Source organism: Mugil cephalus, chromosome 21, assembly GCF_022458985.1.
Source record: "Mugil cephalus isolate CIBA_MC_2020 chromosome 21, CIBA_Mcephalus_1.1, whole genome shotgun sequence".
Lineage (NCBI taxonomy): Eukaryota > Metazoa > Chordata > Actinopteri > Mugiliformes > Mugilidae > Mugil > Mugil cephalus.
The window spans coordinates 16,038,978-16,183,156 of NC_061790.1; the positions used below are offsets into that span (position 1 = coordinate 16,038,978).

The window sequence follows — 144,179 nt, forward strand, 5'->3', positions numbered from 1 at the left end:
TGGATATGTGCGAATATGACTCTCTATATGCCGTACATGAGACAAGGACAAGGGGAGACCCAAGGCCTGCAGTTGCATTTCTGTCAAGGGCAAATCAGACCTGTCAGAAAGCATCAAGCAGCGCTGCCATGGCAACGACGTTAGCACCCGCGAAGGTCACAAGATGGAGTGTGTGTTCCCCTCCTGCTGGGCGGCTGTCATGAATGACACACAGCTAAGGCCACACACACACACATCCAGTCTGTATTAACAGTAAACTGCGGCACCGAATACTGTTTATCACCAACAGTTTTTTTTCTTTATGGTTTAAATGGAAGCAGGCAGGACTTGGTGTTACCAAGGGAGACGGATGATGTAGTGGTTCAGACAAAGTTGATTTCATTCTCTATTTATATTTAGGGAATAGGAAGAGCTGCCTTTTCAAACCATAAGAGATGTATCACTTTAAAGGGGTTCTATTTTTACTCAGCCTTGGGATAAGAGTTACAGATTTTGAGAGCACAGGACTGTGTACATATCCAGGTAAAAACACACACGCATCCTTACACACGCATCCTTACACACACACACACTCTCTCTCACACACACACACACACACACACACACACACACACACGTCTCAGCAGGTTCACAGGCTCATTAGTGTTTTCCCAGCTGTCTGGAGAGGATCTGTGGGATGTCGCCATCACTTACCTCAACTATAGGGATCTAACACCATCAGTAACACACATACACTATATACACACACATCTGCAGCACCATGAGCAAATGTGAGCTCAAAGCGCTGTGTATTGTCTTATCCACAGGGCCGGCTGCCGGCTCGATGATGAATGTGCTGCTATGCTGTGTGTCCTCCCTTTGTTAATAGAGTGATAGAACCACAGTGGCACCCTGCGCTCACCACCCCTCTTCACGGCTGCACCCAGGAAGTGGTCATAAATAGGCACATGAAGTCCTTGGAATCTGAATAGGCTCAGAGAAGCTTTGTAATTTTTCCCTCATTACAAGGCCGGAGCTGTTTCCTCACCACGCTGCCCTTGGGGATGAATCCCTATCAGCTGGTTCACTTCAAAGACAGCGAGCAAATAAGGAGTTGCGGTGAGCTGACAACCTTTCCGATAGTGTGATGAGATGATTGGTACCGTACAAACACCACCCTTGGACCCGCAGAGAGGAAAACCTCTTAAATGATCATCAGCTACGAGATGTAACTATATGCCTTCAGGTAGGAAGTGTATTATCAGCTCCGCCCTCCTCCTCCCACTCAATTGGTCAAGTTCACACCCCAGCATCTGCCACTCATCTTGACGAGCCGTCTGCTCTGAAGCAGCGCTTAGCCCGAGGCTGAAGGATCCAGCATCGGCAGAGCTGGCAACAGATGCCGAAGAAACAGGAGCTTTTTGAATGGCTGTCTACCAAAAACAGTTTTCACCTCACACTTTTCTGCTTTTTGTCGCCAATATAACTTTTTTACCCTAGGGTTGATGCTAACTGTCAAACTCACCACGGCCCAGAAACATATGTTGAATAGAAAGAGAGCAGGGAAGTGTAGCAAACATACCGAAACACCAGCTTAAATCGTGTCATCCCGCCATATGCAGCGGGATGCACAAAGAAAACTTTTTGCTTCGTATGTGCTGGCAAAGCAGTTTTGTTCAAATGAATGGGAGCCATCTTATTGTCTAGTATCCAGTTCTTAGAATAGTTGTACATCCCTCACAGACACACCTGTACTGTACCTCTTCCACATAATAGTGCTCATCCTCATGCTGAATACTGCTAATAGAGCAAACTGTAGAAAGAATCTTTTCAGCAGATGCTACATAAAATGTTACAGTAGCTAAAGCAATGTTAATATGCCCAAATCAAGCACATTTTGGAGTGACCCAACTTGAGTATTGCTTGCAGTCCAAAGCTTTGTAGAGGTGACAATGGATGTGATTCACAAGACGCTTACTTGCACTATGTTAAAACTACTTTTATAGTAACAGAGACACATTAGCAGAGCAGACACAGTTGCTTGTGCCTTAATATACTCACCGGCCACTTTTTTAGGTACACCTAGTAAAAGGTTGGACCCCTTTTTCCTTCAAAACTGCCTCAATTCTTCATGGCATACTTTCAACAAGGTGTTGGAAACATTCCTCAGAGAGTTTGGTCCATATTGACATGACGGCATCACACAGTTGCTGCAGATTTGTCGGCTGCACATCTATGATGCTAATATCCTGTTCCACCACATCCCAAAGGTGCTCTATTGGATTGAGATCTGGTGACTGTGGAGGTCATTGGAGTACAGTGAACTCATTGTCATGTTGAAGAAACCAGTTTGAGATGATATGAGCTTTGTGACATGGTGCATTATCCTGCTGGAAGTAGCCGTCAGAAGATGTTACACTGTGGTCATAAAGAGATGGACATGGTCAGCAACAATACTCAGGTAGGCTGTGGCATTTACACCATGCTCAGTTTGTACTAAGGGACCAAAAGTGTGGCAAGAAAATATCCCCCACACCATCACACCATCACACCACCACCACCAGCCTGAACCGTCGATACAAGGCAGGATGGATCCATGCTTTCATGCTGTTTACGTCAAATTTTGCTCTGGTTTCTCCATTCGTGACAACTGCATGACAACTTAATTTTTATATAACTGACGCAATTAAATTCCACCAAAGCCTTAAAGGTATGCATAATTAAGTGCGTCCGTATGCGTCCTCAAAGATTACTCGCTATCCCCCTCTTGTCACATTTTTTAATTAACTGCGAGGCCAATATGGCGGCAGCCGGAACTGCCACACTGAGCTTCAAAAACGCTATTGAGAGTTTGCACCAGTCAGTTTACAGTGTTGCCACGGTTACATTGAAAAAGTAATCCTTAATTTTTAAAAGTCAAGTAATCAGTGAAGATAGATTACAAGTTACTTTGTTAGTTACATCTTGACTTAGAAACTTTTAAATCTTTTTTTGTTCGTTTCGGGGGCGGACCTCTGACCTCGGTCGCTGCATGGTATTACACATGGGTTGTCCTCATGCTGCAAATGTGACTTGTTGCAAACGTGACTTTGGAAACACTTTAGATTACTCATGACTGGAAAAAAAGTGGTGAGATTAGAGTTACCAGCATCACTGTCAGTGTATTAACCTTGTAAACTAGATTATAATATGTGTTCAAAAATATGTTTCGAGGCTAAGTTATGCAAGCCAAGTGCTAGCCTTGTACCAGGCATGTAGATACAGACAGATCTAGGTCCTGTTTGCATGCATGTTCAGTTTCAGTTGTACGTTACAGTGTACAAAATACCCTGTACTTTTGTACTGAACACAGCAGGCAGTGCTTCCAGGTGAGCCATCACAAAGCCATGTACTTTTATTTAAAAAAAAACAACATGTATCTTTTCTCTCTACTTTAATGTCAATGCACCACAATGCATTTCACCAACCCTTTAATGAACATTACTGGTACCTCAAGAATGAAGCTTTCTTCTCATTTCAGCAAAATCCCCACAGCAAGGAGCGGTCGCAGCTTAGTTTGGAACACAATGAACCAGTAAACAAGAGAAAAACAAAACAGATTTGCACAATGACTAGACTGACATGTTAAATTATGTCTTGCACTCGCTTTGTTTATATCAAGTGTCCACAAGTATTTTTCCCTCGAACATCTGGACCACAGTAAAATACATGGTGGTTACGGGGGAATGAACTTGGGCTGATCAAAGAACTTGTTTGCCGAGGCCTCAGTCCGTGCGTCAGCTGCAACATATCCAGGCATTAATGGGAAATGTCAACACGCTTCGGTTTTCTAATAGCGTTATAGTGCCAGTGTTGTCAGCACGCTGCTTTTCTTCTGAAGCTGAATAGACAGTTATGATCTTTTATCACTGTGGGTGCCATGCTGTGTGTGTGTGACACACTTTCATCACGGTGTAGTTTAACTGTATTCCCTGTTGAACAAAACAAACCCCTGCCTAAGGGGTTTCTCATGTCTAAACATAGCCCTCACAGGGCTCATTGTGATAGTCTGCAGAGTTCCCAAGGTAGTGCTTTAGTTCACTCGTGTTTAGTGTAAATTTAGTGCCTGTGATCCAGCCTGGCCATGCATGAAAGACGGAATTCAAGTGGAATCATGTGACATTTCAATATACAGCTACTACATGAAAACCACTGACAGGAGAAGTAAATAACATTGACCAACGTGTGACAGTACAATCTTCTGCTGGGAAACCTGGAATTCGCCTGGTTGTTGTTACGCATGTACCACCCACCTAGACCAGACCAGACACCCCCACCCCATAGCAATGACACTCCTTGATGGCAGCAGCCATCCCCAGCAGGATGCAGCCTGACACAGACACACACCCACAAAAACGCCTCAGCACAAGGTGTTGACCTGGCCTCCAAATCCCATTCTGATCAAGTATCTGGCCCCACTAACAACATCCTGTTACCAGACACCGCAGGACACCCTCAGAAGACATATGTCCATTCCATGATGAGTCACAACTGTTTTAGAGGCACAAGGGAGACGTACACAATATTAGGAATGTTGTCATAATGTTATGCCTGATTGGTGTAAATAAATGCCATTTTCATGTGGCTGTAAACACTGATAAGATGGATAATATAAAGGGTTGCAAAGGCATTAATGACTCTGATGTTTCTCTGGAAGCAGCAATGTTTTGTTTAGAATTAATAGCACAAGTGGGCACATAGGATCAGAACCATGCCAGGATAAAAAAAAAGAAAGAAAGAAAGAAAAACAGGCTTTCAAATGTGACAGGATTGGGTGGAGGTGGAGAAGTGTTCATGGATAGAATTCAGCATATTTGGAAAGGAAAAGACGCTCGACGAATATACCAGCTTGACATGGAAAACACTGGGTTAAAATTCTGTAGTATTTTGTGTATTCCTTGGAATAATGTGAATAACGAGGCACATCAGATTATGTCCAGAGGCATCATGAAGAACTAAAGTGGTTCTGAACGTTAAGGCCGGGGTAGTAGGCAGGGGTCTGGTTCATCTTAGTTTATGGAGTCTGTGTTGGATTAGGTGACGAAAGAGAAGACACTCAGAGAATGAAATTCTCACAGTGAAATAAAACACGCAGCTCTGAATTTTCAATTACTGTGAAAATAAGATACAGCAGCGAAAGATCACAAAGTGTAGCAGTAAGTTACAGACTGGGCTGTAGCAAAGTGTCAACACTGAGAGTTTGGAAGGATTTCCGGTTCAAGTTTCATGGAATGTGCGTGTCCTTGAATCCACTGAGGTTTTGCTTCTGCTACAAATAAAAATCTATTTTGTGTATTAGGTGCATGCAAAATGGTCCTTTTGCAGTGTGTGCACTCCATGCATTGACAAACTTTGGTCTGCAAAGGTGACCAGGAGGACCCTCAGACCCTTGGGCTCATGATGACATTTGGGTGACATAACCTTTGAGATGAACATCCTTTACCCTCCAAACAAATGTGTTAAGTTCTCAAAGATGCTTGGAGCAGCTTAACTCCAAGTACCACGGAAGCTACAATTCATGGCGTCATTTATGAGAGCATCCGGTCTTTACTTTTAGCGCCTAAATCTAAATATTCATGGCAACAATTAATTTGAAGTTGAAGTTTCTGAAGACAGTGAAGAAACCTGAAAGGCAGCATTTGTTTCTAACCAAATGGACCACTGTTACTTTGCCATGCATTACTCATTTGATGAATTTGCATAATGTAGACATAAATGTCTCCGCAGATAAATGCCAGCATGTTATTTAAAGCCTTTTTTTAGTGAGTGGAGGAGCCTCAGCATGTGGTTATGGCAGCTGCTGTCAGTCCACTGATGTCAAAGTAGCTGTGACACTGGTCTGAAGTGATTGCTGGGCAGGAAACCGCAAGAACCCAGGGAGGTGATTATTTAACACCTACATGTCACCAAAATAAGAAAGAAACCGCAGATTATCACTTCAGAACATGCCAGTTGGAGGCCAATGACACAGCTGAAGCTAGCTGATGGCCAAGTTTTTCTGAACTTTTTTGTCTCTCGGCTTCACTTGGTAGTCGGGTTTTGGACTTGTGGCTCCATCGGGAGCAGAACAAGGGAAGGATACAAATACATAAGTTAAAAAAAAAAAAAAAGTAATGCCTCTCAGTAGGAATGTCCTGATCAAGTTTATTTCCCCTTCAACCCAATACTTGGAGGAGATTCATAAAGGCTTTTCTTATCTCACTTATTGTCCTAGATCACATGTTCACTGTGCGACCGGATTAAGTCCAGTAAATAAGGCTGTCACAGCTGTCTCGTGGAAAATGTTCTCATCTTTTAAACGCAGCATTCAGTGTTCGTTGCTGTTGTTTTGGTGCAGTATTTGCAGTCGGAGTGCCTTTATTATATCTCACGCTACCACCTGGATTTTCTAGGGTAAAGTAATTCAAGTTTTTGGCAGCTTTGACCCTAGCCAATCATAAACTATTCAACCACCACTAAAACAAAAGAAGAAGAAGAAGGAGTCGTCTTCCAATCAGGACATCCCTACCTCTCGGGTTCTATAAGCATTTCTCTGGGATCGAGAGTGCCAACTTGTGTGAACGTCATACCGTATGCTCCCCTGCACTTTGTTTTATAAACTCCTGTCATTTTCGACAGAAGTGCAATTTAAAGCAGAAACACCAGAAAAAATAAATGAAATAAATAAATAAAAACGCCACAGAAGGCGGAGGAAAAAAAAAAGGAGCATTTGAAAGTTGCGAGGTCTGACCTAGAAAAAAATGCCTGCGAATCCTCTTTGAATTAGTGTTCGGAATTAGAAGTGGCAGCAGCACAAGCTCTCACTTCAAAAACAAATGGATAACAGTCAGGTTCCGATTACCAGGGTCGGCCTTCAGCTTTATTTGTTCGAGGCGTTACATCATTGTCTTTGGTATTTGGTGCGTTCTCATTAATGACAGTGGAGGATGTTTGAACAGCCCATTGATGTTTATCGGCTTTGATGAGGGAACACTGCCACCGTCGTGGACCCTCCACGGCGAGCGCGCACGTTCACGCGCTGATTATGGCTTTATTCATCTAACGCTGCTGGAAACGATCCCAGCACACACACACACACACACACACACACACACACACACAAACGCCACCTAACCGTGCTGCAGCCAGCAGTAGATGAACTGCACGAATATAGAACCAGGGGATCATTTTAAACAGCGCCAGAAGAGCGGCGCGCACTCGCAGTCACACCAAGTTGTGACGGATGAAATGATCAAATAGCAGCAGAGTGCTGATTACAAGGAGTGATTCACCGTCAACAGATGTTGTGTGATCATAAACAAGAGGATTTTTGTCAGAGCCATGAATCAAACTGCCTGCCCTAATGCTGCAGTGTGCCGCACAGAGCCTCATCAAGGTGCTATTATTATTCCAGGCAAACTTGTGTCTCAACTCTGAGGAGAGAAACACTGGCTAAACTAAAGCTCTGCTTCAGTCACTCTGGCTCTTTGATCACAGGCAATAGATTCAAAGTTTCATCAAGAGCCAAAACCTCAAGTCCAACCTTATTCCACTGTCTTCATTGTGCTGCTTCTTTCAACTTCTGACACTAGCCGGTTCAACTCAGTTAATTCAAGTCAACGCAAAAATCGAGCCCGAACCGAGACAAACCTACACAGCTCTGATACAGCTAAAAATAACAGCATGTTGTATTATTCACTATGTGATAGCATCGGGGGGTTGTGTAAGGTCTGTTGGACTAGCACAAATTCAATTAAATAGCAGTTTAATCAAAGCTTTGCGCAGTGAAAATTGCTTTGATCAACATTGCTTTTCTTAATCTTTGCCTGATATTGGAGAAAACTCTCAAGGCACACTGCAGCTCGTATCATTACACACTGCTGTGATTTGTCACTTGAGATTTATTCACATAGCTCTCAGCGCAGTTTAGTTGTTTGTCCACAGCCGCCTGACATGCAAAAAGCCAGCGATGGATGCGAGGTATGTCCGCTCAATGACGGCCTGCACGCGATTTGCATTGAATGCGCGCAAAGGAATTTGCATGGAGCCATTTGTGCGGTCAGAGCAACCGTAAGCGTATTAATACCATTTATTTAATTCATGCAAAGTCAAGTAATCAGAAAAAAAACCTACAGTAAATCACTGTAACTGGACGGTATTAGCACTGGCAGCGTTAATGTCTTCTGTCTCTTTGTGTAAGACTGATGATGTTGCTTTGTGTTCTTCTTCTCACTCAAGGTAGTCCCGCGTGATGCCGTATGTTTGGGTTCATGCTGCAGAATAAATTTGACGATACTAAATAATCTGAAGTGTCTGAATCTTTGCATAATACAAAAAGCAAAATACACACTACGATGGTTCCTTAGGTTAAAAATAATTCTCTACGGGACCTAAGGACTGTGGAACAGTCAGTGGCCGAGGATGAGCAATCAAAGGCAGGTCAAGGTGCTAACAGCAGAGGTGTGACGCACCAGGACTTATCTGAGCGAGCCAATCTCAGACACATTTGGAGGTGGTCTGGGACACGTGCGATGGGATTCTTTTGGTAGTGTGAATGCGCACTGCATCCTGGGTCACATTAAAGACCGCCTACTCAATGGGGGCGCTCTTACGTCAGCAGAGATTTGCCCCATTCATTGAAAACACACCACATTGCTGTACATTGTGCACGTCCTTTCATAATAAGAGCCCTTCAAAATAAAACTACGAGTCAGAATCAGCATTTCCAGTCGTGCAATATTTATTGCAGTTTATCTTCATTTTGCTCTCTGTGTGGCCCATAATGTCCAATAACTTATGTGACACTTAGCAGTTAAAATGTATTTAAGTTATTGCTCCTCTGATGTTTTATGGCAGTTGGCAAACAACTTTCCGATACCTCCTTTTGAATTACAGCGCGGATCGATCGACAAGTTAGAATATGGGCTGAAAAGATAAAAGCTGTCCGAGCGCGGGAAATATTTTCACTTGGGACGGCTTCGATTTAACCTGCGGCATTCCAGCCGCCGCATTGACTGACCCATTAAACGCTTGCATGCTGTATCCAGGAAGATGGGAGCCGCGTGCTCTGCTGCGCATGTAGAGTAAGCCAGGCTGTGACTGGGGACCACCTCATTAAGGTGTTAATTGGGTTGGTTACCCACGCCGTCCCCACTGCTCCAGGCAACGCGCGTCCCTCTCTGTCAGTGTGTGTGCAAAGATCTGAGCGCCATGTGCACATCTGCTAAGTGTCTGCACCGGCGAGATGAGAGTGGATGTTTGAAAGAAAAAAAAAAAAATGGAAATACATATAGGCGAAGGGCAAGAGAGGTGCGGGCCGATGGAGATGGGATCTGGGGAGAGCCGCTGATCTCTTGGGGGCGAGGGGGAATCAAAAACAGACAGGCGTTTTGATGAGATGTTATTTGATTTCTGATTGATACAAGACCCTCTGTAATTGGCCTGCGCTGTGAGAGCGATGGCTCCCAGGCACAGCTGTCACTCGATCAGATGTATGCTGATATGTCCCCCCCGCCTCATCAATGACCTTTTCGAAAGTGAAGGCCCGTGCTGCAGAAATCTGTCGCGTCGAACGGAGCAAGAGATGACGGTGGGGTTGCGGACGTCAACACACCGACCTGGTTCCACTTGACACAGTTTGTTTTCTGTGACAAATTGCTGCTTCATTAAAAGATGTCATAAAGGAACACAACCAGTCCAGGCCTGCGCAACAATTACTAATATCCTCTTTATATCTGACCGCCTGTCTATATTTATCACAGTTTAAAAAGCTCAATGTGAGAGAGGCCGTTGCTGTGTTTGTGCTCTTTGCAGCGTGCTACCAGAGGCTGTTTCTGAAGGAAGACAAACCAAACACAGCTGCTACGCACTGTCAAATGTTTCCATACAATCCAAAACAGATTAAGACTTCTTCTGTCTACTTACTGTTGTTGTGACAGTTTCCCGATAAAAAACGTCCCTCTGCTGGAACTTTTCTTCTTCGTGAACTCATAATTTAAGATCAGGTCAGCAGCTTTGAATTACAGAACAGTTTGTTCATGTGGAGGAGCTGACATGGGGCAGTTATGTTATGATTATAAGTGGAATATATGTGTCCATGCAAATGCAGCTACTAAATATGTGTGATGTTTACTTTTGAATTTATTGTAACATTCACCATCTTCATTCTTTTGTATTTTCATTTCACATTTCCTATCATTTATTACCGACTTAAAAGTGGTTACATCTGTGTATATTTTTTATACTGTATGTGCAACATAAACTTCATCCAGAAAGCTAAACAAAGGAAGTACAGGGGGACATGAGGACATGACCTCACTGTCCACAATGGCTGCTCCATTCCTCAGCAACAATTTTGCCAACTCCATCCAGCAGGGTCAAGTCAGGCCCCAAGCAAATTCAAGCATAAATGTCAAGTTCAGCCCCAGGTGAAAATGTCAGTGTCCGCTCGGTGCCACTCAGACGCCTCCATAGGTGCGACTAGCTCCCTCGCCAAATCCATTGATTTTCCCCGAGACCAATTACCCCGGCGTCAGAGATCTCACTCACAAGTTCCGGGAAGCAGGGGGATTCTCTGACTTTAATCACACATCAATGCTAGCCCCTCAGAGCAATCTCCACTGTTTATCCCACGCCCCAGCCCTTTGCCAGCTCCGTATCGATTACTACCGGGCTCCAGCCCTGTACTGCGATTCGTCGCTATCTGTGCCTATCTGCCTTCCGTCCCTCTGACTCTGACTCTCCTTGTGGTGGGAGAAAAACAGCCGGCGGGGACTCGGGCAACGGGGAACAGAAACAAGAGTGATGATTTCCTCGTGAAACCACCATTGATTTTGAGATGTGCCGATGCCGTTTCCGTCTCTGTCGGCACAGCGAGAGAGCAAATGATCTGGTCTTAACAGAGAGGTATCGCTGGGTATGTAAAACTGTGCTTGTGTGGAGTGGCGGGAAACGCAGCTGATTGATCCCTAGCCAGGCAGGTGGACTGTAGGAGGGTTTGGCGATTTATTGACACTATTGTGTGCTTTTTAATGTGAGGTACAGAAGGACGTTTCACTGTTTTGGGAAACATCAATGAAGGTAACATTGATTATGTCACTGCTGCAGGACACTATGCGTTTGGTGGTTTACTGCCAGCAGAGCCACTCTTAATGTAGGTACAGCTTTAAAGTGATTGTACTTCACGTGAATGTTTTCACCTCATACTTACTTCAGATGCAAATACTGGCCTTTTAACTCCATCACTACACTTTATTTGACAGCTGTGCCGATGCAGATTCTGATTTTACACTAAAAACACAAGCTCATACCCTACCAGCATATCAAGTAGTTCAAATGAGATCCGCCTTGACCAGATGTAAATTGCAAATCATCCCTTTTTATAAGTTGGAACTTGTCAGCAAAGACTTGCTTATTTACTAATACACCTCACTTGATGAATACTAGAGGTTTGTTTCTGGTCAACTCATCAGATGCCTCGCTATGCTAACGAGCTAGCTGTGCTCATCTAGTTATTTGGTAGTAATTAAGCTTTTTCCATAAAAACATCTTGGTTCAGATGAAAAGACGCCAAGTCAGGTTCCCGACTCAAGTGAATCCTAGGGCTCGTTCAGACTGTGTGTTAACATCCATCCTGGGAAATCCAATCACAAGTGGCCATCTTAAAATACAGATGTGAACACATCCATTCTGACCAAATTTAGAGGTGGTCTGGGAATTGTGTGAACACACAATTCATACAGGGTGTCATTAAAGACCACCTACTTTTTTTGTCACTGCTTCAAACAGCATGCCAGTGAAATTAGTTCTAACATCAAGACTAACGTCAAGGCAGCGATAAATAAACTTCTGGCCGCTTTCTGTAAGAGAGAGACTTCGCAGCCTGTTCCAAGATCTGAAAGTCATGACACACACACACCAAACCGCATGCTGGGGACGCATGTAGAGAAACATTTTAATGCCAGGTGTGAACATGGGTACTGTAAGATGGCCACTTGTGATTTGGTTGCCAAGGGCGAATGTTGATGCGAGGTCTTACAGGGGATACACAGAGAGAAGAACTAGGTCTGCTAGGACTACTAGCTGTGATGTGGTGACCACATATATGCAATGAGTTGTAGAGATACAGAAGAGGATTAGGGCCGCTAAAAAAACAAAAACAAAATAGAGCAAAAGATTTTTCGGAGTTCTGATTTTACTTAGATTAAAGTTGAAATTCTTCATTGTGCGGCAGTAGTGACAGACTGGAGGAGAGGAGAGAGCCACAGGCGTTTACAATTTCGAACGTTCCTCATGCATTTGCTCGCTAAAGTACGTTTGCTAGCTAAATACCATTGAGGAATTAGATGATTTTGACACAAGTCCATTGCAAGTCTGGCACTTACTACAAGCACCACAAATATTCTGTGTACAGTTTCTTTTGGGGACTGCTCATTTCTCTGACGCACCCTGAAAAGTATATTGGTTGAAGTCTGTAACGTATTTGACACTAAATGCAGAACTCATCCTTACACAAAATATTCCAAATATAGAACCCTGTTGAACTGATGTATTTTGGGGCTTTGACTTTTTTTAGGAGCTAAATATGTATTTATTGATATGTAGCTCTTTCCTTGCTCTGAGGCGTTTTCTCTCTGCTTCTCCCCCTGCACTCTACACTGCTATGGGGATCCTCAGCCTAGTTTATTGCATGTAGGTGATACTCTGCCTCTGCAGAATTACCTGATTCAAGCCCACTTAAAAACAAACATACAGTTGTACCACTCTAATGTGCATTGTCCATATTTAACTAATCTCTTCTGTTCTTACTATGCAGATTGACAGCGATGTTGCCATACTAATGGATGACTCTATTTTTCCCCTCTATTGATAGGGACAAAGACGACCTGCAACCATCAACTATTACCATCCATGTGCTAAGAGGACACTCATTGGGCTTCTGCTCCCCATCCTCAGTCCTTCCCCTCTGATTCTGACTCACCTGAAGACAGGCAGCTCTCACAGTTTATTTTTATGACTAATAAAACAATTTCACTTCAAACTTCAGTCGCTTTGTGTAGTTCTCTTTGAAGAAGGTGTAGAGGTCGGGGATATTTCAAAAAAGTTTGAAAACAAAATCAGTTAGGTGTGATGAACACCCACAGCGACATAAAAGTGAAATATAAAGCTAGGTATATCCAAAAATTCAAATAGAAGAGACGGTACCAAATTATGCCAAAGAATGTCTCAGAAAAAAAATAAATAAATCATTTTCTCCATCTACATTTTTTTTCAGTGGCCCTAATCCTGTTCCATATAGAGATGATAGGCAAAAAAGTGTGAAGTGGGCATGTACCAAGTTTGAGTGATCTCTTCTTTGAGGAGGCAGAAATTAGGCGACGATCAGTGGGACCGTTGGGTACAGTCAGTGAAGTTAATGGGAGGGAGGGATGGATGGATGGATGGATGGATGGACACTTTATTTATCCCAAGGGAAAGGGAAACTATAATATCTCCATCCATACAGTAACCATTTTTTTTTTTTTTTGCCTCTTTCACTCTGAAACATTTGGGGTGAGAAACATACAAGAGAGTTACCTAGGCAACCAGAGCCTTCGCAGTCTGCCAGCGACCAACTGTCAGTTACAAAGCATTGGATGAGAGAATCGCTTTACAGATCTGACTTATTCCCTAATACACCCTCCTAACTATCTGAGGAGAAACTCAATCCATACTTTGCTCTTTAATGAGGCGCACCTCAAGTTATACACAGCGTACAGGGCACAGTAGGCGCTACAGTATTGTGAAAATGGCTTTAGTTAATAAGGCAAATGTGTGACTGTTCTCTTACTCGCCGTTGTAGCTCCAGTCAGTGCTATTAAGCAAAAAACAGGCCACAAATAACGTTTTATCGGCACTGTTTCTTAGTTTTTCTTTCAGCTGCAACAAACTGATTTTGATCTGCATTTAAACAGCAGAGTCCTTCCAGCCTCAAGAGAGATGCGAGATAGTTTGCCACTAACTGCACTTTGATTACCTCATCATAATTTGGCTCACTGGTGTCACTCTGGACCATCAGCGAGCCAAAGCACTTGATGTGTGTGTGTGTGTGTATGTGTGTTTGCATGTGGGTTTGAGAATAAACTTTGTTTGTGTGCATATGAGTTTGGCGTGTTATTTTTGGAGTGCACGTGTTCCAACAGAGGTGTGTGCGTGTGTGTGTGTGTGTTTTGGCTGAGTCACGGTGGTTCTGGCAGGGTCGAGACGGGCTGGGCTGCGCTGGGTTGAGTTTGGACGGGGTGGAGGAGCGGACGTGGGAACCCTCTCTCCTGTTCTCCCATCTGTTCTGTTCGGTGGCTGCGCGAGAGGTGATGGAGGTGCTGAGCGTGTGTGTGCGTGTCATCAAGACACAAAACCCTACTTCACACAAGCACGGATACACGGTTACAGGTATGTAAAGAGGAAGGGACAAATGAAGGCAAACACACAGGTTAAAACACAAAATCACATTTACACGTCTCTCTGTTGTGAAATACAGCAAATATATACGGTATGTAGCAATAAATATATGATAACAGAATGAAAGAATAGGTATTAACTTCAAAAAGTTGCTAAAACTATCTGGGCTACACACACATATGGTACACACACACAGTTATGAGCCACAGATGGCAGAGTGAAGGGGTTAGGACTTCCTAAGGTCTGTGCCTGGGCATCCTGTGGGCACTATCTCTAGAGCCAAATTTCATCTTCCTCCTCCTTTTCACCTCCTCTAGTTCTCCTTCCCTCCTGACATGACACTCATTCATCACCTGCGGACAGGGACTCGGCTTTATAGCCATTAGCATGCAGGCGGTGCATCGCGCTAACCTTGGCCGAAGGTCCGACTCCCTCCGCGGTGCTTTGTCCTCTTTAAGGTTCTCATGAGGCGGTGGGTGCAGCTAAGCCTGGCTTTTTTTTTTCTTTTTTTTTTTTGTAGATATATATATTTTCACCCTTTATTTAATGTTGGAAAATGAAACACTGAAAGTTATCTCGTGGCTTGTTCTGCCGCTCCCTCATTCTTTTTCTGCCTCCCTCGTCAGCCACAAGCAGATGGGTCCCCCGATAGGAGCTGGGATCTGCTCACGGGTTTCTCCTGGTAAAAGGTTGTTCTCGCCACCGTTGCCAAGGTGCCCTGGAGGTTTTCAGACCACCACAAGACCACTTTTATAGCTATTGATGCTATGTGAATGAAACCGAGTTGAATGACATTTAGCGTTTGGGTCAACATTACTATTAGTCACGATAGTTCGAAGCTTAGCTGCCGGACCTTTGCATCAGTAAAGTCTGACCGGGCAAAAAGCAAGAGCAGGCAGGTGGTAAGCAACGGGCCTTCAAAAGAGATAGAAGCCTAAGATATCATTCATTAAGATCAAGCAGCGGTGGAAGCTGAGATGCCCTGAGTAGATGCCAATTCCTTGACTGCAATAACAATACACATGAAAATGTAAAAATCAATTGTATATACTATACAGCAGAATAGCTCAATTCAGTGTCACAGATTTCCTAGATGACATAGTTTCCTATGATATTGTTAGCGATGTGGTTAGAAACCAAATACATTTACTCACATACTGTATCAAATTACAATACTGAGTACATCTTCAGTGTACGTTGAGCAGGGCTGTACCATCTGGACAGGCAAACCAAGCAATTGTTTGGGGAACTGGGGAAATAAGGAGAAAGATGGCTACCTTTTGGCATATTCAGTAATGACAACTATGTACCCTCTACAGTAGATCGACCTTTAGTATTTTAATGTTTACTTTATAGTTATAGAGCATTTTTATATAAATATGTATAAATATTTTGTCACACACCTCTCCAATAGAATTATTAAGTAAGGTAAGGTTCAAGTATAAATGGGCCAAGCAACCCTAAAAATGTATTGCACCTGCTTGGTCGTTAATTTCACCACTTTAGTTCACTCCCACCACTCGATCGTGTAATTTATCAGTTGCAGTGGGATGGTTTTTTTTTTAACCAAAACCCCTGAAAACTCACTGGTATACCAATCGCCCAGCAGCAAACAGGTGCAGACAGGCAGAACTAGCCGGTGAACATAGCGAAGCGTTTAGCACGTAAGAAGCTCCCCTCAGGAGCTGACAGAGGCCACAAGGGAAACTAACAAAAAGCCACTAGGGGAGTGCATATTGGATTCACTCACTGAATGGCCAGAAGTATGGCTTTAAATGAAAGCTAGTGTTGCTTTGTGACTACCTGGGTGGATAAATATACATCATAAATCTAAAGGCACGATCTGGAAATGCTCATTTCATGAACCAGGAGTTGACAGAAATTGTCTTACTCTGCTTAATTTCATACATCATTTCACATTCCTCACACATGTACTGTAGATAGAAGCATTGCTGCTCATAAAATATGCAAAATACCACGATATTTTAGCCATGCATATTTTTTTAATTAAGCTCATGAGGAAGAACAAAGCTAATCTAAACTGACTGGTTGACTTTTAATAAGCAGCAGAAGTAGCAAACAGATCAGATTATCATGTGGTCATACTTAATGTTTTACACATCTCTTTAGAGATTATTGGCTACCAATATCAGGTTCCCTAATGTCGTATATTCAACTATGGTTGAAGGCCCGATTACACTAATTTCAGGGGCTTTTAATATGGTGTTGGACCCCAGTGGGGCACTATTGAAAGATTCAATCAATAAAAAAACTCCGTAATTATTGCACTGTGTACTCCAGCGGCAAAGGCGAAAGACTTACTTGCTCTCCTGAAAACAAAAAATCTTGCCATTGCTGACTTAATCCCTCTTCTTTGGGAAGTCCACGCAGAGATAGGAAGTGTCTGCACCCGAAAAAACACCATATACTTCCGTGGCAGAGCGGGCTGGGAGGCAACACCACTGGGCACTGAGAGTCACATGCTTGATGTAACAAAATGAGACTTTTGAAAAAACCCTCCAAATTCAAGCGCTTTCAGCGCCGCAGAGTTGCCTGAAGCCGCCCCTGGGGATTACTTCAACGCACGCCTGCCTCACGTTATACGTCTTCCAGAACAAGTACCCAACATTTTAAACATATTCATAAGTCTGAAAAGTGGTAAAAGCATAATAGGTGCCCTTTAAATTCAAATATAACTGCAACAAGTGGGTATTTCAATAAAAGATAATGGCAGTCCTATGTCCATTCCCTGTATAAATTACATTAGAGGAAAACAGTAACAATTTGGACACTGGACTCTGATGATATTCCAGTCTCGAAATAGTACCTACACTATGTGGAGGTAAAGCCAATAAATGAAAGGCTGCTGCATGCTCTCCTCTTCACACCTTCCGTAAACAAATTTATAAATGTATAAACTGGCAGATATACAGTAAAACATAATGAATCACATTAAAGATACACACACACACATGTATCAACCCAGTATCACGCCAATATATGTGTGTGTACATGGTGAGTAGATGGGATGAGAAATCATACTCCCCAATCCACCCACACTCACACAAACTTGTGGTTCCATCTCATTGACATAATGCCTTCCCCAGTCTCTTACTCCAGCTCTCACCTTTTAGCGGGTTAAACCTGCTCAGATTTAACAGCTTTACCAGGTTTAACCCTCACATAGTTGTCGGGTCAAGAAAACGGCCCCACAAGGACAACATGGACCCTTAATGTTTGTGTTCTGCAAGAGTTTGGTCCCCGCAACTTAATAAAAACAACATGTGCGCACACACACACACACACACACACACACACACAAACAAACGCGCATGCACGCACACCCTCCTCCCCATAATCCCAGCTCCCCTGAGTCTCTCCAAACAGGTGACATCCTGTGCCGTTTCTGGTTTGAAATAATCTCATACAACAGATGGGTCTTTTTCCCCAAGCCTGCCAGCCAGCCCCGCACTGCACCGCAGGCACTCATGGCAGCGAAAATACAAACGCTACCCACGCCAGGAGAGCGGTCCAATTCTCATCACACTGCCTAGCATCACCGCCACCACCGCGCACCTCTCCGCCGGTACGGGTTTCTTTTCCGGAAGGCCCAGTGGGCGTTTGTTTCGCTTCCCGTACCCTTTCTCGTGAGGCGTTGATGCCCGGGAGTGATTTTTTTGTGGAGTGGTCAGTTGGATCCCAGGAGAGCTGAGGGTTTGATGTGCGGGGTTACAGCGACAGGTGTGCTGCCACAATCGTTACACGGTAGAAAGGACCGGCAGCAAGGGAGGGCAGGCAGTTAGGAATGAATGAAAAATAAAGGTACATATTTTCTAACGCTTATGTCATCCGTTCCCTCAGGTTTGACAATCAGCTAAGTCCCAATCTGCCGTGCACCATAAGGAAGAAGAAAAGACAGATATTGAGAACCTTGGAGTAGTGGAATAATTTGGTCGACGATTTTAAATGAAAAGTTTGATATTTTAAGAAGTGTCACTGTCTATTAACAGATGAGAAAATGGATATATGGAAGCTATAAAGATATAATGAACGTCTGTTACATTCGAGCCCTTGCCAAATGAGCTCACACATTACTCACATCGTGCCAGCGAAATTCTCTGCATTTCACCGTATTTAACAGAATTTAAAGTTTTACGTGTGTGTTTCACGTCAGATGGAAATGACCGATTTATCAGAGCTTAAAGAGGACATGACACACTAAAGGTAGTTACGATAACTAAAAGAAGGTCTGTCATACTGAAAAGTTTCAACACTGATGGCGAAAGGAATTTCAAAATCTTGCCATTTAAGTTTCACTATTAAAACACAGGGTGCCGCCACTGCTGTTTTGTCGCTAGACGTGACGTCATTGGAGCGGTTGGCTCAACTTGCGGTCGCACTGAGCAGCTATGTATACATTGAAAACGACAGGGAAAGAGGAGCAGATTAGAAAACAAATTCAAGGAGGCATGTTTTGCATTGTTCCTGGATGTTGACATGAGTTTTATGAAGTTAAATACTGGGATTCTCCAACGTTGACTAGCTGCACTCAAATTTCATTCATCAGCTGATCAAAAGAACGGGTTAAGGATAAAGAAATGTCCTTTTTTGTGAAGTTAATTTCTGTTTTAAAGGTTTTTTTGTTCTACGATCTTAAACCTTTGAGTGTGTGTTGCCGATCTTCTCCTACCATAGCCGGTGGATCTCATTCATCCTCCACAAAAATGGGTCTCAACCCTCCTTCTTGTCAATGGCTCAAACGTGTAGGCCATAGATCTTCAAACAGGGGGTTCACGACGTCTCTGGTGTCTGTGGAGGTGCTGCGGGGGGGTTGCAAAATATTAGATATTTTTTGACTTTTGAAACCTAATTTGATGTACTTTATCGTTTTTAATGGTTAAAACTGAGTTGGGTTATTAGTAACACAGGTTTCCGCGGCTTGACAAACCCAGTACACACACGGTGTACGCCTGCCTGTTTCGTGTACAGTAATAAATGACAGGATAAATAATAAAGGATTAAATCATTCTCTGTTCACATGCTGTAGGCTATGCAAAGCGTTTCACTGGCTGTCCATTTAACTATTAATGTATCTGGCATTAACAAACACTGGAAATACATGAGAGACTACGACTGGCATTATAAAAAAAATAAATAAATTTCCCCTGCTCTGGCCTAACTGCAAGGGGAAATTTAGTTGGAAGTTACAGACTCTTCCACACCGTTTCACGGCTTATTAAACTGATTTTGTGCGCAATGAGGTCATAGAAGACGAAACATGTGCTTCTGTCTGTCTGCTCTGTACCTTTTATCTGGTTTTTATGCCAATCTGACCTCAAAGTTACAGTACTAGGTCCATATCGGTAAGAATTGGCATCGTGAATTTGACCAGAACAGTGACTCAAGTGGTTTTTCCAGTCGTGAAACTGGCAGACAAAAGTTGCATGATGAATGTTTGGAGTTGCCCCATTTCCATTTTCCCCTAAGCAAACCATCCACCCACTGCAGCATCGCATTCCAGGGGCAGATACTGTACCAGAGTGGTATCAATCCTGCCATCTTCATTTTGGATGCACACGGTATCTTGACTTGTAGGTACAGCTGTGGCTTTTTGATAAGGCTGAATTGGAGTTTCCATTTTGTCATCTTGACACCCAACTGTAAGAGCTAAATTCCCCTTTTAAAGGCCATGTCTCTGCGACTGCTACCTCCATTCAGACGCTGATGATGTGTGAACGCGTTTGGGAGAGCGCGCGGACATGCGGGCCAAAAAAGCTCCCTGCATCCTAAATTAATCACGGCACTTTAACATCTATGTGTTCTCTGCTGAGCCAGCTCTAAAGTTGGAGCAAGAGCGAGAGGGGGGAGGAATGCTAAGCAGCTCCACAAACTGTGAGCGTCACCGGAGGAACTCGGAGCACACTCCTCATTGTGGTGAGCTTTCTGATGCTCCAGTCTTATTCTATGCCATCCCTCACCTCTGCTTATTCCTCCTCCTCCCATCTGTCTTTATCCTCCTCCATTTTTCTCTCCCTGTCTCTTCCTCCCTTCCTCCCCGTCCTCCTGACTGGTGCCCTCTGAGCTGTTGCAGCCGAGTTGGTGACGCCGTGCCAGGAGACTGCTCCTTTTGCACCCCGCTTAAAGGGACTCATAGCTTGAGAGTGCATGAGTGGAAGGAGAGGGTGAGTGGGTCAGACCGATTGACACGGGCATCCATCAACGGAAAGCACGCAGCGCGCCCATCGCCGTCACCGAGCTTTCACTCAAGCTTGTCCGCATCAATTATCTGTAGTAGATAACTGGCACATAACTACACCTCTACCACCTACTGCAAGTGCAGCAGCTTCCTAAAACAAATGTTACCGATACCAGTCTCTCTCTAACCAGCCAGCCACACACATAAAAGCTCAACAACCAATTCATCTCTTTCAGCACATCCCATATTAAAGACACAAAAGAAGGGCGCATGTGTTGAAACGCAGCAGAGCATGACACCGAAGAGAAGAAGCAGCCTTGTTAAAAGCTCAAGCAACTGTCTTCCTCTGTGTCTCCCGCTAATGGATGGGTAAATTTAGAAATATAGTCAAAAGAGAAGAGAGGAGAGGGCGGAGGAAATGGTTTCAGCCTGAGGAATCTTCTTTTTCAGGCCGGGGATTGCAAAGAGCTTTCCCTAATACGCCAAAGAATGAGTTTAAGAGCAACGACGACGACCCGCTCAGACTGTTTTAATCCAGAGCAAGAAGTGTTCCCGACCGTGTTCTGTTGCTGTGTATGAGTGATACCTGCGGCGAGTTAAAAAAAAAAAAAAAAAAAAAAACACGTGGCAAGTATGGCGGAGGGATAGTTAGCCATAAAATATGATGGGGCGAAAATGGTATAAGAGAGAAAAGGACCTGTGGGGGATGATATCATCATAATGACATTCATCCTAATGCACCATCTGGAGTAATGGCTTTTGGATGCGTCTTTGACCAAGCCCGGAGCTACAGTGACTTAATGATTTATTGACAGTGGCATGCCTTGTGGCTATACAGCTAAATAACGGCTTATAATCACGCCAGCGCGAATTCATTTCATGCACATGTACACCGTTTGACCAGTGATATGTAGTGTGAAAAACTCTGATCCAGATGCCGATCCAGGCCCACCACACTACGCCACGGTCCTCCATGACCTTATGTTGACAGTTCACTCAATATCAGGTATCACAAAATATTTCCTACTAGATCAACAGTACCTCAGCAGTGCAGTGCTCAGCAGAATTACAATCGGTGCAGGATTGTTCGCTACATGTTTATGTTACATTATGTTGGTGTTCATTTCCACCTGCCTGACACTAGTTTTTCATTGACTTCAGATTTAAACACAAAATCAAACTTTCTAGACCTCCAAACGTACATATGAGCCTTTTACTTGTCATGTACTAAGTTTAAACTGAAAGAATCACAAGTTGGGGTCTTAAAAAGAGGTTATTTGTCAGGCTACTAGAGCAGCAGCGACACCAGAGAACTTGTGAAGTGTTCTCAGCCAAAAGATAAGGCCTCACTCACTTTAAGTTCAAAATCCTATCCTCAGGCAGATTCAGTTTGAAAACTGAACAGCTGCTTTCTTGCCGACTTCCCACCTCGGCTGGGCTGTGACGTTCACGAAACCAAAATCACAAAATACATAAACTCAAACTCTAGAAGTAGAATTGTAAAGGTGACTGGAATTAGTAAGTACCAAGAGACGGTTATTTATTCTCACCATCTCACACCTATTGTTATTACTAATAGTCGTTTTCAAGAGCGTTTTTTATTTGCAACTGAACTGCTGTTACAAAGCAATTTCCCTTGCGGATCAATGAAGTCTGTCCAAGTCAAAGTCTAACCAGCAAACTGCTTGAGCTCCAAGCTTTGGAGAGGTTGGATCAAGAAGAAACGGTCGAGTGTTTGACTGGTTGGAACAATTCCCTGAACACATTCTGTCCTCCTCCTTCTGCAGCATCCAAGCAGATACCCTTGAACAAGGCGTCTGGTCCTAGGAACTCCTCCAGTGGAGTTGCTGAATGTCCTCAGGGGGCTGTAGCAGCTCCCAGGTGCGCTACCGAACAAGCACGCAGGACAGGAGTAGATGCCAACCCGTGTCAGGTTAATAAAGGTTTAAAAATGTGGCATCCAGAGCATTTTCTCCCCTCTTTAAAATAACACAAAAACAAGCATGTCCTTTGTGCGCTTGACGCAAGACTAAAAGATGTCACGTCTGTGGAAAAAGGTAAACGTGGCATGTTTCAATTCATCCCCAATGAAACATTCCAGCGCGATTGTTATGGTTTCAGCGGCAGCCGGCGCGCACGTCTCCTGCCTGCCATGAGACACTCAGGCACAAAGACGCACGGCACAGCCATGCAAACAGGATTTTTACACTCCCAGACAAAATGAGATTATTTTTTGCCATTGAGATTATTCCAGGCAAGCGCTCGTGTTGTGTCTCAGCCCTGCTCCGGCGCATATTGCACTTCTGCACATCAAAAAAAAAAAAAAAAAAAAAGAGAAGAAGATAATAAAATAAGAACGGAAGTGAATTGCCTTTTTTTTTCCCCACCTAGAGGGTTGATCAGGCTCGACCAGGGCTGGCTCATTATTCAGGCCATTCACAAGCAGGAATGAATTGTCTGATGGGCTGCAGTGTACAATAAACAAGCGGCGCCTCCGATCCATTTCTGAGTTGGAGATGGTAAGCCCTGGCAATGGCTGTTTTAGCCGGTGGTTGATGAGTGGTTATTGTGGGCAGGGGATGATACGGTGATGGTGAATGAGTAGCAGCAGACAACCTCCCATCCTCTCAACGCCAACATAAACAGCACACTTCATCTTCCTAATGTCCCTCCTGGTGGAAATGAGCAAATTAACCACAGGCCGAGGTTCGCTCTAACTTTGTTAACCACTTTTATTATATTTCATGCACAGATTTAATCGCGGACGGTCTGTTGTTTAACTCTTGAGATGCACCGACCGCCACTGCAGGTGCCATTAAAAGAAGAGTATTAATTTAGACGTCAGACATTTGAAGCCTGGAAACTAAATGTAGGGATTTTAAGATCTTTGACACACAGTTTCAATGGGACGCACTAATTAAAAGATCAACATCTAACAGGTATGCCAAATGTAGACGGCAACACAGACACCGTAGTAGTTAATTTCCCATACTACTCCTGTGTGGCTTTAAATTGCAGCAATTGGATTTTAATCTGTGTACCACTGATTAGTCATTTGGCTCCCCAGTCGCTGTGTAATTTGTTCCACAACAGAGAGCGGATCAGGCACGTGTGCGCACGCATACAGTACACACATTTAACAGGGACGTGCGCGCACACACACAGGCGCACAAGCAAGCGAGAAAAAGTGACACACATTCATAGAAAGGGTGGACACGTGTGAGAAACTAAAGGGAGGAGTGAGAGAAAAAAATGGAAAAAAATGACAAATTCAGGGAGAAAGGAAAGCAAAGAAGAGGAAGAGAACAATAGTTTGCCCTGAGAGATTCGAGAGGATCTCAGCACCCTCTCATGGCCACGAGCTGCAAAGCATGTGCTTAAAAAACTAGATTGATCGGCTGCGTTGAGCGAGCGCACAGATGCACAGAGGCGATGGACAAGGTCGCTCACTCGAGTCAATCCATTTGGACTGTCAACGCAAAGTGGCTAGGGCTTCTCCAGCCATAGGTCAAGAGCTTAGCAGGGAGCCGCGTAAGAGAAGAAGAGAGTCATTTCACCTGACAGCCAAGGGCATGAGCATGGTGTCCGTGTGTGTGTGATTGAGTGTCGGCGAAAGCTGCTGTAGGCTCTTTCCTTTAGGACAGTTATCAAACTCTGTAGCTGACAGTTTCAGCTTCAAACTGAGCCTGCCATGATCTTTTAAATCAGCGACAGTATTACACGGCATAACTTGGAGACTGGACACACATTTTCACCTTAAATGAATGCAGAAGTTCCACTTTTCTGTCATTTATTTTGTCATATACACTGAAGAGGCATAACGTTATGGCCATCTTCCTAATAATGTGTGGGTCTCCCTTGTGTCTCCAAAACTGTTGTGACTCAACAGAGAATGGACATGGGCCTTCTGAGGGTGTCCCATGGTGTGTGATAACAGGAAGTTGTTAGTGGAAGGCTTTGGATCCTGTGGGCCTCTGTGGATCATCCTACAGATAATTGATCAGTTAGGGATCTAGTGAATCTGGTGGCCAGGTCAACACCTTCTGCTGTTCTTTGAGTTGTACCTAAAAGTTTTTGTGTGTGTGTCTGTGTCAGGATACATCCTACTGGGGATGGTTGCTGCCATCAAGGAGTGTCATTGCTATGGGGCGAGGGTGTCCGGTCTGATCTAGGTGGGTGGTACATGTCTGAAGCCCCTTTCAAATCGAGCTCAACGTTAAAGGGTCGACCCAGGTCAAACAACCCGGGTTAACGACCCGGGAATCCGCTTGGCTCAAAGCAGTTTCGATGTGAACAGGAATGCTGTGTCGACCCAGGTTTTTTCGCTCTGGTGTATCTGCCTGTTACATTCTGATTTTGTCACTCACTCCACTCACTTTGTCAGAGACTGTATCATCTTTACTCCCGTAAAGACTGATTTCTGAAGGGCAGAGATGTTTACTAATTTTTTGCAATCAAATCAATCAAATGTATTGTTTCACGAATGTTAATGTGAACGGTGACTGTGCGACTGTGTTTATATACAGTTTATTTAGAAATATCCCACGCTTTTCTAACGATCATGGCAGCGCTCTGCATCCAAGGAGAAGAGGAGATTTGGCGGCAGATATCGGGAACTGTGCAGGACACACTGATTTATTCTAATATCATCAGCATTTTTCAGGTCATCAACAAACTGGAAATGTTAAAAAAAATACAGCAAGACCCCCATTGTTTACATTCAATGTACGCGATGATGTATAAAAAAGGAAAAAACAGGCACACAGCTCTCACAGCAGGAGGTCCAACCCGGGACTTCTGGCAATGTAAAAGCGGTATAAGTAGCATCCACATGAATGCCGCTTGTCCACTTGTCAGTGGTTTTAATGTTGTGGCTGATAGGTGTACTTTTAAATCTAAAATAAATGAAACTTTACCCCCCTTCCCTTGTTTAGCAGCTTTTTCTCTAAGAGAGAAACTACACTTGTTTTGAATCTATTTCTTTTCCCAGGAGTAATTAAGATCTTCTGATTAGTATTACTTCGGCTCTGTCAGCATTTGACATTCTTTGATTTAAACAGGCTCTGTAAAACAATGGAATTTGTTATTTAGTTGGCGTGAGTGGTGCTTTGGGACATACACAAAAACAATCTCAGTACCTGTAAGAGATAATTAATAAGAGTGATGCAACAATTAGCTGACGTTAACATTTCAATTAAAAAAATTTAAAAAGTCCCTCCTCTCAATAATCATCATCATCATTCTCGGAGTTCTTATACTGAGTTTGATCCTAGAAGACGTTTTTCTGAATTGTAGGTATCTTCTAAATTGTATTGACTCAGCTGGTATGGAAAAAGTCCTGGGTCCTCTAATTTAAGTACAATGTCAATATGTAAAGTCTGTGCAGTTACCAAGAACGGACTTTTCATGATGTTGTACCCAATGGCTTTACTTATGAAATGAAAAAAATATTTGTATATGCAGATTCTGGATTTTTGCATAGGGGGTATGCCTTGAGTGGGGTTTTAAGACATTTTTAATGGAAAAAGCAGCTTTATGTAGATTTAGAGATATCTAGAGGGTATGTTTAAGCCATCATTAAGGCTGTACTGTGGACCACTGACCACTAGATGGCAACAGTGACCTGCACACTTGAATTCCACAAAGAAGAATTGAATGAGCCCTTGAGCTCATTGTCTGCCTGTCCAGAGTAGTTAACACTGAATATGGAAGGCCTGAGTATTCATTTATGATCTGCTGATCTTGAGATGAGGGGATGGCTGCTGCCATCAGGGAGTGTCACTATGTGGTGGGGGTACCTGGTCTGGTCTAGGTGGGTGGTACATGTCCGAGTAACATCCACACGAATGCCACATCCAAAAGTTTCTGAATTCACCTTAATACTGAATTGCCGAAAGATGGTCAATGTTATTCACTTCTTCTGTTCCATTATTTGACTATAATCTTTATTTTGAACGTGAAGAGGTTTTGACCCTTGAACTGTACGTGGACCCAATAATTTAAGATAAGTTTTCCTTCCACAACAAAAGTCACGCAATGGAGGAAAGTTCAGACAGGCGATGGGAGTGAGATGACAGATCTCTTTGATATCAGGGAACATCTAATCCTCCTTTGCCTACAGAACATCACTGTGAAGTTAAATTGGATAAGGGTCCATTACTGAAACTTTAAGAGGGTCTATTCAGCTGCCCTGCCACAGAGAAAACAAAGTTGCTGATGACTGTTTAGCTGCACTACCCCAGCATCAGCCGTCTTTGTCACTGAAGTTGAATAATTATCTGACTCATGCTCAGGATTGCTAGTCAAATGAAAAGAGAGGTCCTCTATTTTGTTCATTAAGTACAAGGACTCCAAATAAGCACCTAGAGGAGGGATTCCTCGTTGTACTGATTAGCCTATCAGTACTCATAACAGCTTAATTTCAATTATTGGATTATGTTATAGACTTGGAAGTTGAATAAGCACAAATAAAACCACAGACCAATTTCATCCTCAGGTTTGATCCCAGCTAAACTGCTTTTGTCTTTTAGGGATTTAAACTCTGACAAAAGTACCTCACCCTGTCATCAGAACTGAACAGTGGTATCCGGTAACACATTTGACTTGACAATTTTGACCTTTAATTTTATAATGATCATTAGGTATGTGCAGAGCTAACTTTTTTTTTTTTTTTTTTTTTAAATCTATCCATTCGGTAGAAAACATGGCCTCTTCAAAGACAGAGATTGTGACCTTTCATTATGGTGCAGTGACATTTCTAAATGCTGGAACCCTGTGTGTAGGATGTACCATTTTGGGCAACGATGACTAAAATATCAGATTTGAAGAACAGACAGACAGAGCATGATCCACAGGTTTCACAAGTATGAAGGATATTAAGAGAACCTATAAATAGCCTCAAGAGTGTGGCTAATGTCAGCATTGTCATAATCAGCCTGTATATTAATCCTCTTCACACTGTCCATCACTAATATAGTATATCCTGAAGTAATACCAATGTGACCGTTAAAGAACCACTTCAGAACTGTCCTCCATTTCTGTATGACTACATCAAATCATAAGTGTAATTTCGCAAGAGTTTCTAAATAAGACTCAGAACTCTCAGAGATTGGTGAAAATCTTTTTCCATGTGTAACTAGTTTTAGCCGGCCTTAACCCGAAAGGTCACCAGCTTGAATACCAGAAATGGTAGAAAGATATATGTGGGGTGGATAAGCAGAAATTTTCCCTCAACATCCATGGCTGATGTGTTTTTGAGCCAGGCCTCTAACCCCCAGAGCTCCCGGGGCAGAGCTGGAGCCTGAGAGAAATTGGTTAAACTGGAAACATGGAGAGAATTTGTAGCAAACACCTCTACATCTACCATCATGGTAAATCTCATTTGTGCTGTCTTTTTTGCACTTTTGGCCTAGCCATCTCTTTCTGCTCAACTGTTAGGCTAGCGCACAAGTTCATTTGCTTAATTAATGATTTTTGGGAAGTTGCACAGACTTCACAGGTTCTTGTCAGTGCACTCAACTTAATTTGAAACCTTTGCTCCTGTACAGGTATAGATGGACTGGGTGCATAGAAAAAAAGCTGTTTCAAATATGTATCTTTTTTTAAAACTAAAACTTGTCAATGTAAAAAAAATATATTTGGAAGAGATATTTGGAAAGAGCCAGGCACCATTTCCACTACTTGTCTTTATGCTAAGCTAAGCTAATCACTTCATTTTGTTAGCTTGTAAACGTAGCGGAAAGAGAAACCATTTGTACTTCGCAAATTTGATATCAACGCATATGGATTATATTATATGAAAAACAAGTTGTAATGTGCACCTGGTTCTCTGCTAGAGTGACCTGGCTAATGTACTAAAAGGCACATATAGCCTACAGTCTACAACAATGATCACAATAATGGTCAGAGACAACTAGCCAGACAGGATGAATGTGGTAGAAGACCACCTCTACGGACAAACCACCCATGAGTCACAGTCTGATGTGAGCTATCCCACCTTTTATTTTCCTCCAAAGAAAGCAAGTAACCATTCGTCTAAAGCCTCTTTTTTTTGTTATTTTCTTTTTAATTCAGCGAGCCATGCTAGTCCCTGGTGTTCTAGCATTATTTCAGGCCGAGCTGTTACTTTTTGAACAAGGTGCAGTTTCCACTTGTTGGAAACTGCCCAGAGCCTTCCTCTTGAGTCCAAAAACACACAAAACATTCCTCAGGATATTCACACTTATTAAAAACCACTGCCCTCCAACTTCTCCTATTGTCCCGCCTATTATATACCCAACCCCTAAAGGAAGCCTCAGTGCCAGGACAAGTAGTTAGAAAACAAAAGCATCTAGAGACAGACAGGACAGTAAAATAAGATGTGTCTTTTATGCTCCATTAAAGGTGCACTTCTGTGTGTAATAAAGATGTGAGACTGGGCTTTCCTTTATTTCTTACATGCTGTGTGATGTTGGTTTGGGGTTTCTGGCATTTGCAACCCTTTGGGTCTTTGGATCTTTTACAGAGACATTATTTACGATCCAGTTTCTGTGAGATAGGCCAACCACCTAAAGTCACAAAAGCTTTCAGATATTTCCTTTTTTCCCTGATCTGACATTTACTTTTTCTGACAATAAAAAATAATTTTTTGTATAGCAGTTACTGTATACCAGCATAAGGAAATTCAATATATAAATGCTTTTCTTCTCAATTATTCTCAATAAATATAATATATATGTGATTTTTTTTCCTGAACTTACCTTACATATCTAAGTTCATAGCTACACACACACGCTTGCATGTACGCACAAGGACGTTAAATCAGGATACAATCAGTCATCACTGCTCATTACTTGAGAAGCTTAAGCTCTGTTAAATCACTCAAGACCCCACAGGCCAATCACAAGCTTTGTTTTCATTCACGATGTCACAAGAACATGCTAATTAGGCAGTCAGCCGAGGTGGATAGCTAAAAATAACGATGGCATGGTAACACCGTTGTCAGATGTGGAGAATCTACGTCTGGACTCCTTCGGTAACACAGGCTCAGAACATCAACATGGCACTTGTGTCTGGAATGTGAACACGCACACACGCCTATCAGCAATAAGAGCAATTTTTGGTCCTTCAGGGGCACACTCATTTCTCCAGTGCAAGAGTCATTTATGCTTGCCTTTCTCATCATAATCACTTCTTATCTCGTTCAGTCCAGTTTCTGTTCATCCATTTTATTTCTTTTCAGCTTTTCATCGCCACATATCCTCATTCGGCTCAGGTGACTCTCTGCGACCTATTTAACAGTATGAGGTGATAAGCCCAGCTGATGTTGACTGCCATAGAGTCAATTTCTCCTTCAGTCTAGGAAAAGCGGGGATCCTTTTCATTTACATTGAGATGGGGGTAGTACTCAGCTGCGGGCACATCAATATTTGCCCACATGCTTGACACTTTTCTTACCTTGCAACCTACTGACCATGATGTAACCCTTCCTAGCACACCACATTCTACTCCTCCACGGCTGCCACACCTCCCGCTCGGGGGTTGCCAAGGAACGGTGTCTCGTTGAATTTGCGTGGGCGGACGTCTGGACAAGTGGAGAGGTGGATGGAGATGGGAGAGCAAGGCAGGGGTAGACTAAGAGCCTCCAGCGCTCTACTCCTTACCCCGCTTTTCTTTTTAATCTTCTCACAGCATCTATTGGGAGTCGCCATGTGAGGCCAATTACATCTTCTGTCTGTCTCGCCACAAGGGCCGATCCTTTTGTTCCCATTTTTAAATTATGTGCCACTCCAGACTGTACAATTTCTCATTGTTCATATTCATGCAGTGTTGAAGAGTTCGGAGTCTAGCTAATGATTCGCTTAAGGTGAATTCAGAGACTTTTTTTTTTTTTTTTTTTTTGGCTCGACAAAAGTTTTCTGCTACCAAAGTAACAAAATACACAAACAAATCCTGTTTATGTGAAGGAGTGAATCCATGAACGACCAACAGTGAGAGAGCTAAGCGCATACTGCTGGAACCACTCCAAAATTACAGCCACTTATTATACAAAGCCTCATATTGGATAATAACATTTTAAATGAGATTAGCATTTTGCCTTTAGCTTTGCTGGAATGTGCATCTGTTAACGCTCCATTAGGATTTCATCATCAAGAGTGCTTCAAATAATACAGAGGGAAAAAGAAATACCTCTCCACTCAACTGAATAGTCCTACAACCAATCAGACCAACAACGTGTGTGATATTAAGTGATTAAGGTATTCTCAACAAATATCTTATGCATATTCTTATCCCGTTTGTTCTAACTCTTCCTTTCCTGTTGCTGTGGTGATCCAAGGAATAAATACACATCTGATTTGTATATGGCCCACTATTCTGAAGTTATGAAGTGCTTACTGGTGCTGGTGCATGCATTATGTAACGGTGCTGCAGTAAGTTAGGAAATTTACTGAAAGGTGTTGCGTGGAGGTTAGTCTGAGTGAGTGTTTCTCAAGCACTCGGCTGCACGCATGAATTCACCCCTTTTATTTACTGGTTAGTTGGCCAGACACAGGTTTAACTGATTAGTTGGATACAGCCATTTGGAATGGATCATTTGGCAACTTCATCACAAATGCATTTTGTATTTAGGGTTTATCTGTGCATCTAAATGATGCAACACTACAAGTCACTCACCAAACGCTGTTAAAATTTGCTTCATTTTTAATATCTCCCCATCATTCTGATTACAGTACGTGGATTTAATCTTCTGTCTAGTTCCTAACGGAATGGACTCATTTCAGTATAATTAATCTGTGTCTATACTGTAGCTATCAGAGAGCTGCTTTATCCTTCGTAAACACTCTGGAAACACTAGGGAAATGATTAGTTTAGTGGCTCTGTCTAAAGTTAAAAAGAAAAACTCCAAGGCTCACTTACTGGCATGTAATATCTTGTCTGTTTCATCAGTACACAAAGCAAAGTCTCTGCTGGTTGCCAAGCTACCAGACTCACAGACTCCAGGAAGTTCCTGTGCCAAGCCAAAACACGTCACAGTTCCACCATTTAACTCCCCATAAAGTCAATGTTTATTGGTTTTACATCGCCGTTTGTGTATGTATGGGGGGAAAAAAGGAATACAAATAAACTAAGACAATGCATGGGATTTTGGACAAAGCCGCGTCGGACAGGTTAATCGAACGCAAAAAAGCAAAGGAGTGTATTTTGGAAGTGTCAAATGTAAAGGCACAAGACAAACTTTTCTAAAAACCCCTGGGTTTCTTTGCTTCCAAACAAAAGTGCAGCTGTATGGAGGCGACACAACTGCAATAAAGGGAAAGCTCCAAATAGCGGCAAGTAAACAGTTTGCGCAGTTCTCTCCCCTTTTTCAATATCGGTCCAATAGCTTTAGATCCCTGGGTCCCTGAGAAGGTTTATTACAACAGCGCGCTGGTGGCTAACTGCTGAGAGGCTGAATGAGGGAGGGAAAAGCGTTAATTTACAGCTGTGGCAGTGACAGCACAATTACTGAAGCTGGGAGGAGGATGTGAATCACTTCTCTTCCAGCTGAATGCGGCAGTGATGATGATGCTTGGTTGATTAGATAGCATGTGTAAAGTTAATAGTACAGCCTGGCACTGTAATTGATTTGTTGGTGTTTAATTAGTTGTTTATCATTCATGAGAGGCTGTTTGAGGCAAAGCCAAGCCGCTGTGTGCGCTGCTGCTGTTTAACTAATACCTCATTACTAATGCAACGGTTACTCTTTTTTGTTTTTATTTTTCTTCTTTTCCTTTTTTTCACTTTCATTAAGTTTCCTTTGCAGATATGAGCGCGTGTGTACGATAATAACACCCACACATGAAAATGTATTTTTGTGTGTTTACACAGCGTGTTCATGCTCAACAACACTTGTTCAGACCCCAGTTCCGACGGCGACTGCACTTTCACCCTCCCCAGTCTGGGGTCTGTTATTGACCTGCACCCTACTGCTGCACAAGCCTCATTTGCACGCACAAAGCTGCTGGTTCATGTTCATCTGTTGCGAGCTGCACAACCAAATCCTCCCCGTTGACGTTTTGAGCCCACGGTGGCAGAAGGAGGAGAGGCAATGGATCCCGGAGGCAGCTAGCTTGATCCAGCCGGTGAAATGATCCGTCTGCCACTTTCAGGTCAGCAACTATGAGCGCCGTCCTTGGCTAACAGGCTCAGAGGAGCACCCTAAATGAAGTTCTGGTGATTATATTTGCATCTTTTATGTATATTTTTGCCATTTTATTGGGTTGAAAATTGTTTCGAGTTTCTAGCTTCAGTAAAGCATTCATTTCACAATATGAGATAACCGTCTACGATGCAACCTCCTGTTTTATTGTGTGTCCGTACGATGTTGATGGTTTCTACAGCAGTGGCGTCATAACACTTGTATTAAGAGGAGCTTTGAATACAGTTGGAGGCCTTGGTGGAAAATGCACAGCCCACCACTGAAAAAGATGGAACCCTCAACATAGCACTTTCTATAGCACTTCTGGACAAACCTTTATGGACATGACCTGATATTTTGATTCCCCTATATGCTCAAAATTGATGAATGCATCCAATCAGCTTCAATACAGTTGCCAGGGTCCAATATTTCTGGTGGGGAGTCAATCCCGCCCCGAGCGTTCTGCTTAATTTCAGTCTTTGGTTTATTTTTTCATTTTGAGTCTATGGCTGCCTTGCGGTCTCTAAAGCAACATTACCAGCACATTGGCTGCAGACACGGAGAGAGACACACAGGAAAATACGCGCAAAATTGATACACACGCATAAAGTGCGGTGACACAAACTCACACCGGCGCTCTAAAGAAGTGTCCATATTGAACTGATTGTCACACTCAGTGGGGGTGGTGGGGGGGACCATCTGCTTCCACCAAATCATTAGAAAACAACAGCATCAGCAGTCGACACTTGCTCTAAAAAACAGCAACATTTCAACACCTCCTACTGTGCATGAGCTTCATACGGAAACCATGGTGATGGTGGTATTTATTGTTGCAACTTTGTGCCAAAGGACAGACTGCCAATTGCGTGACTGATGCTAATATTTCTGGACCCAAAAGCGATGCCATTTATTTCTTTTGAAACTCATCACCCTCTCCTTATGGTTACTATCCATTCATCCACACAGCAATTCATTCACCTAAACAGACAGACTGCCCTACACACAGTGCTCCTGGTCAAACGTTAAACCCTTGTCGTCAAACAAAAACAACGACAAGCTCATGTATTCAAATTAGACTTCCTGGAGTAACTTCACAAATGTGGGAAACTTAGCATGATGAATTGTACCAGGCATCTATGAAATAAAATATAAATACAAGTGATTGAATTTCTTGCATTGATGACACATTGATTCCTTGCTCCCAGGAACAGTGCCTATGATTGATGAAACATTAGAGAACCAGTAGTTACAGTTCCGATCTGAATGACCGAAGTGTGAAGTGTGGTGCAACACGGGTTGGAAAAGCTGCTCTGACACATCAAAGGGCCGACCCCTGGAAATAGCCATGGCAACCAGTCTGCCTCACCATGAAATCACTACAGAGGGCGAAAGGGCTGTGTGTGGTCTTTTAGAATTTTTCTATATGATGTCTGATTCACTAGTATTGCGTTAAGATGTGTGTTGGGCACCCAAACCTTTGAACACTGTGTGATTGTTAGATCACATCTAAAAGATGAATAAAAATGTATCACAACCCTGTCGAAATACGAATGATTTTGCATGACGTGTCATCTGTAGTTGGTGTAGAGTTGTCACTGCCTCTAGTTTCGTCTTCAGCAAGTGAAATGCAACTCGATCTGGCTGAGGTCAGGTGACTCACTTTAGGTCACCATCTATCTATACACACACTGACAGGTGAAGTTAACAACACAAAACAATAAACATGTTCGGCTGGGAAACTTAGACATGTAGCACCCACCTAGACCAGCACCCCCACCCCATAACAATGACACTCCTTGATGGCAGCAGCCATCCCCACTAGAGCCCCCTCCACTCAACCCACAGGACCCAAAGGCCCCCACTAACAACATTCTGTTGCCAGACACCAAAAGACACCCCCAGAAAGCCCATGCCCCATGTCATGTTCTCTGATGAGTCACAATTGTTTTAGAGGCACAAGGGAGACATTCACAATATTGGGAAGGTGGTGATAATATTATGCCTGTATCGGTGTGTCACCACACACACTTCAGAATGAATCCAGCTGCCTTCGTCAATTTGTATTTGTATGCAGTCTTCTCTTTTAAGGTACCTAAGATAATAATATGCATAGCTCCTGGAGAGTGTCCTTCATTTGTCTGGATGTTATGACAGGAGGGGGGTCTTTTCAATTGAAAGGGTCCCAAGGTCACCCATCACAATTGTTTGTATGTTGCAGAACTCACTAGTGCGTTGTATTTTTTTTCCTCAGAATCTACCAAACAGATGATCTGGTCACATCTAATGTTCCTGCGATCTCTCCTATGGACTCATTTTTTTTTTTCAAAGCTTATTGATGGACGGTTTTGCTTGAGCTGACAGCTCCTTTAAACGCAAGCGGTGGGTTTAAAACAATAGTTCCTTAAGACAAATTGCACCATTTGAATCAACTCCTGACCTTTTACGTACTTAACTGAAGACAATGTACACTCACTGGCCACTTTATTAGGTACACCTTGCTAGTAAAAAGTTGGGGCTAATTTTGCCTTCAGAACTGCCTTAATTCTTCATGGTATACATCTGTTGCCCAAATGTTGGTGAGCCTGTGTGAACTGTAGTCTCAGTTTCCTGTTCTTATCTGACAGGAGTGGCACCTGGTGTGGTCTTCTGCTGCTGGAGCCCATCTTCTTCAAGGTTGGACGTGTTGTGCGTTCAGAGATGGTATTCTACATTCCTTGGTTATTTGAGTTACTGTTGTTTTTCTATCATCTCCAACGAGTCTGCCCGTTCTCCTCTGACCTCTCACATCAACAAGGCATTTTCATCCATGCAACTCACTCAGTGGATATTTTCTCTTTTTTGGACCATTCTCTGTAAACCCTAGAGATGGTTGTACCTGAAAATCTCATTAGATCAGCAGTTTCTGAGATACTCAGACCAGCGCGTCTGGCACCAACAACCATACCACGTTCAAAGTCACTTAAATCCCATTTCTTCGCCGTTCTTATGCTCCCTTTGAACTTCAGCAAGTTGTCTTGATCGCCTTGTGGCAATTGCATCATCAATTGCAGCCATGTGATTGGCTGATTACCTATTTGTGTTAACGAGCAACTGAACAGGTGTACCCAATAAAGTGGCAAGTGAGTGTCTATCCCACACCTGTCCAAGACATAGCTTTCGAGTCAGATGTCCCCTAAAAAACATGACTACATATGAATTACAATCCCAACGTGGCCCTGTATATGTACATCTACATATACATCTGAGCAGATACACTTGTTTTGAGTTAGACATAGACATAGGTAGCAAACCTCAGTCTTCATGAATTTGTTCAACCCAATGCCAAGAACTGCATATACAAACTTACACTGAAAAAAGAACTAGCTTCTGAAGAGACCATTAATCATTCAAAGGGAGAAACCTGTCCCTTTATGTCTTAAAGCCCAGCACATGTTCAAGTGTCTGGAAGATCAGTATAAAGAGGACAGTGTGCTCTGAGGCACTGCTATTCTCTGATGGGGGAAGCAGCATAATAATGAATGTCAAGGTAACGTTTTATTGATGGCCTTGCATAAGAAAAACAGAAAGTTGGAAGTCTATTTATTTTAAGTTGGCAACATGTTTTTTCATATGCTAATACTTTAGGGGACATCACACATCATCTTCAAATACAAAAACAGCTACAAAAAGGTGCAGTAACCGAAGTGAATTTGAATAAGGCAAAGGGGAAACTGATGTAAAAGCATATTTGGGAGTGCTTGTCAAAATTCTCTCATGTAAATGCACAATGCTTCTCATGAGCCTCCCACTACCGCAGCAATTACCATGGGAATAATTTACACGGTGTAATTGCTTCATTATATGCTTGTCGGCATGTAATGAGTTGTGTAAGTTCCCCATGTATTAAAAATATTAATTTTTCAATAAAGCTGCCACATATTGAAAGAAAATTTGAGAGAAAAAAAATTGAGAGAAAATGGCGGCACGCCTAGATGCAGCAGCCCACTGCTGTCCACACTCGTGTGGATGTGTGTCTGAGAATTTTTGGTCAGAATCACCATCCCTTGCTGGGTAAATCCTACGTACAACCATCAGGATCTCCTGAGTTTGGGATTACGCTGGGCAAGGGCCATTACATCGGACTACCATCACTTCTAAGACATTCTGGAGGACATAAGCAGGTTCGGCCCGCTAGCACAGCTAAAGAGACAACCTTTACAGCTGCCGCTTCCGAGCATCCTCCTCTCCCATGCCAAGGACATGTTCTTAATAGCGACCCATTTCTAAAGTTTAAAATATTCCAAACTTTACGCCAATCCACACAGTAACCACCATATATTCACAACATTAAAACAACCTGACTAATATTGTGTACGTCTCCCTTGTGCCTTATCAGAGAATGGACATGGGACATGATATTTACTTCTCCTCTCAATAGTTTTAATTTTGAGGCTGATACATATATACTGTATCAGCTTCTTGGTGGACCTGGAGGAAACTACTTTGTCGACATTTATTCTCTGGGCAATCCAAGCCACTTTTCCACTGTAAGAACTTTCCCCAGGGACTAGCAACCATTGGAAGTACTTGTTGCATTGGACGTTAGGGGATGAGATTTGCAGCACTGGCTAATCGGTCTATGTACTTGTAGCATTTCAAGCAGTATTAATCCACTTTGGTCCTGCTTCTTGTCTTTTTTCAGTTTTGACTTCCCCATGAGCAAAAACAAAAAAAAAAAATCACGCAAGTATGGCTGCTTTTAGTTTCACAATAATGGTTGTCCTTCTCTTTCTTTATAGCATCATTGTAAAGTCTTTTGAATTACCACCACCCAATGGTGTTGCTGGAGTGGAGCAAGTTGTAGCGTGATAAGTAAACACAGTTCACACAATCAAATAATCCCTTTTCCAAACGTCAATATCTATTTGTCTAATCCTTGTGGGACTTAAGACACAGACAAGGTTCTCAGGCTTCCAGGTAATGGTGTATATGTATGTATGTATGTATGTATGTATGTATGTATGTATGTAAAAAACACTAAAACCTGTAGACCTGTAGTTTACTCAAACTACGCGTATGTGTCCGGTCATTAACACATACTAGTCATATGAGTATGTGAAGACTAGCATCCACAGATGCTCCTATGAAACCCCAGTCCTTTAAAACTGAATCAGTTAACGGGATGAGTGGCAAAACCCCTTTATGAAACTAGTAGTCTGAATTGAATATATCCCAGTAACTTACTCAAATGTAAAAGACTGGTGGAGAGTTGGGAGTTTAAACAGGAACATACGTGTGTGTTGCAACTCATTATCAGCCAGAGACTCCAGCCTCAATGTGTGAATGGGGTTGCAACTTCTTGGGGACAGATGTGAATCAAATAACCCTTTCACATCACATCTTTAGCGCACTTTCACATCACCAGAAGTCCCAGGTCTGGCCTCCCGCTGTGAGAGCAGCGTACCTGTTTTTTCCCCCCTCTCATACGTCATTGCATCAACAACGTCATCATTACACATTTCTGTACAACACCCTGGAGGTAAACAATGGACAGCGAGGTGTATTTTTTAATGCTTTCTGTTTGTTTATGACCTGAAGAATGGACTGATCAAATTCCTGCTCTTTCAAAGGCTGGTGATATTAGAATAAATCACTGTGTCTCGCACAGTGCCTGATATCTGCCACCAAGTCTCCTCTTCTCCTCAGATGCAGAGCGCTGCCATGATCATTAAAAAAAAGTGTGGGATATTGCTATACAACACTTTCACACATGCATTCCCCAATCGGTGTAATTTTCTAAACATGACGTAGGGCTTATTCACCTATGCGCTTCCACAATCGTGTAACAACACATTTGATTTGTTTGATTAAAAAAAAATTACAAAAATCTCTGCCCTTCAGAGATCAGCCTTTATGGGAGTAGACCATAATCACATCGGAAGACAAAAAGTTTTTCACTCGATGTGAAAGAGGCTAAATACCTTCCTCCAACTACAGGTAAGGAGATGAATATCAACAAGTACTAGTCACATGAGTTTCTAATGAGGAACACCCACAGATATTCTTGTTTAAACACCAGCTCTCCACCAGTCTTTTAGAATTGAAGAAGCTACTTGGTTTAGTGGTGAAACATGTTCATGAAACCCTACTAAGTCCAGTTGCCCCTTCTTTTCAACTTTTTTGAATTTCCTGCGCTTAAGGTTTCCAGTACTTTGAGTTAAAATGTGGTTACAGGCAAGTGCTTAGATAGTTTTTCTATCTCGACAAAAATCTGTTTTTCAGCTGGTTGAATGACAGAGAAGCTGTAATACCTGGAGCCATATTACACCACTAATAAGAAAAAACGTTAGATTCAGTTTTTGGTAAATATGCTGCAGCAACGCATACTGACCCTTTTTGGGTATTCTTACAACACAAGAAAGTCAGTTTTTCATTTCATAATATCAAAAAAGATTATTTTTTTTAAAAAAAAAAAAAAAAAAAAAGACCCCTCAGACAGAGGTGAAAGACATTACATTAGTCGGGTTCACTGAACAATGATCCACTGTCATCACCTTTCCAGGGAGTGATGAATCATTTCACTGACATTGATGGCATGGGCCAGAACAAACGAAAGGCCTTTTCCAATTTAGCTTTGATACTTGGGCTCTCCTATTTCTGCAGATGGTCACTCCTCCTCATTATCCCATCCTGGCCAATTACAGTGCAGTTAAGAGGCTGTGGTCTCCACTAGCTTCGGAGAGTAGCGTGCCATAGTGCTATCCCTCTGTGTTCACAAAAAGGCCGTGAACATCAAAGGCACTGAAGATGAAGGCCTTTCCCAAACTTACCAGTACCCAGACTTGCACATTCAAACATACACACACACACACACTCTGGAAAAGGAAACCTCTCACTGACGCATACACTCATAAATATGTAAAGACACACACAAAGGCACATGTGAATATATGCTTTTCCCCACAGAAAAAGCCCCCATAGTGTCCAAAGCAGCTAATTGGCTCAAAACAAATCCCAGCTCTGTGTGTCTGCTGATACAGCTCCTGTGCAATAAAGAAGCCCACTGCTTTTATTTCAGCTCAGTGGACAAGGACAGAATCCTAACTACAACAACATATTTAGTCATTTACATAAAAAGGTGAAAATGGAAGAAGGCTTGACTCTAGTGGAAGCTGAAGTCATCGCCTATCACAAGGGCAAACATCACAAGGGGAAGAATGATCCTATGTGTTCATTCATATCCATAGTTTTCAGAATCATGACTTGGGCATGGGGATGTTCATTAAAATCTTTCTAGCTAAGGACTTTTGGAGAGTCTTTATCATGGCCTGTAGCCTATACAAAACTTTCCAGTTGCACTTCTACAGCCATGTTTGTTGCAGCGATGACTGAATGTTCTGAAATTAATTTCCCTGTTCGGCCGTTGAGACTGGCAAACAGAAAGCTTTCCCTTGTTCATCCTCCCATCTATCCAGATGTTCTCTGTGTTCTGTGCTGCAGTGATTCCAGTGAACGTAACTGCTGATCAAAATTTATAAACTCCAAATGTGTTAAGCAGAGAGGGAAACTAGTGACCCACATAAACACAAAGCAAGGCTATAACAAACCAGGGCACAGATACAAATGCTTTCACTGGCTGTGGCGTAGACAGGTTGCGGGAGTGCAAACTCAAAGAAGGACAAACCCTTAATGATGCTAGCTTTAAGAATCCCAATGAGGGATGTTGTGGCTTGGCGAAGATTTGAAATATGCAAAGAGGTTGAGCTCAAGTAAAGCTAAGGTAATCGGCAGCAGCGCCTATGTGTCACTCCAAGTGGACACGCCCTAAATAATGCACATAATTCAAACATTTCTCAAACAGTTCTACTATAAATCTGACATGGAGGTCTAGAATTTGTTTTGGTTTTTTGAGTTTGCTTCGTTTTCTGGGCTTGGGAGTTGCAGCTTGGTCGTTAGGACGGGACAGTGTGTGGGAGTGATTTCAAATAAAGACAGTGAACACATTCAGAGTAATGGAGAAACATGAGCGAAGTCAGTTGATGGGCTGGATCGAACCTACATCCAATGAAATACACGTAGGGGAGTAACTAGAGGAAAGATTTGCTAGATCATGTTAGAATTTAATACAGATTTTATTTCTATTTTAATTCATATAATCAAGTCATTTGATTATGAATGAGAGGGAGTATCTGCTTTATCACAGTGAAAATTATGGAATATTGCCTTGGAGCACATTGTGGATTTAGACAATTTAAGCCTCATGTTGACAATGATGACAATTTCTATATATGTTTCAGTGGACAAAGAAAGAATTAGACGACGAATAGAGCGGGGCAAAGCCTCTAGAACATCTTGTAGATGGAATATTGACTACTACTGTACGCTGATGTGCACTTTAGTGTTGTTTATATCCAGCACTTTATAACCTAGTTTCTAGTTACTATGGTAACCACAGCCTCAGTGGATAGGATGGATGTCTCCCTACCAGAGAGAGAGAGAAAGAGAGAGGGAGACATGCGCTGTGATTATATTCATCAAAACCTAATTTAATCTTGGGATTTTGTTGAAATGCAATAAGATTTTAATTTGTTTCATTATTTCCCACTGAAAATAAACACATCCACACTATCAGTACACAGACTCATAAAAAACACCCAAGAGCAGAAAAACAGCAGTTGTGGTAGTGCTCATTATCCAGCTAAAATGGGACAATGCAGAAGGAAATCGCAGCATGAAAAAAAAAAAAAGCCTGTGAATAGTAAGGATGGTATAAATTATTCTGATAAGAATATCAGGTACTGTATATTTCAGCACTGAATTAATCCCTCTGGTGACTCTAGGTCAACCCAGTGCTGCTGCTGTCACCATTTAAACAACACGGTCTGCAGTCTGAGGAGCACAAAAGCATGCAAGCACAGTTAGCCTATTAGCATAAGTCATTATCTCATCATAATCACACCTAAGACCTGCCCGGATTTGGGTTCCACCAGATACAGCTGATGGTTTTCAGCCCAAAAGCTGCTCACAAATATTCAGTCGATATTTTGTTTACTACTTTGGCCACACGGATTGCTTAAACTAGTGTAAAAACGCAATGTAATTGAAGCATAGAAGTCACCCAGCAACAAACCACAGCTGCTCACATCTGCCCACTCTGAAGCTTTCTGATGATGTCACATAGTCCACTATCTTTACAAATATTCCACAAGCAGACAAGGCGCGCATGCCATCTCATGAAGAGAAAAATAAATACACTTTGCATTCAGCATAAAAAGTAATTTTCATGCCAAAAATCCCAAATCAGCCCAAATTTTGTTCATCCACCCAATTCCAATTTAAATCCACAGACGCCAGCTGAGCAGCTGAGAGTTCCTGATTGGTCCATGTTTTGGTGGATTAGCCACAAGCATATAGCTTGAATCCTGGCAATGCAGCTTGATTTCATACACTCCATAATCTCACGAGGATCCAACTGCTTTGCAAGGTAACTCACACGTAGTGACCAGTGGTGCTAAAGTCAACATTAAACGCACTGTGACCTATATGAGTTTTAACCTTTTTTTCCTTCCAATTACACAACCAACATTACAGTTAACTCCAGTTCAGTTCACGCGACCTGCGAAATGTCATGACACGCATTTTCACCAGTGTGTTCTCCATTACCCACGAGAGCTCAAAGTGCTGTGTCACGGAGGGACACATGGATCAGATCAAAATCAGCCTTGCATTTAAACTATATAAGTGGCGACTTGGGTTGGACCCTGTTTCAATAGTGACACATGAATCCCTTTCCAGGAAAACGACTTCAAGGCCCCTGAGAATGATGGTTCATCAGAGGCCAAAACGCAGTAAAGCAGTTTAAATGCACCACCTACATTTTTGGTAAACAACGTGTACTTGTATTATTTTATGTACGGCATCACCAGTGATTCATCACACAGGCTCTGTGTGAATTCAGCCTGACCTCCGGTGAACCTGAACACGCACTTTCTGAAACCTTCGGACTGAAAGGTTGTTGGTAGCGAGAGACTCTTTCCACATGACAATGAGTTCACAATCTCACAGTGGATGTTTCGAACACACACACACACACACACACACACACACACACACACACACACACACGACTTCTGTAAAGTCTTTGATTCTAAGTTTTATACTGCAGAATGTTGTTCACATAAGAAGCAGAAAGGCACGAGGGAAGACAGCCCAGGTTGAGGCCAGGACCTTTTTTCCTTTTGAGAGCTTATTAATTTTTTTTTTTTTTTGATTTGGACCTCTCAACTTCAAAAATTTAGCCTCAAAGATTAAACACCCAAAACTGAGATTTAGTGTCTCAAACACTTCAGCTGTGTGGATGGTCATAGACCCAAAAGCCTAAAGTCTATGCGCATGTCTGTGGGTAAATGTTTGGAGCACTGGCCTAATGACGCCGCTTATAACCCGGGCCAAAATGAGGTGAAGTGCCCACTCGACAAATGTAGAGGCTCATGACAAATGGCTTTGACCTTCCCAGGTGAAGCCAAGAATGTCGTCAACTTAAATAAAAAGCCTGGTATATGCACGACTTTATACATGTGATTTATGATACAAAAAAAAAGACAATGAAGGTGGTTACCAGCCGGTCTGTTACTGTGGTTACACGGCTCATATATATCCACGTTGAATATTCCCAATTTCCATGGAAACAGACCTCATACTGATAAAAAAAAAAAAAAAATGAGTAAATTGCATAAAGTGATTACGTGATTGGAGATGATTACATTAATTCCACAATGCCCCTCTCACAGGTTTAGCTGTGGGAAAGAATGATTTAATCTGCATGAGGAAATTTAAAAAGTACAAGAAAATGTTAAAAAAAAAAAAGCACAGCATAAACTAAACAGAGGGATGTGTGAGCGCAGACTCTTCACTGGATAGGTTTCTATTCAAACATAGCACAGGTCTGGACCATTACCTCAAAGTCTGGTTTTGTATTCCTTTATGGACGACTCTTAATGCTCAGCTGCAGAGATTTCTTTCTCTCCAATGTTCCACTCTTTGAAAGTTTCCAAATCCACTGAAAGTGCTTTGTCCACTATGAAAGCAACATTTTCAGAAGGTACATCCCAAAGACACTACCCTCCATCATTCATAACAAACCTTGAACTAATTTGATCCACTTTCATTTTGTCTCTTTGTCAAAGAACTAGTAATAAAAATGATTTCTACAGACCTTCATTCACACAGTAGTGCGTAGATTTTGGAGAAATAGGCTGCTACTTGTGCAGCCCACATTCAGAGCTAGGGGCTTCCTCGGTGGATGCAAACAACCCTGAAGAACACGAAACTAGAGTTTAAATAATTACATTTTTCTCCATTTCGTTAGGTTCAAGTTGAGGAGAATTTATAAATTTGGGGGAATGCATTCATTTGCTCTGACGCAAAGGCCGACACCTGTCAAATCTGTGGATTCATCCAAGAGCAGAAACTAGCAGGTAATCTGAGTAATTTAATGGTAAAGCTTAAAATTTTTCTCAAACAAGGAGGGCTGTTTCCCAGCTGCTATTGAGCCGCTTCCAAATGAAGCTAATTTGCTCTACCTCCGTTCACAGCCTGTATAAGTCTCTCATCAAATTCCTGGCGCGAGTGAATTAGAATATTTAACAACATTTTGAGCAATTACCTTTTAAAAGTCAGAACAGAAAATGTTTGTCAATGCTTTTGCTGAAAAGGACTGGCTGTGAAGTCATTAATAAAAGCTAAACAATAGGCGTTTTTTTTGAAGAGTTCAACAAACCTTACGAGTCTAGCTGCCGCTGTTTCAGCTTGTTTTTTGGAGATAATTACATTGTGCTCACCCACCTGTCTGCTGTCCAGCTGCTTCTCATAGCTCACGTTCCTCTGTCTCCATCATCATCCCTGCCGAGACATCTACTTGGCCTCTCTGGATGCTTCTGATGGCCCTTCAGTATTATGGGAGAAAGAAGATTAGGCCTTAAGGAATCATTGAAGCATTCATCTTTCATAGACTTCACTGAATCTCAGTGATTGGACTTGTATGTCTCCCCGCGCAGTGAGGCAGGCATGAAAGATTGCAGCTGACCCCTCTCACTGTGGACACACCACAACAGATTCTTGATATGCGTAACCATATGTGTCAAAGAGATTCTGATGGCTATCCTAAGAAACACTCACCTTTGTTCACCATTGTTGTCCCTTTTTATTTTTTGAGTAGATCCCCGCAAAATTAGTTTTGACAATTTCCCCTGTATAGCACCTGGTGATGGCTAATCGAGGGTCTATTTTCTGAACCAAGCTTTCAAGCTGTGTCTAAAATGAAAATAGCTCTTAGCTTAAAAGATGTTGAGTGAATGCTCTACAATAGATGTTACACGTGATCTAATTTGCAGGTTTTGGGTTTTCATGATGCACTAGATAGATAGATAGATAGATAGATAGATAGATAGATAGATAGATAGATAGATAGATGCTTTATTAATCCCAAACTGGGAAATTTCACCGCACTCAGGAGCTGCTGCAACAGGCGTCTGCTAGCCACAGCACCAAAGTAGCAGAAGTTCCAGTCACATATGCTCCAGGTATCATGGTTTAGCAGCTCTAAGTAGTAGAAGGCTCTTTAGTACTAAGGAAATACTGTCAAGCCAAACCTCTGTTGACTTGTTCTATATTTGCTTCCCAAACAGCCCAGCCAACCAAACCAGTGACAGTCGTTCATTACATGCAAATAAATATATAAATAAATCACGTGACCAAAGTAACCACACATAGGCACAAAGGTTTGTGAGCATGACATTAACAGACCTCTATTACCACTAACCACACATTAATCAAAGACAGATGAGATGAATGAACAAGTGAACCACAGGAAATAAAATTAAGGTGTTTTATTTCTTTCCTTGTCTGGGATTATTTCCATGTTGACACTGCAAGTTCCAAGGCAGCCAAGACACCACCACAAATGGCTGAAATGGCAATAAACGCTTTGACCAACAGGGGGGGTTTGTGGGCACATGAAGCCTCGAGAAATTAACAGTTTTTTTTCAACTTCAAGGCTTAAAGGGGCATTGTCCGGCCATCACTCATCAATACTGTTTGACAATTTCTAGCATTAAGTCGTATCCCTGTTAGCTTAAACCTATTTTATTTGGAGAAATGCACTAAAGCTTCGATACTATCCAGCTAATTTAAATGACGGCACTCACCTACTCTCGCTCTCTATTTGGAACTAGCTTAACCACATGTGACCACCTCCATAAGTACTCATGGGCTATACCATTGTGAGATAATTAGGAGGGGGGCAGTAGAAGCAGAACTAGCGCTGATGTGAGTAATTTGTTTGAGTATTCGTACTAAGCATATATTGATTGGAGTATACACAGTAATTATGTAAAGACTTACCATTTGTGTTTTGTTTTATACGGTATTGAGTTTATGGAAAGATTTAGTGTTTCATGCGATGTTGTTACCCGCTACATAGACTCTTCCAGCTGATCACCTGTAGCACGGAGGACAAGGCAGCCATCGATCCTCGACGGTCAAGTGTTTGTATGGTGAACTCTTGGCATTTTGTGGTGTCTTGCATATGCCATTAATAAATCGCATAGCTTTTCCTGATGACAGTGAAAATTTATATACAGACGCACCACTTTTACATCGTTCCTCTTTAATTTTGCTTCCTGTTCCACTCGCTAGTGGCTACATGGAGGTGACTGAACCACCCTGACTCTACACAGTAATTGAGATTCCTTCACCTGATCCCACTGTAGCTCAGTCAGAACCCCACTACTTAGCTACCTTACTGAGCTCCCGCCTCATATATAAATCATAGCCTCTGTCACTAAGGCAGGAACTGACTGCTGCTGCCAAATACAGCATACAAGCATGCACTACTTGTTCAACAGTCTGATAAACTGCTATTGAACACTCTAAGAGGACCTAAATTGGTGTTTTATTTTCAATCATTCTCTTTCATTTTAGAGTAAGCGATTTCCCTTTAGTGCTGGCTTAAATCACTTTGGGGAGCAACATATAGTGCTTTATGCAGGAGAAACCCTGCAGCTTCATGAACCGGAACACAAAAGTTGTCTGGCCTTTTCCACCCACAAGGAGTATCTTTCACAGTAAGTGAATAGTGTGGACGAAACAAGGCCGTGTATAGTGGGTAGCCTAAGTGGTCCAGAGGGAGGACAAGGCTACTATAGGCGGAATGAAAGACTCTTATACAATGGGTGAGCTTATGTCTGCATAAGTAATCAGATGGCATGCATGCACATCCATGCTCTTGCCTGTGAACGCCCAGACACTCTCACAATTAATGACAAAGCGTGTAAACATAAGTGCATACTGTAAGTACGCAGAGTCCTGTAAGTGAAATCCATGTTTGTTTTTTTAATAGTATGCAGTTTATTACATTCAGCTCCCTCAACTAGTCTGGACAGGAGAGAGGTTCATGGGTCATGCACTCATGGACTAAAATGAAATATTACTGCTTGACCTGAAAGGAGCTGACCCTTCTCTGCAGGGAACTCAGAATTAAAGGGACGCTTTTCAGATGGAATAGATAGAGAGGACAGAGAGAAATACCAGAATCACTAAAAGTAAAATGGTCTTTGATAAGAAAAATATTTGAGATGCACAAATATGCATGAATAAAAGTATCGTCATTGTCATAGTCATCACAGTGGACAGTATTACGATTTTATTAAAACACTGGAGGAACGCTGCAAATTTGGCAAGCCATAGAGATGGTAGTTACCGTTTCCTCTACAAAAACAGGCCTTGCTTTGATTCAAAGGGACTCATGCAGAACAGTAGAGTGTCCACAGTGAGCGTTGTGAAGCATACATCTAACAGATCATATTCAATACCCAGGTCCCCGAGGTGGAAATTCATTAAATAGTTATGTGCTTATGCTTTAGTGCTGTTGGAAATATAAAGCTACAGGATGACCTGGTCTCCAAATTCACTAGATCCCATTCTGATCAAGTATGTGGTCCCACTAACAACGTTGTGTTGCCAGACCCCACAGGACACCCTCAGAAGACCCATGTCCATTCTCTGATGAGTCACAACTGATTAGGAGGCACAAGGGAGACCTAGACAATATTCGGAAGTTGGTCGTAACGTTAAGACTGATCAGTATTTTATAGCACACGACTGATTTACTGAGCTACTTTTAAGTTGAATCAACAGTACATTTAGAGTCTCTCGATGTGCCACACACCTAAGAGTTTATTTATGAGCTGTTGATAGCTTTTAACAGTTATTTCATACCCTTATCAGCTCCTTGAAGTGGAGAAACAACACTCCAATCAGCAGCCTTCAGATAATTGCCAGTAAAATATCAATACTACTATGTATGGTATAGACCAGTCTAGGAAATCAATCACATGGAGCCTGTAATCAGGGTGTGAGTTAGTCACAGTAGACATTCAAGTGTTATGGTTTCAGGGCCTTCCCATACATGTCAATGGTTTCTTCCCCTATTTAATAATAATTCCAGCGAGATTGCAGTGATGCTAATCTACTTGTGTAAACTATGAGTTCTTAAGTCGTCAGAAAATAATTGGACACATTTGGCCCGCTTTCATTTACTTTCCGTTCATTCCTACTTTTTGAATGAATTCATGAATTTAATGAGGCGACACCATGGTTGGCCCAGTCGAGATCAAATGTTGAAAGGATTCCCAAAACAATCGAAGCAATTCGTCAATACTTCAGTCTCAATACTGGTTAGACTGCCTGAATGTAAAGCAATGGACATCCGTTTAAACATTCTGACTTTGCTTGCGCTCTTCTCTTGTTGCAACCCACAAAGTCACATTGGCTGTTAAGCTTTATGACTAGTTTTCCACGACTAGACATAACTTTACTACATCTACATTATTATTGTTTCAAATATTAAATTTCATTCTGATTGTTGAAATCACAAAGTGTCGTGGTAGTTACAGTTAACATGTATTGTCTTTGCTTGCTGCTCACTTAAAAGACGTATGCTAACTAAAAAGCATGTCCCGACGTGCCTCGTCTGTGCGTATTAAAGCGAGTCCTTCACATTATTATTAAAAACTCTTGTGTTACTGTAAGTTAAACTTGCTGTCAGGTACATTTAAACAATTAAAGGGAGTTGCTGCTCTGTCCGTGGTCCTGAAACGGCCTTGGGCGCGTCATTATTTTGCTAAATTCCCCAATTTTACAGAAATAGCTCCTTTGCTGTCCCTAGGATCCTGAATAATTTATTTCGAACCGTCGCTCCGTTGTGACATTTGCTCACATCGTCCCCGGGTAAGCACGGACAGGAGCATGAATCCCTCATCAGAGCTCGGAAAGGTCAAGTGATATTGATCTTGCTATGCAAACGCGCTCAATATTGTCAGAATCAAATCTCTACAGTTGGGATCGGGTCGAACATGACATGTCACTTCAGGGCTCATTATCGGATTCGGCTCTTACGACGCCTTTTGCAAACTGAAATCGGGAAATGACCACAGGAGCTGGCAGGTTCGGAAAGATTGACTTCGTGTGTGACGCTGAATGGACAGCGGTTGCAGGTTCAAACGTCTGTAGGCGGTCAATCTGCCCGTGCGTAAAACGCGCGCTCTGGGGTGGAGATTCTTTGGAGAGGCAGCGGTAGTGAGCACAGCAGCACGACTCTCTGTATCTACAGGTTGAGCTTCTCTCCTCATCTCCGAGCATCAACCCAGACTAGTACAGAGGGCAGTCGGTGAGCATGAACTGAGAAGTAAAGAGAACGCATTTGGGTTGGGCGCAGTAGCTCAAGAGCAAAATGCCAAATCTACGGAACTGGATGACTTGAATATATGATTCAGTTGTCTTAACGCCAACTGAATTATATCGCGAATGACTTTTTTCCCCGCAACAAACTACGGTGATGTGAGCGTTTCTTCCGAGGGCCGTGCGTTCTATTCGAGACCACCATGCCACAGGTCCCCCACTGCAGCCGCGCCACGGTGACAACAGCAACATAATGGCATGTAGGAGCGGTTGCTGCTGCGGCTCCGGTCCGATAAACGAGGATAACGCGCGGTTCCTGCTGTTGGCATTGTTCATCGTCCTTTATCTCCTGTGCGGGGCGGCCGTCTTCTCTGCGCTGGAGCAGCCGAAGGAGCGAGAGGCGAAGGAGCGCTGGGCGCAGAGGTTCGAGCATTTCAGCCAGAAGTACAACCTGAGTAAGAGGGACCTGGATAACTTCCTGAGGAACTACGAGGAGGCGAACGTAGCGGGCATCCGTGTGGACACGATCAGACCCCGATGGGACTTCAGCGGCGCTTTTTACTTCGTGGGAACTGTGGTGTCAACCATTGGTGAGACTGAAAAAACAGGCATTTAAAAAAAAACTGACAGATCATTCACTTCTTCATCAACACCAATTATAACTTCTTTTTTTGTGCGTATGTGTGCTTTTGTGTCCCTATATTGTGACTTGCCATGCCACAAAAACTCTAATGCACCCACATGCTTTTTTTTTTTTTTGCTTTTTTTCCAAATACTATAACAAACTGTCTCACGTCAAGGCCATCTCTTACTCAGTTTCTTTATTGTGAGGCAGAATGACAAAATTCTTCTTGCCTTCTCATTATATTTTATTTTGGAAGAGTGTCAGCAGCCAGGATTTGTTCCATTAAAGTTTTATAGAATTCAAATTAATCCTAACAGCCAACAGAATGCACATCTCACATGTGTGTTGGGGGCAAAAAACAAAACAAAAAAACAACTACGTAGTGCTGATAACATTGATGCTATGTTCTGGTACTTTTAGTGCATGCAGTGAGCATCTGTAGACCTCCTATCCTTATGCTTCTTTGATGAGAACTGGGGGATTCACTTCAGCTTTGAGAGTAGATTATTTTGTGCTAGCAGCGTGATCCTATAGGTTCAAAGGAAAAAAACACACAAGGGGGGAAAAAGACGCATTTTGATTCCTGTTTCAGAACAAGATTTGATCAAATGTTCTCTATTTCAGAGCTGGATGGACTGTCTGGGAGGATTGGAAATCAGTGTCAGTACAAACAAAGTACACAAACACAGCCACAGCCATTCTTTTCTGTTCCTGCTGGGTATTGGCGTCTGAACATCTAGATCGGAATGAGTTGATTTCTTAATGATTGACAATTTTGATAGGCCGTACGACATATGACAGTCTCAGGCCATCGCAGTTCAGTTGAGTCTGTGTGTAAGATGTTTACTGGAGACTGATAGTGGCTGATCACAAGATTGATCTCAGGATTCTCGGAGCAATCGTTTTCCTTGATGAGCAACCCCCATTTCCCCCTGAGGCCTCTAACAGCAACATGTAGATTTTAACGGCAAACTTTGTCACGTCTTTCATCTTAATAGCCTCCAAAGAGAAGAGCCATCATTGTTCTAAAATTCTTTGTCATATCCCTCCACAATGACTACAAATGACAGATGAATCATCATAAGATCATTCGCCGTCATATTTATTGCTGTAACTGACTCTGAATCCAACAGTTTCGAGTCAACAGTCCGATTCTCTACTTTTTAGAAAATCATGTATCTCGATACAAGTCTCATTCGCCCCAGCAGTCACTCTTTAACCTTTTCCCCCTCTCTGAAACACTTCCATCTCTCGGTTTTTGCAGTATGAACACGGCTTAAGGGAAAGGCCTTTTGCGAATACACCAGTATGTTGCATCCCTTATGAGAGCACTGTGTGCGTCAGAGTTTGGAAGAATACATAAAGAATAGCAGAGAGCACTGTTGGAGCCTGCGAGTCAGAACGTAGGCACAAACAAAAAGCCTGCACTCTGGGCACCAAATTTTAATTGTAATCATACTGGAGTTGCATTAAGGAATATATTCTGATAAGATTTTGGATTTTTACCTGGATCAGTAAGCCAGTTGCTGTCACATTTAATAGGTGACTGTACATCAAATAGGGTGGGTCCTGTCATTTCAGGGGCAACTGATGGCCAGTATCTAAAACAAAACCCTTTCCATTTATCATAGACACACTTCATGATGAAGTTTCAAATTCTGTCGTTTGCCTCCCATTAACAAGTTTGCTTAAATTGATTGTGAATTCTGTAGAAGACGTATACACAGAAAAAGCAAAAACGTACCAAATATATCCTACTTAGCAACTCTTAAGAGTAATGTTGTCTTCAGATGGAACACGTGAGCTTCTTATTACAACATGGGAATTTGTGTACATAAATGTCTTGCAGCTCAAGTGGTAGCACGCGCCATAAGACGCAAGAGCACCATTGCTATGGAACCAGGTTCCATAAGGCATGCTAAGTCACAGAAGCTAACAGCAAGCTAATGAGAAGGCAACTTAACTAAGGGACTTTGAAGGTCTAATGAAAAAATGAGGCCGTTGGAAACACAGATTATTTCCTAATACATTGTGAAATTAAGAAAACCAACTCTGCATGACATCTATCTTTCTGAAACCAAGTGACAACCCATGAGCTTGCACTTTCAAGGTTGCAAATGCCATTAAGATTTGGCCGTTCATGTAGACTCTTCTTATGAAAAAACAGAAACACTACCCCATTTGAAAGCAGCAAAAAATTCACTCTGGGTTAGCTTAGCATAAATACAGGAAATGGGAAACTGTTAGCTTGGCTCTGTTCAAAACTCACGAATCACTAAAACACACAAATGAACACATTTTCTTTAAGAATCATTTCTAAACCTAAAGGCCCTATGTATGGCTGAAACTAAGCAAACAGCTTAGCCAACTCAGCAGTAGCTTTATATTTCCTGGACAGTCTCAAGGGTCGTAGCATTAGCCTTTTCTTATTTAACGTTCAGCCAGAAACTGGAAACGTACTGTCCAAAAGCACAATGCTTTAAATGTATTTCTTGAGTGAGTACAGATGCATTTACACGGGAAACCAGGACAGCTGCCCTCATTAACAATAACTCCAAGAGCCATCCTGACACAAATGCCATAATGACAAGTTAGCAGTCTCTCTTTCAATTTAGGCACTGTATATTTCATTAAATAGGTTAAATGACTCATCAACATCACATTTAACCAGATTTGCAAAACAAGAACAAAAGAAAAACACATCCATAAAACCCATTCCATTTGGCTTTATCATTTAGAAGAAAGCTCCGGCTCAATTAGCACCTGAGAACCAATTTGAATGTGGAGGCAATCAAACCCTCCACAATGAGCCTGCCTCTGGTAGCAATTAGTCATGCTGTGGAGCATTACCTTCTTCCTTTTTTTTTTTTTTCTTGACAGCAGACACGGTAACACTTAACTTTGTTTTTCTCAAGAACATGGGAGTTGTGCCATTTGTGGCTGCTGTTTGTCTAGCCAGAAAACTTGTGTATGCAACCATGGCTTTGGAGTGCAAATTGCAGCAGGGGTTCAAATTTTCAAGAATCTCACGAATGCAATCTGCGAAAGAAGAAGAGCACGCTGAGACGCGCAGCCCTCCATTGAGCTGTTAGTGTTAAATGAGGGATGAAGAGGAGACATTGACACTGGTGCCGACGACTGAAAAAAATCTCATTTTGACTCCGTTTTTGTTCACAAAAAGGTGACAAAGGTGAAGTCACACAGTGTGACAGTTTTAATATTCAGGGCGAACGTCGAAAATGGAAATTTGAGGTGTCTCTCAGCTGTGCATGTGTTACGTGTGAGAAATGCAGTGACATGTGTTTGGACTGGAACATTAAAGTGAATGTAAGAGACAGAGACAAAGAGAGAGGGAGCAAGAGCATATCACCAGTGGCAACCTGGTGGAGGGCAGCAGTTGCATGATTACAGTTTTCACTCAGAAGCAGACAAGACCAGTAAATGGCCATCTTTTCTGATCAGAGACAAGATATGAGTGGTGAGGTGTTGTCGAAGAGGAGTATTTTTAAAGCGAATGTGATGCTTTCACGTATCCTTTCAATCAAAGATATTTATGCATGATGCGCGAATTATGGTGTTCAAGTTAAAGTACGATCGTCTGTGTTTCATTCATCGATTCATTTCCTTTTGACACCACCTCGTTCTACTCCGGCCTCCTTCCACCTCCAAAGACATGCTCATTAGGCTAATTGGTGACTTTAAATCGACGGTGGGTGTGTGAGTGCGAATGGTTGTATGTCTCAGTGTTAGCCCTGCGATAGGCTGGTGTACCCCGCCTCTCGCCCGATGCCAGCTGGGATAGGCTCCAGCAACCCCTGCGACCCTAGTGCAGGATTAAGCGGTACGGAAGATGAGATGAGACCACCTCTTCCATGTAGATTTCTACTGACCCCATTACTGTGTGTGTATTCCAGGGTTTGGTATGACCACTCCTGCCACCATTGGGGGAAAAGTCTTCCTGATGTTTTACGGCCTGCTGGGCTGTGCAGCTACCATCCTCTTCTTCAACCTCTTTCTGGAGCGCGTCATCACTGTCATCGCCTTTGTGCTCAAGTCCTGTCACGAGCGGCGGCGTAACAAGGCCGTGCTTCCGCAGAACGGACGGCAAGTCTCTGATGGAAACAGAGCAGGCGGAAATGGAGGAGGGAAAGGGGAGGACCTTGCCGGCTGGAAGCCCTCAGTCTACTGCGTCATGCTCATTCTGGGAGCGGCGGCCATTTTGGTGTCCTGCTGCGCCTCGTTGATGTACTCAGCGACTGAGGGCTGGGGCTACCTGGACTCGCTCTACTTCTGCTTTGTGGCCTTCAGCACCATCGGCTTTGGAGATATGGTGAGCAGCCAGCGCGTCGCTTACGAGGGCCACGCCACGGCCGCGTACCGGCTGGGGAACTTCTTCTTCATTCTGACCGGGGTCTGCTGCATCTACTCCCTCTTCAACGTCATCTCCATCGTCATCAAGCAGGTCCTCAACTGGCTGCTGAGGAGGCTGGAGGCGCCGTGCCGCTGCTGTTTCCCCAGGAGGGGTCACCACCCGCACCGGCACCCCCGTCGGAACGTGGTCGCCCCGGGCCACCTCCGCACCCGCAGAGATCCCTCCATCGAGACGGACGCCATCAACGAGAGCGAGACCGACACCGGGCGCAGGATGTCTGGAGAGATGATCTCCATGAGGGACTTTTTAGCAGCCAACAAGGTGAGAGCTTCACCTTGTGTCTGACAAACTCTGAAATATTTGCCTGTCTAATGTAATCACGCAGTTTATTACATTCCAGGCATTCCCATCGGTAATTTGATTTAGGCATATTTAGCCACTAATCTAGTCACTAACATTTTCTAATTCGACCAAACACGAAGTACAGCCGGGGCCGATGGAAATATCATCCTCTGTTATATAGCTGATATTTAATCATAAACCAAAGTACAAATTTAAATTCGGATCTGCCGCTGAAGTACCAGGGCATTGCTAGAGTTATTAAAATTCAACTCAAGTCAAACACGAATGTGACATGTTTCGTGGCAGTCTGTCCCGTATTTGTTAGGTGACGTGAGCGCGTGATGTCCGGAGTCCTGCGTTTAGCTAAAATTCTACATAACTCTTTCTGTGTTATCTGAATAACAGTGAAAAATTTGAACGTTTGTCGTGTGGGATAATGTTTCCTTCAGACTTGTTCAGTGTCGCCTTTGTTTTCTTAAATCGACTCACCAAAGGAGAGGGAAAGTACCAGCTGGTAGCTTTATTTCACACCTGAGGGATCAGATGTGTCTGCTTCCTACATACTGTCTCAATTCCTTCCTCACATTTCTCTACCTCCTCCTGTAGGTGAACCTGGCCATTATGCAAAAGCAGCTATCGGAGATGGCCATTGGGCACCCGCGCCAGTCCAGCTCCAGCTCACGTCAGAACGGCTTCTCGGGAGGGGTGGGCGCCCTCGGCATCATGAATAACCGACTGGCAGAGACTAGCGTGGACAGATAGGGGACACTGGGCGAATCCCTTTCGGAGGACACCAGCTAGTGAGGACAGCCTGACACTGCGGAAATTTGTTGCACAAGAATGAAGGCTAACTCCCAGCAGCTACCACCTAGGATGAAACCATCTCAGCCCGCTTCCCCGACAAGTACACGGCTACATGAATGATGCATGATAGTTTGCTGGAGTCTCACATCTGGACAAGGCTCACAGTGCAGGAATGCTCCCCCACGAGGAGTTCAGTTTCCATGGTGATGAAAAAGCCTGCCTAGAGCCCTTGTATCTAAGCTTTAAAACCTGATGCACTACATGCTACTTCACACCAAACCACGACTTCCACTCATCTGCAGTACTTTGCAATACTCACCACAACTACTGCCCAAGCCAACACTGTATCTGTCCCTGTAAAGGATATTGAGAGAAAAATAGCTTTATTAAAGTGGGTGTTTCTTGGTTTTGTGTCAAACGGTCGTCATTACATACAGCACTGTGTTATGCTAAAATATGAAGACTTGTTTACAGGTGATTGAGTATTTGCTTTCAATGCAGGAAGGTGTAGTTCTTTCACTAGAACTTTTATTCACGCCATTCATGGCTCAGACTGACGTTTCACGGCCGTGCTGCATGTTATTCCGCGGTCTCAGTCCATTATCACGACAAACTGAACATAACCCCCCCCAAAAAGAACCTCATTATAAACTAAACAGACCTATTGTATCACCAGCACAATGGGTACAGGAGTCTGCCATGACAACCATTATGTGACACCGCGGTTTACTTGTACGTTTTTGTGCACATTATCTAAGCACAAATGCAGAGGCGAGGAGCTTTTCACACCCTGTCCTCACCCGGGCCCGAGGACGTTCGGTGCTGATATAAAGGCGGTGAAACAAGTGGGTCCGTGGCACATTACTTGGCCTTGTCTCAGCAGTGTTAGGTTGATGGGTTTCTTGGATTGTGGATTCACAGCAAGCGCAGTAAACGTGAAGGACAGAATGCAGATAGATGAGATTGTTAATAACATGCGGGTGAAGTTGCTGATGTAAAACAACAAGGGGCCAAGAGGGAGAAACACTTGTGGACAGTGGACACTATATTCTGCTTGTAAAAAAAAAAAAAAAGAAAGAAAAGAAAATATAAGTGTCTTCATTCTCTTTCTAACTGCATGTGAGAGGATATTGAAATTACAGGGTGGCAGTCCTCCAGGCTCTACCTCTGACGTAACCGGCTGGACTTAAGTGTGTCTGCAAATGGGAGCAGTGTGATAATATGTTTTAGAATTGTCTTGACAAAATGGCAACATTGCAAATGCACACAGGGGAATATGCTGTCATATTTTCCTTCAGGGCCACGCGGCTGATTTCCAGCGGTGGTAAGAGTACTGTGACTGTGAGTTCACAACACAAAGTGAGAAGACGGAGGTGAGTTCCACATAGCATGCAGCAACAATAGAAACAATAGAAAAATTTTATATATAAGCTATGTCTCACAGCTGGCAAAATTGCACCCACTGGCTACGTTTACAAGGGATATTACTGCAACCCATTCTGATATATATCCATATTCTGTTTACAGAGATGTTAAGTACAGTTATTTGATATGTATACACACATCAGGCATAACATTATGACCACTAACAGGTGGAGTAAGTAACACTGAACATCTTGTTACAATTCAGTGTTCTGCTGGGAAACATTTGGACCTGGTATTCATTCATGTGAATGTTACTTAGACATGTAGCACCTACCTAGACCAGACCACCCCCTAGTAATGACGCTCCTTGATGGCAGCAGCCATCCCCAGCAGGATGCAGCACGATACAGACACAAACTCCGAAGGTCCATGTCCATTCTATGATGAGTCACAACTGTTTTGGAGGCACAAGGGAGACCTACACAATATTATGAAGGTGGTCATAATGTTACGACTGATCAGGGTATATTTTACATGCCTGTTAAAAAACATCTGAGTTAAACTTTCTTAACATATGAAAAGCAGTTATGCCCGCTGTGGAGCCTCAAATTAATTCAAGCAAAAACGCTGACATATTCAAGGGCGCTTCCCATCGATTACATCTTTGTTCATCTTTTCTAAAAACCCACTTTCCTGCTACCACCATGTGTCCCCGTCTGCAGCGAAACATGCACAGACAGATTCTATTCATTCCATACAGGAAAAAAAAAAACTATTCCATGGTTATTTGACACTGTTATTTTGCCACTAATGAAAGGCTTTCACCACCGCTCTCAATTTGATTTGAAATTCCTTCTGACTGGTCCACTCTGCTGTGTGCATGAGGCATTTTTATTCTGTTAGGGCTGTAATTTAGATTAGTAGTGAAATACTGCAGTCTATCTAAATGCAGAGACATTACACATAATTTGTAGTGCCAAAATCTATAATTGTGAGCATTCCAATCCGTGCATTTACAGTGTGAGGACGCCCTGCTCTTTCTATCACGCTCGAGAGCATGGCTGGTATTGTTTTCACCTTGTGGGTTTATGTACGTGTGCGTGTCATCATTACAAAATAGGACCAGAGAAATGATTCTTAGTACTTCAGCAGCTGTACTCTGTGCCTCACTGTCCACGGACATATTGCGTCAATACAGTAACATCACAGCCGTGCAGCATGGAGTCATGAAACTTAACAGGCGTGTGTCCTTCACTTCCAAATGAGTGTAGGCTGCAGTGACTGGTGGGATACCGTCACATGACAATCTGTAGCTGGAATTCAGCTATGTTCTACCAAGCGCACTGCGAAGACCCAAGGGAAGTGAAGCAAATCTAGGTGGAATCTAAAGAGCAAAGAAGGCTGGGAATTATAGTATTTTGAAAGCATGGTATTTTGTAGTGGCTGTAGATCGTACCATCATGAACGGTGCTGGGCTGTGTCACAATTTAAGGTGCATATGATGCACACTGACCAAAAGGCACATTTCCCACACATTATTATTGGGAAAGAAGCGGAAACACTGCAAAAAGACTCTTGGTTACCAGAAGTCCATCAGTTCAAACTCATAACATCTGGCAACTCTAGAAGATGTATAATTATTGCACAGTATGCAACAAGAAGTCATGTCAGCTCAGAAGAATGCTAATGTGCATGCATCATGAGTCCATAATTTCACGAGCGTGTAGGGCATCCGGCTACCTCTAAGAGGAAAACTTTTCACATCAATCATTTCCACTGTAAAATCCATAATTACCATTTTAGAACAGACATGTTGAATAGTCACAGTAATTGTGGGGCCCTGGATTAGCAATCAGTTAGCTAAAGAAGCTTTTTCTACTTAATTCATTTGCAAGTGCAAGATATTGAAAGTACGGAAAATATGAATCAATGTTTTTTTTTTTTTAATTAAAACGATTTTGTAGTAGGACACTAGAGAGGGAGAAAATATCTTAGCCCTAAGGAACTCCTAAAGTACTGTGACGATGTACAGAGTTAAACAGATGACTCTAGGACTGTCCATTCTTTACCACTGAGACAATCCCATGCATAATTACATTTTAAAACACACACAAAGTAGTGAAATGAAGAATCAGAGAATATGTCAGAAAAGCTGTGCCTACACAGATAATAAAAGCCTTGAGCAAATGTCCGTGTGCTCCTGTTTGTTTGTTTGTTTGTTTATGTGTGTGCACAAACGCATGTGTATGTGGAACAGCGGAGACTCGCGCAGATGTAGATACAAAGACTCTTTGTTAAAGCTCTTTTATGAGTCACAACAACTCCCAGAGAGTTACTGATGCCGCTGTCATATCAACTGCGTCAGAGCCTGTGTGAAACACATGCTAATGGAACAACCACGTGGGACTGGATACAATGACTGATTGCACACGGGTGGCCTGGTGTTACACCACCATTCAAGGTTCAACAGACTTAACAGGTGGGTATTTTATTGTATGTTCACAAAGGGTCTGATTCTGGCATATTACATATCACATAATGTGCAATTTATGGAAAAGGTTCTAAGCATTGTGAAGGTCTATGATTGCCAGACAGTGAACTTGCACATACGCTGCCATGTCTGACACTGGCAACACAAACACTGACAGCCCAGCAAAATTAGCCAGCTACCTGAAGGATAAAAAGCAAGCAAGTCAATTAAATAGTACCTGTGAAAACCAAAGCTGTGAGATCCAGGTGGCGCATGACGGTAGCAAAATGAAAGCAGGAGAGTGCTGTTCCATTCTCTTTGCTCTTAAGCACCCAGAACCTGTGCAGTACAGAGGATGCTCCCCTTAAAGTCAAGAGTCATTTTTATTTCTTTCACCTAAATTTTAGCCTGTTCTGGTTGTATTAACCAGTTATTTTCAGCACAAACAATAAAGCCACTTTCTGCAATTTAAAAAATATAGGACTGTGTAATATTTTGCAGGTAATCATGAGTAAATAAAATATGCTATTCTAATAGACTCATCGCTCGTACTTGTGTGCACAAGGGCTATTTTCTATGAAGTGAGAAAAAGTTAGAATTTGATTAATTGTTCTGTTGTGGCACTCCACTGAAGGGTGTCAGACTGATTTTAGTTGGCATACGTTATGAAAATGTTTACATTTAATGAGCTGCCATATTACAAACCATATAATGAGCAACCGGACATTTATTAAGAAAAAGAAGTGCAATTGCTGCAAAAGTGCCCTTCTAGTTCTCAGTGTTGTGTTATGTCCACAACTCTTAGTAAAGCTGTATGAAACCTAGGACCAGTAGTTACTTTTCCTGGAAAAATTTCAGTCAGCGTCTTCAGTGTAATTTTTACACTTTATCATGCAGGCCACATTAGACCCTCTGGCGGGCCTGTTTTGACCCGCGGGCCTAAGATTGACACCATAGTGGATTTAACTGACCCAGCGACAGCCAGGTGGCATATTTCGTCCATTTCGTCGAGCCTTTTTGTCCTATAGCGTTACCGTACCCTTCTGACGTCATTTCATAGCGACAAGCAACAATGGTAAGTGAGCAAGCAATTTTCTCTGCGGCTCTTACAGTTATAATTATAAAACCTGTTATTTGTAAATATTAGATCATCCGTAGGGCTAGAGCCGTTAGCATTCGTGTTTTAAGGTAGTTTCAGATTATCTTGTGTATTATTTTTGAAGTAAAGAACAGAATTAAACGTGATCAACAGACCAAGCTTGACGAAGCTCAGCGACATTAGCCTTTTTTCTCGGTTGGCAGTTGTCGCAGCTCTTGTTAACCGAGTCATTCATACAGTAGAGGCAGCCCTTTGCCGTTTTTTGAAAAAATGTTAATGTGTTCGCAGATAATGGTGTCACTTTTAGAAGCTTATCTTTCCAGCGATATAAATAAATTTGCCCAGTTGTCCTGGCTAGGAGCTACGACGAGCTAACTACAGTAAACGGCTAAGCTAATAAGCTATTTCGGCGCATTGTTGTCAATTACGGTCAAAAGGCACTGGCACTTATTTCATCTGTATTTACATGCGTTTGATATTTTTCTAGGGTCAAAGTCAGAGCGGAGGCCACGGTCCAGGGGGAGGCAAGAAGGATGACAAGGTGAGAATGACATGGCTTCTGCTAGCTAACGTCGGAACCTGCTTGTTTTTGTAATCAGATACTTACATTTTAAGTGGCCATCCAACTTTGTAATGTATTCGTTTTCACTCATGTATCTAATTAACTGACAAATAGCCTTAAATACAAAACAAAATGGCATAATCCCACAGTCTAAAGTACTCTGTTATTTTTATGCTGCTCTATTCTTCCCCATGCTTATTGGTAAACACTAGCCCTGCCACAAATCTTATTCAGAACAGAAATACTCTACAGGAGACCCTGCTCTTGTTTGGTGCTTTTTTTTTAGATTTTTTTCCCAAGAGTTTTTATTGTTTTACTGTTTTTGTTTTATCTCTTATGTTCTTTTTCTGTCTTTGCATATCACTTTGTTTTGGCTGTGACTTTTTTTTAAAGTGCTCTATAAAGAAAGTTGAGATGAATATTGAAATGTTATCTAAGGTCTTAGTACAACTGTTGGTGTGTGTATGTTGTCACGGAAAGGATTTGGGAAATATGAGGCCTGTAGTTCTTGCTTCCAATCATTGCATTTTTGTATTTATTTTTTTTTGACATTCCAATTGTTTTGCTAATTGAAGGATAAGAAAAAGAAGTATGAGCCTCCAATTCCCACCAGAGTTGGTAAGAAAAAGAAGAAGACCAAGGGACCTGATGCCGCAAGCAAACTACCACTAGGTAAAGAAGTGAGAAAGCAACTCTTTGTGAAGACACATTTGCTTGTTTGGCTGTGTTTTGCTGTGTTTTTTTTTAAGTTGCCATTCCATTTAAGATCTAATTATTATGCACCAGCTTGTTTTATATTAATCTCAAATTTGTTTATCTTACGTTTTTTGTTTTTATCACAGTGTGTCTCACCAATATTCTTCTGAATTTATTGGATATGACTGTGTGATAATAATAAGATCTGGTATAATGAGACTTGTAACAAGACACTATGATATTGACATCCCATAAGTTTAATAGGACAGCCTATGAAACAAAGTGTTTGTGGTTAGGTCAGTTTGTTGTTTTTATGCATAGTTTACTAATGCTGCATCTGTCTGTCTTACAGTTACACCTCACACGCAGTGCCGCCTGAAGCTTCTGAAGCAGGAACGGATCAAAGACTACTTATTGATGGAGGAAGAGTTCATCAGGAACCAGGAGCAGATGAAGCCCCTGGAAGAGAAACAGGAGGTCAGCCATTGTACCCAAGTACCTCTCAGTTCTCTTTGCAACATGTCTGGGTAAAATAAAGTTAAATAAATTATTTTCTTTTATGCAGGAGGAGAGGTCAAAGGTTGATGACCTGCGGGGAACTCCAATGTCTGTAGGTACTTTGGAGGAAATCATAGATGACAACCACGCCATCGTTTCCACCTCAGTGGGATCAGAGCATTATGTCAGCATCCTGTCCTTTGTGGATAAGGATCTGCTGGAGCCAGGCTGCTCTGTCCTGCTCAACCACAAGGTAATATTCAGCAATGTGTTTTCATCCCATTAAAGACATTTACATTAAATCAGAGACTACCACACATTCCTCTACCTCTTTTAACTGATGTAAATATTTACATCTGTCTTGTGTTTGTGTGTCGTTGTAGGTTCATGCTGTGATTGGGGTGCTGATGGATGACACGGACCCCTTGGTGACAGTGATGAAGGTGGAAAAGGCCCCTCAAGAAACCTATGCTGACATCGGAGGACTGGACAATCAGATCCAGGAGATTAAAGTGCGTAGCCACAACTGAATTATAACATGCACATATAGCTGCAAAAGTGAAGCTGAATTTTGTATTTTATTTGCTTGTTCTGGTTCAACACGCTGTGTTTCCTTTTCTTTTATTTTTAATAGGAGTCAGTGGAACTGCCCCTTACACATCCAGAGTATTATGAAGAGATGGGCATCAAGCCTCCCAAAGGAGTCATCCTATATGGACCTCCTGGCACGGGTGAGTTCAATAGATAGGTTTCCAATCATTGTTCTCACACTCTGAACAGAAGAGGCAACGCGAGACTAACTCCTCTATGTTACTTCTTCTATCCTACCAGACTGTAATCTACGTTACTATACACCCTGGCTTTAGCCGCGTTGTTGGGAAGCTTAAATATGACACAATTTCATGAGTGGTACACAAAAGTTAAGAATCCATTCATAATGTGGAAATAAATTTATAAATAATAATTTATAATAAGTATGGAATAAAATAATGCACCAGGATTATATATATGTATATTCACACACTGTATAGTTAGGGTAGGTAATGTACATTCAGTGTTAACAATGTGTTATATTTTTATAATGATGATAAAATGCTATGAAAAGAAGAGTGAACAAACTATACTATTCTATTAACATTTTTCTGTCTGTACGATGGAGGTTCACTGTTGTCCAAATATCTGCTGAGTAAAATGGGAGCATGGTAGTTGCTTTAGGAGCTGCTCCAGTTTCTGGAGGATATACTAAAAGGGAAATGTGCTTACAAAACCTCCCTCTGTTGCATATTTCCCAGGTAAGACGCTGCTCGCCAAGGCTGTAGCCAATCAGACGTCAGCCACCTTCCTGCGCGTGGTGGGCTCAGAGCTGATCCAGAAGTACCTCGGAGATGGGCCCAAGCTGGTGCGAGAGCTCTTCAGGGTAGCTGAGGAACACGCCCCCTCCATCGTGTTCATTGATGAGATCGATGCCATCGGCACTAAGAGGTACACAGACAGCAGAGCAGTCGTGATAGAACAAATAGAAAGGACTTCTTGTAGCTATGTCTTGATATATTTGTTATTTTTAATGCTTGACATTATATTGACAATGCTAGACGATTTGCATTCTCTGTTTCGGTTTAGACAGTTGGTGTGGTGTGATGCTGTAGCTGCAGTCCTTGCAGTTTCTGCCATAGAAAACTAAAAGGTGTTTCCAGGACCAGCAGCAGCTCATAGTGTCTATGTTTACCTGGACAATATATCGATTCTGGCTTTGTTCACCCTTGCAAACAACTTGTTTTGCTGGTGTGTTTACTGTCCCTCCCGGAAACTCATCCCACACCTGATTTTACCCCACACAGGGTCCAGAAAGACTGTATTGATTCCAACCAGAGGGAAATGAATGGATCCAAGTGTACATGATTATCAGCAGCTAATGTTATATTAGATGATCAATGGTTTACACCTCCCCCTCTCTGTCTGACTGAAAAGTCTTTCCAATCTGGTTATTTTGTTGTGATCAAGGTGATTACATGTTGTAACTTTGTTTTAATTGGGGTAATATTCTGATTATTAATGTAGCACTAGAGTGTATGGAAACGCTTTTCATCCCTGTAAAAAATCAATAAGTTGACAGTAATACTTCCTGACCTAAATGAACAAGCTGGTAGGTGATTTGGCCTGGATGTTGTCTGACTTAATAATGAATGAGCTTGTAGATGTGAACTGGCTTTTTACCATAAAAGATCAAGATGCAAACGAGTGTTACAAAGAGGAGCACATTCCTCGTACTTTAACGCCCTTACATCGGTTATCTGTCAGCTGGCTAGTTGATTTTCAGTGTTATTATTTTTAATGCACTCTGTGTTCTTATAGTGGCCTGCTTGTCTGGCATGTTTTCTAGCTCAAGTCCTCTCACGAGACTCATTTAGTTGTTCCAAAGCACAGGACAGAAACATTCAGTAGTGAGACTACTCTGAGTTATTGTGGTTTAAATTGAAACAACCTGCCTGAGAACAGCTTATCATGCTACATTTTTATTTTATGCTAATATTTCTAGTCCCTTTTGTTCCTTTTTGTCTTTTATGCAGGTCTGAAGTTTTTACATTTCAGCTTTTCTATTATCAGTGGCTCTAACAAATACTCAGGTTTTACTCAGGTTGTACGACGCTTGATGGAAAAGGTTCCAGGTTTAAGCGGATTCCATACATTTTAAGATGCATTTCCTGTGAATTGTGTAGGTATGACTCGAACTCAGGAGGTGAGAGGGAGATCCAGAGGACCATGCTGGAGCTGCTCAACCAGCTGGACGGCTTCGACTCGCGGGGAGACGTTAAAGTCATCATGGCCACCAATCGAATAGAAACTCTGGATCCAGCCCTCATCAGACCTGGTCAGTAGGCGTCTGATTGCCGTTGATTCCACCTGTACTTGTCAATGACTCTTGCCGTGCTCACGAATCTACCGTACTGTAAAACTGACTGAATGCTTAGTCATGGTAGAGTGGAATTTCTTCTTTTACTTCAGCAACACATATGAAGCTGGTCATTTGTGAACCAGAAATTCAGTTCTGATTTCTGATTTAATTTAACTCAATTTAATTTACTACATCATTGGAACCTTTCTCAGTTACTCCAATCAGTTTCTTTATCAGTTGTTGATGTTCAATTTATCAACCTAACGTGATTGGTATGTTTGTTTATTAATCAAGTGCCTTACAGTTAATTAAGTTACTGACTGGTTTAATGAAGATGTAAAAATAAAACAGCGAGAGGCTACTCACGGCATATCTTTTGTCTTGCAATCAGTTTGTGATGTTTTTGTCTTTTATCTGTCCCCCTCCTCCTCTTCAGGAAGAATCGACCGGAAGATTGAGTTTCCCTTGCCGGACGAGAAGACCAAAAGGAGGATCTTCCAGATCCACACCAGCCGCATGACCGTAGCAGATGACGTCACCCTGGATGACCTCATCCTGGCAAAGGACGACTTATCAGGAGCAGACATCAAGGTAAGAGCGAGACTGGAGCCAAATACCACAATCTACCAGCCAGTCTCCGTGTTGGACCTCAGCCACACTGTTGTTCAGAGAAGAAAGGAGTAAAAAAAAAAAAAAAAAAAAAGGAGTCAGACATTTTCCAACTCTACAGGGAGTTTGTTTCTGCTCCAGGTGTAATTGTACGTGTAGGTGTACCCCGTCTTAACAGTGAATTAAACAGCAGACTAAGTATTTTCCAGTCAATCCACAGCTTGACACTGGAGCAGTGCCCTGCTTCCTTAACTTTTTTCCCAGACTGGTTCTGTGACTGCAGCCATTTATTGATTATGTGAGGTCTTGGCTGCTAGCCAGTTCACGCTGTGGCTCAGCGCAGAGTGAGGTAGAAAATAAGACCAAGCTGTTTGAAGGAAAACCACCGGGGCTGATTTCCTAAATGATTTTCATGTCAACGCTTAATTAACTGTAGTAAGTTTTCCATTTAAAAGGATCTGATGCAGAGGGTTTACTGTACATTTAGATCTTTGACTCAGCTCTGCTGCCCTCATGTGGCTCCACAGTGAATGACACCTGGAGATTTCTTGAATGATAGTTACTTTACGTGGTTAGCTTTGTGTATGTGTTGAGTATAATGGTAAAGTAAGTATTCTTTTCTGATAGTGTTTTCAAAACTCAAAATATTTATTTCTGAAGTTTGATTTAAGATAAATCTGATTGTATGAGAAGCACTTATATTCCCAGAATTCATTTAAAGTGGGCAGGTCTTTCTTGTAATTGAATAAAAGTATCAAAGAATTCACCTACAACTTTCTTTCACTTTTAATATTTTTTACATTATCAGATAAACAAACTGTTTCTGTTAATCCTTTAAAGCTACTGTTGCCTCATTTCAGTAGTTATAAATAGAGTTCTTAGTTTATCCTGATACGCTAATCACGCAAAACCTGGGCTGCATTATGACACAAAGCAGAGCATTGTTCTTGCTGCTTTTGTTCTATCACAAAGCATTTTTTTTTACTGAAACATGTGTTAAAACTGAAACCACCTCCTGTCATTTTATCCTCCAGGCTATCTGCACAGAAGCAGGCCTCATGGCTTTGCGAGAGCGCCGCATGAAAGTCACCAACGAAGATTTCAAGAAGTCCAAGGAGAACGTCCTGTACAAGAAGCAGGAGGGCACACCGGAGGGCCTTTACCTCTAACCTTCAAGCATTTTGTTTCTCTCACCGCCCCCACCTCACCCTCCCTCCATCTATCGCCGTGTGAAAGAGAGGAGGCCGCAGCTGACTCCTCAGAGAGAGTTTTGATATATTTTGTGCATGTCACGTCTGGCTTATCCCGCCCTCCTTTTGCCGTTATGTGTTGAGACATTAAATAAAAAGACAAAAGTATATCCAATCATGGTGCATTAGACTGTTTTTTTTTTTCCACTGAATCATTCTGAATCATCCATTCTGACTTAAATCATATTCGTGGAGTAGCAGCATCTGCTTCCTGCTCAATTCCCGTATATAGAGTTCATCAGTGGGCTGTAATATCTTGAGATAATTAATCGCATGAATTATTCAAATCGTTCAGTCTCTTGTGTTGTTGCCCTCTGTGTCAGAAACACTTCTATTAATATGCAGAGTCATGTTTTCTGCTTCACTGTGGAGGACAGTGTACCTGCTACTCGGAGAGCCCGAAGACGACGCAGCAGAGGCCTGGAGGAATCACCAGTGTCATCTCTTTAGAGGACCGTTCCTCGCTAATCACGACGATATTCCATATGATCCACACATTTGACGACAGCACAATGCGCATTAATTAAATCTCGGGGCCACGGAACGAGATGAAACGCCCTGACCGAAGCGTTTTGCTCAAACGCTGCCTCCAGGAGCTGCATAATGTCATTGCGCTAATGCTTCACTTTCAACTGCCTAAATGGGCCGCCGCTAAGCAGAGGGGAGAATGGATGTCGGTTTGAGGCGAGCAGACGCGGAGTGCGGCGTGCGATTTGACTTTTTGCCGTCTTCTATTCAAATCGTCCCATAAGTTAAGTGAATTCAGCTAAGCTGCCCTCGCCGCCGTCTGACACGCCGAGAGCAGGCGGCGTTGATTTAATGGCTCTTGATGTGGAGCCACGTGGAACTCGGTGCTCAGCAGAAAGTGGCCCCGTGCAGCAGGCGTCCGAGCACTTTGCAGTGCGCGGCCCGAACGAGAGCAGAGCCACTGCTGCTGGTGCTGCTGCTGCTGCTGCTCTACTGCAGCCCCCTCCGCGGAAACACTCTCGCCTTATTAAATCAGTCACGCATTTCAACTGCAGCTTGTACATCGCAGCACATTCAGCAAATGGAAGAAGAAGGGAGAGAGAGAGAAAAAAAAAACATTTAAATCAAGCATGGCGTGCTGGGCCAGAGAGGCCGGGAGGGTTACGAGGAGAGGGTGGGGGTTGGGGTGCGTTCTAATGAGGCTTTTGCCCTGTCAGCTCAAGACAAACTCCGGGTCGGGTGTTTCCAAACTGCCCTCACGAGTCCACAGATACTGTACTGATGCGGCAGATGCGCGCAGGCCGCACCGCATTTAATCCTGCTCAAATAACAACCTTGTTTTATGAGATTAAAGGGATGAGGGAAAAGGTAACCTAATATTGAACGACATCAGTTTTATTTGCGTTGGCTGGACTGTCTGCCCACAGCAAAGCAATTTGTGCACTTCTTTCTGGGATAGGATCAAAGTGCTCGCCGATGGTCTTTCCATTCAGCTTTCTGAAGGAAGCGAGAGGTTTCAGGGGGAGTGATAGCGGGGCTGTGACTCCGCGCGCAGGGGAGTACAGAAAATAATCCTCTCACCTCAGCGTTGCCTGCGAAGATGTATTAAAAAAGATGAACGCGTGAGAGGAAAGTGGGGGGAGAATCAAAGCGGCAAGCATAGGGGGAAAAATATGTGCATCCGCTTATGTAACGGCTATTTCTCCGGTTTACCGGGGCAAACACAAACTGAACAAATTCAGTAAGAAGTGCCGATTAGTTCCAGTAGATTAGCACATGAAGCAGCTCGACTTGAGTTAGAGTTACTTGACCTGACGAGAGGACCACAACCGGCCCAGACTCTGGCAGACAGAGATCTGCTGTGAGGATGTTTTCCTTTTTTATTTTTTTTCAGTGTTAATGTAAATCCAAGTTGGTACAACTATCCACCCTGTTGTGTTAAATCAGATTAAAACCTATGTTTATATTACAAACACAGTTAATTAATAAACAGTACACTCGCTTTAAATAGGTAAGTGAGTAAAATGAAGCAAAGACCTGAACTCTGACTGGCCTCAAATGTCTCCATGTGTAGAAATATCTTCTGGTGCTTTAAAACTAAATAATCTTGAATGTAAAGCTAGGCTCTCGTGTGAGTTCAGTTTGAGGATTAGAAAGCGAAGCTTCACCAAAAACCCATTGACAGTGGCTATATGTAGCATGTACACCCTTCATACCAGGTGCTTTTCTGTGTTCTGCCTCTTTCCTGCTGGCTGCTGTAAACACGGCATTTCCCCGCTCTGTCCGCTGGGTGGCACTGTAGTCGGGCGCACTCTTAAAGCGAGCTGGGGGACTCGGTGTGTGGGGACTGTTGTGACAACACTGCGATACTGCCTGCTCTGCCATTTCTGCACCGTCATTCTACCTGAATGATGCTGAGTGTTTTACTCGCAGCGTTTCTTGGGCGAGAGCAAGAAAAAAATTACGTTTTTTTATTTGTTTTTTTTTAGTACAGCGTACCCATGCTGTGTATCGACGACATAAGAAGACAGCAACTCCTCTGGGCTCCTCCGTTAATTCCACATAGCAGCCTTCGTAGCAGCCAATAGTAAATGTGCGCACTTCCCATATCGAGCCTATCAAACAATTGCCCCGCGCCAATGAAAACCTGTCGCATTTCCGCCAAATAAATAATAATAAACTGCAAATACCCGTGCACGTTAATAAATCGGCTGACGAAATAAACGCCGCACCGAAAAGACACGTCGCTTTTTTAAGTTTTATGTATTTATATTTATTACGTTTCCATCAAGTGCCACTGCCTGGTGCAATGCAGGTCCCGTGTAGCCAATCAACGCGGTCGACACATGCAGTATAATATTGCAGGTCTCCAGCGACCAATCAGAAACGCCGGCACACACCGGCAAAGCAAATTCTCCAGTGTCAACCGGCCTCCGTACACTCGAGGTATTCCTCCGCAGGCAGCAAAATAGTACCTCTTTTTAAGGAGAGAGAGCGCCTCTTATGGAATAATGGTTAAAAAGACATGCTATAGATTGTATGGCCTTATGATTTATAATAGCTTAATATTTAATTTAAAGCTCATTCAGAGAAACTGAATGTTTTGACAAGTATCTATTTAAATTTAAAGGCACAGTCCACCTTTTTTTGTCAAGCTCTTAAATGTGATTATAGAAATCAATAAAATTACAAAAACATTGATGAATAAGAGACTTAAGGACTTCCTTGACTTTACCTTTAACATAAGTTGTTTCCCTCCCTGTAAACTTAATTATTAATTATTAAAACTTTTCCTTTTCACACTAAAAGCAATACAAAAAACATACAAACAAGTTATCTTCCTCCTGATGAGAAGGATAATAGTAGCTTAGCCAGCTTGTGCCCACTCAAAGTTTATTACGCTTTTAGAATAACCCGATAAGTACTTAACTTTAATTTTATTCTTACTCAGTTTAACTACCTTAAAGCTCAGCCAAACTCCATATACACTGCCTTTAGTAAATGCCATAAAGTACACAAATACAAAATATATCTCACCTCCAGTGAGTGGTTAAATAGGGCAAACATTCATGTGAATAAAAGTTATACGTAGAAACTGTAAACAGGATTTTATTGGGAATTTATCTTTAAAATTAGATTGTTTCATGTAATGTTGGCCTCTGGTTTGACATGCAAAGAACGCCAACCACATGCTGAGAATTAGAAGCAATTTTTTTTTATGCATCCACTGATATACATAGTCAGCTTCCTGCAAAACGATCAGATTAGCAGCAATTAACAGTAGTTTAGTTTAGCGTGAGTGTAACGATGCTCTGTGTGCACTGCAGGCGTTTCAGCCCCTGTGACTGGCGTGTGCGCTGTCACAGGCCTGCGATGCTGCAACAGCCCTGAACAGAAATAAGGAAGTGAGTGATCTGTGCTAGTGTGGCGGAGGGATACACAGGCAATCCCCATTCTGGCCACGGCCAATATACACACTCCTAACCCGCCAGTGGAACTCCATCTAAGGAACGACCACACTCCTAGTCTGCCTCCACAGACCGACAAGCACACAACCCAACCGACATGGTATGTATTGTCATTCATTCTGTCTAATAGGGGAAACTGAAGGGATTTCTGACTATTTCCAGTGTAACCTGCTCCAGCTTCACGCTTTATGTCTTTGCTGTCCAGTCATTGATTCCTCTCACGAGCTCTTCACACGCGGCGGAGACGGAAAACGCCCGCAAAGGCGCGTTTTATTTGCTCCGGCTAACCAGCGCATGGGACGAGAAGAAGCCTCGTCGAGGAGCGTGTGTGTGTCGCTCGTCTAAGCGGCTTTATGTGTGAAATCATTGCTCTCCTTCAAACCGGGGAGTCTATGTGGCTCAGAACTGCGCAATTCATACGGCGTTATTTTGCCGTTCGGCTATATCGGGTCAGGCGGCTGGTCCACGGCTGCGCGGTGCAGATCGAATTAATTCTTGGACTAGATTTAGTAGTATCGGGATAACGAGCGGGCTATTCTGGGTAATTACAGTACAATAATTCTGAAGCCATAAGTGCATTAGGATACATTTTACAATCCGCCTCGGGAGCGCAGGCGTGTTGAGAGGCGTACCTAACTGTGCCAGAAACACGGCGGAACAGGTAGAAATGATATATGTGTGTGTGTGTGTGTGTGTGTGTGCGTGTGTACATACATATATATGCGTGTGTGTGTGTGTGCACACACATTTGTTTTCGCCAAAATGTTTCAACAAACGTTTTAATTCTCTCTCAACACACAAGTGGCGCATATCTTCTCGTTAATTGTTACTATTTCTTTCTTTCTTTTTTTCTTCTTCTTTTTTTTTCTTTCTTTAAACGAGGCACGGTTTCCCGTTTTCTGGGTTGCACCATCTTGCTTCCTCGAGCCCGTGCCCTGGCAGGGAACGGCCCTTACTGTATCTCGTCTGTGTTCCGCAACGGAAGCGGACCATATTTTGTAATTACAAGGTTATGGCTGCATTGTATCTCCCGGCCTGCCAGGGCTACAGTAAGCCGTGTGAGGCGTATCAGTTCCGCCTTTGCCTCTGAAGGTTTATCGTGGACTGGGGGTTATCTATTTGTGTTATGTCGGCTGATTTGGTTGCCTCTTTGCAAATTGCCGATGTTACGCAAATGTGGCCATCGTGTGAGTTGTCCAAGAAGCGCTCTCTCTCTCTCTCTCTCTGTGGTCTGTCCCCATCAAACGTCAAACTGAAGTTTGCCTCAGACTGTGGAATGTGTGATGGTGTCATGCTGAACCACCACTTTCTGTATCTATGTCCTCTATTATTCTGCAGCAGCATTCACGGTAGGACTTGCAAAACACAGACCTTGCATTTGACCATAGAATAGCGAGCTATTGCACCAGATGTTGAAGCCACACACGCTGACGGAGTCTCTCCACAGGCTACGTCACCAAGTGCAAATGATCCGGATATGGAAAAGAGGGCCTTCGAGCTAACTCGTCGATTATCGGGCTTGATAGATCATTAATAGCCAGAAGAGGTCAAGAAGCTGTAGACCCCCCCCTCCCAAACTCTACTCTGATCAAATATCCCATATAGGGTAACAAGCTGCGATGCAGTTTCATGTTGCAACATGGTAATTGGAGTGTAACGTGGAATTGTTGTGGAGTTAACTTATCTGCGTCTCTACAAAGTGTATATCTGCCGGCATGAGCCCCGTGTCTGCATCAGTACGCCCACTGAAGTGGAAACAGGCTCCCCCATTGAGGTGGAAGTATCGAATAAGTAGTCGGACCACGCTAAGGCCCTATCCTGTTCCTGTTACACTCTTGTTTGCCGATGCATGTTTAGCAACTCAATGGACACCTGATCCGCTGCAATTAATAATTTATTAGCTCGGCGGCAACACCTAGCCACGTCGGTGTGTTGCCATTGTCTAGGAGGGGTAAAGTCCTGCCTGTGGTGCAGAGGAGTGCCCAGCCACCTACCGCCGCCAGCCATATGGTGAAAGGGCCCCTGTCACAGGGTGTTTGGGAGCCCGGCGTTGTTTACACCATCTCTTCTGCGTTCCCTCCCTCCCCCCAGACATTACCCGGCCCTGAGGCCTCACTGTCTTTTGTCCCAGCCTGTAAGAGAAGAGGCTCCAACACTCTGTGGAGCTCAGCGCTTCCATAGAAAGAGAGTGTGTCACATTGTCTCTTGTGTTGGGATGGATGAAAGTGTGTATGTGAGCGGGGGTGTCACGCCCATCTGTCGGGGTGACAGCTGGTTCAGCACCATTTACTCGGTGAGGGTGGAGATGCCGCTTCAAGAAAGGTTTGGGCCCTTCGCAGTGACAGATCGACGTCACATTAAATATTGATAAGGGGTTGTTAGAGGAGAAGATAATACCTGGCGTTCCCTTACACCATTTTGCATCCCCTATCTAATTAAACCTGGTGTGAAAAGAGAAGGATGCACAATGTTTGTACAAGGTGATATGGCACCAAGTGAAAGCGAACAATATTCACCGCCGGCCCAGCGAAATGCCCTCTGCCTCCCACGGTCCTGTTTGGAGTGCATTGCTAGGGCCGGCTGCTTGGGCAACAGTGGGAGTGGTTGACCCACTCATGCCAGTGGACCACTGCCAGCAGAGCAACCCCACCCCACCCCACACACACACGCCCTTTCTTTCACACACACACACACACTCTCCTGTTCCCCCACAAGCTGTTATTAAGACTGGAGGCCTGGCAGCAAACAGCCCCATCCATAAGACACTAGACATGGTGAATCACAGGGAGTTTCCTCTAAACAGTATGTCGCCTGCAGCGAGAGAGAAAAAGGGACACACAGGAGGGGATGGGTTCAGAGGAGGAGTCAGTGTGAGCGGAGGTGTGGGTGCCAGGGAAAAGAGAAGTAAGAGGGAGAAAAGGAAGTGATCTTCCAGTAATGGACCTGGTAGTGCTGCAGCACCATAAGGCCCCAACAGCTTGGGCCTAGGCCAGGAGAGGATCCATAGCACTGAGTCACCAAACTCCACACCCAGTCTGCTTATAGGAGACATCGGGGGACAGAGTGAGACAACGAATACAAAGTACAACTCCCGTAAGGGTGACTAATGGAAGACAGACAGCTAGACTCACCAACAGAGGAAGAGTGAGAAATGGTGGAATTGGTGCAGGGGAAAGAGGAGGACAGGTACCCAAAATGCCAAGATGAGACATATACATGGTCAAACTGAGTGGCACATCGGCATCAGCAAAGCTTTTGACATTTCCCATTCTCATAGATGGAAATGGAGACAGGAAGAGGGCACAGGGAGAGAGGAGAAAAGCGAGCGCTGTTCTGTACAGAGCAGGTTATTGAATCAGGTCAGCTAATCGTATGAGCGCTGCCGAGGTTCTCCATAAAGCCCTCGCTGACTGCATCGATCTGTCCTATGTCTGCTGCTACTAAAGCCATGATGAGAAGCCTTTTGTTTGTGAAAAGTTAAAGGTCAGCCCACAGCGTGTCATGTGGTGATCTGCTAAATCTCATCCAGTCTAAATGAATCCAGTCATTGCGCAACAAATTCAATTTTCTACCTTGATTTACAAAATAAGATACCTCACCTCCAAACTAGACCTGTGGAGACTCAACTCCTCCACAGCCGTTGTATTTGGTGGATGACTCTGTTACTGGATGTGTGCTTGTCTGTATCAAAAGAGAGATTACTTGTACAAACACATAAACACACTGATTGGCTTGAGGAATTCGCTTTGAGGCACAACTGGCTACTAATTTGCAGGAAGCATGGAGATGGAAAGTATTGGTGTTGAGGAAGAATGCTTTTAAGAGGCACTCTGTGTTTGTGTGTGTGCTAGATTACTCTCGCATGTACGCTTGTGTGAGCGTATGTGCACATCCATGATTGCTCATGTTCATCTGTGTGTGTTCCCACTTTACTGCCAAGCCCAATGATGTCAGGGTGGTCTGTTAACAATAATAACAATAATAATAATAAAAACCCAGTTTTATAAGGCAGGGATTGGAGTGTACTTGTGGTAGTTATTTGCACCAATGGCTCTGCAATCGCAGTTTACTGCTGGAGGTGTTTGTTTGAAATCAGTGGCTCTTTTTTTTTTTAACAAACAAACTTGTTCCGTCCATGTAAAAGGTCCGGCGGTGGATGCTCGCTTTAGAGCCATTTAAAGCATGTGTGAGTCACTGTAAGCCATTAGAGAGCCCGAGCTAGTACAGAGAACAAGCTGGGAGGGGAACCATACCGTGTCAACCCAGCGGGTAGTTTTTCCTGTTGGTACGACCACAGAAAACACACCGACATGTCCCGAAACAACCCCGCCTAAATGCTCACTTCTGGGCTGCAGACAGCACCTCATCCATTTTGTTACAGTATCTTGTTGCCTAGCAGACTCTCCCGAGAGTACTTCCATAGTGTGGGCTTCTTTTGCACATGGCAGAAGTCAGCCCGTGAATTTCTGTGTATTAGCTTTCTAGCAAACAAACAATACTCTACTGTTATTTCGATCCAAATCTGAGAACCGACTTTCAGTACCACTATCAATGTCATGGCACTTTATGGGACTTAAGACAAGATGGACTCTAACTGTGATCAAACTGTAACATGGACAAACTCAATTTAGCTTGGTTTAATTCTTCTAGGGGAAAAAAAACGTAAAGAAATTAACATTGAGTGTACATGGATCCATCTGGCAGTCCCAAGAGTAGATCCCTGCTGAGGCCTCTGATGATGACCCTGCACCGAGGCCAACATGCCCCTGAACACTGCAGCCAGTGTTGAGCTGTGTGGTGGTTTCTGGGCAAGGATGACGAGGAATGCAATGACGAACCAGTTTGGGATTTGGAATGCTGTGCTTGTTGAGTAACTTGTTTGTTGGTAATATTCTTTGCCCTTCTCTTCCCCCCCAACTACAGGCTGATCAACTAACAGAGGAGCAGATTGCAGGTAAAAACAGAGACATGTTTTTTTTAAACCTCTTCTCAAAACCTTTCTCTTTTGATTAATACTCATTAGCTGCTAGTGGAACAGTTCCACCCCGTGTTCAATGAAGGTCCATAGTTGTGTGCAGTAATGTTCCTCGGTAGCCATTTTGGCCCTCCCTTGGCAGATCGTTATCTTTTTAAAACGGGGCATAAAGGGAAGAAGTGCTTAACAGCAATCATCAGTTAAGAAACCTACAAAGCCACAATGAACAGACAGTTTTCAAGCTTATGAGTCATCGAAAAACCTTGATATTGAAGTACATGATGCCTGCTTTGTACTAAAACTGGAAACTGTACAGTTCGTTTTCAGTCAAACCCCCACTGTGGCTAATTAGCTTGTGCTAAGGCCCCAAGGCTGATAGTCACTAGTGCCTATGTTCACTTCCCTGGATGTGTTTTTATGTCCTGTAGTTAAGAAGCCTGCTCACACAAACGAGAACATTTTGGTTTCGTTCACGCTCGTGTAGGCTGATTTACAGACATGCCCAAACTTAGTTAACACAGCCCCTGTAGCCACGGTGCTAACAAGACTCAGTTAACCTTCTAGACATGACTGCAGCATCCTGACATAACCCATCTCTGTCACTGCATAGCAACAGTAATCTAACTTTGCACTCTTGCCTCCACCCCCGCAGAGTTCAAGGAGGCTTTCTCCTTATTCGACAAGGATGGCGACGGCACCATCACCACCAAAGAGCTTGGCACCGTCATGAGGTCGCTGGGCCAGAACCCCACAGAGGCTGAACTGCAGGACATGATCAATGAGGTTGATGCTGACGGTCAGTATACTCATGCTCAATGTAACAATGTTGCAAGATACGTATTATGACTTATCAGACAGAACGATAATAAAGAAATTAAGCTAGGATTTTTCTCTTGACTGGGCTGAAATTTCAAAAGCAGCAGGAGTTTGGGTGCATTTTGTAGATTATATTGTGTTCAGGGAACCAGAATATGTCAGTGAACACAATGAGAGCCCAACTCTGGCTGAAAATCATTAAATTTACTCAAATTTGACAGTGTGTTGTAAGCGACGGGGAAGGGTTTTATTATTTAGGTTAATACGATCTCTTTCTGAAACGCCCACATTTTTAATCAACAAAATGACCGGCAACTATCACGCCTTAGTGAGAACAGTTAAAAAATGACACAACCACTACCTTTAGGCAGCTTACTGGTATTAAGATGCTACAGTGTGTTTGGGGATGAATCTGTTGATTTGAGCCACTGTCGGGGGATATGACAATATATTCTAGTACAGTATACATTTCAATGCATGACCTGAGTGATAAAAGCCCAGCTACAAATGGATAAGAGATTAGAGTGTCCATTACCACCCCATCTCCAAACACATCAGTGGCGCTGTTGGCCACCTCCCTCCCTTTTCTGCCAACTGTCAACCAACTGTCCAAGCCAACTGTCCGGCCAGCTTTATTTTCAGATGACGTATCCCTCTGTGTCAGCAGTTTAGTCACTGCATGTTCAGTTCCATCATAGTTGACAATGACAGGGATATGAATGTGCGGGAGGCATTTTCAGTGCTGGGGTGTAAAACAGGTGTCAAAGACTCCGAATGGCGACGCCCCAGGCTGAACAACTATCAATTGCAGTCTGAGTATATGCTGCAGTGTCTCCCGTACTCAATGTGATTGAAAGAGAACGATAGACTCAAAGTGAGACAGAAAAAGGGGTAAAGAAGTGATCTTAGAACTTGGCCAGTAGCTCACGAGCTGGCCGTCCTTGGGCAGCAGAGGATGTTAGCTGTCAGCACGGCCTTTGCACCAGTGATGCTCTGTCAGCTTATAGGATTTCGTAAATGGGACCACATTGATCAGGAGAAATCAATTGCACCGCAGCTTGGCTGCCCCTTTATTGAAACGTCCTCCCACCATCCCCAACGCCCTCCCCCTCAGTTACACCCAAGAGCAAGCGCACACCATCACACCATCACTAACATCCCCTTGTCCTGCCTCTGCCTCCCTTGGCTGATGCAATCTAGGTCAGACAGCAATGAAGCTAGTAATGGAAAATAAAAGTGGTTACATAAGGCCTCTCTGTGCTTTGCACATCCAGTACCCACATCAGTCGCTATGGGTTGTCAGCTGGCCCATTGAAAATCAGCTTTATTTACCAAACAAGGAGGCAGTAACAAAGATGTACAATGAATAGAAGAAAGGATGAAAGTCTTAAGCTAGCTAGAGATGTTCGGGAGGAATAGCCTCTTCGCTAATTGACTGTAAAGCCAAGCCGCACAATTTTGTGATTACAATATCAGATAGCATCACACCTCATACTCTTGTGTTTGTGTTATTAAATACCCTCCTAAAGTGTTTATTGAAGGAAATCATACCAGGCCTAAAACTATGTCATTAAGGATTCAATAATGGTGTTATAAAATACTAGCTCCATTACATCACTTACTGTCATTGCACAATCCTACCCCTCTTTCTCAAGTTGGGGATGGGAGTTGGCTTTATGACGCAGAATAAAAAATTACCAAACAATGACCACACACACACCAAGCGCACTGAGATCCCTCAGCCTTCTATAGTTTGCGTCAGCACCTCTTATGTGTAATCGCAGCATCTCCCACTCGATTCACTCCTTAGATTCTCTTCACATCTCCCTCATCTCCATCTTCATCTCCGTCGCCCACTCACTCCCTCCCTCTCTTTTTTCGCTCTCTCTCTTTCCCTCCTACCATTTTCTCTTCCTCTTTCCATCTGCCCTCCTCCCTATCTTCACCCCTCCTTGCTTCCACCCCTCCTCCACCACCACTGCAGCTGGCTGGAGGATATGACTCGAGGGACACTTGCTTCTCTTGTCATTGTCCTTCTCAGTTTGTGGTTTTCCAGTCTCAGCTCTGCTACACTCCAAGGCTGGGACCCCCCTCCCCCCGTGGCAGCATGTGTTCCCTCTGTGCTGCTGGCTGTCTCTGTTTGTTAGATAACAGGTCCTTAGATTGTTACCCCAGGCCTTGAGATCACCATCTGCCCCATCACATTACTACATCCCATTCTGTTCCATACACACATGCATGCATCTCCTCTTCGCTCTATCTCTCCCCCTCTACGAGGCGTGCCCTGTCATTGGTTAATCTGCCCACATTCCCCCCGCCCATCCGTCGCACCACAGAGCTAATCCTCATGGGTACTTTGCCCTTGTCGTCCCTGACCTTTACTTCAATCCCTTTGTAAGAGAGTATGTATTTTTTGTTGGTTGTTGACGAAAATACACTTCCAGATGTTCTTGCAACATCCCCAGATATACATGAAGGAAACCTGCCCATTATATTCACCACCAACGCTCCCATCCTCCCTCCTGCGATGCGGTTGGCAAGCTGCTGAGCTCCTCATAGATCCTTCCCCTGTCTAGAGGGTCTGATCCCCTGGTAATCCCGTCTTGACAACAGATACATGGATATTGACCCTGCTGCATGCATACATGCACCATCAGCACAGCAGCTGCTATAAGCGCCTCCCAAAACACCACCGCCGATTCATGCAGCCATGTTCCTGCACTGCTGAATGACCCAGGGAAACAAGAAATCAGGACAAAAACAGGCTTTTGGACGGATAAACGTGGAGACCAGGAGAGATGAGGCTTTGATTCATGCAGGCTCCTGGAAGGCCAAGCTGCACAGTATACTGAATGTTTACATAATGGATGACTGGCCACGGGTTCCCCCCTGCAATCCTGCAGCGTTGCGTATAACACAATGCAACATTTTCCCAGGGCTTCCCTCAGGAAGAAGAGGAGACACACACACACACATCCCTCTTCCTGTCAGCCTGCAGTAGCTTTGTTTATCATAGGAAGGAATGTGTATACTAAAATGATTTGAGGGCTGCTCCCCTTTCTGCGATTACTCATCCCTCAAGTTGCACTGCCACTGTCAGGAACATCTGTCAGGAGACGTTATGGCCCATACGATATCATAAACGCAACTGTCACAGGGGGATAAAGAGGACTGAAGCACTAAATGAATGTTTGCAGTTGGGTGGTTTTCATCAGTTTAATGCTGGGTTATATTATCTACTTATCAGAGTTTGCTTTTAAGTAATTGCAATTTCCGCTGATTAAATGCGCCTCATTGATCACCCCATTCCAGGTAATGGAACCATTGACTTCCCGGAGTTCTTGACCATGATGGCCAGAAAAATGAAGGACACAGACAGTGAGGAGGAGATCCGCGAGGCTTTCAGGGTATTTGACAAGGTAAATAAGGTGGAAATGATGGGACATTTTCCATGCTTCAGGAGCTAAAGTTTTAGTTTTATTGAATGTGGAGTCATTTGAGGATCTTTGAAATAAGCCCCATGACTCAGAGGTGAGAACTCAAATTAAAGTCACAGTGGTAAATTAAGTTTAACTGGATGGAAAGAAAAAACCATCAGTCTTCAACTTCCTACTCTCTTAACACCTTCCGCCACGTCTGCTCATTAATCGAGCTGCTAGGAAGTTATTGGTTGTCAGCCTGCAGGGATTTGTTCACACATCTGATCCCATGCCACGTGTTTCCAGGACGGAAACGGCTACATCAGTGCTGCAGAGCTCCGTCACGTCATGACGAACCTGGGAGAGAAGCTAACGGACGAGGAGGTGGACGAGATGATCAGAGAAGCAGACATCGACGGAGACGGACAGGTCAACTACGAAGGTAAAATAAATACGATGGTTGTAAATGAAGCACAGCGCACAAATAGCTCTTGTTTCTAGGCCACAGTGTGAGCTTCGATTAAATGGAGAACAGAGCGCTTCATTTTCCAAGCTGTGTATTTCTCTGAGGGCGACCACAAGCCACACATTACTTCAGTTATTAGATAGGGGCGATACATGGAGCCCTCTAGAACAGAGATGGGAGAAAGCTATGCCTCTGAATTATCGTCAGTGTGCTAGGATCCTTTTCACTGCCTTCCTCCTACTGTCAGTCCCTTGGCACATTACACGAGAGACTGCGCTCATTTTCTAGAAGGCTGTTGATATATAATGAACAGTCCATAAGTCTTGGCTGATAAGTGCCCTACTTCTATGCTCTCATTGTACCACATACTCTACGGGATGATGAAAGCTTCCTTTTATTTACTTTTTTTTTTTAGTGTGTGTGTGTGTGCGCACGCATATCGCCATCACGTTGCTCCATAACTGTAAGCACAATGCAAGAGCTTTTTAATCAAATGGGTTTAATGAGATGAACATGGAAGCTGTTTGGAAAGGGGACACTAATTAGGATGTGTGTTCTGAACCTGCTCAAGTTGATTAAAAAATTAATAAAGCATTTAACAATTTAGCAGGTGACTGCTCTCACTGGCAACCGGCTGTGCCAAAGCCTTAAACCCCGTGTCCTTATTGTCTTTTGTCCTCTCTCTCTCTCTTGCTCTCTCTCTCTCTCGCTTTCTCTCTGCAGAGTTTGTACAGATGATGACTGCGAAGTGAAGCTTGCCCGCCCCATCCTGTCCCCTCTTAGAAGAAACAAAAAAGAAAAAAAAAATCAAAATGTTTTACTTACCTCTTGGAAAAAATGTTCATTTATTCATACTGTTTCTGTATAGAAAATAATTGAATGTTGAAATAAAATATCCTTCTGTCCACACAGGAAAAATATAAAAATATACAAAAAATATCTGCATGAAAATGATGGTTAGTGATCCTGTCCCCTCCCCCCGGAGATCAGTTTAGCATCAGTACTTAACAAGTAAAAATAATAACAACAAACCCTGTAATTACAGCCTTCAGACTAAAGCAAAAGCATCTGGCGAACTCCTTCCAGTTCCATTTGCTAGTGGTAAATGTCTGGACTGGCCATCTCTTCTTTCTCTCTCCGTTTTCTGTTCTTCATGCATGCAGCTTGAGACCGGAGCACTAACCCCCCCATGCCCCCCCATCCCTCCTCCGGGCTACCAGAGCGTGCTGATTCCACTATAAGCTGTCCTCTTGTTGGTTTGGTACAGTTTTTTTGTATTTGGAGAGGAACCCAGTACTGTTAAGATGAGAGAATATACCAGGTTCTAATAAAGGCGTTAAAGTGGAATGGGACTTAATTGTATGCTAGATAAAAAGAGAAAAAAAACTATGTACAAAAATACATTTTCAAATGTTTGGCATGTTCTTTTGTTTTTGTTATGTTATTTGGATGGCCATCTTAGTAGTTGTGCGTCCTGCCCTTTTAAAGGAGGGGGGACTTAAAGAGTCTTACGGTGAGCTTTCTATTCTTTTCTTTAATTTTTTTTTCGCTGAGATGGAGTGTCTGTCCTCTTTTCTTGCAAGAGAGTATCACTGGCCTTCACTTTTCTTTTTCTTCTTCTGTTTCTCGACTCAGACAAGAGCATAGTGAGGGGTGTACTGTGTTCGCAGCACATGCTGTTTGGAGTGTCAGCACACCGAGTCTTCACAAATGCTCATCTGAGTTCAGTTTACATTCATTCCAAGTTGTACATGCTAGTCTTTATTTTTTTTTTTTTTTCAAATAAAAGACCATGAACTTTATCATGTCTTATGTCATTTTTCTTAATCCTGATTGTGAAAATGATCTATGAAGACGGCATAACAAGTCTGTATGTTGTTTACCGACTAGACAAATGTGTCAACAATAAATGATTCTAATCGTCCTCCTCTCCATGTGCCGTGTCTTTGGGTGATGTAGAGCGGTGTGTAATGCTGTGCTCCATTACATGGCGGCGAGCTTTGTGGAGAGAGCGAGCTGCTCGCAGGGGAGGGAGAGGCAGCGGAGTGTGTTTGCTCTCGCACTCAGCCATGGATATACATACACATCTATGACGCCTCTCTTCTCTCTGAAGACCTGGCCGGTTGCTAGGCAACAGGAACATGCTGTAAATGGGATGTTGGGGCTTATTGAAAAGGCAAGTGGGAGTTTGAATAAACCCTCCTGCTTCTGCCGATGACTCCATGTTGGCTTGTCCTAGTAAGGCAAACCAGGCCACAACACTTCTGCCGTGTACACTTCCAACAGCACACACGCACGCACACACAGAGCGCAGGACAGACAGGCAGCAAGGTCTCTGCCGTGCCTCCGGCAACATACTACCTAAATGTCTAAAAAGTCAAGCTGGAGTTAATTTTTGCCTATATTTGGACTGTAATTTGACCACGTATGGAACGGAGCAAAGACAGGCTGAGACAGCTCTCCACCCACCTCCACACAGAACACTAGGCCAGCACTTACCTCCAACATAACCCTATACATAGGCATTCTCACCCGTTTTCTGCTTCTCCTTTTTTCTTTTTTTTTAAGATAGGGTGGTGTTTGGCTTTCAAGGGAACAGCGGAACATTCTCAGCATTCCTCCTGCCCCCATTATCTCTGCAGATCTGTTTTAAATTATGTGGTATTTAGCTGTTGTGGCTCAAGCCATGCCCACCTTAATCAGATAAACAGGTTCAGCGAAGGAACGGGTGGGAAACGAGCAACAGGACGAGAAGCCCTGCCCAAGTGCTGCCAGTAACTGGCAAGCATGTGCATCCCCCCGTAATTAGAGCCGCCGTGTTTTATTTTGAAGTAAAACAAGCAATCTACAGCACTAAGCATTCCTTACTTCCTCCCTCCCTCTCCCTGCAGCACCAGATGAGCCAATAGTACCGCTGCCGTAAAGTTGACTGACAGCTGGGACTGGGGCTCTGGTATTCCGGGCTATCTCTGAGGGTCAGGTGCTCGAACATTAAAATTTATGTTTAAAGGAAAGTAGCAGAGGTCTTTATGGAGCGCTGCCTGTTAAATGTCAAATTCATAAAGAAATATTGAACCGTGCGAGAGAGTAGCCCCAACCCACCATTACGCAATGTCATTTTATTAGTCTCGTTTTCATGAAATAAGAGTAGGAGCTCATTTTAATGTACAATTTTAGTCCCCCCCCCTCCCCCCGCCCCAAACTGGTGGCATCATTTCTCTTTAATGTGCTACTGACAGATCAGATGAACCCCTGTTTGCAAGAGGAATCATGCGAAAGACTGTAATGTATTTTTTGTCTTTCTATGATAAACATCTTTATTGAAAATTAAAGATAACTAAATTATCCAGCGTGCTGCCACTGCTGAGAGTCGAAGACTGCGGTTGGCGAAGGGGATGTGCACTTTCATCGGTCAAAAAGCTGATCTGCCCCCAGGTGCAGGATGAGTCAACATCTAAATCAAGGCCTACATGCTAACCTAGATTGTTCCAAGCGAGCTCGGGCTGCTAAATATTGTAAAAGCAGAAGTTAGTTTTGTGGCTTCACACTGTTTAAATGCTGAAACACGTGTGTTTTCCTTATAATCACTATTAGAAAAAAAAAATTAACCCACCATGTGTTGGTTGCATTTAGCATTTAGCAAAAGTCAAAATCTTGCTGGGAAAAATGTCATGCCGTCATGTCGCCACTCCGCGCATTAACCGGCCAACCGGCCCAGTGAGGAAACAGACAATCCCAGAGACAGATAGGGTGTGGTTTCAACATTCAGGCTCTGAATTCCCTGGAAAAGGCCTCCCCTCCGTTCAGGGGAGGAGGAGGAGGAGGAAGGGACACCTGAGCACCCGGGGGGTTAAATTAAGAACATCAATATTTCACGTGTAAATGAAGCAGCACACTGCGGAGGCAGTAATGCGAGAAGGATTGACCGGGCAGGGATATCGCGTATCAGCGCCCCTGGAAAGAACAGGCACTTATGAGACGGGCCCGTGACATACAGCAGGGGAGTGCGTGTCTGTGTGTGACAGTGTGTGTGTTCTGCACATAGTGTGTGTGTGTGTGTGTGTGTGTGTGTGTGTGGGAGGGCGGGGGCAGGCGGGGCATGTGTGCAGCGACATGAAGTCCTGTTTGTTGGTGTAGCCTCCAGCTGCATTAACAAGTTTAGGAAGTGGATGAGGTGAGCTGAGCTGAGCTCGGCACAACATCAATATGGGAAAGCTTCTGGCACTTTCTACCGTGCACACCCATACACAAGGACACACACACACACAGAGGGTCCATTAGCACCGGCTTAATGTGTTTCAGATGATGTTATGTTGAACTAAACAAGCATATTTTTCTTTCTGGTGTGTGTAAAGGAGGACACATTTTTAAAGAATGGTCCAATTCTCTCTAGAATTAAAGGGGCAAGGCCACAAGCGCCGTAATGAAGAAAGGCTGAGACGACCCGTTGTGCATGTCACACACACCTGAACATCTGTTTAGTTTTTCGTTTGTTTTTATTTCTTACATGTTTGAATTAATACCTGTCTTACCGTTTTCTCATTCCTCCTCTCACCCGTCCTCGCTTATTCTGTATTTCCCTGTAATATTCAAACGGAAAAGGCAGAGACACCTACAGTAATTAGCTTGCACGGATTTAGTCATAATGTTTTTGCAGCCTCACTGCTTATTATGGGCCTTGGAGGGCCGTTTTCACCATGTTGGGCTAATGACGACTGTAGAGGTGTTGGAGCAAAGCACCGCAGGGGGGTTTGGCTGTTCTTGCTTCCCGTGCTCTGCAATGCAGCGTGTCCCCCCACCCCCTCTCCTCCTCCACCCATCACCTACCCACCACCACCGCCACCACCATCCCAACAAACCCAGCTTAAGCTCACCACTAAATCAGTCCCGGTGCCTTTTCAATTACTGGCAGCAGCGTGGGTCTCACACTAACTCTTCCTGTCCTCTAATAGCTCCATCTCTCGCTTTTTTTATCCTCCGCACTCCGTCATTCCCTCCATCTTGATTTCTCGCCCTGTCTCCCCTCGTCCTCTCCCTCCCGCTCTCCCCCTCATTTACCTTGCTCCCTCATCTCGGGGCCTGCTCCATTTGTCTTACAGTGCATTTTTATTTTTATGGACTCCAATCACTCTTCCAGTTTTTCCGCCCCCCCCTCCTCCGGGCCCCCCTCTTTACGGTGCGTCAGTGTCACCGTCACCGTCTCTGGGCTCTTCCTCATCGGTGCCAGGCCTCCCTCTATTTACCCAGAAGAATGGGCTCATCCATCTTTGATTGTTGTGAAATATTACGGCGGCGTCACGACAACCAAGCCTCCCCGAAACCTCATGCAATATTCAGAGGCGATGATATAAGATTCCTGCTAATGAAAAAAACAGCAGGCAATACAAACAGGCCTTTAATAACGGGCTGGCAGAGCAGCCTGATCCCGTTGAGGACAGGAGAGCGGTTGGTTGGTTGCGGCCAGAGGCTGAGAGAGCCCGTACATCAGTGCCGGGCCCACGGAGGGAAGGCACCGGTGGCCTTTGACCTTTTTTTTTTTTTTTTTTTTTTTTAATCCACGAGGCTCACTTGCTTACACTGTGAGGCTTATCCACATAACAGCAACCGTTATCAGTACAATGAAAGGACACAGCAGGTTCTACACGTGTACAGACTGGGATCAGAGAGTCCCTGCTCGCTCCAGGACATAGAGAGAGCGAGGCGCAACATACAAATGCGGGAGAAATGCATATACATGCAGCACGTGACGTACAGTACACGCACACACACACTCTTCCTATATGGTCAGAAGAGGAGGAGGGGGAGGCTCAGCGGCAGTGCGTTTCATCAGTAGCTCATGCAGCGGGGGTAACCCCCATCCCCCCATCCCCGATGCACAGATCAATGCAGAAACACCAATCAGGACACACAGGAAGGAGATGCAAGAGCGAGAAGGAATGGAAGCGTGGTGGAGGAGGAGGAGGGGGGGCATCAGAGGGAGAGAAAAAAAAAAAAAGCACTGAGCCGGGATCCTCCTGCTTGGGATTTCCTCCCTCTGATGTGCACCCCACCCCCTAGTTTTCATTCTACCGCAACGCTTCCCGGGCTCATTGCGTATTCCCTGTCGATACGGGCGCGAGGCTTCCTTCACGGACCCACTGAGACGTGCTCCCGTCCTGCCCCGCGCGCACTGGCGAGCCCCTGCAGGTTGGCACCGACCTGACACCGGAGACGGGGGATGATGAGGAGGGAGGAGATATGGAAGGGCAGGAGAAGACGATGAGAGTGGGGGGTGGGGAGGGGTGGTGGGGGGGGCAGTCTTGCGGAGGCAATGCAGAGGGAATACGATGCAAATGCAACATAATGCAGTGGTGCTGGGGGAGGCATTGCAGATGAGACAGGGCAAGGACGTCCAAGAGACAAGCTGTTACCAAAGGCCCCATGAGCGCGAGGGATGATGCTGGTAATGAACCCTTGACCTTGATAGATATATGCCATGAATTACATATTAGGACGCAATGGAAATGTGCAACAGTAGCCGCAAATGAAAGTGAGAGAGGCTTGTTCCCTTCGGTCCCAGACGACAGATTCGTTTGACACGGCGTCGCATCCAACCTCTGCCCCTCCCTCCTCTTAGCGGGCACATAAACATTCATCACCTCGTGCATGCTCTCTCGCTCTCATAAGAATCCACACACACACACACACACACACACACACACACCGACTGCTCAATTATTCATGATCAATATACGCACCGTCTGAGCAAAACACAAACGGCTCAAATGTGCCTCGACACAAAAGAAGTCATTACTGCGGCTGGGCTCTGGTTTAGGTAATGCACACATGACGCAGTACGAAGTAATACGATTTTCACAAGTAACCTCGTTTCGAGTCTTGTTAGGCTGCATGAAGTCAGAGAATCACAACGCCAGTCCCTCCCCGCTCAGTCAGAATGCTCCCTTAAATGTTAACATCCCCTTTTTCTGATTTAATAATTCAATAAAGCTAAACTTAAAATCCTCTGCGCTCTCTCAGTGCTGCCAGGAACAATTCAATAAGCCAGACGAGTGCGTTGTGACAGCCTGATGTGCGCTTAGATCCCTTATTTGTTTGTCCTGTTTGTACAACCTCTCAGCCCCAGCCACCTCTCTGTCTCCCTCTCCCTCCCTCTTACTGTCAGTCCTTTCTGCACTGACAGTGTATTCCAGTGCCAAGAAAGCCGAGGCAACTCGCCGACTCAGAGTTTTTCTGTCCGGCTGTGACGAGCCGCAGGCCACATTTTGTGCTGTGGGGGTTCAAAAAAAAAAAAAAAAAAAAAAAGAAACTGCTGTCAAGGGGTAGCTGGAAGATAGAGGAGAGAAGTGTGATGGGAACAGAGAGGCTCTGCATTTGTATGATATTGTATGTGAAAGGTGCTGACAGGCGACAGTGTGGGAAGGGCAGGGCATTCGTTCCCAGGACAGGACGGGTCGGGCGACCAACCGTCGGCGCAGGCTAATCCAGAGCGGTGTTGACTGATGGAGCGTCAACTGTCGGCAAGTGAATAGGAAAAAAAAAGGCTTTGTTCTCCGTGGCCGACAAAGGCTTTTCAACTCAATAGCTCAATCGCCGCGCATGAACACATGTTCACCTGAAGCCCGAGGCAGGAATGGGGAGGGAGGCGACTATTTGCAGCTTAGAATAAGGCTGAGACAGAAGTTCTAAATGTTTAGCAGGAGACGTATTCGCTCGTTCACGGAGCCAAGCAAAGCTTGAAAGGCCTCAAGATAGTTATCTGCAATACTCTTTTCCATTTGCGTTCGACACCTGCCTAATGTCAGAGTCTAGCACAATAACTCTGCAGCAAACAATATGTCAGCCATGTTTTTCAGTGCTACAAGTGAGCAGCAGAACACAAGTAGAAAGTCATGGTAGCAGCTCTGTGAGGGCTGGGTTTAAGCCTTGTTCAGGAGGTAATGTTAACCATCTTCAGCTCCCTAGAGCAGGGGTCTTCAACGTTTTTCAGGCCAAGGACCCCAAATTTATGGAGAGATTAAGCACGGGCCCCCTACCCACTATATGTGTTCTATGTTAAACTGTGCCATATACATTATTATCATCATTTTTAAGATAAAAAATATTAAGATAAATATACCTGACATAAACATACAGCAGCCCCCATTTATCCCTTCACTAAAATATGTTGGATTCATGTCAATGTGTATTTAAAGAAATTTAAATTTGTGGGGGAAAAACTACATATATATAAAAATGTATAATCAACCAAAGATTTTGCGACCCCCCCTGCAATACCCCACTGTTGAAGACATATGCGCTAGAGTAGCATGGGAGCAATGCAGCATCTGTGAACACAAAATACAGCTGAGGCTGATTGTAATGTGCAGATATTCATCCATAATAAATGAATGCCTAAGTACCAGAAATGCTGGAAATCAGTCCAAAAGTTATCAAATTATTTCAGTGTTTTTGTTTTAACCAAAAGCTGACATTGTGTAAAAACAGTATGCTGTGGTGTATGGAGGAAATAAATTAAGAAGGTCTAAGAGCGGAGAGAAAGTTCATCTAAACAGTCCCTGTAGAAATATTTGACACAGGTTATTAAGTTGTCAGGATGCATTTACAGCTGCTGTAATCAGTATGGCTGTATTCATAAAGTATGTGTCATGTAAAAAGACAAACACGCAGATAATGAATGCTTCTGGGCTGTTTAGCACCTTTAGGCGGATTGTTCTGGAGGAACACGACCGTGTCGCTTACGTTCAGTGTCAGCGAATGAAGAACCTCTATGCCCTACCTGTCCACCAGCTCATTGTTTAATTGAAAATCCGTGTATATCCAATGCACTAATGACTTAAGTATGGTAGACTTTTGAGATCTATGGAGGAATTAAATTAAGCAGGTCTCAGAGTGGAAGGAAAGTTCAGTTAATCTAAACAGTCCCTCTGGAAATAATCGACACGGGTTGTTAAGTTGTCACGGTGCATTTAAAGCTACTCTAATCAGCAGGGGTGTATTAATAATGTATGTGTCATGTAAAGAGGGACACCTGAAGAGGCGAACTCGCAGAAAATGAAAAGTTGGAGTTGATATGGAGTAAAACCTCCATATACTATATACCTACTATACACTAACTAACCCTAACCCTAACCCTAACCTTAACCCTAACCCGTGCATCAGCAAATAATTACTGGGAAACACAGCAGACTATTAATTGGTATTATTATACTTTTGTGTAAGAGGAAACCTAAAACAGAGCTAAAAGGAAGTGGTGTCTGCTCAATGTTAATGTTATTACATTAGCCAGCCTTTGTGCAATTTTTGTGTGCCAAACTAAACAAAATCCATTGATTCTGTGTTAAATACACAAAATAGACAGAAAAAGCCCTCTACAAAGAACTCAACTGTGTTTTAAACGTATTTGTTTGTACTATTGCAGTTTGCGCTCTATACAGTAGAGTTCTCTTATATAATAGAAGACCTTTTGAATTGGTCACGGTAGGGTAAGCACGAGTGTGTTAATAATGCTCAGCTCCATGGAAGCCACGAACACATGAAAGCAAGACCACCTCTGAGTGAAATGCAGCCCTTATTAATAGAGCTGTGATTTCCCAACTTTGACTAAATATATACATATATATAAAGTTATTTTATTTCTGTGCATAGGTTGGAACCAGCCCTTTGATGAAATCCAAATGACGATGTAACCAAACTCATGTTCTGACAAGAACCGAGTCCACCAGGCTAGGAATGTCTTCCTACACACCCATTTCCGACATTTATTATTTTTTATGTTTGCTCAAACGTCTTCATTAAACCAAAACCTCCCGACAAACTCAATTATTTGCTTTAAATAGCATAGACCGGTATTAAGGCCTTCTGTATATGAAAGCGAGCGAGTGTCTGCACAAGCAACCACAGAGACAAGGCTGGAAAGCAGCAGTGTCCTCTCCGCCGCGTCCACCCACACAGAGGCCTAGTCACCAGGTGGGCGGCTGGCAGCCCGCTCTCATTGGCCAGCTGAGGCCGCCTGTCCGCTGGAAACTGCGAAAGCACAGTTTTCCCAGCCAAAAGAAGATGATTTCCATCTCCTCATCTCCCCACACAAACGTACCCCTGCCGCAGAGGTGAGCCGGGGCTGATTCAGAGCAGAGAATTACCTCGGTATAAATAGTCATGCCGTCACCATCCTTCTTTGATGAGCCTTCGCCGAGGTTTTAAAGTGAATTTACAGAAATGTATGTGAGCGATGGCGCGCCCGCCGGTCCGTGCCGCGCTCGGGCTAATGGGAACCGATGCGGTTAGTGTAAGTGGAAGTCACACAAGGCACCGTTAAAACACTTGTCTGAGTGGTTCATAACATATTAAACAAGTGCTTCAGGTTGGACGGAATGATTCGAATGGTTGCTTTGACCACCTTAAGCAATCATTCGAACTCATACGAAGAAGAAGAAGTGTGAATGACACAGGCCCTCTTGTCCATTTGCTTGTATAACACACCACTCATTATCAAGACAGCTGGTCATTTCTGACTTTGTCCTCCAACATAGAGTGGTTTTACAGAATCAGTTGAAGCTGTCGGTGGCAAGATGATTATTTATTGATTCTTTGTATTTTCGGCTAAAGTGAAATGCTTCTTTGTTATGATTATAAATTGGCCAAGTCTTTGGGCTAAACAATTTGTTCCCCAGGCTAGATTAAAGGAAACTAATCATACTGAGAAAAAATCCAGTCTTCCAATCTTACATAATATTTAAATTGGTTACATTTTACCCCAGTTTGAGAGAGAAATATTACAGTATACTTGATCTGTTGCGCTGTTGTTGTCTGTTGAAATGATGCTGAATTTTAGGTCAGTTTTGAATCATAGTAAACCGATACTCGAGGCCTTGGCCCAATTATAAACTCAGCGATGTACAGCCTCTAGTGCTAAAGAAAGTAAGTCACTCCTTCATCTCTTTCCCTCTCTCTCTCTCTGCCTCTCTCTCTCTCTCTCTCTAATTACAGCCTGGCAAACTAATGAGGAGGATTCTTTTGTTAAATACAAACAGCGGCCTGGCCCTTAATTAGCAGCCTCTCTGGCTTGTTTTTTGAAAACACTGTGGCAGAGAGTAGAGCACAGCGTCTAATAAAGGCCAGGTCTGACCTGACATCGAGACAAATGAATTCCACGGCGCCCAACATCAAAATGGCGGGGCAAATAATGAAATGTGCTTGGGCGTGCGTGCGTAATTGGATAATGGACGCAGTTCCAGGTTATCAAATGAACCTTGAAGGATACTTAGATTCGTCTGTCACCATTTGGGATTTATTGGCAGTCAGATGAACACCCAGATTATCGAAACCACTTTATCTTAAGGTAAAACTACATGTGCGCGGTAAGTGGAGTGCAGTAAGTCAAAGTTAGTGTGAATTAGGAGTCAGTGAGGAGATGGATGCTTCAAGCAGCCTTTTTCCACTTTCTGTGCATTTGAATGTAACAGATTTTTTATTGACTGTGGACAAAAGCATCACTTACTCAGCCAAAATATTAGCAAACAGAAGCTTATCTCAACATCCAGACAACACGCTGCATCATGACCATTTATGTAAGTCCAGTGTTTACTGATCATTTTGATTTCCACTAACCCCTGAGGGTTAGCTTGATTTCAAATTACACATCGGCATTTGATCCATTGTTTATATAAAATATTGACTACTGCTGACTGTTACCACCTTCCCACCAAACAGCAGTGCATTTTTGGATCTAGGTGGACAACTGAGTGAGCATAATGTTGTTGCTTCTACTAATATGTAAGTATGATGGAGCAAAAATGAAACAAAAACAAGTCGAAGTGTCCTTGAAGCCTAGCCTCCCTTTAAGAGGACTGCAGCCATCATTAAGACAGTTAACTAAGCTACTCTGACCAAAAATTGGCAAGGGCAATTGTACCTGTCCGCAAAAAGGGTCTATTAAAGATGCTACAATTCTGAATATGAACACTGTAAAATGTTGGGATTCAGAGTAGATACTAAAATCTTTTTTGATGGGGGGAAGTTGTTCTGGAACCCCTCCATTGTAAATTACATGGGGATGGACAAAAAAAAGCAAGAGCGTTGGAGTCATACACGTCACCTGAACAGTGTTGAATTGACGAAATAGGTAATTGCATGCTGAACTTTTATTCTCTGCATCAGCTGAAACATACCCCGTAACAAAATCCAGTGTCTTACTACTTCATCTAATTAGCTCAAAGTGGATGATACGAAGACTCATGTGGATTTGTGATCACTCTGGATTGTTGTCGCCAGTAGCAGCTACTATAGATTAGTCTTTGACTTCGTAGTCATGCATGCACACAATAAGACTGCTTCCTCACACTGTACAAAAGCCCAAATGTTAATGGGCACTGCCATCTTGCACAGGTGACTTTATTTTCAATCACTCTGCCAATTGGGGTCATTCAGTTTTCCCAGCTCCTGCCAGTCCCAAGTGGGAGCACTCATAGCTCCCTCTGGACTTAACGAAGACGAATCAAAACTGTCTTGGCCCCTAGATCCCAAAATGATCAAGCTTGCCCTCAACCGATAGGACACAAAAGCCCCTCTAAGAACATTCTGTACCCAGACACCCAGACATCAACCCCCTCAGGAGGCCCTTGTCCATTCTCTGATGAGTCACGACTGTTTTGGAGGCTTTTGGAGGCTTCCCAATATTAGGAAGGTGGTCATGTAATGCCCGATTGGAGTGCTATTTCTACTGCACCGACTTGTTGTAAATAATGTCAGAAGCACAAAATGGCATCTTCACTTGTCCTCTATTGTTGTGTGCAGTTTACGATGCACATAGGAGACTACAGAAAAGTATCAACGTGTTTTATTCATGTCCTCATGGACAGCTGGCCCATGCACAGGTCTGGTTCAATGATGCCATGACAGAGCTGATGGAGGGTCGGAGGTTAAGAGCACTGAGGAACAGAACACTGGATTAAAAATATAATTTCATTTTAATTTTATCCTTCTAGGTTATTATGAGCCTCGCATTGTAAGTTCACATCCTACTCATCTCTCACGTCTACCTCAGTTCCTCCCCACTGAGCATGGGCAAGGGGGGTGCCCTTTATCTACCGTTACCCAGGAGACCAGTGGGGGACTTGAAAGATGAAAACTTGAGATGATGGCAGTGGCCTGCTGAAACTTGCCACCACAGGGAGAGATGTCTTCAGTTTCCACTGGAGCACCTTGTCTTCAGCAAGGGCGAATCACAACAACCCGCCAGGACTGGCAGGCCAATGAAAGACGATGAAAGCCAAGGATCAATCGGTCGGGCGAGGGCAAGCGGGTGACAGCACACTGAAGTCACAAAAGCAATATTTGAGGAACCTGAATGGACCACTAATGAGACACTGGATCCCAAATGATAACAGAGTGTTTATGAGAGGTCACCTGAGACGACTGATGAATAATAGAACGGCTGTAGCCCGGTGAGAGCAGGTGAACTCACCAGGCTGTGGTTAGAGCTCGGCTCGGGATCAGAGCAGGCCAGCATTTACAAACTCCTGCTTAGCCTCGGGAGAGGGGCAACAAGTGAGAGGGCAAACCAAGGCCAACAGGCACAGTGCCCGTGTAGGCGAGAGGCACAGAGCAGGACCAGGGTCACTGACATAGAACAGTGATAATGAGACCCATCTGTATGGTTAGCAGCAAAAAACAGGAAACAAAGACTCTTTTTAGTACTGAACAAAAGACCTGACAAAGAGCAAAACATCTCTACCTGTTACTGAAAACCTTGCACGGCTCCTTGTGTCCAGAGAACATATTTTAAAAAAGTTTTTATAATCGATAGTGGAGTCAATACATGAAATGAGAGAGCAAGAGTTGCAGTAGACTTGGATTATAACATTACACTTATATTGTAGCTTCCTCCACCACAAAGTGAGGCTAACCTGTGTCTCTCATTAACCCCATTCCATCTAATATGTTTCCTGGCAACTGTCCAGAATAGCCCCAAAATAAGTTTATATTATATTTACTATTACATTTCTACTCCTAATATGACATTTAAGAGATTTATAAACTCACATTCATGTCGGTATGATTACCAAACAAACTGGCAGTCATTTGGTTATTAATCAGTTCATTTTAATAATAATGCAGGAATCTCATCTTTGCATTATAAAAGCATTTTCACAATCACACCTAGGGATGCCATTAACGAGTGGGTTAAAATACTGGTGGTTCTGTGTAAACAACAGAAACTTTATTGAGTTACTAACCAAGTAATAAGAGCTTGTGTAAGTAGGCAAATAGGAAATTGGTCACTGGATCTTCACTAGCACTGCTCCACTAGACTGAGCGGCAGCTGCACTTGTAGGCCAGAGATTGTCAAACACATGGCCCTCTCTGTATTTAATGTTGTGCGTTGTCATTGAATGCTTCAGCGTGTTGGTGGTGTTGCCATCCTTGCTTGAAATTACAGTGCTGCATAAGTCGCATGTTGCGCTGTTACAGTCCCCTCTGGTGAAGTGAAGCCACACTGTAAACCGTTTCAGTCTTCCTTGCGTCGTCCTTGTCGTCACGTCATGTGAGCGGTGTGCTTCGATGTGAAGATTCGGCACGAAAAAGAATCGATAAGGGGAATCGACTAGCATGAAGGCTATTGTTGTCGACGCGCTGAACCAGTTGGAACCGGTTCTCGACGCCCATCCCCAATCACACCGTTGGAAATGAAGTCCTCACTCGAGCTAAGCTGTTTGTCTGCACACCGTGAAACGAAACCCGACACCCGGAGGAAGATGGGGAAAACATGCAAACTCAATGCAAGCAAGCTCCGTGCAGAAGGTTCCCTGCGAGGCTGCTTTGAAAGCCTGGACCTTCTCGCCACGAGCTGTGCCTGTAACACAGCTCCAGTTTTTTTTGATCAGCCCTGCTAGCAGGTATTCATCTGGGTGTTTAAGGCTGGCTGTAATTTTCTGGCGCCGCTGCTGTCCGCCCTGACCCGATGAAACATTAATGAGGGCAGGTGTACTCTTAATAACCCTGCCGGAAAATCCGCCTCTCAACCTTTTCGGAAGTGCTCGCTCACATTATCCTGATGCCATAATAAGGCGTAGTTACATCAGACTGTGTACAGTTCTAATCGCCCCAGAAGCTGAGCAAATTTGTTGCTATTTAAAGCCTTATGGAATTATTTGGAGTTGAAAATGATTGGATGGTGGCGAATTCCATTAGTGCGTCCTCCCTCTTTTCTCTGTATCTCCCTGCTCATGTAGTCCTCCTCTCTCTCCCATTAAAGGATGCATCCATTTCACAATAAAAGCCCCCTTTTTTCCCCAGCCCCCCTGCATTAGTTCGCTGACAGATGAAAGGAACAGAACACTTCCTTATAAAGAAAACGCAGAGACATCAGCCCATTCTTTTCAGCTTTAAACATGCATGTGGATGGATGGGTCAGATAGAGGGAACTGTGCTTTCGCTCCAAGGCCCTCTGTCTTTATGTATGTTCCAGTGCGCAGTCTGCAGGGCTTAACACGCACCCCTGGGCATCACGGAGGCTCAATGAAGCCGGCACATAAAGACAGAGCGAGCCTGCTCCTCGGCCTGCCCTCCTTCTGAGGGTTACATAAGAATGGAGGATGCAGGCATACCGGTGCTGCTGCAGCCAGAGGTGAAAGCGGGCCCGCTAAGCCAAAGGGGGATAGGTGAGTGAGTGTGTGGATGTCAGAGAGAGCCATGTGAGGAGAGAAATAACAGCCAGAAGCAGTGGGCTTAGCTGAGGCAAATGGAGCCAGCGCCGGAAAGGAAATTCTATTTACTTATTCATAAACAGAGAGCTGAGGGGCCGGGTTTCTCTTAGTGTGTGTGTGTGCTTTTTAAACATAAAGCAGAGATAATTACAGTTGCTTTGATGATGAAACAAACAATAGGTGAAATACAGATCACATAAATAGTGTTGTCTTTGCACCCTGACCCCCTTTCAAATCGCTCCTTCAGAGGCTTCTGTGAAACAACACGAGGCTTTTACCAAAGACAAGAAGGCCTCATGAATATTCATGTCGCCAACACTACTGGAGACGCAACAGAATTCGCTGAGATCAGCGCAGAGAAATCCCCATTGTGTGAAAACACACAAGTACGCTTGTGGTGTACAGTATGCACGCATGCATGGTGGGGCTCTCTCTCTCTCTCTCCCTCTCTCGTCTCTGTCCTCCTCTACCATCCCGGCCGCCCACGCGCATCCAAATGTTGAAAATGCACACACACGCACAAACTCAGATCCCACCTACATGCTGTCATGTGTGCTGAGATCCGCATCTTCACTTTTCCTTAAGTTTCTCTGTCGTAACTTAGCTTCCGCTCGACGTCGTACGTGGTCGAGGTTCAAGTGCGATCGCCTGAATCACTTGGGATGCGTATATATATGTGGACAGCTGCTTCCCTTTCACACTATTAGCCACGGAAACACACACATGCTCGAACTGTATTGAGGACTGCAGAACACTGTGTTCTCTCATGTGTTTATGAGTCAGTGCTTCTCACCGCGTCCTCGGATGGCACCGCACCACGTGTTCGACACCTGCCGTTCAACTCTTCAGCTGAGAGATGCTACAGTGGCTTGGGCGGAAACGGAGGCCGACTCTTGATCATGAACGGAAATGACAGCCAATTGATGTCGTCTTTGGAGAGCTGTGACGAGGCCTGACCTACGGGCCCGGGCGCTGACAAGTGACCTCGCATTTAGGGCCGTACTCCGTCATCCCCTGGCGTAGTTGCTCAGCTCACAGCTGTGCATTTGATGTGGCAACAGGGGTGGCGACGGTGGCACGGATGGAAGAGGAATTCTGGAAATCAACGATGAACTCCGCGCAGATTTCCTTTGCTCCAATTGGTGCGTCTGCGTGTTGTTTGAGACAACACGGCTCAGAGGATGGGTTCGGCATATTAACCGGATATGACAGCGAATTAAAGTGTTCTTCCTATCGCCGTCTGATGCAAAGCCAATGCAAGCTTTTATTTACATCTGCAGTTCTAAACACTTAGTTTGCTACATCCTGCTAGGGGTAATTCCTTGGACTAAAGGGATATATCACTGTACATAAAATAAGTACAACTGAAACAGTTAGCTGATGAATCTCTAACTGTTTTCAAATTGCTTTTGACAATAATCTCCTGCTACACTAGCAGATGCACGCAGCTGTGCCTTTTCATTATGATCACAATGACAATGTTAACATGGGCGCGGTGCTGTGGCCTCACAGCAAGCTGGGGCCTTTATCTGTATGTTCTCCCAGTGCCTGTTCTGCGGGTGCTCCAGCTTCCTTCCACACTCTGAAGACATGCTTGTCAGGTTAATTGGAGATTCTAAAATTGCCACAGGTGTGAAGTGTAATCTGTAGGTGTGAATGATTGTTTGGTTCGGCCCTTCGATAGAATGCGACCTGTCCGGGGTATAACCCACTGCTGGCCCAATGGTAGCTGGGATAGACCCCCCCAACTGTTTCTTTCACGTGAAACCTGATATTGGCATGTTTCTACTCTACCAAGGTAGAGCCTGCCACAGAAGCAAGCATCTGATTGAAAGGACATGATTAAACCGGCTAAAAAGTTGAAAATGATAAAGATAAAGCAGAATGAAAGCCAATGATTGAAGCTTAAAATTAACATTGACAAACACTGATTCGCCACTACCATTAAGCAGATCAGGTGCAAAGTCTTTGGGACAGTTAAGAGGATCTTTTACGTACACAGCATGCGCGTAGTGATGTGAAAACAGGTACAAAAATGTGAACATCAATAATCATTAAAGATCAACTGCCATTAATCCTATAAGAAGCTTTAAAGCATCTACTAAAATGCGGCCATCCTCCCAAAACACATCATTAAAGTCATCCTGCTGCTGTGTGCTTACAAAGTCACAGTTGTGGTTACGGTAGAAATCTTTCTGCTTCTTGAAATTTCATATTAATATCTGGACAAGGTTACAGTAAGAGGGTTTCACTAAGGTGCAAAAAGTAATGCAGTTCTTCAACAGAGTAAATTGATTCATGTCAGTATTCACTCAAAAGCTGAGTACCAACTGATAACCTGATTTTGCCGCCACAAGAACCACCTCTTTCATATTTGATTCATGGCCCATTTCTTCCAAACAAATACGTAAAACAATTAATGGAACCAGCTCTTGTTCCGAAAGCTATGGGGGAAAATATCCCAGACAATTGGTTGAAAGCAAAAACAGGAAATTTGATGACCTCAACGTGGCCATTTAATATTTAGCGACATAAAGGACATTAACCTACGGTTACAGACATCTTACAGATAAAAGCAGGCAATAAAATCAGAAACGCAGCCATATGAACCTGTTGTGACCAGAGCAAGGGCAGCTGAGGCCGCAGTCAGCCACATGCAAAGATTGATTCTGATGTGGGCGGTGTTATTCTGGGACTTTTCACTGCTTCGGTGCAACTGCATATCTGTAGAGAACTAATGCAATTTGTTTAGCTGTGTTTCAATGGGCATTTGCTTTGGTCAATTGGATTTGAATAATCTCCCTTTGGGTAGAAGTGCACTGTAATGAGCTCTTTGTCAGAAACGTCATTTGATGTACTGTGTGTGTGGTAAACCCCAAATGTTTCCTGGGATCCTGTGGAGTCACAACAACAAGGCACACACATCCACATTCTTACTGTTGTAATATTAAGTTCTTTACCTTGTGGTAATACACAGTGGAAGTGTCTACACTATCCTGTAAAAAAAAACAAAAAAAAAACACAGAAACCTTCACCCCAAGAGGAAAAAAAGGAGCATGAGATCACACACATCATAAGCTATTCGCTCAGGTGAACCATTCCTTTAGCAAAGCTTTATTAAAATTTAAACAAGAGGTGAACTCTTAGCAGTGTGAGCATATTGGAACCTGGGCAATGGTTCCCAAATGTTTTTCAAGTCATTTCCTCTCCAAGCCAATCTTTTCGAGTGAACGATCAGCCTGGGAACCCGTTGGCATAAGACTGTCGACTAAGGCTGTGTTACTAAAAGGTCAAGCATGGCCAGTCACACTGTCGCCCAACTCTTGCTCAAACACTCCTTACGTCATCGCCTATGTCAAAATGAACCTGTGAAACAAACACGTGAGGCCACACGGCATCATTTGAATCGTTCAGGCCAGCATGACTGTGATTTGTTGCCCATCACTCATGAAAAAAAGGCTAGGTGTCAGTTTGTACCTCACACTGAAAATGACTTGTAGGGAAGGGTCTAGTGTGCAGTCAATTGTTTACCTTCGTCTTAGCAACTCGATTTGTGAGGATACAGATAAAGTCTCTCACAAGTATGCAGCTTTGTGACATGAGTTAAGGCATTTGCTGGACCAGTCCAGCGCGTTAGCTTCTTTGTTGACAGAGCGCTCTGTCTGTTTTGCCCTCCCAACGTAGCGTTTAGCTGCTTACTTTGAAAGCAGATTGGTCAGGGCTGCCAAATTCTTGTTGATTGCCCACAGACTGTGGATATTCATATTTTTATTAGAGATAAGCGACATTTTTGATGGGGAATAAACATTAAAAAAAACAACAATGTAAGCATGTTAAGAAGTCAGAGGTAAAAAGGTGATCGGGGCAAGGGCTAAGAAATTTACTGCAGTCGTCACGTGGAAAAAAATAAGAGTGTCCGGGAATCACTAGGAGTGAAAGAAAGCGTAAGAGACAGAGAAGTTAAAGCCTGGAGAAAGTGATGTAAGATTAAGGGCTCGGTTTGAGAGGAGGAAGCACAGCACTGAGAGAGCAGACAGAAGCTGCACTTTAAAAACGTGGGGTCATTCCCTGATGCCTCTGCAGTCTGTCTGCTTCCCTCCCTGCACTCAGCCAAACAGCAGTTTCACCTTTTAAACTCTCCCTCCAGTTGAAGGGAATTAAGAACGCTTCAGCTCCTCTCAAAGCACAACCCCCCATGAGCCCCAAACCTTTTTTTTTTGTTTTGTTTTGTTTTTTGTTTTTTTTAATGGAGGATTCTCTTAAAAACAATATACAACTACAATATATAATAATTCTCGGGACATTTACTGCAATTTAAATTAGTGCTATGTTTAAGGACTGCAAATTTAAATTTTATATTTATATATAATTGATATATATATATATATCATCAGACTAAGAGTTTGCAGCTATGCTATCAGCTCTAACCAACTGAATGTTGTTACATTGTTTTTTAATAGTCTTGCCTATTAACACATTGTTGACCCCTGTTTTACACTGACTCTGCACTGCACTAACTCTGGGCTGGCATTTTTGGGCAGACAAACTTTTATTCTTATCTCACCTACTCCTCTTGCACTCATGCAGCCTCTTATCAGCACAACATCTAACTAAGTTTCACTCTTGTAGTCACTGTGGTGGTCCTGGCAAGTCCATGCCAAACACGATGGTCCACACAAATTCATGTTTTGGTGTCTGACCAAAGAATGTACTGCCACTAATCATTGAACTTCACTCAACACTGTTGTACTCGCACACTGTCCACAGAAGCCGACTTAATTATCTCTCAAACATCAGTTTCTGCCTATACAGCTTATGGTTTCCACTGTTTCAGAAGCACAAAACCGTTCTTTCATTGAAAGCCACTGCACCACGATGGGACTTTGCCTACCACTGCTGAAACTATATTTCAGTTTTCGTTCGAAGGCCTACTGATGCTCTTGTACACTATCCCATCTTCTGGAGGCTGGTGCATTAAACATGAGAACTGAGAACTATGAAAAGATGATAAAGCTTCATCAACATTTCGGTGATATCGTGCAAGTAGTGCTTTGCATATAATCATGTATCTTCAAAACAGCGAAAAACTGATAAAAATATATTGTGTGTGTGTTGTGTTGTGGGTGGGGGGATCCTGACTCCAGCCCTGATGGCAGGAGCCCAACATCTCCTTTATCATCCTTGAGTCTAGACCAACGGACTGGATGATGCTGTGTTATTCTTTCTGCCTGACTGACTGCAGTACTCCAACAACTCTGAAAGGCATACAGTGTGTGACATAACCTTACATAAAGAGCGCACAATGTGAAAAGACACCTGAAGCGATCTCAGATTCAGTAATAGTATTTATGAATGAGCGGCACAGGGAGAAAGCAGTGCATTAAGTGATATCATTGTGGCCCATCAGAGTAAAGTGTTGGATAAAAGCACCCCGAGGTGACGAGCTTTCTCGTCTTTCGACGCGGTTTGTTTCAGATGTTGCTCATGCCCTTTTCCCCACTTTCATTTGGATCCGTCAAAAGCCGCGCGCAGGCATGCGCGTTCCCCGCAGAGTCAAGTAGACCATTATGACGAGTGGCACTCATAATCAGAACCCAGCATGCTTGTCTTTCAGCATTTTAAGTGCAAAGCCAATTTGCGACTGCGGTAGCATCTGCAGCCTTGCACATACCTGTTCATGCTTATACTACAATTAAACTCTGTGTTTGTATGAGCGTTCATTTACGCTTATGAAAATGTGTAGGTGTGGGTGCATGTGAGCCCATATGCATACAAACACTAAGCAGGCTGAGCAGGTCACCAAACAGGCCTGATAAGCAGCAGAAAACAGCCTCATTAAGGTTGGCCTATCTCCAGCCTCCACATTATATTTTTTTTTTCCCCGTATCCAAATGCTAGAAAAACTACAAGCTCTGTAACTTGTCAGGGGTAACGGTTTTTTTTTCTTCTTTTCAGGGCCTGGAAATGCGTAGAGCGGGGAATTCCTCTGAGGAAATATTTTCACAAACCTAGAAGATGAAACGGAGAGAAACAGAGTACCTGTCTGCGCGATGTGCTCTGTCAGCATCCTGTCAACAGCGCGCAGCCAATTAGGACCGCGGCCAAATAGCTGGATGAGCTTTCTCTTTCCCGCTCACGCACCGGATTCTGCGTCCAGCGCAAACACGCACGCATGGCGCAAACATTCGAGTGAAGCGTGCACACGCACACATGTGCTTTTGTAGTAAACAGATCCTCCCGAAGGAGAGGAAACCTGCTTCTAAATTTTGATGCGGGAGAATCGTCCTGACGATGCCAAGTCTCTGTATTCTCCTGTTGCTGGTGCCGGTTGGCCATTTGACTAAATTTTCATATTAAGCCTGCATTGAGCATGTGAGGCGCAGCCTGCAAGAGGTGGATAAGATGAGTGTGTTTATCCATTTTGGGAGAGGATACTAAACTGTATACCCTCTCTATGTAATATCTTAGCTCCGATGCCGCCACTGGCTGGGGAGCGCACCCAGACAAAAAAAATACACGCAGAGGAGGACATAAACACACATTGCGCGGACACACACAAATGGGCACACAACACTGGAACACAACCTGTCTGCCGCTGCCATGCTTCAGTGGTTCCCTGGGATACTTTGCATATCAGACTTGACATAATGAGGAGATACTGTATGGTGTCTAAGGACAGTGGGTGTGGAGTCGGAAGGTGATACTGCCACCCCGTCTGGTCGGCTAAATAAACCTGACACTCCCGACTTTCAAGCTATTAAGTCGCTAAGAGTTAGAAATCAATTACCATAGTGGTATTACAGGACAAGTGCCTCGAGGGACAACAATGGGTGTAATCGTTATCTGCAAACAGGTGGTGGACACTCCATCAGTCTCTTTCAACTGCATTTCAATTAGGGGTGCTCACGTGATAAGCTAAACTTTGACACTTCTAATTATGTGCATTTTAAAATGGAACGTGGCAACGGAACGCTCGTCGGCCTGGTTGGCGCGCCAGGCTTCCTGGGGAAAGTCCAACACCATGCATGGGTGTAGCAACCAGTCAAAATTAAACGGTACACCTCACTTGTTAGCGCTGCAGGAGGCGTCCTGGCAAAAGCAAGTCTAGTCTAAGATCCTATGGACACATGCTATAGAGCTAGGACGCACAAAACAACACAGGGACTTAAGTAGAATCCTAACATACAGATGTGCTCAACAGATGTTCCACCGAGCAAGGCTGTTGCTGCTGCACTTTACGTTACGTATACACAGACAGCCATGGGGGTCCCCTTGCACAGCCAATGAAAGTGCCTCAGGGGGACTACTAACAACTCTGTCTGCATAGCAGAAAAAAAGTGCTGCACATCATGGCAAAGCGCAGACAGGGCATAGATGATGCCATTTTTCATTTCTGTTTTCCCAGCAGGATCTGGCCAGAAAAGCACTGAAACGGTACCTCGCTAACCTTTTACTATCCCTCTGCTAAAAGGGAAGGTTTGCGTAGGGAACGAAAAAGGGACACAACAAATTGACCCTATTAGGGGTTGTCACAGCTTGATGGATAACCACTTTAAAGTTACCTGCCCGGTGGGCATACACCGGCAATTTCTGCGCGGGGGCAGAGGAGCGGGCGAGAGGATGTAGCCGCCGCAGTCAAATTCCGAAGAGGGTGGTTAAAAATACACTTTCTCAAAAACTCCACGACACAAGAAGAGAGGAAAGACGCATACACCTCAACGGCAGAACGTTATGAAGAAATAGATAGAGCAGGACAGATTGGGTCAACTCGCTCTCTTTGGCGCCTCGGCCATTTTGCCACATAGACAGTAATAACTTATAGCACTTGAGGGCGTTTTTGCTGGGGTCACAACAGTTGGGTCCAAGTATTGAGATGGTTCCTCACATTCAGAACTTTGACAGCCTTGCTATTCACCTGTGACCTGCAACAGTCACCTCAGTATGGGTAGGGTTAACATCAGGATGGTTGTAGCATTGTTAAGAAACCTCATTGGCCATGATCCAGCAAACACATCTATTCATAACGATGAATGAACCTGAGCTGACATGTGTACGCCCTAGAAGGCCTTGTTATTCCACTACTCAGGCGAATTATGACCATAAAATGACCCGAGAAACATAGCAGTAGGTTGTGATATGGTGGTAGCTACAACTTATTTAGCTTTCTCTAAAAGACCTAAAAGCAGTTCTTGGCTGTGACGAAGATCTGGCCTGGTATTTGATCCTGGCCAAAACCTCCCATGCTGTTAATCGTAATTGCGAACTCAAAGAAGATAGTGTTAGACACTATTCCATCTACTTGCTTAGGAACCAAGGCACCAGTCGGTCGTCAGGACAAGGTTGCCGATGCAAAGGCACATTGAGAAGTCATCATGAAGTGGATGGTTGCTCAGGAACTGACAGTCCTCTTCGGGCTCCACACTGTTCTGCCTTTCTTCCAACTATTCGGGTGACATTTAGCAGTTAGAGGTATGACACATGAATCATTTCCAAACATTTACCTTTTAAAAACGTCTGCAAAAGCAAACATATTCGATATCCGCATTCAAACTAAAGTTCACAATTGCCAAAAAAAAAAGAAAGAAACACAAAAAAATGATTAAAAGAATATCTTTAGAGAAGCAGCAACTTGAAGCACGGGGAGTCTAGACAGTGCAAGACGAAGAAACAGCAACACCGCGGGTGCTAATGGCGAATTCTAGGGCGCCGACACCCTCGGAGAGGTGACACGAGGCTCGACTAGGGGCGCAGGTGGCATGCTGCACCCCTGTCCGTTTGAATCCACCTCACGCTCCGTCCCTCTGCCCTCGTCTATTCAGGCGAGGAGCAGCTCGCCTCGTCCCTTTGATGCTAACTTATGGATGTATGCATTTACCATTCTCTTACACAATCAGCATCAAAGGTACAAGCCCACGCAGAGGCCTGGCACACAGCACATGCATGCATGCACAAAGAGATCCACACACGGGGGTCTCACTCTTCTGGAAACGCACAGCACAATACACAATCACACACACAGAGCATAAAAGGGGCCGGGGATATAAGTAATTTAGCACAGTGTGACACTTTCACGGTCTAATTAGCCCCAGTGTTGCAGTAAACACGTTCCAATGACCCTCCAGTTCTGGTTACTCATTAAGTATAGATAGAGGATGGCCAGCCTCTCTCATCCATCAGGAGCTGACTCGCCACAGCACCGGCTCCCCAGAAGCATCCAGAACCTCGGAACGAGCACCGGAGTCATCAAGCATCGTCACAGATGCAATTAGACAGGAAAGCGAGTTATGTGCGGGGGAGCCAACAGCGTATCACATCCGTTTCTAACCACATTCACACATGCTTTTAAAAGGGACGACGGCAGGGATGCGAGAAGCGGATTCAAGAGGGGCTCCGGAGGGACGCTGCACGGCGTGGTGGTGCAGAGGCAGACGAGGCCTGTTGTGCGCTCGCCCGCTGCTGTTTGTGCCTTTGACGCGGTGATGGGGATTTTCCTCTTTCTCGCTCTCTCTCTCTGTTGCGGTGGCAGACGTGGCCAGCGAGCTGTGATCAAACCGTGCCTTCATCCCTCCTCTCTCCTCTCTTTCATCAGCTGGAAGGCTTCAGCAGCAGGGTGCCCCAGATTAACAGACCATCTCCCTCCTCCCCTCTAGTGCAGAGGCTGCTTCTCTCCACTCTGGAGCTCTACTGACACCTTCTGGCCAGAAAACCAGCATGGCAATAAAGAGTGGCACAGCGGTGCCGTTTGAAATGTGGGATATTATGACACTTTTACCTTTCTTACATAAAGTTCAAGACGCTGTCTGAGAGCGACTAAGTGGTGCGCCAAAATCAGTTGTAGGAAAGTACACAAAAAATTAGGTTTGATTACACAGCTCTAGATAGAGGGGAGTTTTAACCAATTACTTGTTTAATTGATCAATTGGAATTTCGAGGCTACGCTAATCAATATTCCCGATAGATCAATGAAGGAATGCAGCGGTTCTGAATGAGGTGTCTGAGGAGGCCCGAGAGCGAGCAGATGGGCCGTGAGGGAAGGCAAGAAAGTGGTACATCAGCGTAGATCTTGAATCAATACCAGCATGTGGTGTTAATCTAGTGAGTGGGCCTCTGGCAGAAATAAGTGACTGAAAGGTTGAACAGCGCAGCAGACCAAAGGGCCATTATCAAATAAGACTGGATCAGCAAATAAGCCACTTTTTTTGTGTGCGTGTGTGTGTGTGTTTTACAAAAGAGAGTGGCCAGGGTTCAACACACCTTGAGGAGTGACTTTGGGCTGAGCACTGTCAGGGACTTTCTCTTTTTGTACCGAGTACAAAGGAATATTATATAAGATTGTATCTGGGCTTTTTGTGCATGCTTGAATGAGTCCTATACGATTCAGGATCTATGCAAAGCTCTGATATATATATATATATTTTAAATCCAAAGCTGGTAAGGTAAGCTTAACTCAAGCTGAGTAGCACATATTGATACTGTAATCCCTTAAAATCACACGCAGTTCCGTTTTCTGCTAGAAAAGCAACTAGAAAGACTAAAATTAGGATCCTGTCTTACATATGAACGATTCTGACGATAACTTACTGTATGTGCAGATTAGATGCTCTTCGAGTGACGCAAACAGCAACAACAAAAAAACTTTCATCAGTTGCACATGCATTGGCACGATGTTTTTATTTATACCTGTAATGTGCAAAATGAACCATGATGCATGAAAAGGAAAGAAATAGCAATCAAGTTTGCAACAAACCGTTCAAAGGCTCAGTTGATTCTTGTTAACGCTTCAGACATGTGTTTCTTTACGTTCCTGACATAAGCAGCTCTCTTTACAATACTGTTGACAGGTGACACGCAAAAAAAAACAAAAAAAAACGTACGCAATGGTAAAAATACAAAGCACCGTAAACACAATGAAAAGCCTTTGCTCAGTCAAACAGAACAAACTCACACAGGGAGTTTGACTGGACGGCTCGTACACATTGAAAAATGGTTTTCTTTGTACTCGTGATACATTGTAGCTGAGGGACGTCTCTACTGACGGCAAAGGAGATGACAAAAGTGGCAAGTGAGAGGAGAGGACGGTCAACAGGAGGTACTGGTGAAATAGGCCGGACAAATACAAAAAAAGGCTGGAAAAAATGCTCTCATGAACTATCACATAAAGAATATGGGAACCTTCCCAACATGTGGAGTACAGCTTATTTATTTATTTATTAGTTTATTTTTAAACTCCCAGTCTTGACTACAATAAAGCCTGTGTCCTGCCTTTAGTGTTAAAGTTCTAGGCACTGTCAGACAAATGGCAACATGACAAGAGACAGAGAGAAGAATCGCCCCCAAAATAAAACACTTCCCAAAACAGTACATGAACAACACCAGGTTTAAAATGGTAATATTTTGCTTAGTGAACGGGCCTGGCCTTGGTCTGAACTTTAAAATGTAGTGCTGAAAAAAATTACAGTAAAACATCAAGAGATCATTTAATACAGTGGCTCCCCAAGAGGGTCTCAACAAACCCCAGGGGTGTTCTCGAAGAATAGCTTCATCTCATTATGTTCAGAATATCACAATCAACTCTATACGGATTAATCATTCTCCATCTCCATATTCGTACTAAATCAAAGCTGCTCTGGGGTCCCTGGGGATCCCAAAAGAGATGTATTAGGCTCTGCAGGAGCATGAAATTCAAGTCTAACCGTCCAAAGAGGCAAATCAAACACAGCCTCTTCACCTGGATCAAGGTTTCTCATTCACTTTGTTCTCTGACCCGCTTTAGTCTTCCCGGTGCAAACCAAGTACCGAGTAAGGCTTCACTGCATTGATAGTTCAGGACTTTATCCCCCCCCCCCCTCCCCACCATGCACATCAAACGAGGCATCGTCTCGTCTCAGAAAGGCACGCGACTGAGCTCGGCGGTTCACAGTTTGCTACTGCTTCAGTTTTTATCCCTTCCGTTTCGTTTTTTAGCAGCACTTTGCTTTGATCTCCGTTCCAGAGAAAATGACACTTTGTGACCTTGTCATTACTATCAACATACATATACATATTTACACAAGAAGATCGTCTCCTTAAACCAGAAGGGTCAGTTGAGATTTGTCCGTTTTTTTTTTTGTTTTGTTTTTTTAGTTTTGGACGCAGAGTGAGGTATGTGTCTGTGTGTGCGTAGTAGAATGTAGGAAGTAATACACAGAAGTGATGCAGATGATGGTCTTTTACTGTTTGTGCGGTTTTTTTTTTTTATGAGTGTTTGATAGTGTATTTGCCTTTCTGCAGCTGGGAGATGTACAACTTTGACTTGGTGCCATCCAGCCGTTTGAACCACACCTCGTCGTTGTTGATGGTGGTGATGATGGCACTGCGTGACACACATAGAAAAAATATGCAAATTGTTAGTGTAAAAACAAACCTCATCCAGGTTGATCTTAAATAGTTTGGACAGCAAATAGCACTTCATTTAGCACCACTCACTACAGGACAACTGATCAACAGAACATTGTAGTGTCAAGCAGTCTCTGACTTCCACTTATTATTCTTTAACTGTAATGTTACTTACACCCCTGCAGATGGGCTGGTAATAACTGCACGCATAATTTCAATCACCGGCAACAGTAGGGAGAGTCTGTCCTAAAGATCTGATTTGACAAACAAATACGATTTGCTTCTGGGTCCGTGTATTTGAGCACACGCCCCATACTATTGTGGCTAACACCGGTACTCCACAGGGATGTGTCCTGTCCCCACTGCTTTTCATCATGTGCACTGACAGCTGCAAAGTCGTCTCAGTCAGGGAGTTTTCTGGTGAAATTCTCTGACGACACACCCCAAATGACTCCATGGTTCACAGCAGTCAGATCACGGCTGTGCCCTATCTGCCTTTAGAAAGTGGCGTAAGGGGAACTATTTTGACCTGAATGTCTCAAAGAGCGGAACCAAAGGCGAGCACTATTCAAGGCCAAGATGTCCTGATTGTAGAGTCTTATAAATATTTAGGGACAGTCTTCCTTGTTGAGGAAGTTGAACTCTATTAATGTGTCCAGAAACATTCTGTGCTTTTTACCAGTCTTTTATTTTTAGTCTTTTAACTTTTTCTTTTATATGGTTTTTTAATGGATTGTGTCAAAAAGACAAAAACAGCTTTCACAGTATTGTGAAGGTGTGCTTCAAGATCACGTGAGTCCAGCTGTGTGACTTGCCCTCAAGCATCATTGATCATCCTGCTCGCATTCCTGCAGGGAGGTTTGTGTTGATGCCCTCAGGGCGGTGCTATTACGCCCCCTTGAGGAAAACAAACCGGTATGGCAGCTCCTTCTTTCCTTCAGCCGTCAGACTACTGAATAACAGCTGCATCACAGTTATTACAGGAAGGAGCAGAGGCCACTGACCGAGCTGTGGATGCTTACGTAGTTGTGTCCTATTCATGAGTGACATTTGAACTGTGTGTTGTGTTGTCGTTTTGCTTTTATTCTTTGCCGGGACTATAAACAGAAATGCCTCATGTGGGATGAATACAGCTTTCGGACTCTGACATACTGAACGCAGCCATAAGGCGTATGAGCAGAGATTTATCACTGTGTGTCACTACATCCACTCCCCTCTGACTGGACAGCTTCCTCTACTGCGCATTTGCATGGGAACAATCAGCAGGGAAAAATGTTTACTTCAGTAAAGTGGTACTGCACTATCAAAGCACAAACAGATTTAGAGAGAAATCAGGAAGTTTTTACAGTCTGTTGACAAATAAAATCAGATGTTAGGAGATGTGCTTGACAAATAAATAAAAACCACATGCATACACACTGGTGTTTAGGAGACGAATATTTGCCTCCCTAATGAATTATTAACACTATGCACACATTCTCTGTGCTTATACAGAGATGCAATCTAATAAAACCTTATTAGGCAGTTTATTCCAGTATCATTTAGTCCTATTAGTGTTACTTATATATGATCAACAGCAACTATTTCAGCTCTTTTTCAGTCTATCTGATGTACTGAAGCACTTAAAGTACTAAACTGAATGAAACGGATGATCCAAATAGAAACTGTTGTGTCTTTGTCTACTTCCCTTGTGTGCTTACACACAAACAAATAGATGTTTAGGCACCAATTCTCAAAGCCTCTGGAACTGTACTTTGGACAGCACATACGACTCACATCATTCTCAGCTGCAATGACTTGTCAATGTCATCGATGACTACATAAATACAGTAAATAGCAGGGATTATAATACAGTAATATTAACAGATATATACAGAAAGTAGTGAGACCCCAACCACGGTAGCACGGCAGTTATCCATAAGCACCTCAACAAAGCTTTCCACCCTCTAAACAGCGAGACAGCAGCATCAGGATATTTGGACTGTAACAGTGGGTTTGGTCTGTCTGCCTGGGGGTACCTGTTGTCTTTCAGACAAGAACTCAACAAAGACTGTGGAGCAGATGCTAACTGGAGTGTGTTTCTGCGCATATGGACTGAGAAAACAGGACCACGTTGCTTTCCAATGATGTAATGTTAATCTAAGTAGGTTACAGGATAGGTTAGTGCCACGCTATCACAGCACGGCGGTTTAAAGTCTAATGTTTGCATGTTGTCCCTGTGTCTGAACAGATTCCTCTTACATTCCATAGACATGCATGTCAGGTCAACTGGTGATTCTAACTTGGCCGTGGGTGTGTATACAGTGTATATAGTTTGAATGGCGACACGAATAGATAATGGATAAACAGAACAGTTCAGTTAAATTATACTCAAAGCTCTGCATGTCAGTTAATAACAGAATGTAGTAAACAACACCTTTCCTAATTAAGTGTACATTGAATTAATCTGAATGTTTCTTGTTTTTCTTACTAGGTAAACAGGTTCTTTGCTCATGTAAGTGTAACGTAGAACATATTGATGATTATAATGTGTATTCATTTAAAAAAATAATTAGTTGATGGATTCATTGACTTATTGAAAAAAAAACTGAGCAATAGATCAGGTAAAAAGATGGTTTGTTGTAGCCCTGGAACGTATTGGTACATGAGTAAGGAAACATCTTTTATCCTAATATCACAGCGCTGCTCATTCATAACAGCCACCTGTTGCATTTGTTTTGCCCCTCCATGGCTGACTGTGGATCCTGTCCTGACAGCACACACAGGACTGGATGTGGAGCCACAAAACTCACATTGTGGCTCAATGTTTGAAAACCATCTGTGGTCATTTACATTACAAAACAAACAGCCCGCGATCGCGCAGCTTGTAAATTCGATATTTGCTTAAATTAGCTTATAACCAATCCTTTTTAAAGCCCCTCCCACCGCACACACCTCGTTGGGTACTCGTCCTTCCTGTTGATGCAGATGGCCTGTCCCCTGCAGTACCACTGGTTGTCATAGAAAAGCCGGCCGTCCTCGGAGCGCGCCACGTGGTGATGTCTGTCAGGCTTTACCGCGGGGACTGTGGGGAGACAAGGGAGAGGGGAGGTGAGGGAAAAAAAGAGACAGGGACCGTGTCAGGTTAAAAGAAGTACAACACAAAATATTAAAAAGGGGGGCAGGCTGTCTCCTTCTAAACACTGCTCTTCAGTACTAATAGAAGAAAGTATTGAAGCAACCCCTCCTGTGTGAGCGCGGGTCGATCGCTGCACTCAGACAGATATTGACTGTAACCGAGGACAAGGTGAAACTCTTACCGTCCACCTTCACCCTGTGAGGCCCCAGTGAAGCCATCGCCTGCGGAGAAAAGAGGAAACAAACACAACCTGAAAGGTCAAATCCAAAAACTTGAGAGAAGTTTACCAAGTGACTGCTTTGTCACCTCCAAAATGTTACCTTTCTTATCGCGGTCCAGTCTTCAAGGATATCCAGATCTTGCAGCATGTAAACAATATAAGGCCGTGATAAGGGTTAAGGAAGAATACACAGCACACGTCGAGCAGCAGGAAACATCTGTCTCAACAGCATGGGACTGAAGGACTACATGTGGCGTTGAGGAACGACGGGAGGGAGAAGACAATGGGAAAGGATATCAGAAACGACAACAGGCTTCTTCTTCTTGACAGGACATAACGGGTCTTTTTTCTTGTTTTTCCGTGAGTGCAATCCATCATTCCACAGCTCTGGAAAGCAAAGAGGACACATTAGAGAGAGGGGAAATACTGTCTTTTGGAGATGTACGCTTCATACTCAGGTCTATTTTATGGATCAAAAAGGCATAAACCCTGTCAGCTAATATATTCTTCATCAAATCTGCAGTGTTTATACGTTGTTTTACATTAGTTGCTCAACATGTTTGACAATTTCTTTTTTTTTTTTTTTTTTACATTTTCCAATAAAACAACTACATATTTATTCATTACTGTACGGGAAAGTTAATGTATGGCATGCTTTTCTCTATATCCAACTAAGGGTTCATGGGAAGGTGAGAGTGCATCTGACATGGACAGTCTTCAGTTATCGACTACATGTGTGAAAGGGCAACTCCACACAATGCTTGGGCCTGTTTCTTTGAGGTTGTGCGCAGCTACCCTTTCACTCATGTATCAGACAATGGGAGCTTGTTTCTCGTCAGGAGCGTTCTCACGACTCGTGGGCAGCTGGTTTAGGTGAGGGTTGATGCCGGGGCAGACTGTGTAAAAGGTAGCACTCGATGCAAAAAGTACACTTTAGAAAATTGCAGTGTTTTGTTTACAGCACGTAGCTTGTTTGTATTTTGGTTCTAAGCAATCACGTCTCTTGTAATTCCTTGAATTGAATGGCGGTTCCCGAATCTTATTATCTCTCCAGTTGGATGTTTTTTAATGGTATCTTTATGTTGATCAACCTTCTTCTTTCCCACAACGTCAGCAACATCCACAAACGCTTAATGTGAATCCTTTAGACACCTGCTCTATTCACACATGGGCTCAACCTGACACTACATGACTTTGTGACAGACAACTAGTGAGGAACAGTCTGTTTGTCCACTACGACCAACTCTGACACTGGTGCTCGTGTAAACTTCACTGTCAAGTTAAAGGCGGTTTTAGTGTACTGCAGGACATGCACTGTGTAAGCTAGTCGTTGACGTGTCCTTTTATCCAGTCGGGTTAATTTTTGTTTCTACCTCCAGCTTCACTTTCAACAATGGCGAATGAAACTTTTGCCAAAATTTCACCAAAGACCAGTTGCTCAAAAGTCTGTATCCAGAACCTCCTCAGTTAGTCTTTCTTCAAAATGTTTCATCTTTATTGATCCAAAACAACCAATTCGAAAATACTGAAGCTACTGCCAAGCGGACCAATCACAGTTCTTGCGGTCTGTGTCGCTGTGTTGCGTAGTTACATTACGGGTCTGCACACGGTCTGCGTTTTCTCTGTGCAGTCGCTGTGATTGACACGGAGGTCTAAAAGCTTTCTGGGATGAAGTGCATGTTTGAAAAGAGTGTAATATACTATATGCAAGCAGCTCTACCTTCTGGTGGAGTTCCTATGAATGAACTAAAATGAATAAAGGTATAGGCAGTAGTCTGCTGCAGATCTGTGTTGTACCTGAGGTAATGTCAATACTGTGTCTGTCTTCTTCTAATCTCCGTATCTTCTCCTCCAGTTCACTCTGGACCGTGTCAAACAGCAGCAACTTCTCACTCTAGAGGACAAAAAGCAGAAGACACATTGTTCAACAAAGACCTAAATTGTTATGAAAAAAGACAGAATCATTTAGATTGTGCATCACACGGCAAAAATACAAACACCTGAAATTACAATGGATTTCTACCTTGATCCAATGATCTGTGATGAATGAAACGTGTATTTTGAGCTAACACAAACCTAATGTAACCCATAAATCACTTGTTGACCTCTCACCTCCCAGTGTTGGCAAGCAGCTTGGATTTCACACTCATATTTGTTCTTCACCGACTCTAAGCACAGCTCCCTGTAGATCCCTGCAAGAAAATGGAAGTGGGAAAGACTATGATTTGTTTTTACTCAAGTGACTAACACATACATACAAACAAACAACAAACCTTGGGTCTCTAACTCCATTAAATGCATTATAAACCAGCACAACGTTAGCTTTACTAAAAGGGACCAGTCACAGTACAGAGTGCTACAAAAACACGGTAAAGGGGAAATTAGAATTGCCAAGTTGGAATACACAGGAAACTGTGCTGAGCGGCTTACAGGCATTTCCTGTTTTATTTTTTCACTATCACTCCAGCACCAGAAGGTTCCTCATCCTTGAAAAGAGGCATATATTATACCTGTTCCAAAGGGAAAAATCCCCCAAAACATTCATTGATTACAAGGCTGTGGCACTTATTTATGAAAACCTTTGAAAGGATTGTAAAAATATTTTGAGTGTGGTACATGGACTTTTAGATCCACTTCAGTTTGCCTACAGGCCAGGCAGAGGTGTTGATGATACCATAAGTACAGTGCTTAATTTAATTTTACCTCATTTAGTTTAATCATTTAGTTCATCTTGTTTTTATTGATTTCTCATCTGCTTTTAATTGTATCCAGTCTCATATTCTTGCAGAAAGAAAACATCCATGCTGACCCCGGCCTTATAAGCTGGCTGCTGGACTATTTAACAGAGAGACCTCAGCAGGTGAAAGTGAACGGTGTTCTTTCAGATGCCCTTACTTCATCCACAGGCTCACTCCCCTACTGCACATCCTATACACAAACATGTGTAGGAGGCAGCATGGCAGGAATCACATTTTAAAGTCTGCAGCTGATTCGGTTGCTGTGTCTCTACTGAGCAGCCGGGACACTGACAATAGCGTGGCTGTTTCTGAATTTAGTGCCGGTGCAAGGCATCCTTCTCAGAAATAAACACTTCAAAACCTAAAGAGATGGTTACTGACTGTTACCTCATCCATCTCCCCGTCCAGCATTGAAAGCCAGCATGTGGAAATAGTTAAGCAGCACAAATATTTAGGCGTCATTTCTGATGACAAACTGACTTTTGAGCATCAGGTGGATACTATCTGCAAAAAGGCGAAGCGGATGTACTTCGTTCTCAGACTGCGCAGTCTTAACATGGATTGTACTTTTATGAGAATGCTTCACTCGCGTTTTATTGAATCTGTTTCAACATTATCTGAAATCTGCTAGTTTGGCACAATGTCCCTGCGCTACGAGAACAGGATCCAGGGCATTACAAAAGTGCACAAAGATTCTGCACCTGCACAAGTCAAGAGCCCCAGCAAAGTCCAAGTGAGTCTTGGCAGACGCCATCCACCCCTTGTTCAGAGAGTTCTTATGGTCACAGATACGCTCTGCCTAGGTGGAAAACCAGTCCAAAAAAACAACTCATTTGCCTCAACAGCGACTGCATTATTGAACTCTTCTGACTCTTGGTTTTAATCTGCATAAGCACTTAATCAATATGTGTTATATATGTATGGTTTTTATTATTGGAGATAATAAATATGCTATTATTGGATTTGAATGATATGGCAAGGAAGAGACAGAATCCATAATTTTTCATGTGTGAATATTCTTTGTAAAACAAAGTCCAAGCCAGGTCTAAATACGTGACCCAAGCAGCTGAGAAGACTGCCGCATTATCTGACTCACCGGCCACCTTGGTCCTGATCTGCATGTTCTCTTGCAGGTTGGCTAAGGGTTCCAGGTACTCTTGGGCACAGCCTGCCATTACCTCCTGCAGCTTGATGTCAACTTGGCTCAGACGCTCCTTATACAACCTGAACAGCAAGAAAGAAAGAAGGAATCAACTCATAAGCCCAGACAGTCATGTCCATGTATCATTAGTGAGAGTCTAACAATTTAAAACTGTCCTGTGGCCATAGAGAGCAGCCATGGTATCTAAGATGATCAAATGCATAGAAAAATGGAAGAAATTACAATGTGTTTTACATATTACACCTTAATCTAACACATTATGATTCAAAACTATTCCAGCTCCAATTAACCATATGGGCAAAAGCAAATTTTTGTTTAGTTTGATTGCAGATTGCCACTCTTGAAATGGTCCAAGATCTCTGCAAAAAAGACCCTGATAAAGAGTGGGGGCTTGACCTCTGGCCCATGGTGATATATGATCACATGGTACATTCCTACTTTCCTGAACACTACGCTTTCCACTGTGTGTCTACAGGAGGTGATCTTAAAAAGCCACATGTTGGTTTCTGTTTTCAGGTGAAGCCGACTTACTGCTCCTTCAAGTCAGTGAACTGTTTCTCCAGTGTGGTCATCTCATCCAGACACTCCATCCTCCTCCTCTCACAGTCCTCATCATCCATCTCTGTCACATGAAGACATGACAGCTTTGGCATCACATTTTGTTTTAATTCACATGTATTTCCCCCCGCCTCTAGTCAAAATGTCAGCTATATTTTTTAGCATAACCCTTATGTTCCCTTGCACATATATCCGACTGACAACTATGTTTTATGAATTTAACTGTCGGCTGATGTTTAAGGCCTATTTTCCCTACCCGAGCTGTCTCCATCTTCAGACACCGACGAGCTAACGGTGTCCTCCTCGTCTGTGCTGCTGCCGTCCTGCTCGGGAAAATCCACCTCCATGTCTTCGTGGTTGCTTTCTTTCTTCTCCCGTGAGTGGACCGGCATTACGACTTTCAGAGAAGCCGGTGCTGACGGGTTGACACGGCAGGACGGTATTTTTTTTTTTACCCCTAAGAAAGCGGCTAAAGCAGCTCAGACGGCTAACCGGTTAGCTGGTCCGTTTCTACCAGTAGGAAACACAAACATGGCCACCGCCGACCAATCACAGGAGGCTTTCTTGGGTTTGCCCAATCAAATATTTGCGGGAGCAACCGAGGTGCCATAGGAAAATGATAGGGATTTGTAGTTTTTTTGTGTGTTAGTTTGTTTTTTGTTTTGTTTTATTTTTTTTATTTTTTTTTACTGTATGGAAGGAACACAACCAGAACACCGAAACTAATCATATTGGTAATATATTCCATAGACTATTTTACTTTATTTATATATTTTTTATTGAACATATACAAATAAAATAGAATAATCATAGCATAATAATAAAACAAAAACGTGATAATACTATACGACAATAACATACTCATATTTAAGGGTCCAAACATGTTAATGAATGAAAATGTCAACATACTAAGTTCAACAGGGCAGTAGTGATTTGGTTCTGATGGGTGGCGTTTCTTGGGTACTGGTGCCATGGTAGATGTTTGGATGTTTTCCAGAGGGCGGGTACTGTGGCAGTCCTGCAGGAGTCCTGGAAGAGGGAGCGCATAACAGGAGAGAGTTCCATTACATGTTCCTTAAGGACCCACACCTGGATGTCATCCAGCCCCGGAGCCTTTTCCTGGTTTGGATCTGCTCATCTGCTGGCGTATGTCGTCCACAGAGAGGGACGTCCCTGATGTCGAATTGGGAGCAAAAGATGTTCAGATTTTCAGCAAAGGAGATCGGTTATTGCAGATGAAGTGAGTTTTGTATTCTGACCGGTGAGTGTTCTCACTTCTTGGAAGGCTCATTTTGTGTTCATGATGCTGAATTCATGTTTCAATTTTAATTTGTGTCTGGGCTTGGCTTTGAAAATGTCATTTTTAATTTGCCAGGGAGACACTGTCCTGCTGTCGGAACGCTTTCTGTTTTTCCCTCAGGCTGCGGATGATGTGCGGAGTAATCCAGGGGTTTGGAAAGACCACCTTTCTGATGCCATTTCTATATTTATCTATATATTCCCCTCATTGAGTAGAACATAGCACCTCTTGAGGTAACAGGAGACAAGACCTTGGCTTGTTGGACCAAGTTTTTCTGAAGCGAAGAATCCAGAGCAGTCAGGATCAGATGTGAAGAATTTCAGCAGAGCAAGTTACATATGACTCTGTAAATCCAAGGTCCCGGCAGATTTGTGCTTTGAGTAGAGGCTGTTTTTTGTTTGTTTGTTTGTTTTGTTTTGTTTTTTCAGCACAGATTCTTTTGTGTTTACCCATGCAAATAACTTGCAAAGTCATGTCATGTCAGGTTGGTGTGACAGATTGGTTTCATAGGAGGCCTTTTCTTTTACATGTCATTTGTCAGTTTGTTTAAAGAGTAACAAGGTCCTTGTGTAGCCCTGCACAGTAGTACAAATTAGCCTTTAGAAGAAACAACCTTTAATTTATTTAATGTGATTTTTTTTTTTACGTAAAACTGGTTATTTTATTTTGTCCGTGCTTACTATATGTTTTATCTATGTGTTGTATATGTATCTTTTATTTTTATAGGTTCTATTTTTATATTGATTAATGTACCTTGTGATTAATAAGTCATTATTTTACTGTTTCAGTTGTTTTTTTTTCTATTTTTTCTTTCTTGAATGTACAGATGTATTTTGCATTTAGGCATTTATGCAGTAGGTTTAAAGCCTCTTTATAAACTCGTCCACATGGTCACTTGCTGTGTTCTTTACTCTTTTAGTTGATTATGAAGACTTCTCCAATTGACCTTTTAACCTGCAGCATTTAACCCTTATTAATTGACAAAAAACTTTGCTGATAAAATGATTATCAGCAAAGTTAGGGCCAGTAGTCACATCTTCTGAGCCTGAAGATATGACTTGATTTCGTTTGTCGGGCTACTTGTACAAATAACGACCAAAGACTCCGGAGACACAAAAACAAACAGGAAGTCCGATGAATATAAAGAGAGGTACCACACCACAGAGGAGGTATCAGATGATCTGTCTGCACACTCATAAATGACATTGCGTTTGTGGTACAGGTTTAGACACTTGGAAACTAGAAGCAGCTTCTGCAGTTGCAGATGGCATGAGAAAGGCTCTGCTAACTGAGGAGAGGATTCAACCACCCCGAGGATTAGAGGTGTCAAAGCTTGGCCCACTTGCTCAGTCATGTGAGTGTCAGTGATGGACAGACTGGGGAGGCAGGAGTTGTGGTGTGATGGACAGCTGGAAGTATAAATGAGTGGATTTAGTTTTACTGGGAAAAAAAAAAAAAAAAAACAGACAAAAAAACAACTGCAGAGCTTCAATAGTAGAAAATGTCCACTTGTGTTACCAGAGCTTTGTAACATTTTCTTCCACATTATCCACATAATGTCCTAATGTCCTAGAATCAGCATACATACTGGGACATAAAAGACAGACAGCAGGTTGCTGTCCATTTAAAACCTCTACCTCTAGGAGATAGACAATATGTTGAAGTTAAACTTAAACTTCATTGCTAATCTTACTGAGTCCACATAAGAAATGACAAAAATGTTTTCTACATGCTAAAGCAAAACTTTAATGCTTATTTTCTTGAAATCTATGTATCTAATTATTTTGTATAGGGCTGGAGAAGAGCACAGTATGTGTAATAATATTTACCTTTTCTTGATTGACAATTAAGCCTTGACTTGACATTTTGCCATAGCATTTAATATCTCTGTGTAATTTAGGGAGTTGTGGGTAAAGTAAATGTAAATATTTCTATATGCTAAAACGGGTTAAGGTATGATTTATGCATCAGTAACTGGCTTGATAAGAGTTTTTGTGCTCGTTATGGTAATGCCAGAAAGAGTTGTGGTGTCATTGGCTGCAATTCCTACTTTCAGCCACCCGAGGGCGATCGAGACCTTTGCTCAGTGATGATTTGATCAGATAACTGGGGAAGCACAGGTGGATTACTGACGGCTGCTTTCCACAAAGGGGAGGGGAGGGGAGGGCTGCTGCCTCACTGTCATGGCTTACAGGAACACTTAATGGAACTGAACCATCATTAATACTGAGTACTTCCCCTACTGTGACTGAAAAATGTCTGCTTTGACTAGGCAATTGCCCTCCTGCTTGCCCCTCGGGAATAAATACGTTTTTTTCTGACTCCGAGTCTGATAGCTTCCCAGTTCTTCAAAGAGTATCATTTACTCTGAACGTGTCACCGACAACAATAAAACAACAACTGTGCAAATACTCTATGTGTAGGTGACTGAATATGTACATCTAATGTGGTAAATGGAAAAACTTTAAATATCATACTGCAATATTTGCTATATATGAATACCACAAAACTATTACAACCTAAATTTCCATGGTCAGTGAAGTGACATTTTTAAGATTTTAACAAACAATTACATATATTGTTTCTACAAGATACACAGCTCCAGTTAACTCAACCCAATCTCTTTAATGGTAGTCTCCTCTATAGCCCAGTGTGGAGCCATCATAATTCAAAAAATAATGTGCATTTTATTCCTTGCATCTTGCCAAGGATCAATCCAGCATGCTCTACCAAGGTCCTAACATTATAAATAACATTGATCATCTTGTGACAATTCGACGTTCTGCTGGGAAACCTTTGGGCCGGGCATTCGTGTGACACAAGGACACACACAAACTGTTTAGGAGCAACTCAAAAACATGAAAAACGGCCCAAGGTCTGGCACAGCCCAGCCACATCCACAGCATCCTCTGCTGGACACACTGCTGCTGTCATCCGCATGTGACTGCAAACATCAGAGATTCTCTGGCCTCCACTAACCCTGATAATGCCTCTGAATAGATCTTCACGTGAACACATGTGAAGATCTATTCTTAGAACTGTTGCTTCCTTCTCCCAGTTACCTCTGTCTTACTAACCCTCCTAAAACCATAATTGCATAACATTTATATGTACAATAAATGCGTCAATGAGGGAGATATGCTTCTACACAGGGTGTGGAGATCTTCTTAGACCATAGGTTTAAATATGAGAAGAGTTGGAGGAAGTTTTACATAGAATTTCTGCATTTTTCTGACTCAGGTCAGATGAACTCAAATGAACCCCTCATGTGATGGAGGCCAAGGCTCGTTGCCACATAGTCCGGCTTTCTGGAAGATCTGGCAGTTCGTCATCAGACTGTGTTCATTTGTTGCTCTTTCTGGCCTTTCACCAAAAACACTACACTCTCCAGCCTTCCTATGAAAGCTCTACTCTAATGGCTGATGCAGTGAAATAAAAAAATGGAACTGTGGATGAGATTCATGAGGGATGAACTAGAAAACTGACCTTCTATATCCTATTGCTTCTATCATTATTATTATTATTATTATTATTATTATTGTTGTTGTTGTTGTTATTACCCAGTACTATGAGTGAAAGGTTCATCTGTAAAATGAGCACGGACCTTTGACTAAAAACAACCAGCAGTTATATTAGTAACACCTCATGTATTAGTAACACCTCATGTGACAAGGTTAAGACTGACAGCTCGGTCCACACCAAATGAAAAAACTCATATGAGAACTCGAAACAGTGGAACATTGTGCCCCGTTGATTTGCGGTCTGTCCTGTGGCCTCACTATTTCCGTGGTGTGTGTGTAGCGCCCCGCCAGTCAAATCCATTTTCACACTGCTGTAAGTGTGTCAGGAAACTTCGCTGCCCTTATTTGTATTTAGGGCAGAGTATGGAGCTCTCGCAGAAAGACTGAGCTGTCTTTGTGGTTTACGTCGTGGTACTTTGAACGCTTCCCGTTCTCATATAATCTCACACTGCGCGGCGGTGACACAACAGGCAGTTGTAAAGTTTCGTAGGCAGGGACCTAGGAGACACTCAAGAAGAGAACCAAACTCAAGAGGCACGGTTTATGGTCAGCAGCTTCCCAAGTGTACGACAGCACCCTGGAAGATTTAATTCCCACAGTAGCACTGGCCTTGTTTAGCTTAAGAGGTGGCAATTGAATGACACTGACCATTTTGTGTTCAGCTTGGAAACTTCTGGAGCTAGCATTCATTGGTGTGGAGGCATGTATCACCCATCTAGACCAGTCGAGGCATCCCCACCCCATAACAATGACACTCCTTGATGGCAGCAGCCAGATACGGACAAACACACAAAAACGCTTCAGGAACAATTCAAAAGAACATGAAGAACAGCGAAAGTTGTTGACCTGGCCTCCAAATTCACTAGATCCCAAACCGATCAACTATCTGTGCGATGATCCACAGAGGCCCCTCCCCTCAGCCCACATCATCCAAAGGCCCCCCACTAACGACATTCTGCTGCCAGACACCACAGGACACCCTCAGAAGGGAAGGCCTACACATATTACACATAATAGGAAGCTGGTCATAATGTTATGTCTGATCTGTGTATATTTACACTGTAGAAATAGTGTACTGTGTATCATGTGGATAACTAGGCCTTTGTCAAGGGCAAAAAAAAAAAAGATATCCCAACGAGGACAGAGAGGAGGGGAACAACAAGAGGAAGAAGATTGTCATCCCCTACGTGGCTGGTGTATCGTAAAAACTCAGGACAGTTTTCAGGAAACTCCACATTCCAGGTTATTTCAAACCCAATAATACACTTAGGCACAAACTGGTCCACCCCAAAGATAAAACACCCAGGCAAAACCAGGGTAATGTGATTTATGCTGTTCAGTGCAGTGAGGAATGTACAGACTTGTACTTTGGGGAAACCAAACCACCCATCCACAAATGCATGCACCAACACAGGAGAATCAGCTCATCATGGAACGAGTCAGCGGTCCACCTACACCTGTAGGACAAAGGACACTCCTCTGAAGACAAGAATGTCCAAATTTTAGCCAGAGTCGACAGATGGTCTAAAAGAGGAGCAAAGGAGGCCATCTCTGTCAGACTGGAAAACCCTTCTCTAAACAGAGGAGGTGGACTGAGATGTAATGTCCCCAAGAAGTTTCAACCCCATACACACCTCGAGACTCGAGACTGATAATGAGTTGTTAGACCTGCATTCATAGGGAAAAGACAAAGGGACAAACAGTACCTCCCTTCAAAGGCAGGTAAGTATCTCAAAGATAATGGACTCTAGTCGCGCCAGTTTCTGGTCGTTTCAGAAACAAGTCAGGCATGTTTTCTGATGGGCTACACCCACAGATGTTCCTACTGAAACATCAGCTTCCCACCAGTTCATTAGCTATGGAGAGGCAAGACGTCTTTGCAAAACTCTACAAGTCCAGTTGCCTTTTTAAACACTCTTTGGATATACCATGACATGGATGACTGAGAACTTTCACAGACATACCTACTGTACTGAACCGAATCACAATTTTAAGATTTTTCTTACTTCGCTTGAGTATTTCCATTGATTCCTACTAATTCCTTCCATCACATTCCAGAGGAAGCTTGTCTTATGAATGTCCTCGCCATCTCTAATAAATGTAATAAAGATCAACGGCTGATTAACTAAAATTGGAAATCCAACTATTAAACAATGAGTGTGATTGTTGTGTGAACTTGTGAGTGTGAATTTCTTGATCACACTGCCCCATTATTATTGTTATTATTTTCCAGTACTATGATTATAGTATTGATTTGCACTAATTTGCCGGTTCATTAGGTACGCTAGTTACAACAAAATGAATTCTGATATATCAGTCCTGTTCAAAATTCCCATTCATGATGGTACTGAAGCACAGTTTTAAGGTAGTTTTACTCCCTGCTTATACCATACATCACATTTCAGAGGGAGATTTTATAATGAATTCCCCTGCCATCACTAATGTAATAAGGAAAGAAATTTTATCCTTTCTAGTCCCTTACATTCCCCTGACTTCAAAGCTGAAGATTTAATACACTCAACACGCTTTTAAAGCAGAACACACCAATTAAACCAATGGTTTCTTAATCTTTTGGCTTCTTTCAAACAGTTATATAAATGGCTATATTTTTTGTGTGCGTGTAGTTCAGTGTGTTCAGTAATGTAATGGTGTCAGATATAGTATAAGTCAGGGGGATCAAACCAGTACTACTTTTATACTTTGACTACAGCTTGCTGCTAATAAGTACTTTACTTATAGTGCCATATTTTTACATTGCTCTATTGGCACTTTTACTTGAGTAAAGGATCATAATACGTCAAATGCCACTACTTGTTTAATCTATTTCGCACTCACATGATAGTCAGCACTCTGATGACAATCTGCAATCAGTATAAATCTATGACTTCAGAGCACGCATGCAATGAGATGTGTGTTGTACATAAACTATATTTAAACTAAACATAAACTACCTTTTCAAATAATCCCAGTGAATAATCTTTTTCATGATCTGAGTTTCTCCTGCAACTGAAAAAATTACGATCAAAAAAGAAAGGAAAAGCAGAGAAAAGTTAAAGCCTGTTTCTGAAGCTTTCATCTTATCTCCTTTGAACTAGCCCAGCTCCCGCTTTCAAAAGACTTTCTCACATCTTCAGCCTGTTCAATATGCAGCAGCGTGTATCTGAATTGCGGCCAAGCAAAGCGTTTGTAAATCCCCACCATTAGCATTCCTCCACTGCTTACCTCTATAAAATTTAATAAATCTTTCAGTGATCGTATCCAAAATGTATTTCACTCACTATAGCTTCATTACAGAGCTTTTGCTCTTGGGTGCGACGTTATATTTTGTAAAACTATATCTTTAATTGCATGGCAAGGGTTAGTCTTTTTGTTTTTTCATCTCTATGGTAAATAATTAACTTAGCAATAGGACTGGAAACAGGGGATACAGGTACCCTAGCTTGTTCACAGAGTAAAACCTATTTACACCTAATTTAGCAATTTATTTGTAATTTATTTTAAATATACCTAAAAGAAAAATGAGTAACCAGCAAGTTATTATTTCACAAGGAGTCATATGCTGGTACTAACTTTTCTTGGCATGTGTAAGGACTTCCTGGAAAATCAGCTGTTTGCCTGTTGACCTCATGTTTGTAAAACCGCCACTCACTCTGACCAAGTTTTTTTTTTTTTTTTTCAACAATTTGCTGAACAGCTGCTGGCTGTAGCTTAGAATCAAATGTCTTTGAAAAAAATCACTTAAAAGCAAAAATAACAGATAGCACAAAAGATAAACTTGTTTGTAAGTAATTTGGCTGACGTGAGGCTTGTGTTCCCATGCTGCTACAAAAATGATCCCACAACCTGAGATGTCTAACGGCAGTAGGGCAGTGGGACAACATATCAGATTAATCCCTTTGTGTTTGTGTATGTATCTGCACAAGTAACACCGTGGGAATACCTGTGAAGGGAAATAAAGGTATTACCCCCTCTCCGAAAAACACCCACACTTCCCCGAAAAAATGAGCATTTGCACATTCAGCGTGAAACCAAGGCAACGAAGGGGAGGATCTCAGAGTTCTTCACTTTGCGCTGAAAGTTTCAATCAATACACCGAGTCTGAGATATCTTCCACTGTTTCAGAAGCAAAAAGAAAAAAAAAAGAAAAAAAGAAGAAAAAAAGAGGAGGAAACACAGAATCTTATGAGCATCACATGAGGTTGTGAGAAAAACAGGTGTGGGAACCTGTTTGAACTACTTTTTCATTGTTTTCTGGGAAACACATTGGATAAGCGACTTTCCTTGTACTTTTGTGCCTTCATACTGAGTGAGATCACTGGATAAGACCACAAGAAGAAAGGTCAGTGATGCTATTAGTTAATATCTACTCCTCTTTACTCCATTAAAACTCCTTGTGGTGAAGTCCCTCTGGCCTGACTCACAGTATTAAACAGCAAACACCCTATTATTTAACACATGTCATGGAAAAGAGATATGTGTAATTTGTCGCAGTAAATACTCCTCCTTCATCAAGCCACACAATGTGAAAACATGAAGTGGGTGTAGATTGTGTCAACTTTGCACGTAAAACTGCTGTGTCACAGTACCCACACAAGACAAGGACAGGTTTAAGTGGTCCACCCAGAGATTACTGTAATAATGGAGAGGCAGCTTCCTTCTGAAACGGGAGGGAAGTTGTCATGACTGATATACACATATCTGAAAAGCTGAAGCTATTTTTAGGCCGCTGAGCAAGGTGTTACAGGCAAGTCATACAAATGACAGATTATCACCTGCTTATGCTGTGCTTTGATACATTGTGGAAATGTGCCAAATTTATTTTTCTGACAAAGGCAAGCAGATAATTATCATTATCACACTGGAATACTAATTATGCATCTAGTGCTGGAAGCTAAAATGAAGGCGGAAACGACTAGCTGGGCTAATGGAATAAAAAGGAGCAATGATAAATAAGTAATTAAAAAGTAACAATGCTACACTTGACCATGGAGTTCCACAATTAATACATATTTTGTTTAAATTATACACTTAAAAAATGTAATTGTGTCTGAATGTAAGTTGTGGAATCAGTGCTAAAAGTTATCATTTTTCAGAAGCTTAGCTTACAAGAAGTAGACACAGCTTCTGTACAAAATTCAAAATTTGCCACGTACACCTTAAAAGCTCAACTATCAAGATCAAATGAGACAACTGCAATGGTTTTATTTTGTAAAAATAATAATCCAGACTAAATAACATGCTATAACATGATTTACAACTCCCCTGGTGTAAGCTAGCTGTGACTCCATTTAAGCTAAGCTAATTTTGTTTGTTTGTTTATTTCTAGCTCCAGGATAATGACAGCACTATCAGTCTTCTCATCTGCCAGCAGAAAGGCGAATAAGAGTTTCCCAAAATGCTAAACTCTTCCTTTAAATGACAATAATACATGTGCTCCAGAAATTACTAGTGTTTCAGTTTCACAAATTAGCCATGATGTAATTTCAGTATTATAATTCTACACATACGCACATCTTCATCGACAGCATTTTTAACCCTTTAAACAACACAAAACTAGCAAGTTACACAATATTTAGAAAAAGATGTGTGTTCATTGTTAGGTCTGAGTAGTATTTATTTATTTTTGTGATTGACTGCAGTTTCAGTTTATTGTGTAATCCAGACAAAAGCCTGGAAATAAAGCTACGTTATGCCTCTTGGAAACTGTTTCGTGTAGCAGTCTGTGGTGATGCTTTATTGACTTTGTACTACGTAATGGCTGAGATGTTTTGTCCACCCCATTCATATCAATTGCGGGCAGTTAAGTGTATATGATTTTGTGACCTCTAGTGGTGACATTGCAGACTGCAAACAACTTTCATCCTTACCTTCCAAACATGTAGATCATATGGAGGCAAATGGGAAATAAATAAACAATTAAACAACAACGACAGCATGAAAGCCATACTGCAGAACCAGTTTGTCTTGTGCTTGTTCAGACTATAATAGAAAAACATGATAGCAAAATATGGGGGATACTATTGAAGAGGACCCACTTCTTATGAGATTATGGAGGGCTCACTCTAAGGCAAAAACATATCCATTCCTACTTTTAGGTGATTAAACAAAAATGAAATAATAATAACAAAATAAAATAAATCCCATTTAATCGTAAGATCACCTTAAATCCCACTGGTCCTTTAAAAACACTGAACATCATAAAATTAATTTGTTGTGGAAGTGCATGCAGGGCTGTGATATTAGAGCATTAGTTTTTATCTTATTCTGCCTAATAAACAATAAACAGGTAATTGTATTGTAACGGAACAACCTATTTGTGTGCAGGGTTAATTGCAGAGAAAACAAGTTTGTTATGTTCTGTGCACCATCAGGTGACCCACCAGGGTGTGATGCCCCCTGGGGCACTTTACTGAGTCAGATAAGGCGTGCTTTACCACCACACAGACGTAAGGCAACGCAGAGAGCCTCAGAATGAACTGGCGTCACCACTTTCTCAGTGGTTGGTCCATGGCAACCAGCGGTAAACACAAGGCAAGCAGAGACAAGAGCACTTGCACAGTTTCACAAAAAGAGGAAGACAAAAAAAAATGTGAAGATGCTAAGTGGAAGTCCCAGTATTTTCCCATAGGGGGTGAATGTCTCACCATATATACACACAAGCACACGAGCTAGGCAACAGGAGGAAAAGCACAGGGCTGCAAGAACAGTTTGTCCCCTGATTCCTCCTTGTGATACTTGGCAGGGCTGAAAGAATGTGTGGAATCCGACAGAGAGGAGATGGCGTGTGCTTGCACGAGTGACGTTTGTCTGATGTGACGCACTCTCACAGACACTTGAGCTCAAGGATAGAGTAGACGGTGATATCACAGCCCCGCCGGGCGTGCGCGTAGGTGTGCACGTTGGGTTTGAATCTTGTAAACCCGACTGAGTATCGCCCCACAGAGGTGTGAATGCTCACTGCTGTTGGATACGGTTGCTATGTTTTCGACAAGCCCTCCTTTCAAAGTGTACACAAAGGTGATCCTGGTTTTTTGTGCGAAATGTCAGGGAAGCACAGACAGTCACGCACCTTGCCACCAGGTTGTGTAACAGAAAGGAACTTTCCACTTTAAGATTTGCCTGAAAGAGTGGGACAATATGTTTACAAAAATTTATTTATTTAAAAAAAAAAAAAGGAAAATATGTAAAATTCCCACCAAAAATCTCAGTAGAGTCATAGCGCTGACTGGGGAACACAATATTTCCCAGGATCAAAGCGTGCTTGTGGAGAATTTTACCTCCAGCAGAAATATCTTACTGTAAGCACGTACAGAGTTGGATGGGTAAGTCCACAACGTCCTGTTGTGTTGCTATCATGAGGGAGACTCCATGAGGAAACTTAAGAATCTCCCCCCCTCCTCCTCTTCTGCACTCAGCACACTGCGTAAATCCACTTTGTGCTGTAAATTCTGTACCAATATTAATGTGGAAATCCTGACACCTCTCTCTGTGTGTCCCTTGAATGTTCCAGGAGTAGACTTTTTTTTTTTTATCAGTTTCACACCATGCACTATTTCCACATGTGTAAATCATGCTTAAATGTGTTTTTGAGATCCTGTATTTACATTAATATTACACATGAAGATGTCTGTCAACTCTTGATACTAAATAAGGGCTTCGGGTATGCACCAAAATAGATTACGTTCCAAGCTCAACCTGCAAATACATAAGTGCAATCTCTTCATAACACATTTCGTTTCAGTGAATTCAAATGTATTCCACCCATTTTGAGGCCCTCGGATGTGCTTAAAATGTAGAAATATTGGATTGCTTTTAAAATGGTGACAAAAATGAAAAATGTGCAATGCTGCTTGGGGTTTAGCCGGTTGAAACAGATAATTTCCCCAGTGCAGAAGGGAATTCTTCAAGAGCGAGTCAGGGGCCGTCTCCTTCTCATTCATGCCAGTCATGCCTCATTCACTGAACTTTGTCTCTTAACCTACATCACAGGTGAAAATAGGTGTCTAATAGGAAACTACACGTTTTCATTCTGAGAGTCTTTTTTCGGAGGGGGGGATTTTTTTGTCACAAAAGCACAGCCCGGTGTGATTTCCCTAGCCTTTTCTAAGATAAGTCAATTGGAAATCCCCGCGCAAGCTCCGCCCAGCCGAGGCACATACAAAACTCAGTGCGCCTCCCTCAGCCAACCATTCTTCCCCCTGACCTTTGGAGAGAAAGAAGCACGGAGTTGCTTTCTACTGACAGTCGCAGAGTCAACATGGACGTCCACAGAGTCCCCAACCACAACCAAATGGATTATACGACAGACAACGCGGATCCCAAGCACGGGAAAAACTTGCCTTGCCAGGAGGACCGCTTTGACAGCGGCCTGGATTCCCTAAAGGAGGACGATCTGGTGAACGAGTTTGAGAACTTTACTGTGAACGCGAGCAAAGATCACTCGCTGGAATACGAGCCTTGGAGAAACGCAGTGACTGACGACGGTGACACGTAAGTGGAATTTATGCGGATTGCTTTTTTTTCTTCTTCTTTTTAATTTTTCTGCGATTGCGCATTTGCAAATTTCATCTTTCTGCGCAAACCAAGTTGGAGCTTTGCACAAGAGCGCGGCTGAAAACTATAAATACAGCGCGCTGAAAAAATATGAGAACTTGCAAAAGTGTAGGCATGGAAATGTCGAAAGTTGCAAGTAAACAAGAGGCATTTTAAAGTTGTGTATATGCGTGCAGCACAGTGCACATAAGTGTGTAAGTGTGTATAAGTGTGTGTGTGTGTGTGTGTGTGTTTGTGTGCGCTTTGGCTGAGAGCGCAGTCTGGGCGGTGCTAAAGTCCGCCGTGCGCGTTCAGGAAAGTCCCTGGCCCGCTGCCAGTAACTGATAAAGCATCAGATGTGTCAAGCCACAACTGGTGGAAATAACCCGACAAAACTCCATTCTTGCGAAACGCTCCACTGCTCAGGCTTTGTTCTTTCTTTCTTGGCTGGAACCACTTCCTCCGCGCGTATTTTTTTTTCTTCGTTTTTTGAAAAGCACTATTTTAACTAACCTCTCTCTATTTTTTTTCTGTCCTCCTCCACACAGGCTCCTCCACTTGGCCGTCATTCATGAAGCTTTTGAACATGCCCTCCAGATGATCAAACTGTCCCACTGTCACCCCTTCCTCAATGTACAGAACCACCAGAGACAGGTAATAACCACCGTCAAACACAAATGATTATCAGAGAGTTAAAAATAAACCTCCACCTTCTTCCTCAGTCACACAAGTCAACTAACATATGTTATTATTGTCTTTTCCACAGACTGCCCTGCATCTAGCAGTGATCACAGAGCAGCCCCAGTTGGTGGAGAGGCTCCTGAAGGCCGGCGCTGACCCACTGTTGGCCGACGGCAGCGGGAACACAGCTCTCCACATCGCCTGCAAAAGAGGCTCCCTCGCCTGCTTTGGCGTCATAACACAGAACTGCCAACGCCACCTCACATCCATCTTGTCCTTCCCCAACTACAATGGTAAGCATTGAGTTACAAAGCACTCATACAACCACCTAGAAATGGGCATATAGCCATAAGCTGACTTCAAACTGGATTGTTCATTGAACTTTTCCCCATTTTCTCTTTCTAGGACATAACTGTCTCCACTTGGCATCAATCAACGGCTACATTTCTTTGGTGGAAAGCCTTGTTCAGTTGGGTGCAGACATCAATGCACAGGTAGGTGTCATTAACTCAGAATGACTTCAGTTTAAAAAAAAAAAAAAGTTGTCCAGATGAGAAAAGCCAAGTCACGTGCAGGAGCCTAACCCATTGTTCTCATTGTCTCCCTGTAGGAACAGTGCAGTGGACGGACAGCGCTGCACCTGGCAGTGGATCTCCAGAACCCCACTCTTGTCTGCCGCCTCGTTGAGCTCGGCGCCGACGTCAACAGCTTGAACTACGGTGGCTTCACGCCGTACCACCTCACCTATGGGCGCCAGAACGAGGAGATTCGATGCCAGCTGTATGAGAAGACGGCTCTGGAGCTGAGGGCGCTGCCCGAAAGCGAATCAGAGGAGAGTGACATGGAGGATCTGGACACATCTGAGGACGAGGTTAGTATCTGCATCATACCAGCACAGTTAGCTATATCAATTATTACTGGATGTCACATGTTCAGATCTTCAAAGTACCAGTCTCTAATGTGTCCTTAATTTCTCTCCTACAGCTGTATGACGACATCAAGTTTGGAAAGTAAAAACAACCATCTTTCCACTGGTGGTGTGAATAAGAAGCTGCTACTGGGTTCGCCGAACCGCGGCCCCCCAAGAGGGGACATATCAGTCGCAAGTCCCCTCCCCGTCCAGGTCCACAGGTGCTGGCCCAGGGATCGCAAACAAGAATGAAGAAGGCATCCCGTCTGGTCAAGTCCGCTCAAGATCACTGAACAATCTGCACCAAAGAAACCACAACAAGGCGGCGACCTCCACACGGTCCTCGCGTTACTGTATATCTGAATGTGTACATACCAGACATGTGTAATATATTGTGAATACAGAGATATTATTTTTCTACTTGTGCATAAGTGTGAATTTAAACACTATTATAAATGTTCAAAATAAAAAGAGTCTATGAATATACAAGCGCTTCGACTGGTGTGTTTACTCAGCTGAGTCACAAGTAGAATTTCCAAGCATATGATCGTCTGTGGCCTTTCCACACCGTAGAACAAACATCATCTCTCATTTTCACAAAGGGAAGAGGAAGAGTCACAACCCAGACATGTGAAAGATACACAGACAAAAAAAAAAAAAGATTAAACACTCAGCCCCTGGGAACAGTATGGGATTTCCTTTTGTTGGGTCACCAGGTCTGAGTCACCGTGCAGAAAGTCCCTGGGCGGCATAAGAGGAACATAGTGTGCTTAAATATTCCACCCTTCCCTCGAACTGCCACAGCCGACTGGCAGCACTTCCTGGTAGAACGACCTAGGAAATTTTAAAAGGAGGAAATGCTTTTTATTTTATTTTATTTATTTTTTTTACAGCTATGGGATGGGTTCCACAGGTGTGAATTGCAATTACTGCTGTGTCATAGCAACCAGGAAACTTAGCTGGAGTCTGGGAAGTACAGGATTTCTTGGTCTGCTGATAAGATGTGCTCACTTAAGACAGGAATTTTTCACCAAATACCAAAGTGTCCGCTTTTTACCATTTCCCAGTATGAAGTAAACCTGGAAGCAACACATGACGCAGAAGAAGTTCCAGCGTGACTTGGGTTTCACAGTTGTGTATACTGCGTCTTACCTGGGCTGTAAACATGAACCATGGCCTCTACGGGATTACAGGGAGATTTCCCAATAAGCGAAAGGACTTCTTCAGGGGTCAAGAAGCGGAATTGTAAACATTACTCGAGGAAAAGGCCGTGTCTGATATTGAAACTGCTGTGAAAAGAAAGAAGTGACGGCAACAAAAAGCAGTGTCTTATAGTAAATGGTTTAAAACAAATGGAATGACTAGCTCATGACGCGACAGCATCACTTCTGATCATGTTGATGACGAAAAGCTGAGCAGGATGGGACCATTGACTAGAACTCTAAACCAGAGGCCATGTGTCAAAACCATAATGAAATATGGGGGAACGACTTTCCCCTTTGCAAAGAGAAACTATTTATGTTCTACATTTCCGGTAACTAGCACCAATCTATTTCTGTTTAAGAGGAGGAGAAAATAAGAATGTAGAGAAATTGAGGTCAAGTCAGTCAGCGTTGTGTTTGTAGTAAAAGGAGCTCTCCACAGCACCTTGGTGGGTCATGTGATTTTTGCGCATTGGCAGCCACAACAGGAAGCTCGGAGGTAGAGCTCTGCGTCGGCTCAGGTTCCCATAAACATTTAGTCCTGCTGCTCAGCTAAGGTTACAAAACCAGAGGCTTTCATTTACCAGGGGCAGAAATCTTACATGTAGTACTGTGCAAAAGTTTTAGGCAGGTGTGTGTGTGTGTGTGTGTGTGTGTGTGTGTGTGTGTGTCATCAATATCTGGTGCTACTACTCTTTGGCTTCAAACCAACATCAATCCTTATAGGTACACTTGCACAAAGTCAGGGGTTTTATAGGACGGTTGACACAGTGGTCGGCCAAGGAAACTTAGTGCAGCAGATGAAAAACACATCAAGCTTATTTCTCTTTGAAATTTGAAGAAGTGGTCTTCATGAAGAGTCAAAAACCCATCCCTCTGACATGGAAACAAGGCCAAGAGACTCAACTAAGCACCAAAACATAGGCACTGGGTGCAGAAAAATGGCAGCAAGTGCTCTAGATTTGTCAAAATGTGAAATATTTGGCTGTAGCAGAGGGTAGTTTGGGGCTGGAGAGAGCTACAATAGTGAGTGTCTGCAGGCAACAGTGAAGCATGGTGGAGGTTCCTTGCAAGTTTGGGGCTGCATTTCTACAAATGGAGTTGTGGATTTGGTCAGGATTAATGGTGTCCTCAATGCTGAGAAATACAGGCAGATGCTTATCCATCATGCCAGTACAATCAGGGAGGCGTATGATTGGCTTCAAATTTATTCTGTAGCAGGACAAAGACCCCAGACATACAGTTATGGTCATTAAGGACTGTCCTCAATGTGAAGAACAACAAGAAGTCCTGGAAGTGATGGCATGGCGCCCACAGAGCCCTGATCTCACCATCATGGAGTGTACCTGGGATAATATGAAGTAGTTTACAGAGCAGCCCCAGTTGGGGCGGCCCCCCACCCCTCACCCCCACAGTAGTTACATGTCCACAAGATTTATTAGATACTTGTTGTAAAAAACCATCACCTGGAAAAAAATATATTACCCATAATTTACTCCAAAAACTTGTTTTTATTGTTGAATGAAACAGTGGGGGGGGTAAATGTACAGCAAACAAAGATTAAACACCAGCCTCCATCTGGGAACTGCGTATCCCATCATGCTCTAACTCCAACGGGTGACATTTCTCTGCTCGCTCAGTCCCGCTCTGCCAGGGACATCAGGTGGACGTCTACTTCGGCCTCTGTCAAAATCCTGCAAGGACCACAAAAAAAAAAAAAAAAATAGGTTGAGGATGGTGGTTAAAATCTAAATCTGCATCAAATCACTAATAAGCACATTAGCTGACTGACTGTAGTTATATTTGAAACGCTGCTTCCAAGCAGGGTTGTTTACTAAAATGAAATGGTAGGTTAATAGACTGGTTTTCACTGGAATTATATCCTAAGTCTTACAAAATTGTTGCCTCATCTATTCATTATGCTTTGGAATTTCCTACACTGAGGTAGCGGGCAATTACCTTGCTAACGGTTAGCCTCTGTGGCTTCTAGACACAGACAGATGCTTGAAGTGCACTTCTTCTGAAATCTAACTACACATTCCACTGGCACAGGCAGAAACAGCTATGACTTGTCTCTTCTTAAACAGAAACAATATAATTTGCTCAAACTACAGAATTGAAACAAACAACACTTTAAGTGTGAGCAAAAAGGACTATCCGTTAGTGATTTAAGTATGACATGAATACTTCAGAGATGTTATTATGGCAACAGCTATGCGCATCTGAAAAGGCCAAATGATACCAACCTGAACTTGGCGTCCTGTGTTGTGACAACGCCCACCTCCAGCTCAGAGGGTTTGAAGTCAATGGAAAGAACGGTTGACAGACAGGAGATTGCTGTCTGAAGGGGAGAAGAAGAGAACAGAGGGCATCAGATACAGTAAGATCAGGGATAGGATACCTTCATTTGGCCATTTAACATTCAGTTGTAGCTCAGTAGGCCTTTACGTCACATAAAGGTAGTTACAAAAACAACGCTTGGAAACCACCATTCATCACACTGTTTACTTTCGCATTCCAGTTCTTTTCTTGGCAACCTGTGCTGCAACGGTGAGATGTTTGTCTCTTACCTCAATAGTCTGTTCAAAGGTCCAGTCCAGTTTCTTTTTCACTTTCTTCTCCAGGAAGCTGGTGGCTTCTGTCTGCTTCACTCCAGCGGCCGTGGCCTTGAAGCCGCAGTAGTAGCCTGCTGGGTCGCATTTGTACACCTGGGGGCCGTACTCCTCGTCTATGCCGATCACGATCATACCTGCGGGTTCATCAGAGGGGACAACCAGTGACTTCTTGGTCTACCTAACCTTCTGCACCTGTCAAACCCTTCTATATGGATAAATGTACTCACAGCAGCCCAGCGGTCGCATCTCAGCGTTCTGCGTGTAGACTTGCGAGATGTCGGCAATTCTCTTACAGAGCATGTCCACTGGAATCTCATAACCGTACTTGTACTGCCAGTTGGCCGCCTCGTAGCGAGCTCGCTGGACTTGAGACCTGCTGTCGGCTGTAAGAGACCAGATTGTGTAGAAAAGGGGCTCATTTGTTTCCAAGAAGCAGTTTATTATCACACTGCTTTTTTTTTGCTTATGCAAACTTCTGACGTAATGTTTCATTGATACCCACGAAGAGCTGCCCTCGGGGTAAAAGTTACACTAGTTTGGAAAGAGGAACCATCATCTGCCATAAATGATGTGACTAAGAAACACATGCATGTAGTCAAAAGCTGCAGTGTTTTCTGCTGAAGGAAGTATTGTGCCGCGTTTCCGAAAAGAAAGCCCCACACAATGTTTCAGTAATAGAAAGTTAGAGAATAAGGAGGAACCGCAAAACTCAATATGCAACCTCTGAGCAGGAACATCAGTAAATGGGTAAACTACTATGTTTTTACAACCGTGTTTCCAAGTTGTAAAGTATCAAAAAAATACGTTCGTTTTCAATATGATGCCAGGCAAACACAGACTGAAAAGGCTGGGTCAGGAGCGTTTTTCATGCTGTGTTGCATCACCTCTTCTGTAAGTGTTTGGGAACCCACAAGGGCAACGACTGTGGTTCTCAGCCTTTGGTAACTCTGCTGTGTCTTACACTGATCTGCATTAATAGTTTTCTTTTACATGCAAGTTACCCATGTCACTTCCATGACATCACAGATGTTTGCTTTTGAAATGTGCTCTCATAACAAGTCAGACGTAGATTGGTGTTACCAGACTCACACCACTTGGATTTTATTATGAGGCATGTTTCATCTGATATAGAGAAACCAACACCTCTGCACACACCCAATTAGTAATTTTTCATATGAACTAATTATTTTGTCCACAGATGAGTTCTTCTGTCCAGCACCACATAAAGCCGCCCAAGTGTTTTGATTGGCCTGGCAGATCCTTGATGTATTCTGAACTTTCTGGAACAAATAACATGTGGGTGGGGGAAGTTGGTCTGGTTTCCAGGTCAAGTCAGATGGACCTTGTCCTATATAGCCAGAGGGCCACAGTGTCCTTATTACAATAAACAATTTCACATTTTGATTGGTCAAACCATGAGACAGTTTTCCACTTCACTTGAGCTTGGGGCCAGAGGGGGCAGTGACTCAAGGGTCCTTTTTGTTATTTTCTTTGAATGGCAGCGCTTTATCTTGCGTTTGTGCAGCCACAAACTACGTTCAGTGACGAAAGCATTCCTGAGCCTACGCAGGGATTTCCACTTCTGAATTGCATCCGTTTTTAGTGCAGTGCTGCCTGTGGCCCTGAAGGTCACAGCCATAACACTGGTTTTCAGTTTGTCCCTTCTGTAAAGAGATTTCAGAGACTTTTAACACCATCATGTAGATGATGAAATCCCCAAATTCTTGGCAACATGAAAATATTATTCTTTTGAAGCTGAAGTTGGGAGTGGTAAACCTCTTCCCATCTTTACTTGTGAAACACTCTTCATAATCTTCCTTTTGTACCCAGTAATACAACTGATCTGTTGCCCATTTTTTCCCCTGGCTCAATATTTTTGAAAGGTTTTGCCTGCATCAAATCAAAACAAGAGGCTCAGTTTTTTCAACTACTTCCTTTTCTTTCTTTTTAATATCTGTTTTTGCTTTTTATGTCTTAATTTGACAGGTAGTAGCATTTTTTTGCAGTTTGTTTTTAGTTCCAGTACTGTTCAACAACCCAGACAAAAAGTGATAAATCACTGGCTAAAATTATCCAGTTGAGTGCATTTGCCTCTGTCTTGAATGTCTCTATAATCAAGAGCATTTTTCTTACCCGTCATCCCAGACATTACACATCCAATATTATCTGTTATTCTGAAAAGGTGGGTCACTGTAGAGGCATCCAGGAGCTTGTCCTGTTTAATGGAAACAAAAACACAAAGAATGAACACCCAATAGTGCATTCACCTTTTGATCACTGTAATAACAACAATGACATATAACTCATTATACAAATGATGCAAATAAAATAAAATGCATGCAAACATTACATGCACACTGAGTCATTAGATGTCAGATTGTCCCACTGACGCTTAAATTCTCTGGTACAAATGTGGGCGCAGAACTAGAAGAGCATTTAACCATAAATGAATTAATCCTCACGTTTCAGTGACAACAAACTGTATGTACAAATCCACATGAAAAGAGCATTTAACTTCACAATGAATATTATGAGGTATGGGGTGGTGGTGCAGGTGCACGCATCTTGTATCCACCTCAGAGTGTGAGTTAATATACTTTGTAGTATTCAGTCAATGACACAGCTGATGCAGCTGGATGAAAGAAGCAGCCTGGCATCAACTCACCGGTACTTTTTTCTGTGTTACGACAACTGCACAGTCCTTCCCCCTGACGGCTACCGATGTGAGTCCTCCTTGGTTAATGGCCTTGAAAGCATATTCTGCAAAAGAAGGCAAAGAGGATGTCTTTAAGCATATATCTTCATCCGACAAGAGCAATGAACTTGTAACATGGGAACACAACAAACAGAAGTTGCATCCACTGACTTTGCAGAGCACAGTCAAAATAAACAACGCGTTGTCTTGCTCTGCTGGAAAATGGGAGCAACAAGTAGAGAACTGTTATCGGGTGTCATCTGATCTTCCAAAGGGATTCTGTGAGAGTAACTATCAGTCATAGCGAACTAGCAGCATTTGAAGCAATGTATCATAGAATGTCCCATATAAATCAGTGAATCAGAAACCAAAAACAAAAAAAGATTGTATTAATTTACTAGTGTTGGCAGAGGAACTTGAGGATCTGACTCCTGCACGAGATCACACCAATAAAAGTTACGTCTATGTATTTATCTATTAAGATCAATTAATGAACCGAACCGCTGACTTTGTAGCCTTGAGTTTTCCTTCATGGCCAGCCAACACTTGCAATTATCAGGTAAAAGATACAAAATTGTTCTCAGACAGACCACACAGCGAAAGCTGAATATAACATAAAACAGGGACACATTTAAGCAACTTTACAAAGCCGTTATTTTTGACTTGACGTCAAGTTGACAGCCCCAGCAATGAATCAGCTTGCTTGACTGCAATGCTAACAACGCTAACTAGCCTCGCAGCCAGCTAGCTGTTTTGGTTCGCTATGTTTTGTTTGACGGTAGCACAGGTAAAGTAGACGTAAAATAACGACACAGACACCATTAGCAATACTTTAGTGGTTACATTTCATACCACTTTCGTTTTCGCGCGGTGTCATTTATCAGCCAGAAGTAGGACTGAGCGAACCATGACAGAGCATTTAGCCAGCTAGCACACACATAAGCCAGCGAAGCGGCTTTTCTCTAAACGAATCCCCGTACTGACCGACTTGGTAGAGCCTGCCTTCAGGAGAGAAGATGGTAATGTGTCGATCGAACCCTGCACTCGATCCTCGCGACATTTTACACGATTAAGTTGGCCGAGAAGTTCGTCCAAATGAATTAGCAGTCAGATTTCACTTCATGCACAATATTTCTGCCCGGAAGTCGAACAGACGGAACGCGAACTACATCCGGTGTCAGAGAGGCCTGCTTTGTTTCCATGGTGATACAAATACGGCCCACGCGTCATTGACGTGACTGGTTTGTGATAAAGCAAACTTTGCTACAGTGGCACGATTTTGAGGCCTTTTACTACTACAACATTACTTTGATAAATGCTGTAATTAACTATTTTGGAAGTTCACAGTTTACATTTATTATATCATAAAATACACTAGCTTATACACTGTTGCCCATAAAGTTGAAAGGCACATTCCCCTTTCTATTCCTGTTCATAAAGGGCAAAAAATATTTTTACTCCAATTTCATGGGCAATAGTGTATATGGATACGTTTCAACTCATCACACAAATTAGTTCCTGTAAACTTTATATTAAAGTTAGGCCTGCTTTGCTTTCATGGTCACACTAATACGGCTCATACGTCATTGATGTGACAGGTTTCTGATAAAGTAAACTTCACTACTGCCTTTCACTTCTACTACACTACTATTTCTACTACACTTACAGATAAAAAAATATTTTATTCCAACTTTCTGGGCACAAGTAATATGTTTTAACTCAACTAAAACCACAGATTAGTTCCTATTAACTTTATATTAACAAGCTTCAACATACAAATGCTATTCTAATATAATAATATTATTATATTATACTAACAATAATATTCACAGTCAACAGAATTGGTACAATTGCTACTGATGTTTTTATAATCTTATTTATTTATTTAGTTATTTTTACAATGTAGGGCTTGTTTTAGTAAGAAGTATTTTAACAGTGCATTTTGACATTTGAGGTATTTTCACTTTAATTTAATTCCTCAATAGATTCTGCTGTGTTGTGTAAAAGTGAATTTAATACAGCTCAGTTATAAAACAGTGTCACTATTAGCTAGCACCGATGCATACATTGAAGTGCGGATGCAATAAATAGCGATTCATTATGTAGTTCCAGGCCCAGTTGTGTACATGACTTACTGAGATGCAAGCCATTTTTAATCTTATTGAGTAGGCAAAACATAGTCAGCATGGAGTTAGTACAGCATGGAAACCTCATGGTGTGAAAAATTGCCACATTAGTTTTGTACGACCCACATCTGTCAAACAGGTTTTTTGTAGGCACTGACAGTACTTTCTAAGGAACTACCCCACCCTTATCATGGGTTTAAAGGGAATATACCTGTCAGGGCTCTAACATATTCCAACGTGTGCATAAGTCCATTTTACTCACAAATAATTGTATTAAAAATTATGATTATGGAATATTTTCATAACTAATAACAATTATTTTACAGTAGAGGATTGGTATTTGAGTTTTAAATATTAGGTTTAAAGGGAATGATTCCTGTGTTGGATATAATCAGTTACAATCTGTGTCCTCCATCAAATGCGTAAACCCAGTTTACGGCCAAGGGAAAATTTACAAGAATAAATGGAAACAAATAACTCATATCATCTTACACATGATCAGTAGGACCCAATAACAATGAGGTATTTCATCATTTCCTGTTAGCACAGAAAGGTTAAGTATTTTGAATACATGTAAGCGCACTGCAAAATAGCAAATGGTAGTATACTGTAATAGTGAGATTTATTGTAAATTGGGTATCAGCAAAATTGATAAAAGTGGCCGTCAGAAAGCTTACCAACAACATGATGGCTCTGCTGTCACAGTTCCAGTAAGCTGTGATAGTGTGACAATGAGTCAGCATGCGCAACATCATTCATTTTATCATTTAGTGCTTTTTCTATTGTGCAATCTTTCTTCCACGACAAAGGTGTATGCTGGCTCACTGTAGAGCTTACTGGAAATGTGCCACAGTTTATGATAGTTTCTTGCTTTCCGGTCACAATGTTTCCTGTGAAAATACCCTGCTTCCGCCTTATACGTATATCCTTTAATATTCTTTTAACTGTGACAATGCAGCAGTGGGACTCGGGCCAAGGAGGTCAGCATCCTAAGACCGGCTGACCAGCGTAAGATTTGAAACTGTTTATTGCCTATACACATGCTTACAGTACATGGATATGTCAGCATCCAGAATCAGAATCAGAATCAGCTTTACTGGCCAGGTATGTGAACACATACAAGGAATCTGACTCCGGTCACTTTGTCCAATGATACAACAAAAAATAAAGAACAACACTACACGTATATAAATAGAACGTATGAAGGAAGAATAGGAACACTGTACCACATCCAAATCAGTACCAGTGAAAACTGTTACTAATAAAAACACATCCTCTTTTTTTTTTTTTTTTTTTTGCCTTCTCTGGAATCAACTTAATTGTTACACCTTCAGCAGCACAATACTGTGACCAAACAATTCCACAGAGCTACTCTTCCCTATCACATAACAAGCCAAGCTGAAAGAAAAGCTGAAATGAATACAGGTATGTAAAACAAAAAAAAAATTCTTTCATGCCATGAAATAAAATCTCTGTTAGATGCCTTGGTAAATGCCCTAATCCCATTTCCTTGTTCCTGAAACATCAAATGTGCACGTGTGATTAGGGATTTTCCCTCTGTCCCTGACCAGCCAGTGTAGCTCAATGGAGGATGTTACTTCCTCTTTATCGGTTACGAACACTTTGTGATAATGACTCAAAAAGACTTCTCAGTGTAAGCAGATGTTGAATCTCAGGTCTGCTAAGCCACCAAAGGGTTATCTTATGAAATTTTATGATTGCGGTTTTATAGCAGAAAGTCCCTGCCTTCGGTTAAAAAAAAAAAAAAAAGGTAAAATAGGGTGCAACGTGTAGTATAATAATAGATGACATATATAAGAGGACATCTATTTTACCACTGAGCCGTTTTTCTGAAATGTGACATAATCACACACAAAACACGCAGCTGCTCATCTAAAAAGTGCAACAATGCAACCACCCAGTATTCGAGAAAAAGTCTGTCCATTCCTGAACGACCACAGACATTCACTCTGCAGACAGTTCTGTGCACGCATAGACACCACCAGGATTTTGCAACTTCAGAATGCACGGATTTGAGAAAAATGAACAAACCGTATATTTGTAAAAAAAAAAAAATTATGAAACTACATGTCATGTGTCATGTATTTCAGGGCCTTGACAACAAAGCCCTCCCTGCCCCCTGCCCCCCACCCTCAGCTGATGCCCCTCCATCCTGATACCTGTCACCTTCCTCCCCCTTTCCTGTCCTCTTCCCCACCTCTGCTCTCGCTCTCTCTATCTTCTGTTCTTACTCGGTGAAACGCGGCTCATTCATGCAGCAACAGCGCGACATTTGCAAGCTGCACTAGAAACCAGAAAGACCCCCACCCCCGCTCCAGCTAGAAGAGGCGTGGGACCGATTTCTGGAGTGCGGGGGGATCTCCACCGTCGATGAAAAAGACTTTATTCATGCTGCAAAGCCCCGATCTGGCTAATGTTTTCCAAGCACAGAACTTTGGGTATTGGGCAATGAGGGAAATATTGTGAGACCTTTCTATGTAAAGTCTTACATTTGTAAGAGGAAACAGTAGTAGTTGTGACTAATTGCGTATTAATAATGCGTTTCATTCCACAACCGTGGACATTTTTATATATAGACAATGTGGAAAGTCAGATTAAAAAAAAAAAGTCCAAATAAATGTCTGAAAAGTTTATTATGGGTATGTTTCTATGCAGATCTTGTTAAAAAAAAAAGAAAAAAAGGGATTTTAAAGTTTGAAAATACATGCAATTCACCTAATATTCATTATATTTTACAGCATAGATCGTGGAGCGCTCATTTTCTGAGAAGCTGGCTGCAGCGAGCAGCTTCTCAGAACAGCTTATCTAAAGCGAACTAAAACGCTGCGTGATGCAAACATGATATAAGTGTGTCGTGCATGTGGTAATGCTGCTGTGCTTCCTTGCACTACCAACATCTTCAGAATTTGCATGTAGTTCCTTGTAAATTATCTAGTGGTTTGGCCGGTTGCAAAATGGTTGCACAGTGGCCTCAAGGTGTGCTGCAATCAGTGGCATCGCACTTATGTGGAAAAACGCCAGGTATTGGGCTGGCGTAAAATTAAAGGGAAACGGAATGCTGTCAGTCCAGTGACATCCTGTACTTAACATGGATAAACATGTACAGTTAAATAAGCTGTACTCTGACCAGCTGAAATAATAATTATAGTCAGTTTTATTATGGCTAAAACAAACCTTGATGTCCTGGACCGATGTCATAAACACTGTTTTGACACGTGAGCAAAGCGGCCTCACATGCTTGCTTTATTAATATGTTTTGTTTACTGATTTGTCTGCTTGCCAGGAATTATTACTCTCGGTCTCTGTTTCTCTTCCACTCTTGTACAGTAAGGGCAATATCTATGCTCTTGTGACCAAATTCCTGCCATTGCTGATCTTCCAGATAAATGCTGGGTGTGTGAACACTTACTGAGGACTGGAAACAAAAGTCACTATAATTCATGCAGTATGGAAAGCGAAACACACGGCTCAGCTCCAGCGCGGAGTGCCAGCGCGGACCGGTTCTTGTCTTTGCCTTTGCCTTATTCATGAGCCTCAAATTCAAATCAGTGAAAACAAATGCAAATCCTGACTGGTGCTTATCTGACGGGAAACTACATGGCGCAGCGCCAGCGGGCCGCCTTGTCTCGTCTTAACCTGTTTGTTGACAAGTTGGCCTGCGCCACCTGACCACTTTGTGTATTATCAAATTGCAAATGCAAAATCATCAGAGCATCATAACATGCATGTCCACCCCATTGTTTTTATAATGGCCTCAGTTTAAGTGCTTTTGTCTGAGATTATTAGGCTTTTGGATGATATTAGTAATGGGAATTCTGGGGTGTCTTACTCAGGTGTCTTACTTAGCACATTGCCACTGTGGTAGTTTAAAGTTTGTAAGCCTCAGGGGCCCCCTACTGGCCCAGGGCCTCAAGCAGTTTCCCACTTTGCTTGTTCACAACCTGCTCAATGAACACAAGTAATCCTGTTAATTAATGGTTATTGTCTCTTCCTCAATAAGGCC

General features: G+C 43.0%; 6 protein-coding genes and 1 long non-coding RNA gene across 7 annotated transcripts; 4 read left to right on the plus strand and 3 right to left on the minus strand.

Annotated features, from left to right (window-relative positions):
• Positions 1-43,562: 43,562 nt before the first annotated feature.
• Positions 43,563-44,712, minus strand: LOC124999545. Its single transcript, XR_007111190.1, has 3 exons — positions 44,610-44,712; positions 43,981-44,079; positions 43,563-43,842 (listed from the first exon to the last, which is right to left on the minus strand). It is a non-coding gene; the product is annotated as an uncharacterized LOC124999545 (long non-coding RNA).
• A 4,719-nt stretch (positions 44,713-49,431) lies between these two features.
• Positions 49,432-56,050, plus strand: LOC124999135 (potassium channel subfamily K member 13-like). Its single transcript, XM_047573912.1, has 3 exons — positions 49,432-50,092; positions 54,042-54,820; positions 55,448-56,050. Exons 1-3 carry the CDS (start codon positions 49,756-49,758, stop codon positions 55,601-55,603), a joined length of 1,272 nt encoding a protein of 423 aa, XP_047429868.1. The 5' UTR covers positions 49,432-49,755; the 3' UTR covers positions 55,604-56,050.
• Positions 56,051-60,470: 4,420 nt separating this feature from the next.
• Positions 60,471-67,202, plus strand: LOC124999359 (26S proteasome regulatory subunit 4). The gene is made up of 11 exons (XM_047574240.1): positions 60,471-60,555; positions 61,067-61,120; positions 61,717-61,813; positions 62,190-62,314; positions 62,403-62,588; positions 62,719-62,847; positions 62,970-63,066; positions 63,628-63,817; positions 65,053-65,204; positions 65,665-65,819; positions 66,872-67,202. Exons 1-11 carry the CDS (start codon positions 60,553-60,555, stop codon positions 67,004-67,006), a joined length of 1,323 nt encoding a protein of 440 aa, XP_047430196.1. The 5' UTR covers positions 60,471-60,552; the 3' UTR covers positions 67,007-67,202.
• Positions 67,203-70,984: 3,782 nt separating this feature from the next.
• On the plus strand, positions 70,985-82,500 carry LOC124998844 (calmodulin-1). Its single transcript, XM_047573439.1, has 6 exons — positions 70,985-71,122; positions 75,946-75,976; positions 76,650-76,793; positions 80,126-80,232; positions 80,539-80,674; positions 81,422-82,500. Exons 1-6 carry the CDS (start codon positions 71,120-71,122, stop codon positions 81,448-81,450), a joined length of 450 nt encoding a protein of 149 aa, XP_047429395.1. The 5' UTR covers positions 70,985-71,119; the 3' UTR covers positions 81,451-82,500.
• Positions 82,501-107,043: 24,543 nt separating this feature from the next.
• Positions 107,044-117,122, minus strand: LOC124999467 (breast cancer metastasis-suppressor 1-like protein-A). The gene is made up of 10 exons (XM_047574383.1): positions 116,830-117,122; positions 116,547-116,637; positions 115,950-116,077; positions 114,228-114,307; positions 113,913-114,009; positions 112,413-112,502; positions 112,216-112,280; positions 112,077-112,116; positions 111,712-111,841; positions 107,044-108,754 (listed from the first exon to the last, which is right to left on the minus strand). Exons 1-10 carry the CDS (start codon positions 116,963-116,965, stop codon positions 108,637-108,639), a joined length of 975 nt encoding a protein of 324 aa, XP_047430339.1. The 5' UTR covers positions 116,966-117,122; the 3' UTR covers positions 107,044-108,636.
• Positions 117,123-129,573: 12,451 nt separating this feature from the next.
• On the plus strand, positions 129,574-132,003 carry LOC124999499 (NF-kappa-B inhibitor alpha-like). Its single transcript, XM_047574419.1, has 6 exons — positions 129,574-129,884; positions 130,475-130,580; positions 130,693-130,900; positions 131,013-131,101; positions 131,218-131,478; positions 131,592-132,003. The coding sequence occupies exons 1-6, from the start codon at positions 129,652-129,654 to the stop codon at positions 131,619-131,621; spliced, it is 927 nt and encodes a 308-aa protein (XP_047430375.1). The 5' UTR covers positions 129,574-129,651; the 3' UTR covers positions 131,622-132,003.
• A 2,207-nt stretch (positions 132,004-134,210) lies between these two features.
• On the minus strand, positions 134,211-139,195 carry LOC124999556 (proteasome subunit alpha type-6). The gene is made up of 7 exons (XM_047574532.1): positions 139,014-139,195; positions 138,000-138,094; positions 137,468-137,549; positions 135,562-135,717; positions 135,290-135,468; positions 134,966-135,060; positions 134,211-134,413 (listed from the first exon to the last, which is right to left on the minus strand). The coding sequence occupies exons 1-7, from the start codon at positions 139,087-139,089 to the stop codon at positions 134,356-134,358; spliced, it is 741 nt and encodes a 246-aa protein (XP_047430488.1). The 5' UTR covers positions 139,090-139,195; the 3' UTR covers positions 134,211-134,355.
• Between the last annotated feature and the right edge of the window lie 4,984 nt (positions 139,196-144,179).

Excerpts from the sequence above, each read along its gene's own strand:
- LOC124999135 (XM_047573912.1), top strand. The coding sequence starts at position 49,756 with ATGGCATGTAGGAGCGGTTGCTGCTGCGGCTCCGGTCCGATAAACGAG. Across the intron at positions 50,093-54,041 it reads AACTGTGGTGTCAACCATTG|GGTTTGGTATGACCACTCCT; the intron begins GTGAGACTGAAA and ends TGTGTATTCCAG. Across the intron at positions 54,821-55,447 it reads ACTTTTTAGCAGCCAACAAG|GTGAACCTGGCCATTATGCA; the intron begins GTGAGAGCTTCA and ends CTCCTCCTGTAG.
- LOC124999359 (XM_047574240.1), top strand. Across the intron at positions 61,121-61,716 it reads GAGGCAAGAAGGATGACAAG|GATAAGAAAAAGAAGTATGA; the intron begins GTGAGAATGACA and ends TGCTAATTGAAG. Across the intron at positions 61,814-62,189 it reads CGCAAGCAAACTACCACTAG|TTACACCTCACACGCAGTGC; the intron begins GTAAAGAAGTGA and ends TCTGTCTTACAG.
- LOC124998844 (XM_047573439.1), top strand. Across the intron at positions 76,794-80,125 it reads CAATGAGGTTGATGCTGACG|GTAATGGAACCATTGACTTC; the intron begins GTCAGTATACTC and ends ACCCCATTCCAG. Across the intron at positions 80,233-80,538 it reads CTTTCAGGGTATTTGACAAG|GACGGAAACGGCTACATCAG; the intron begins GTAAATAAGGTG and ends ACGTGTTTCCAG.
- LOC124999467 (XM_047574383.1), bottom strand. The coding sequence starts at position 116,965 with ATGCCGGTCCACTCACGGGAGAAGAAAGAAAGCAACCACGAAGACATG. Across the intron at positions 112,503-113,912 it reads CAGTATTGACATTACCTCAG|AGCTGTGGAATGATGGATTG; the intron begins GTACAACACAGA and ends TTTGCTTTCCAG. Across the intron at positions 108,755-111,711 it reads AAGGACGAGTACCCAACGAG|TGCCATCATCACCACCATCA; the intron begins GTGTGTGCGGTG and ends TGTGTCACGCAG.
- LOC124999499 (XM_047574419.1), top strand. The coding sequence starts at position 129,652 with ATGGACGTCCACAGAGTCCCCAACCACAACCAAATGGATTATACGACA. Across the intron at positions 130,581-130,692 it reads TACAGAACCACCAGAGACAG|ACTGCCCTGCATCTAGCAGT; the intron begins GTAATAACCACC and ends TCTTTTCCACAG. Across the intron at positions 131,479-131,591 it reads TGGACACATCTGAGGACGAG|CTGTATGACGACATCAAGTT; the intron begins GTTAGTATCTGC and ends TCTCTCCTACAG.
- LOC124999556 (XM_047574532.1), bottom strand. The coding sequence starts at position 139,089 with ATGTCGCGAGGATCGAGTGCAGGGTTCGATCGACACATTACCATCTTC. Across the intron at positions 135,469-135,561 it reads GATGCGACCGCTGGGCTGCT|GTATGATCGTGATCGGCATA; the intron begins GTGAGTACATTT and ends ATGAACCCGCAG. Across the intron at positions 134,414-134,965 it reads ACACAGGACGCCAAGTTCAG|GATTTTGACAGAGGCCGAAG; the intron begins GTTGGTATCATT and ends TGGTCCTTGCAG.